We start from the raw sequence: 144,179 nt of genomic DNA, 5'->3' as shown, positions 1-144,179 counted from the left end.
TAGATATCGATTTTAGGTTAGTGCTTAGTAGTTGAACTAGTTGATTTAATAAAACTATTTTATTAAATTTTACTATATATAGAAGTAGTTTATTTTTAGTAAGAACTACTTTATTTTATATATTTATAGTAAGTGTTTAGTAGTTGAACTAGTTGATTAATTAATAAAACTACTTTATTAAATTTTACTATATATAGAAGTAGTTTATTTTTAGTAAGAACTACTTTATTTTATTTATTTATAGTAAGTGCTTAGTAGTTGAACTATTTGATTTAATAAAACTACTTTATTTTACTATATATGGAAGTAGTTTATTTTTAGCAAGAAAATTAATAGAACTAGTTTATTTTTTTAGTTCAAGCAATTAATCCCGCATCGACGTCGACGATGCCTATCCCGCATCCTCGTCGTCGACTCGGCGGAGGAGGCCGGCTTGATCAGAGGGGCCATGTCCGGGTCTGGGCTCCGCCGGGCTGGTTTTGGGAGGTGCTACCTTTCGGTGGGCGTAGGTTGGTGAGGAGCCAGCCCGTCGTTGACCCGATCCTTGTTTGGTGGCGGTCGCGTGGGCCAGTGACGGTGCCGAGGCTTCCGGACACCGCGGAGGTGGTACGTCACCGTGCCAAGGAGGAGGACCAGCACGTCCGTCGCTACATGGTTGCGTTGGAGGGCAGGTTCGACAATACCTGGCAGGTTCTTCAGGGATCTCACTGGAGCTATGATCCTGTGATGGTTCCGTCCCTTTGGGTGTCCACCGCCCGCGCCGATACCCGTCGGACGCTACGGTTCTAGCTGTACTAGCGATGCTATATGTATGATAGTATTCGAGGTGTATTAGTGATAATATTCGACGATGTACAGACGCATGGAGATGATGTAGTTTTGCTTATAATTGAATGCATCCTAATTTGAATACTACTTTATTTTGTGATTTGATTTTGCTTATTGAATGCTCAAAGTGGAAAACTACTCCTACTTTGAATGCTAAAATTGGAGAGCACTATGCAAGGCGTATGCATATGATTAGTTGATAGCTTATAGGGTTTTTGTTTTCGCAGAAATCTAGGAGCCCCCGGCCCCTCCATCATCCCCGCCATCGTCCCCGTCACCGCCCCCTCCGACATTGAGGTGAGACTAGCCAAATCCTCTTTTAGAAAGATAATTAAACGATATTTCGGGTTGACTGTAAGTCTGTCGAGTCTCCACCATATATGAGAGGACGAAGAATCCCGACTGTTGTCGCGGGGGTAGCTTCTCCTTCGTTCCCGTGTGCTAGACAATTTGGTGTAATGCACTTGAGAACGAAAGGAGGAGCTACCATACCATCACCGACGGTCGCAAATGTTAGAGAGGAATCAGCGAGGGAGAGTTCCACCATATATATATGAGAGGACGAGAAATCCCAACTGTTGTCGTGGGGGTCGCTTCTCCTTTGTTCCCGTGTGCTAGACATTTTGGTGTAATGCACTCGGGGACAAATGGAGGAGCGACCATCACCAACGGTCGAATGTATACACCACGTGAGCTGAGAGTTTTCAAGAAAAGACTCGACAAACCGATAGTCAACCCATGATGAATAATAATGATCTAACTTAGGTTTTTTAGTACATATATTTAATTGTAGACGTAATATTTGAATTATGAACATAGGAAATGGCGTACTCAGACGATGAAAGTCTCCCGGGGGAGTGCGACTGGTGCCACGACGACCGAGGTCAGTGCGACAGGCCTCACCTGGACGAAGATCGGCGCTTCAGTATTAAGCTGGAGGAGACCTTCGATGTTCAAACGGTACGCAACGACGACAAGTGTTATTTTTTCGTAATTAAGCACGACTTCAACTATTTCAACCTGTAATTTTCATCTTTTACAATTCGGCTAGCTTATCCCATGCCATGCAAGACGCTACGTCTTGGAGAGGATGGGTTTTGAAGACCATGAAAGTATGGAAACAAAGAAAATTCACCTAAGGACCCATCATGATATAGATTTTGAAGTAAATCTGTATAATTCTGAGAGCGTAACCCATTTTGGTTGCAAAAATTGGGAAGCATTTTGCAAGATGTATGGTTTTGATGAGGGTATGCTTGTCACCATGGATCTTGGTGATCCTGACATCGAGCAAGACAATATGGACATTTGGGTCCTTGTTGATACGCCTCCAATTCTACCGCTATGTGAGTTTCTCAAACATAGTTATTAGCTAATTTATATTGTTCATTTCAAAATAGTTGACAGCTTATTTTCATTGACAGCTTATTTTGATTGTTCAAACAATGTGCGGAACATGGTAGACAGAACCTACTACACCGATGGCTCTGAGTTAACTTATAAGGAGAAAACTCATCTGGTCGGATTTTGTGCCGATCTTGAGAATTACAATATCTATTGTAAAACTCCTCCACATTATGGTCAATACGTGCCACTAGTGCACGTGTGAACTACGGTAACTACTATGGAGATACCCTGGTAAGATTTCTTACTATTACGACATCCGTGCATCTTTTGCATACTTCTAAAACTAGTACATCATTGCTAACTATGAAGTTATTACTATGTTTTTCAACAGATAATCCCAGAGGATTGTGTGCCTCATTTGATGTATCAGAATGGTAGGCTTGATGTTTTGAACATACAACCAGGTCATCCTACGAATCTCAACTGTCCATACCGGATTTCTAAAAGAAGTGGAGACATGCAAATCAAAGAATGGAAAAATGTATGGACAGTCGCAAGGAGGTTCTTGGAAGCAAAAGGAAGCGAAGCGCAAGAATTGGAGACAGGATGATCTCCATTCTCCATAATGGAGAGTCAAGGTCTATATTGTTTTATGCTATTTTACCTTAAAGAGGGTATTTCGGTCCTACCTAATACTGATGATCATGTGCTAAGAACAATTAAGTAGGTTTGGTTTGATGACTATGAGGATGATGATCGTATGACTGGTTATTAATAAAGAGTAGAAGTTGTATGATGATGATTAGTAGGACTTGTTATTATATATGATGATGCACGGAGATATAAGAGAGGACACTTCTCTCTAATAGCTACCTAATAACAATCTAAATTAACCCCCAAAGCCCCTAAATCAGCCCCTTTCAAAAAAAACAAAAACCTTAGCTCCAGCCAGATGCTGACGCATGGATGCCTATTGGTCCCGGTTGGTGTCACCAACCGGGACCAAACGCCCCCCGGCCTGGGCTGGCCGCAGCGGCCACGTGGAGGCCCATCTGTCCCGGTTCGTGTAAGAACCGGGACTAAACGCTTAGGGCATTAGTAACGACCCTTTAGTCCCGGTTCAAAAAGCGGGACAAAAGGCCCTTACCAACCGGGACAATAGGCCCTTTTTCTACTAGTGGCCCATTGACTCCCCGGAGGAATTCCCATTACTCCCCGGTACTCCGAAAAATACCTGAATCACTCGGAACCTTTCCGATGTCTGAATATAGCCTTCCAATATATCGATCTTTACGTCTCGACCATTTCGAGACTCCTCGTCATGTCCCCGATCTCATTCGAGACTCCGAACTACCTTCGGTACATCAAATCACATAAACTCATAATAAGGGTATTGTCACCGAATGTTAAGTGTGCGGACCCTACGGGTTCGAGAGCTATGTAGACATGACCGAGACACATCTCCGGTCAATAACCAATAGCGGAACATGGATGCTCATATTGGCTCCTACATATTCTACGAAGATCTTTATCGGTCAAACCGCATAACAACATACGTTGTTCCCTCTGTCATCGGTATGTTACTTGCCCGAGATTCGACCGTCAGTATCCCAATACCTAGTTCAATCTCGTTACCGGCAAGTCTCTTTACTCGTTCCGTAACACATCATTGTTGGGTAACGTAGCAGAAATTCAAAATTTTCTACGCATCACCAAGATCAATCTATGGAGTTTACTAGCAACAAGAGGGAAGGAATGCATCTACATACCCTTGTAGATCACGAGCGGAAGCATTCAAGAGAACGGGGTTGATGGAGTCGTACTCGTCGTGATCCAAATCACCGATGATCCTAGCGCCGAACGGACGGCACCTCCGCGTTCAACACACGTACGGAGCAGCGACGTCTCCTCCTTCTTCATCCAGCAAGGGGGGAGGAGAGGTTGATGGAGATCCAGCAGCACGACGGCGTGGTGGTGGAAGTAGCGGGATTCCAACAGGGCTTCGCCAAGCGTCGCGGGAGGAGGGAGATGTGTCACGGGAGGGAGAGGGAGGCGCCAGGGCTTAGGTATTGCTGCCCTCCTTTCCCCCCACTATATATAGGGCCAAGGGAGAGGGGGGGCGCAGCCTTGGCCCTTCCTCCAAGGAAGGGTGCGGCCAGGGAGGAGTCCTTCCCCCCCAAGGCACCTCGGAGGTGCCTTCCCCCTTTAGGACTCTCCCTTTTCCTTATCTCTTGGCGCATGGGCCTCTTGGGGCTGGTGCCCTTGGCCCATATAGGCCAAGGCGCACCCCCTACAGCCCATGTGGCCCCCCGGGGCTGGTGGACCCCCGGACCCCTTTCGGCACTCCCGGTACAATACCGATAAAGTGCGAAACTTTTCCGGCGACCAAAATAAGACTTCCCATATATAAATCTTTACCTCCGGACCATTCCGGAACTCCTCGTGACGTCCGGGATCTCATACGGGACTCCGAACAACTTTCGGGTTACCGCATACTAATATCTCTATAACCCTAGCATCACCGAACCTTAAGTGTGTAGACCCTACGGGTTCGGGAGACATGCAGACATGACCGAGACGACTCTCCGGTCAATAACCAACAGCGGGATCTGGATACCCATGTTGGCTCCCACATGCTCCACGATGATCTCATCGGATGAACCACGATGTCGAGGATTCAATCAATCCCGTATACAATTCCCTTTGTCTATCGGTATGGTACTTGCCCGAGATTCGATCGTCGGTATCCCGATACCTTGTTCAATCTCGTTACCGGCAAGTCTCTTTACTCGTTCCGTAACTCACATCATCCCGTGATCAACTCCTTGGTCACATTGTGCACATTATGATGATGTCCTACCGAGTGGGCCCAGAGATACCTCTCCGTTTACGCGGAGTGACAAATCCCAGTCTCGATTCGTGCCAACCCAACAGACACTTTCGGAGATACCTGTAGTGCACCTTTATAGCCACCCAGTTACGTTGTGACGTTTGGTACACCCAAAGCATTCCTATGGTATCCGGGAGTTGCACAATCTCATGGTCCAAGGAAATGATACTTGACATTAGAAAAGCTCTGAGCAAACGAACTAGACGATCTTGTGCTAGGCTTAGGATTGGGTCTTGTCCATCACATCATTCTCCTAATGATGTGATCCCGTTATCAACGACATCCAATGTCCATGGTCAGGAAACCGTAACCATCTATTGATCAACGAGCTAGTCAACTAGAGGCTTACTAGGGACATGGTGTTGTCTATGTATCCACACATGTATCTGAGTTTCCTATCAATACAATTCTAGCATGGATAATAAACGATTATCATGAACAAGGAAATATAATAATAACCTATTTATTATTGCCTCTAGGGCATATTTCCAACAATCATCCCGCTACTAACTCATTAGTTGCATTGCTTGCAAGGCTTATAGTGATGTGCATTACCGAGAGGGCCCGGAGATACCTCTCCGACAATCGGAGTGACAAATCCTAATGTCGATCTATGCCAACTCAACAAGTACCATCAGAGACACCTGTAGAGCACCTTTATAATCACCCAGTTACGTTGTGACGTTTGGTAGCACACAAAGTGTTCCTCCGGTATTCGGGAGTTGCATAATCTCATAGTCATAGGAACATGTATAAGTCATGAAGAAAGCAATAGCAACATACTAAACGATCAAGTGCTAAGCCAACGGAATGGGTCATGTCAATCACATCATTCTCTAATGATGTGATCCCGTTAATCAAATGACAACTCATGTCTATGGCTAGGATACTTAACCATCTTTGATTCAACGAGCTAGTCAAGTAGAGGTATACTAGTGACACTATGTTTGTCTATGTATCCACACATGTACTAAGTTTCCGGTTAATACAATTCTAGCATGAATAATAAACATTTATCATGATATAAGGAAATATAAATAACAACTTTATTATTGCCTCTAGGGCATATTTCCTTCAGGAACCACCGGATTCCATGTCCATTCTTTGAGAATAAGCTCAGCGAGCACCCCCCCCCCCCCCCCCGTTGCTGAGAGCATGAGCCTTCGCCCATCGCAACATCAAAAATATGATCTCGCCGCTCATTTCAGGGTAGATCCAACAGGGTGTAGGGTAGGACATGCCCCACCCTAAGATCTAGGGCCAGCCAATATACCTACATAAAAAAGGAAATATACCAAAAGGCCAAGCCCAACTCGGCCCGACCCTAGCAATCTGGTCTAATCTATCACCAGCAGTTTGACCGTAATTATTTTCCAATATTAATATTTAGGCACATGCTTACCGTGATGTTAAAAATAGTCTGAGTCGTATGTCCCACCAACTCCGATCTAGTAGAATTAATGTTCTTCATCTTTTCCGCCCCCATAATAAATGTGCCACAATTATTGATCAATAATGAAATTATTACATTCAACTCCTTTTGGTCCCATGGTGGGGGTGGGTTGGTGTGGCGAAAAGACCTGACATTTACAGCTCAGAAGCCACTGCCACTACTAAAGTGGCCCGTGACAAGAAAACCGCCGCGCGGCAGAAGGAGGGAAGAACCAGGGAGGGATGCGGTAATAACGGCGTTTCCCCCACTCTTTCTCCCATAGAGCTTCTCAAAACCCCATCGCAGCCACTGCCCGCCACCCGTGATCGCGCTAAACCCTAGGCCTCTGCCGCCGTCACCACCGCCGCGACCGACCCGCATTCCCCACCTGTCATGCACCCACCCGAAGAGATACCGCTTCGCCTACCCGCCCGCCTCCTCCTCTGTTTCAAGCGTCGTTGCTCGGGGCGTCCCTCCCCTCCACGGCCTGGCCGCTGGCGCTCCTTCCGCGCATTGCGGGGAGGGGAATGGCCGGGGGCTTGGGATTCTGCACCTGGGCATCGGTCCTCGGCCTCTGGTTTTGGGGGTTTTTCGCCTCCGGACCAGTGCGTGCTTGCACGACGCTCGTTTGCGATTTTGATTTTCTTCCTTCGGCGTCGCGCAGTTGGTGTGGCCTTTCCAGTTTGGGATTTTGGTTCCTATTTTATGGATTTCGGCTGATGGATTTTCCTCCGTGTGTCTGTGTGAATTTTTGTTCTGTGACTGACCGATGCTAGGTTCCTGAAAGATGGAATGGGGAACAGCCGACCGAGGGGGGCGCCTTCGACAAGCAGTGGGAATGTGGCGAGGGGCAACACGGAGGCCGTGACAGAAGCTCCTCGCTTGCGGCAGCACAGAGGGTCAGGCACGTCGGGTCCGGGGAGCCCAGGCCGGAGCACATCTCTTGAAAAAAAGGACTCTATCCTCCTACTATCTCCACTTAATGCCAAGAGGAGGAGTGAGGCACGGAGGAGCGGCGGCGTCTCGGGCCATAGAGAAGGAAGGCAGAGGAGCTACGACCGTGCGAGGGATGCGCGAGAGATGCGAGGGAGAAAGAGTAGTAAGCGCAAGATGCAACCCTTGCTTGTCCCCCGATTGGGGATGAGGCCAGGAATCCGGGGAAGCCATGTGGCATAGGGTATGCGAATTTCTAGTAATGCCCTCGGTGGGGCGCTGGAATCATAGGTGATGGCCCAAGATTTTTACCGCTGGAGGGCCGCACTGGACAACATCCCAACCACGGTTCCTGACATGCGTGAATCGCGTACTCCTTAGTGCCGCACTAGACACCATCCCCCGATGACTGTCGGAACGCAACATAAAGTTGAAGTTTTATCATTCTAAAGTAGATCTTGTGTTTTTTTGCATGTTTGTTAGGATTTCTATTTCCTTTTCTATCTACCGTCCTATCTTGTTTTTAGTACATAGTGGTTGCCGTAATCGCTAGAAAACCTTCTTGTTTCATTTTGTTCCAATCCATTGTAGTATAGAAATTATTAATTTTCAATGACAACAATTGCAGACAAACAAGTAGAGATTTATTAAATATTCAAGTTGAAAACCATGGCTACTGCATGGCCATCATGCAAGTGGGTGTTTTGGCTTGCCTGGGGATGAAGAAACCATCGGGGAGAAGCGCAGAAAGATCACGGAAGGAATCGCCAGAAAAAGGTTCTCCCTCGGAGGGGCTGATTTGGGGCAAGGGTAATAAGGTCATTTCCAGTATGTCAAACCATAGTGAAAACTAGTAGAACGCCCGTGCGTTGCTACGGGCTACCATGCATATAAATAAAATAAACAAATGATTAAGGTCGTCTTCAAGGTCGAAACTCATTTCACCCTCATACGTCCGGGCGTGTTCGAACATCAAACAAGCGCCTAGGACCACAATTCAAGCCCATAGAGGGGGTGTCGTTGTCTGGACTATTCGTCATGTTATCTCAGACACATGGTCCCCAGACAACACAGCCCCACGACACACCCTTCCTTTTACTGTCGAACCCTCACCATCCGGCTCGATTTTCCGCCGTAGCGGGACATTCTCGATGGAGCCTTCTCCTTTAAAACCGTATGATGCCCACATCACCTTCGTCATGGCACATCTTACCTTCACACCGTACTTTCCTGCAGATCGCCAAGGAGGAGTCCCCACCAACCACCCCACTCTCTGCCCTGATCCCCCCCCCCCCGTGTTCATGCCGACCCGCCACCGTCATCAAGGGGGACGAGGTGTGTGGCACCCGTGATGCCCTGCCCCCTTCCCCATGCCAAGAAGGCAGTTTCGATGTCTCCCGAGCCTTTGCCACATTGTAACATACAGTTGAATGTCGTGCATTATCACGAAACAAAATATGATGCTCATTATTGGGCATGCAACTGATATGCTACCATGTCCATTATTAACTCTTGAAGCAATCAACCACTGCATTTACCCTTCTATCCTAACCAGAAAATTGTTTGACTTGTTCAAAAACAATATATGAACCGCCTGCTCATGCAATTTGCTCCAGAGCCATCTCTAATGAAATGCAATTTGCCATATTTTCTGAAGTAGGGAAATTATTCTGCTCATACAGCCATAACTGAACAGACCGATCCCAACCCCCATCCCGCTCACTCTCAACCCTCACTCTTATCACAAAATCCACTAACTCATGTCTAAGTGAACCAGTGATCGATGTCACCACAACAGGACAACAACAAGGGACAAGGGTAGCAACCACCATCCTATCTTAGTGCTAGTACCTCCAAGTTCTAAACTGGACCCACCATTCATCCCGGGCTCTGCCACAATAGCAGAAACAAAATATTTTCAAACAATGTATCACCATGTCTATTCTTCGAGTATGGACGTGTGAGCTTTTCAAGTGGAGCGAGACACGGTGATAAGGATACCAACAACTTAATGAAAGGGACCGGCTGTGTAAACTACATGGAATATAACCTCCAAGGGAGTGAGTAAGAGCATGGTTAATAATATAGCCAATAGTTGGCTATAAGAGATTGTCATGTCATCTAGAGTCAACCTAATAGCCGGCTTGTATAATAGTAAGATTTAAATATGTAGTACTTTATTAATAACTGGCCCACCATACATTCTCACAAAGTGACTTGGGTCTCGTGCTATAGCCAGCTCTTATTCTACAACCCGCTTACATTCTCTCTACTCTTCTCTCTCCTTCAACTAAGCATAGATATACTCCCTCCGTTCCTAAATATGAGTCTTTTTAGACGTTTCAAATGGCTACAACATACGGATGTATGTTGACATATTTTAGAGTGTAGATTCACTCATTTTGCTCCGTATGTATTCACTTGTTGGAATCTCAAGAAAGACTTATATTTAGGAACGGAGGAAGTAATATTTTAATCCTTATAGCCTGCTTATGTCACCCTATTGTACTTGCTCTAAATAGTTTAACCTTCATAATGCGCTGACATTTACCCAGACATTTTCATTCTAGTTTTTTTCCTAGAGTATGTGTAAGAATAAAATCTTGTAGATTGAAGGCAGGTTTTTATTCTAAAGACAAACCAGAATAAAATGTGCATTTTCTATTCATCAGCAAGTACAATTCTCTATAATAACAAGCATAAATGGACTGAACTAACTTACAGTAAACGGCAAAAAATTGCCCAGTATAGTACAGTTATTGTTCATCTCAAATCATCATAGTATGTAAATTGTTCGAGCATGGGATTAAAGTGTCAACTTTTCCCCATAGGAAAAGAACGGAGAGCCAATAGGCCATAATCACAACATGGAACAAAGAAATAGGAAGAAAGACTTTACAAGATGCAACATGAGCTACAGAGGAATTCTAATAAAATAGGTAATTGCCCGAGTGTTGCAACCGGGGCATAAACAATTGTGTCAACCATGTATTTTAGGATTGTCAACTTATTTCTTTACCACTATATCACTTTTTTTCTTCTTCCTATGCCCACCATCTACACCCATCTAATACAATCTTGTAACCACTCAATGGCACATCCAGGTAACAATTAAATTTCAATATACATGGATATGAAATATACATAGTTCTCAATAATGAAAGCTAATGCCAACGTACATCTTGTTATAATTTACATTGAAGCTACATATGACATTTTTTTGTGGTAACAAAGAAAGAAAACAACCCCTAATTTGACCAATTGTAAAAAAACTATGAAGAAAATCGTTAACAACCTAGAAAGGCAGGAGGCGGTTCCTCCCAGCTCCTAATTTGACCTTTGTATTCACTTGTTCTTCTCAAGAAATAATTTAGTATAGAGAATCTGTCACCAATTTGGGTCGTAGAGCGGTCAGTTTTTCTGAGCGGCAGGAGGCGGTTCCTCCCAGCTCCATTTGCCATAACCTAATGAGTGAATGATAATGATGACTTGTTTGAGAAGTTGTTTGCTAACAACAGGGAAGCTTAGAATATTTGATGTCTATATCAATTGGAGAATAGGTAAGCTTCGGTATAACCTAGAAATGACTCGGTATATTTGAAAACATTAGAACTTCTTTAAACCATGGTCATACATATTCATTGTCAGCAGTGATCAAGATGTACTTACTGCTACTAAAATTTTTTCTAAAAAAAAGGGCAGCTGATGTCGCTTGAAGCTACGTCAGTATTTCTTCAAAGAGGAAGGGATGATGCAGCACAGCGGCGGTAGGTATTTCCCTCAGATATGAAACCAAGGTTATCGAACCAGTAGGAGAACCAAGCAACACAACGTAAACAGCCCCTGCACACAAATAACAACACCTTGCAATCCGACGTGTTAAAGGGGTTGTCAATCCCTTTCGGGGTACGGCGCCTCAAGATAGGCAAAGGACATGAGGTAAATTTGTAGTAGATTGATAGATCGAACGCCAAATAAAATAATAAGAATAAATTTCAGCAAGGTATTTTTGTATTTTTGGTTTAGTAGATCTGAAAATAAACGCAAGGAAAAAGTAGATCGCAAAGAAAATATATGAGAAAGAAGATCCGGGGGCCGTAGGTTTCACTAGTGCCTTCTCTCGAGAAAGATAGCAAACGGTGGGTAAACAAATTACTGTTGGGCAATTGATAGAACTTCAAATAATTATGATGATATCCAGGCAATGATCATTACATAGGAATCACGTCCAAGATTAGTAGACCGACTCCTGTCTGCATCTACTACTATTACTTCACACATCGACCGCTATCCAGCATGCATCTAGTGTACTAAGTTCATGGAAAAACGGAGTAATCCAATAAGAACGATGACATGATGTAGACAAGATCCATTTATCTATTGCGTAGATATAGATCCCATCTTTTTATCCTTAGTAGCAACGATACATACGTGTCGGTTCCCTTTCTGTCACTGGGATCAAGCACCGTAAGATTGAACCCACTACCGGGCACCTCTTCCCATTGCAAGATAAATAGATCAAGTTGGACAAACAAATCCAAATATCAGAGAAGAAATACGAGGCTATAAGAGATCATGCATATAAGAGATCAAAGAAACTCAAATAACTTTCATGGATATAAAAAGATATAACTCATCATAAACTCGAAGTTCATCAGATCCCAACAAACACACCGCAAAAGAGTTACATCATATGGATCTTCAAGAGACCATTGTATTGAGAATTCAGCGAGAGAGAGAGAAAGCCATCTAGCTACTAACTACGGACCCGAAGGTCTACAAAGAAATACTCACGCATCATCAGAGAGGCACCAATGGAGGTGGTGAACCCCTCCGTGATGGTGTCTAGATTGGATCTGGTGGTTCTGGACCCTGCGGCGGCTGGATGAATATTTCATCGACTCCCCTAGGGTTTCTGGAATATTGGGGTATTTATAGAGCAAAGAGGCAGTCCAGGGGCACCCGAGGTGGGCACAACCCACTAGGGCGCGCCTGGGCCTCCTGCTCGTCCTCGAGTAGGTAAGTGATAGAAGCAGAATTTTTGATGTGGAGTGTTGTCTGTCATGTCATATCATATCATATTTCTTTTCTTTATAGCATGGACATTTGGACTTTTATGTGATTCAAAGCAATAGTATAGTTTTGACATAATAATTTAGATACTCAAGCATATCAACAAGCAACCATGTCTTTCAAAATATCAATGCTAAAACAAGTTATCCCTAGCCCATCATGCTCAAACATTGATCCATTCATGAAACACACTCGAATATTAGCTACACCCAATACTTAAGTACGATCATATTGCCTCCTAGTTGGTGCTTTTATAAGAGAGGATGGAGAATCAAACTCAAAATAAAAATTGCATAAAGTAAAAGAAAGGCCCTTCGCAGAGGGGAGTAGGGATTTGTAGAGGTACCAGAGCTCAAAGCAAAAAATTAGAGATAAAAACATTTTGGGAGGTGTATCCATCCCACCAACGAAAACGACTTAGAGTTCCCAACACTTTCCATGCTAGATATATCATAGGCGGTTCCCAAACATAAAGTAAAGTTTATTCCTCTTTCAACCATACTTTCACTTTCCATGGCTAGCCGTATCCACGGTTGCCCTCCATACCAACACTTTCCAAGGAATTTATTATTTGACAACATAAAGTAAATTCATTTTTGCATTTCGGGACTGGGTGTTGGGAATCGTAGCATAATTTTAAAATTTTCCTACGCTCACCAAGATGCATCTATGGAGTCTACTAGCAACGAGGGGAAAGGAGTGGATCTACATACCCTTGTAGATCGCGAGCGGAAGCGTTCCAATGAACGTGGATGACGGAGTCGTACTCGCCGTGATCCAAATCACCGATGACCGAGTGCCGAACGGACGGCACCTCCGCGTTCAACACACGTACGGTGCAGCGACGTCTCCTCCTTCTTGATCCAGCAAGGGGGAAGGAGAGGTTGATGGAGATCCAGCAGCACGACGGCGTGGTGGTGGATGTAGCAGGTCTCCGGCAGGGCTTCACCGAGCTTCTACGAGAGAGAGAGAGAGGTGTTGCAGGGGAGGAGGGAGGCGCCCAAGGCTGTAGGGTGCTGCCCTCCCTCCCCCCCCCTTTATATAGGCCCCCTTGGGAGGGGGGCCGGCCAAAACCCATCTAGGGTTGGGGGGCGGCGGCCAAGGGGGGGGAGGGGTTGCCTTGCCCCCCAAGGCAAGGGGAAAGCCCCCCACCCTAAGGTTCCCAACCCTAGGCGCATGGGGGGAGGCCCATGGGGGGGCGCCCAGCCCACTAGGGGCTGGTTCCCTTCCACTTTCAGCCCATGGGGCCCTCCGAGATAGGTGGCCCCACCCGGTGGACCCCCGGGACCCTTCCGGTGGTCCCGGTACAATACCGGTAACCCCCGAAACTTTCCTGGTGGCCGAAACTTGACTTCCTATATATAATTCTTCACCTCCGGACCATTCCGGAACCTCTCGTGATGTCCGGGATCTCATCCGGGACTCCGAACAACTTTCGGGTTTCCGCATACATATATCTCTACAACCCTAGCGTCACCGGACCTTAAGTGTGTAGACCCTACGGGTTCGGGAGACATGCAGAAATGACCGAGACGCCTCTCCGGTCAATAACCAACAGCGGGATCTGGATACCCATGTTGGCTCCCACATGTTCCACGATGATATCATCGGATGAACCACGGTGTCGAGGATTCAATCAGTCCGTATGCAATTCCCTTTGTCAATCGGTATGTTACTTGCCCGAGATTCGATCGTCGGTATCCCAATACCTTGTTCAATCTCGTTACTGGCAATTCTCTTTACTCGTACCGCAATGCATGATCCCGTGACCAACGCCTTAGTCACATTGAGCTCATTATGATGATGCATTACCGAGTGGGCCCAGAGATACCTCTCCGTCACACGGAGTGACAAATCCCAGTCTCGATCCGTGCCAACCCAACAGACACTTTCGGAGATACCCGTAGTGCACCTTTATAGTCACCCAGTTACGTTGTGACGTTTGGCACACCCAAAGCACTCCTACGGTATCCGGGAGTTGCACGATCTCATGGTCTAAGGAAAAGATACTTGACATTGGAAAAGCTCTAGCAAAGGAAACTACACGATCTTTTATGCTATGCTTAGGATTGGGTCTTGTCCATCACATCATTCTCCTAATGATGTGATCCCGTTATCAATGACATCCAATGTCCATAGTCAGGAAACCATGACTATCTGTTGATCAACGAGCTAGTCAACTAGAGGCTTACTAGGGACACGTTGTGGTCTATGTATTCACACATGTATTATGATTTCCGGACAATACAATTATAGCATGAATAATAGACTATTATCATGAACAAAGAAATATAATAATAACCATTTATTATTGCCTCTAGGGCATATTTCCAACAGTCTCCCACTTGCACTAGAGTCAATAATCTAGTTACAGTGTGATGAATCGAACACCCATTGCGTCCTGGTGTTGATCATGTTTTGCCCTAGGGAGAGGTTTAGTCAACGGATCTGCTACATTCAGGTCCGTGTGTACTTTACAAATATCTATGTCTCCATTTTGAATACTTTCACGAATGGAGTTGAAGCGACGCTTGATATGCCTGGTCTTCCTGTGAAACCTGGGCTCCTTCGCAAGGGCAATAGCTCCAGTGTTGTCACAGAAGAGAGTCATCGGGCCCGACGCATTGGGAATCACCCCTAGGTCGGTAATGAACTCCTTCATCCAGACTGCTTCCTGTGCTGCCTCCAAGGCTGCCATGTACTCCGCTTCACATGTAGATCCCGCCACGACGCTTTGCTTGCAACTGCACCAGCTTACTACTCCTCTATTCAAAATATACACGTATCCGGTCTGTGACTTCGAGTCATCCAGATCTGTGTCGAAGCTACCGTCGACGTAACCCTTTACGACGAGCTCTTCGTCACCTCCATAAACGAGAAACATATCCTTAGTCCTCTTTAGGTACTTCAGGATATTCTTGACCGCTGTCCAGTGTTCCTTGCCGGGATTACTTTGGTACCTTCCTACCAAACTTACGGCAAGGTTTACATCAGGTCTGGTACACAGCATGGCATACATAATAGACCCTATGGCCGAGGCATAGGGGATGACACTCATCTCTTCTATATCTTCTGCCGTGGTCGGGCATTGAGCCGTGCTCAATTGCACACCTTGCAATACAGGCAAGAACCCCTTCTTGGACTGATCCATACTGAACTTCTTCAATATCTTATCAAGGTATGTACTCTGTGAAAGACCAATGAGGCGTCTTGATCTATCTCTATAGATCTTGATGCCTAATATATAAGCAGCTTCTCCAAGGTCCTTCATCGAAAAACACTTATTCAAATAGGCCTTTATACTTTCCAAGAATTCTATATCATTTCCCATCAATAATATGTCATCCACATATAATATGAGAAATGCTACAGAGCTCCCACTCACTTTCTTGTAAACACAGGCTTCTCCATAAGTGTGTGTAAACCCAAACGCTTTGATCATCTCATCAAAGCGAATGTTCCAACTCCGAGATGCTTGCACCAGCCCATAGATTGAGCGCTGGAGCTTGCATACTTTGCTAGCATTCTTAGGATCGACAAAACCTTCCGGCTGCATCATATACAACTCTTCCTTAAGGAAGCCGTTAAGGAATGCCGTTTTGACGTCCATCTGCCATATCTCATAATCATAGTATGCGGCAATTGCTAACATGATTCGGACGGACTTCAGCTTCGCTACGGGTGAGAAAGTCTCATCGTAGTCAACCCCTTGAACTTGTCGATAACCCTTAGCGACAAGTCGAGCTTTGTAGATGGTCACATTACCATCTGCGTCCGTCTTCTTCTTAAAGATCCATTTGTTTTCTATGGCTCGCCGATCATCGGGCAAGTCAGTCAAAGTCCATACTTCGTTTTCATACATGGATCCTATCTCGGATTTCATGGCTTCAAGCCATTTGTCGGAATCCGGGCCCGCCATCGCTTCTTCATAGTTCGAAGGTTCACCGTTGTCTAACAACATGATTTCTAGGACAGGGTTGCCGTACCACTCTGGTGCGGAACGTGTCCTTGTGGACCTACGAAGTTCAGTAACTTGATCCGAAGCTTCATGATCATCATCATTAACTTCCTCCCCAGTCGGTGTAGGCACCACAGGAACATTTTCCTGCGCTGCGCTACTTTCCGGTTCAGAAGGGGTGACTATCACCTCATCAAGTTCCACTTTCCTCCCACTCAATTCTTTCGAATGAAACTCCTTCTCCAGAAAGGACCCGTTCTTGGCAACGAAGATCTTGCCTTCGGATCTGAGGTAGAAGGTATACCCAATCGTTTCCTTAGGGTATCCTATGAAGACGCATTTTTCCGACTTGGGTTCGAGCTTTTCAGGTTGAAGTTTCTTGACATAAGCATCGCATCCCCAAACTTTTAGAAACGACAGCTTAGGTTTCTTCCCAAACCATAATTCATACGGTGTCGTCTCAACGGATTTCGACGGAGCCCTATTTAAAGTGAATGCGGCAGTCTCTAAAGCATAACCCCAAAATGAGAGCGGTAAATCGGTAAGAGACATCATAGATCGCACCATATCCAATAGAGTGCGATTACGACGTTCGGACACACCATTTCTCTGAGGTGTTCCAGGCGGCGTGAGTTGTGAAACTATTCCACATTTCCTTAAGTGTGCACCAAACTCGTGACTTAAATATTCTCCACCACGATCTGATCGTAGGAATTTTATTCTCCTGTCACGTTGATTCTCAACTTCACTCTGAAATTCTTTCAACTTTTCAAAGGTTTCAGACTTGTGTTTCATCAGGTAGACATATCCATATCTACTTAAATCATCAGTGAGAGTGAGAACATAACGATATCCTCCGCGAGCCTCAACACTCATTGGACCGCACACATCGGTATGTATGATTTCCAATAGGTTGGTTGCTCGTTCCATTGTTCCGGAGAACAGAGTCTTATTCATCTTACCCATGAGGCATGGTTCGCACGTGTCAAATGATTCGTAATCAAGAGACTCCAAAAGTCCATCTGCATGGAGCTTCTTCATGCGCTTGACACCAATGTGACCAAGGCGGCAGTGCCACAAGTATGTGGGACTATCGTTATCAACTTTACATCTTTTGGTATTCACACTATGAACATGTGTAACATCACGTTCGAGATTCATCAAAAATAAACCATTGACCAGCGGGGCATGACCATAAAACATATATCTCAAATAAATAGAACAACCATTATTCTCGGATTTAAATGAGTAGCCATCTCGAATTAAACGAGATCCAGACACAATGTTCATGCTCAAAGCTGGCACTAAATAACAATTATTGAGGTTTAAAACTAATCCCGTGGGTAGATGCAGAGGTAGCGTGCCGACGGCGATCACATCGACCTTGGAACCATTCCCGACGCACATCGTCACCTCGTCCTTTGCCAGTCTCCGTTTATTCCGTAGTTCCTGTTTTGAGTTACAAATATGAGCAACCGCACCGGTATCAAATACCCAGGAGCTACTACGAGTACTGGTAAGGTACACATCAATTACTTGTATATCACATATACCTTGGGTGTTGCCGGCCTTCTTCTTGTCCGCTAAATATTTGGGGCAGTTCCGCTTCCAGTGACCACTTCCCTTGCAATAAAAGCACTCAGTCCCGGGCTTGGGTCCATTCTTTGACTTCTTCCCAGTAACTGGTTTACCGGGCGCGGCAACTCCCTTGCCGTCCTTCTTGAAGTTCTTCTTACCCTTGCCCTTCTTGAACTTGGTGGTTTTATTCACCATCAACACTTGATGTTCTTTTCTGATCTCCCCTTCCGCTGATTTCAGCATTGAATATACCTCGGGAATGGTCTTTTCCATCCCCTGCATATTGTAGTTCATCACAAAGCTCTTGTAGCTTGGTGGAAGCGACTGGAGGATTCTGTCAATGACCGCGTCATCCGGGAGATTAACTCCCAGTTGAGACAAGCGGTTGTGCAACCCAGACATTCTGAGTATGTGCTCACTAACAGAACTGTTCTCCTCCATTTTACAGCTGAAGAACTTGTCAGAGACATCATATCTCTCGACCCGGGCATGAGCTTGGAAAACTAGTTTCATCTCCTCGAACATCTCATATGCTCCATGTTTCTCAAAACGCTTTTGGAGACCCGGTTCTAAGCTGTAAAGCATGCCGCACTGAACGAGGGAGTAATCATCAGCACGTGATTGCCAAGCGTTCATAACGTCTTGGTTCTGTGGGATTGGTGCATCACCTAGCGGTGCTTCTAAGACATAATCTTTCTTGGCTACTATGAGGATGAGCCTCAGGTTCCGGACCCAGTCCGTATAGTTGCTGCCATCATCTTTCAGCTTGGTTTTCTCTAGGAACGCGTTGAAATTGAGGACAACGTTGGCCATTTGATCTACAATACATAGTGTAAAGATTTTAGACTAAGTTCATGATAATTGAGTTCATCTAATCAAATTATTTAATGAACTCCCACTCAGATAGACATCCCTCTAGTCATCTAAGTGAAACATGATCCGAGTTTAACTAGGCCGTGTCCGATCATCACGTGAGACGGACTAGTCAAGATCGGTGAACATCTTCATGTTGATCGTATCTTCTATACGACTCGTGCTCGACCTTTCGGTCCTCCGTGTTCCGAGGCCATGTCTGTACATGCTAGGCTCGTCAAGTCAACCTAAGTGTATTGCGTGTGTTCCGAGGCCATGTCTGTACATGCTAGTCTCGTCAACACCCGTTGTATTCGAACGTTAGAATCTATCACACCCGATCATCACGTGGTGCTTCGAAACAACGAACCTTCGCAACGGTGCACAGTTAGGGTGAACACTTTCTTGAAATTATTATAAGGGATCATCTTACTTACTACCGTCGTTCTAAGCAAATAAGATGCAAAAACATGATAAACATCACATGCAATCAAATAGTGACATGATATGGCCAATATCATTATGCTCCTTTGATCTCCATCTTCGGGGCACCATGATCATCTTTGTCACCGGCATGACACCATGATCTCCATCATCATGATCTCCATCATTGTGTCTTCATGAAGTCGGCACGCCAACGATTACTTCTACTTCTATGGCTAACGCGTTTAGCAACGAAGTAAAGTAATTTACATGGCGTTATTCAATGACACGCAGGTCATACAAAATAATAAAGACAACTCCTATGGCTCCTGCCGGTTGTCATACTCATCGACATGTAGGTCGTGATTCCTATTACAAGAATATGATCAATCTCATACATCACATATATCATTCATCACATCTTCTGGCCATATCACATCACATAGCACTTGCTGCAAAAACAAGTTAGACGTCCTCTAATTGTTGTTGCAGGTTTTTACGTGGTTTGTAGGTTTCTAGCAAGAACGTTTCTTACCTACGTATGACCACAACGTGATTTGCCAATTTCTATTTACCCTTCATAAGGACCCTTTTCATCGAATCCGTTCCGACTAAAGTAGGAGAGACAGACACCCGCTAGCCACCTTATGCATCTAGTGCATGTCAGTCGGTGGAACCTGTCTCACGTAAGTGTACGTGTAAGGTCGGTCCGGGCCGCTTCATCCTACAATGCCGCCGAAACAAGAAAAGACTAGTAGCGGCAAGAAGAATTGGCAAACTCAACGCCCACAACTGCTTTGTGTTCTACTCGTGCATAGTAACTACGCATAGACCTGGCTCATGATGCCACTGTTGGGAATCGTAGCATAATTTTAAAATTTTCCTACGCTCACCAAGATGCATCTATGGAGTCTACTAGCAACGAGGGGAAAGGAGTGGATCTACATACCCTTGTAGATCGCGAGCGGAAGCGTTCCAATGAACGTGGATGACGGAGTCGTACTCGTCGTGATCCAAATCACCGATGACCAAGTGCCGAACGGACGGCACCTCCGCGTTCAACACACGTACGGTGCAGCGACGTCTCCTCCTTCTTGATCCAGCAAGGGGGAAGGAGAGGTTGATGGAGATCCAACAGCACGACGGCGTGGTGGTGGATGTAGCGGGTCTCCGGCAGGGCTTCGCCGAGCTTCTGCGAGAGAGAGAGAGGTGTTGCAGGGGAGGAGGGAGGCGCCCAAGGCTGTAGGGTGCTGCCCTTCCTCCCCCCCTTTATATAGTCCCCCTTGGGAAGGGGGCCGGCCAAAACCCATCTAGGGTTGGGGGGCGGCGGCCAAGGGGGGGGAAGGGGTTGCCTTGCCCCCCAAGGCAAGGGGAAAGCCCCCCCACCCTAGGGTTCCCAACCCTAGGCGCATGGGGGGAGGCCCATGGGGGGCGCCCAGCCCACTAGGGGCTGGTTCCCTTCCACTTTCAGCCCATGGGGCCCTCCGGGATAGGTGGCCCCACCCGGTGGACCCCCGGGACCCTTCCGGTGGTCCCGGTACAATACCGGTAACCCCCGAAACTTTCCCGGTGGCCAAAACTTGACTTCCTATATATAATTCTTCACCTCCGGACCATTCCGGAACCTCTCGTGACGTCCGGGATCTCATCCGGGACTCTGAACAACTTTCGGGTTTCCGCATACATATATCTCTACAACCCTAGCGTCACCGGACCTTAAGTGTGTAGACCCTACGGGTTCGGGAGACATGCAGACATGACCGAGACGCCTCTCCGGTCAATAACCAACAGCGGGATCTGGATACCCATGTTGGCTCCCACATGTTCCACGATGATATCATCGGATGAACCACGGTGTCGAGGATTCAATCAATCCGTATGCAATTCCCTTTGTCAATCGGTATGTTACTTGCCCGAGATTCGATCGTCGGTATCCCAATACCTTGTTCAATCTCGTTACCGGCAAGTCTCTTTACTCGTACCGCAATGCATGATCCCGTGACCAACGCCTTAGTCACATTGAGCTCATTATGATGATGCATTACCGAGTGGGCCCAGAGATACCTCTCCGTCACACGGAGTGACAAATCCCAGTCTCGATCCGTGCCAACCCAACAGACACTTTCGGAGATACCCGTAGTGCACCTTTATAGTCACCCAGTTACGTTGTGACGTTTGGCACACCCAAAGCACTCCTACGGTATCCGGGAGTTGCACGATCTCATGGTCTAAGGAAAAGATACTTGACATTGGAAAAGCTCTAGCAAACGAAACTACACGATCTTTTATGCTATGCTTAGGATTGGGTCTTGTCCATCACATCATTCTCCTAATGATGTGATCCCGTTATCAATGACATCCAATGTCCATAGTCAGGAAACCATGACTATCTGTTGATCAACGAGCTAGTCAACTAGAGGCTTACTAGGGACACGTTGTGGTCTATGTATTCACACATGTATTACGATTTCCGGACAATACAATTATAGCATGAATAATAGACTATTATCATGAAGAAAGAAATATAATAATAACCATTTATTATTGCCTCTAGGGCATATTTCCAACACTGGGCATCCCTAAAACCTTTGCCTTACTCCCGTGCAATGACAAGTGAATAAACACTTATCGTGCGAATAACACATCCAGCATGGAAAATATTAGCCACCCGTTACAGTTCCGTGAGCAAAACAAACACACAAAAGAGAAGTTTATTTCGAAAATTAGAGATGGCACATGTAAATTTGCTTAGAAAGGCAAAAGAATACCGCATATAGGTAGATATAGTGGACTCATGTGGCAAAGATGGTTTAAAGGATTTTGGATGCACAAGTAGAGGTCATACTTAGTGCAAAATGAAGGCTAGCAAAAAGATTGAGAAGCGACCAACCAAGAAAAGAATAATCTCATAAGCAAGCATTAAGCATAATTAACACCGAATAATGCACCACAAGTAGGATATAATTTTCATTGCAAGATTATTGACTTTCGTGCATGCATAGGGAATCACAAACCTTAACACCAATATTCTTACTAGAGCATAATTACTCATCAACATAACTCACATATCACATCATCACATCTCAAAACTATTACTAAGAATCAAGTTTATTTTGTCCAACGATCTTCATGACATATATATATATATATATATATATATATATTTGTTTCTTTATCCTTCTTGGATATCTATCACTTTGGGACTAATTTTCATGCGTTGCTTTACATAAGCTCAAACAAATATAAGTGAAGATCATGAGCATAACATATTTTCTTTCTCTCAAAATAATTTAAGTGGAGCAAGAGAGAATTTCTTCAAAATTTTACTAACTCTCAAATAAATCTAAGTGAAGCAAGAGAGTATTTCTTCAAAAAATACTAAGCACACCTTGCTCAAAAAGATATAAGTGAAGCACTAGAGCAAGTCCTAGCTCATAAAAATTTAAGTGAAGCATAGAGAGCAATTCTAACAAGTCAAGACATAATTTTGGCTCTCCCAAATAAGTGTGTCCAGCAAGGATTGATGACTTAAAACACAAAATAAAACAAGCAAAGACACATATCATACAAGACGCTCCAAGCAAAACACATATCATGTGAGGAATAAAAATATAGCCTCGAGTAAAATACCGATGGTCGTTAGAAGAAAGAGGGGATGCCACTCGGGGGCATCCCCAAGCTTAGTTGGTTGCTCATTCTTGGATAATGCTTGGGATGCCGGGGCATCCCCAAGCTTAGGCTCTTCTATCCTTCTCTCATCCATCGTAAGATAACCCAAAACTTGAAAACTTCAATCACAGAAAACTCAACAAAACCTTTGTGAGATCCGTTAGTGAAAGAAAGCAAACCACTACTATAAGTGTTGTGTCAAACCAATTCATATTTTTTTTTTGTATTATATCTACTGTATTCCAACTTTTTTATGGCAAAAACTCATCAAAGAAAACCATAGAGCCATCAAACTAAGCACACAACACAAAGAAAACAGAATATGTCAAAACAGAACAGTCTGTAGTAATCTGGAACTTTCGAATACTTCTGGAACTCCAACAATTCAAACAAATTAGGACTACCAGCGTAATTTGTGTATTAATCTTCTGCAAAAAGAATCAGGGCAAAAGCTCTTTTCTGTGATTTATGAAAATTATTTTCATGAGTGCAAAGTTTCTGTCTTTTTCAGCAAGATCAAACAACTATCACCCAAGAAGATCCTAAAGGCTTTACTTGGCACAAACACTAATTAAAACATAAAAAACACAGTCATAACAGTAGCATAATTGTGTTAACACTCAAGAACAGAAAGAAAAAATAAAATGTATTCATTGGGTTGCCTCCCAACAAGCGCTATAGTTTTACGCCCTTAGCTAGGCATAAAGCAAGGTAGAGTTTTGTCTTTCGAAGTTTTGGCAACTTTTGTAACAATTTTCTCAAACCCGGGAGGCTCTTTACGCTTCCCTAAATTCTCCGGAAAAGAAACCATCTTAAGATCCAAAATATCCAGTCGCTTGTTGCAAAGAGTAATCAAGGTATTCATGCGATTGATACTACCATTGAGGTGCTTGGGGGGTTCATTATATTTCTGTATTTCGACCATATGTTTATGTAAATCACCAAGTTTGTCCAACATTTGAACTCCCTCAGGGGTAAAGGAAAACCCCTTCTTTTGAGGAGGAATTCCCAAAATTCCTTCCAAGATTTCATAGGCAGCGTTTGCATCAAGCTCAATAAAATTTCCTTTAGCGGCAAAATCAAGAAGTTGTCTATGATGCAAAGCTAATCCTATGTAAAAATTACGAAGCAAAACCTTAGCATCCCCCTTTAGGTTGGAAACACGATACGATTCCATAAGCCTATACCAGGCATCTTTCAACTTTTCTCCTTGTCTTTGCTTGAAGTAAAGAACTTCAAAATCTGGTGACAAAGGAGGAGTAGGGACGCTAGCCATCGGGACTAGAGACAAGAGATCGGTGAAAAAGAAAGGCGAATAAAATGGCAAATTTTTTGTGAAGTGGGGGAGAGGAAAACGAGAGGCAAATGGCAAATAATGTAAATTGCGAGGAGATGAGATTTGTGATTAGGAACCTGGTTATGTTGAAGATCCTCCCCGGCAACGGCGCCAGAAATTCCTTTTGATGTCGCTTGAAGCTACGTCGATATTTCCCCAAAGAGGAAGGGATGATGCAGCACAACGGCGGTAGGTATTTCCCTCAGATATGAAACCAAGGTTATCGAACCAGTAGGAGAACCAAGCAACACAACGTAAACATCCCCTGCACACAAACAACAACACCTCGCAACCCGACATGTTAAAGGGGTTGTCAATACCTTTCGGGGTACAGCGCCTCAAGATAGGCAAAAGGACGTGAGGTAAATTTGTAGTAGATTGATAGATCGAACGCCAAATAAAATAAATAAGAATAAATTGCATCAAGGTATTTTTTTGTATTTTTGGTTTAATAGATCTGAAAATAAACGCAAGGAAAAAGTAGATCGCAAAGCAAATATATGAGAAAGAAGACTCGGGGCTGTAGGTTTCACTAGTGGCTTCTCTCGAGAAAGATAGCAAACGGTGGGTAAACAAATTACTGTTGGGAAATTGATAGAACTTCAAATAATTATGACGATATCCTGGCAATGATCATTACATAGGCATCACGTCCAAGATTAGTAGACCGACTCCTGCCTGCATCTACTACTATTACTCCACACATCGACCGCTATCCAGCATGCATCTAGTGTATTAAGTTCATGGAAAAACGGAGTAATGCAATAAGAACGATGACATGATGTAGACAAGATCCGTTTATCTATTGCGTAGATATAGATCCCATCTTTTTATCCTTAGTAGCAACGATACATACGTGTCGGTTCCCTTTCTGTCACTGGGATCAAGCACCATAAGATCGAACCCACTACCGGGAACCTCTTCCCATTGCAAGATAAATAGATCAAGTTGGCCAAACAAAACCCAAATATCGGAGAAAAAATACGAGGCTATAAGAGATCATGCATATAAGAGATCAAATAAACTCAAATAACTTTCATGGATATAAAAAGATATAACTCATCATAAACTCGAAGTTCATCAGATCCCAACAAACACACCGCAAAAGAGTTACATCATATGGATCTCCAAGAGACCATTGTATTGAGAATTCAGCGAGAGAGAGAGAGAGAGAGAGAGAGAGAGAGAGAGAGCCATCTAGCTACTAACTACGGACCCGAAGGTCTACAAAGAACTACTCACGCATCATCAGAGAGGCATCAATGGAAGTGGTGAACCCCTCCGTGATGGTGTCTAGATTGGATCTGGTGGTTCTGGACTCTGCGGTGGCTGGATGAATATTTCGTCGACTCCCCTAGGGTTTCTGGAATATTGGGGTATTTATGGAGCAAAGAGGCAGCCCGGGGGGCACCTGAGGTGGGCATAACCCACCAGGGCGCGCCTGGGCCTCCTGGCGCGCCCTGGTGGGTTGTCCCCTCCTCGGGACTCCCCCCAGGTGCAACCAGGGCCCAATATCTTCCTTCTGGTCCATAAAAAATCTCCGTGAAGTTTCGTGGCATTTGGACTCCGTCTGATATTGATTTTCTGCGATGTAAAAAACATGGAAAAAACAGCAACTTGCACTTGGCACTATGTCAATAGGTCAGTACCAAAAAAATGATATAAAATGATTATAAAACATCCAAGATTGATAATAAAACAGCATGGAGCAATCAAAAATTATAGATACGTTGGAGACGTATCAGCAGCCCGATGCATGCCGCTTGCGCAGGGTCCGGGAAAGGGTCCGACCACTTTGGGTCTATAGTACGCAGCCTTTCCCTACATTTGTGTAAGAAGCTGTTTCCAGGACTTGAACCCGTGACCTCATGGTCACAAGGTAGCAACTTTACCACTGCGCCAAGGCTCCCCGTCATATTTTTTTCTCAAACTTTGTCGAAATAAAATTACATTGATTCACAAAGAACTTAAAAGGTAAGTAGGCAGCTAATCAATATAACTACTACAAATAATTGCTCAGATCTATTTTGTAAACACATGTATCAAATGGTGTATCAATTAGGTTTATATCACAATTATTTGTATTCTATTTGTGGTTAAAATGATATGTTCGGTCAAAAAATCTCATTGCCAAGAGCTCTTGTTTATTTGAAACACACATCAAAGGGACTTAGATATATGTGAACTACAAATGCACAAAATGACCGAAAAATGAGTCAAATTCTTAGAAATCTGCAGAAGCAAGAGCGTAAAAAAAGTAGTTCTAACATGAGGATGCAAGGAACTACCTGCATCTAATTGTGTTCATCATCAGGCCTAAGCCTGGGCTTGACCTTGTTGTCTTGGCTGCTGCATGTCATGACCATTATCTCGAATTGGTGCAAACAAAAGCAAAGCCCTAATTAGTCCAGAGAAGATGAAATCAGAGAGCAATATCAGGGCATGAACAGATCTAAAGAACACAAACCACAAGCAGAGACTCGGAGAAGACCAGGCACGACCATTGTGATGTCACTTCCCTTAATAATTATATTTTTACACTATACACGTTTTACAACTATAATTTGAACACCTGTGTGCCATAAATAAATATATTTTTACACTATACACAAGTGAATCATGTTGTGTCATTTACATGACAGGTAAATTAAATGAACATGTCTTGATTCGGTACGACACTTCGGACAAGGAAGAGACCTGCAGATGAATAGCACAGTTAAACAAACAAGTACTGAAATATAAGTGTTCCGCATTAAGCTTGCTAGTAAGGAAAATATCAGGAGATGGCTTGCTAGCTTTCACCTCTAGATCACCCCCATGGCAACTTGATACATCAGAGCAAGCAAACATTTCCCAATGGTTACAAGCCTTCAGTGCAAAATGACATTCGTGGGATCTGAAGACATCACTAAGAAATATCAGGTTCTATATGAGTCTGACTTATTAAAGAACAGAGAGCAATGAAGAAAAGTGCAGTACATTAAATCAGGGACAAATGATACATTGCATGCACCATCGAGTAGAAAAATAAATGGTGTCTAACATTATATTTTTCCCCTTCCAATAGAGAGACTCCTTCTATATGTTTAACCAGTGATTAATTCCGGTTACACCAACTAAACATACCAACATTTATTATGAAACAAAGGACAACCAAAATTAACTCCCGTCGCATGGAAACATCATGTCCTTTCAACTCTGAAATTCCAGCCAAGATAAGCATACAATAATTTCATAGTGTATAATCATACAAAAGAAGAACATGTTACGTGTGTAGACAGCGCAAGGTGGCATATTATCATTGAGAGCATATATTAGTACATAGTGTGATGAAAATTGGAACCGGATGTACTGTCAGCATGTCTTTCTCCTTATTCTTTATATCATCATTTCCTCTACACTTGACATGATAGCTTGAGAAGAAAAGATGAGTATCCAGGTATGTACATAGTTATGGCTAGATTCCTTGTTTTGTCCAAGAAAGATAAGTCATGAGCCCATCATCTTATTACAGCAAGGCACATCTCTATCAGTGGTGCAAGAGGTGTAAATTTCATATTTTCTTTTCAAGAAAAATATCCTGGCAATATTAAACATCATGGTGTAACAAATTACAAATATTAGTGTTAGCATAGGTTAATATCTATTACTTATGTGTGATGCAGTTCAATATACTCTGAAAAAAGTTGAATTATTCATAACTATCACCATCAGATCTAGGTCAATAAAAGTTATAATCACAGCCTGAGCCAGAACTTTGGATTGAGAAGGGATTGGGAAACCCTCAAAGAAAGGAAGAAGCTCACCAAAACACAGTTACATGCCCCAACTATCTCAACCTTGTGCAAAAACAGCTTAAATGACTCATAAGGAATCAACAAGAGCGCCAGTCGCGTAAAGCTTGTTCAGATTGCCAAGGCCGTCCACCTGAGAGCAAGACATAAACAAGTAATCTTGACCAAGGATAATTTGGCAAAGCGTAACTGGACAGGACCTACTAGGTGTAACTTCTGCGATCGGGATGAAACCATCAAACACCTTTTTCTTGAGTGCCCGTTGGCAAAAGTCTTATGGCGGACGGTCCATATTGCCTTCAATATTACTCCTCCGAGATCTGTCAACACGTTATTTAAAACGTGGCTTAATGGGCTAGAGTCCGAAACAGCACGACACATCCGCGTAGGAGCATGTGCTTTATTATGGGCAGTATGGAACTGCAGAAATGATTTGGTTTTTAACAGAGCAACAAATATTCATTTTTTGCAGGTTATTTTCCGAGCCACTGCGTTGATCCGTACGTGGTCGCTACTCACTCCCTTGGTTACTGGATCTATCCGGTGGGAGATGGTAGCACGGGATATCTTCAACCGGTTTGGATGACGGTCATGTAATAGGATAGGCAGTTAGTTTACCTATCTCTCTTATGCCAGCCGGTTGTGGCTTCTTTTGGCTAGTTTGTTATTGGCCTTTTGGCTCTCTGTGAGCTTTTCTTTACTTTACTTTCGTTGGAGACTTTAAGACCTTGTTGAACATGTTTGCTTATTTATAAAGTTGGCCGTATGCATCGTTCTGATGCAGAGGCTGGGGAGTCCCCCTTTTCAAAAAAAAACCTGAGAGCAAGACAAAAACTTAAAATTAGGAGTCCGAATGTGGTTAGAGAAGCTACAATAATCTCATTTTGATTCTGATCCGACATGTGCATTAAACAGAGCATGGACCACGATTGAACAGAGCGACCGCTGCAAAATAAATGTATAACAAGAGCGGGCAGCATCAACATGTAATAGGCGTGTATATTTATCTATGGGTGTTGTCGCTAGTGAACGCATATAGTTGCAATTGCACTTCTGCAACCTAAAGGCGAAAGAAAAAAACCACTTATTAACCCGAAAGACTGAAAAAATCATAACAAAAGAAGAAGAAAAAAACAGCCTTCCTAAGTTCTCTAGTTGGGTGAAAAAAACAGCTATTCTAAAAGTGAGCACCAGATTCCAGTATGTATCATACAGTTTTCTGTATATGGTTCACACATGAAAAAGGGATTTTGGCCGGTGCTAGGACATGGCATTTGTTGCCTGATAAAAGATTAGTTCATGCTATCTTCATGACAAAGTGAGCACGTGAGTTACCAGACGAGAAGGGGAGGCCATGAGTAAAGGTGGACTGAAACTTCTTGCTCGCTTGGAGCTTCATGAATCTGATCCATAGAAAATTATATAATCATTTGAAATTAGTATACTAAAAAAATTGAAGGTACATTGCAGAAACGACACATTAGCAAAATTGAGTAATGCAAAACCGAACCCACCATAGGGGAAGCATAGAAAAAAAATCATCTTCTGAACCCACATACTGATCCAATTTATATGCATCATGCCATGGAATTTCGAAATGCATGGCCGCAGCCACTGGCAGCGACGTCGACCCAATGGTGCTTGTGCGGGCGAAGTACAAGGCCGTTGAGCTTGTCGCCGGGGAGTTCTACAACCCACCGCAGCCTCAGGTCGAGCCCTCGGGGTGGGATCCGATCCGGCTTCCCCGTAGCATCAGAAGTTCGAGTCCATGGCAACGATGTGCTGCACGACGACGGAGGTCGGAGGATGAGGCAGCAGATGCGAAGTGCGAGGGGGCATTGAGGACAGCGGCCAGCGCCGTGCGCGAGAGCACGATGGCGCCTCGGGAGGAGCCGATCGAGGGGCGGGCGTGGCTGGCGGCTGCTAACCCTAGCGTGTCGTGCTTTTGTTGATAGAGAGACGTGGGTTGGATCTCGTTCTTTTGCAGGGCTTGGTCCACGTATGGCTGTGCGGGTGGGGACGAATCGACGAACGTCGAAGAAGCGGAAAAAAGTAGCGGGGATGCCTTCGCGATCGATGGGAGGCTGGGTACGAACGAAAGACGTACCGACTGCTCCTAAATCTTTATCTTTATCTTAACCAAATATTAAAGGAAGGATTGTTTCTTCACTTATTTTCGTTTACGGTGGGACCTAAATAACTTTTGTACGTCGCAGATGTTCTCTGGTGCGATATTAAAGGAAGGATTGTTTCTCCAGTTATTTTCGTTTACGGTGGGACCTAGATACGTCGCAGATGTTCTCTGGTGCGGGCGTTTTTGCCTTCTCCCAATTCGTTTCAGTCAAAAAAACATAACACAGGAGGCACAGAGCCGCAATGGGCCGGCCCATTAGCATAACAGCCCGCGCCAGTAAAAAAATCTAAGAAAAAATGCTGCGCCACGAGAGGAATCGAACCAAGCCGCTCATGCTAGAGAGCTCAGATTGCTAGCCACTAGAATAAACATGACTGGCTGTTTAAATTGCAGCGCGAAATTTTAAATTAGTTCATAGTCTCGCCAGATACTGAGAGGAATTTTTTTTCTGAAAAAGTGAATATATTATAGAACCCGATTTTTTTTCAAAGTTGTTAATAAATAATTTTTAACTCAAACATTTTTTTAAATAACAATATTTCGCCTTTTATTTTCTTTAAACTTGAGTATATTTTAAAACAAAAACAATTTTTTAAAACTAGGAGGTACTGTTTTGATTATTTTTTAATTTGCAAACATTTTTAAAACACGAATATTTTTTGAACTTTAAATTTGAAAAGGAAAATATTTTCTTAAACATGTTTTTCTAAACTGGGAGGTATTATAGCTAAATTGCTTTAGTCTATACCTATTAATAAAACTTGGTGAATTTTTGAAATATGCCCACCTGATGCATTGTTTTAGTTCAAACTATGGATATGGAAGGAATCTTTTTCTCTATCGCGTCTTCACACGTACGACGAGTCTCACTCGGCCCAGTGATTCCTGTCAAAATGCATGAGGAGTCCAACTAAGATTTCATGATCAATCTGACACAAACTATTCAATTTACATAATGACATGGACATACATTTTGTGCAGTGCTTTTCCCTATTATATTAGCCAGATGATAAATAAAAAACTTTGTTCAACGCTCTTTCTCTTCGCCGGACATGAAGGCGGCTCAACAATCCATTGCACCTGGTCAACCCTGGTTAGTGACAACTGATAATGCGACCACCAGTGATGAGGACGGAAAAGACGACAAGCGGAAACATGTGTCTGGTGTTATACTGAAATGGAGGATGTGGACGTGAGGATTAGGTATTAGTCATGTTTATTATGTTATGGGCATAAGGGTGAATTCTTTAGCCATGCTCAATGGGTAAGGGCATGTGAGAGGGTTGTTTTCTCCCGTTGCAACGCACGGGCATGTTTGCTAGTATATTTAAATAGGGAAACAATATAAGGAGTTTTCTCATTGTGATACGTGATCATGTGAGGGCATGGCTTCGATAGTTGTGTTTTTTTTCTAGCGAAGCTAAGTATTGAAGGGGATCGGTGGGAGAAATGAATCGGAGGGCGATGTGATCTGTTTGGAAGGTGATCTCATGTGTATGTTATTATTTATGAATTCTTAATTACCAAATATTTACATGGTTGAATTGAATCGACACTTGCCAAAGCAAGCATGAATAAATGGAAGGAGTATTAGACGCGATTTGGTTTTAAGTGCAAAGAATAAAACATTAACGTGGGAGGGTGGTGGGAGGTGAGGCGAAAATAAACCGGACGAAAATAAACCGTGGTACTATTCAACCAACTCAAACATTAGGAGTAGAGATGATGTGAACGGGCTCGACGAGGCGAAGACGTGGGAGTTGGAATCACCTCAATCAGAGTCACGGTCACAGAGTTATGACCATTTGTTCGTTAGGCAGAAAAAGAAATAAAAAAGTATTCATTTCTGCTCTTAACGGACGAACATTCACAAACTAGAGGTTTCGGCCGGCAGGGTTTAAACAGAAAGCGTATTTCCTACAAAAACGCTTCCGCGCCAGGGAAGACGTACTCCAGTGGAGTACGCTTCCACTTAACTGACGTGGCGGGAGCGGGGCCGGCCTTGAGGCGCTGACAGGTGGGGTCGCGCGGGGAGGGGCCCGCCTTGCCCTGACCGTCTTCAACCTCCCGCTCGGGAGCGCGCTGGGCCGAGGGAGGTGGCCATCCCGACGGCGACTGCCGGCGAGTCCGGCCACCGTTCGGGACGGGCGACCTATTAAAATGCTCAGGAGGACAAGGAGGATCCGTTCCCGGCCGTGGAAGACGCCGGGGAGCTCGGGAATGGCCGCAGTTGGGCCCGCGGCGGAGGGGTATTCGGGAGGAGATGGGCATGGCGCTCCGGTGCGCCGGAGGAGGGGTTGGAGCACTGGGACGGCGTACTGGTGGTGGAGGAAGAGTGAATGAGGCTCGGGATCGTTGGAATCGAAGTGAAGCTTGCCGGCGACCGTGGCATCAGAGGAGGTTGGGGAGGCACTCCGGCGAGGCTCTGAGGGGCTAGGGAGGTGTAGGGGAGTGAGGTGAAGCTGGTGAAGTGCTCGGATGGCCTCGGGGGGAAGCTTAAATAGGCGGGGGCGAGGGAGATGACCGCGGACGCGTGGCAACGGCTCGGGCGTGGCCGCGTACGCGTGTGCGGGCGAGCACGGTCGACGGAAGGCGACGCGGGGGAGCAGAGGGCATGCATCACGCGGCAGAAGAGGTCGAGGGGCACAGGAGAGAAGCAACCAAGGGAGGAAACGACGGTCGGCTACAGGTTGCCCGTGGGCGCGCGATGACGAGCGCTAGCGAGCGGGCTGCCGGAGGGGGAGAGAGGTCAGGGGAGAATAGGACGACGAGGGTGAGCTGGGAGACACGCCCGTGCTCGCTGAGACGCTGAGCAGAGGAGGGGCCCGAGCGAAACGACGGCCGGCTCGTGCCCACTGCATGCCAAAGCAGTGGTCACCGCGCAATCTGGCTTGAAGAAGACTCGAGAGGCAGGCAATCGTTGTCTGAGTTGTAATCCTTCCTACCAGGAGCTGACAGGAGATGATGGATCAAATAAAGAAGCTCTGGATAGATGGGATTCATCTCCGAAAGTTTGCTGTTGCAAACTGGTGCATGATGCTGTGGTGAGCGGAGAAGAGATAAGGGACAGACCTCGTGTCTGGGAGCTTTAGGGTAGAAGGGACAAGAGTCCTGTGACATTTGGAGGGATTTGGACCAAGTCTTAATGCACTTGCTTAACAACTGCTTAAACTGGTCCAGAATCAAGATCAAGAAGTAGAACTCACTAGGAGTGATTGATTAGGCCAAAAATGAGCATGGCAGGGTTATTTGGTCATATTAGAGTGCCATAAAAATTTCATGCCATTTGTCCAAGCCAAAATGGTACTTCCTTCATACAACATCTCTCTGGACAGAAACTTAGGAAAATCCCGAGGGTAAATGGCTACATGAAATGAGCCCAAATCTTGTGGAGATAGGTTATATGGGTAGGAGAAGGTCCTGGAAAATTTTCAGCAGTAATAGAGCAAGATAAAATATACTTGCTTCACTAACTGAGAATTTGGACAGAAACAAAGAATTGATTCTAAGCTCACATCGATGCATTGCATGATCTAAAATCTTAAGGAGAGTGATGATTTGATCATATGAAGGACCATGCAAAAATTCAACTCAATTGGATTAACCTAGCTAGTACTTCCTTCACAAAAAATTCCCTCAGACAGGAACTTTGAAAAAATTTCTCAAGAATATTTACTAGAAAAATGGAGTTGATTTTTGGCATGAGGCAATTATTTGGATATGGAAAGGTGTCCAAAAAGTTTGGGGTCAATTGGACAAAGGTAAATAGCACTTGCTTCACAAACTGCCATTCAGGACAGAATAAGAAAAGGAATATTTGTGAATTAATTTTGAACATGGCAAGGAAAAGTTTGGCCATATTTGATGCATATATGACCCAAAAAAATTATGAGAATTATTTGGGAATTTTAGGAGTGATGGAAATATAAGTTGCTTCACAACCTAGGGCAAATGGGCTTATTCTTTAACAGAAAAAGGAATATTGCCAAGAAAAATAATGTTGGGGTTGGGCCAAGATGAAAATGGCAAGGTCTTGGGATGGATACGAGGATGAAAAGCCACTCTGGAAAGAAAGAAGAGGTCATCTCCTCCAGTTTCCAGACCACATAGCCACGGAAAAAGAAAACTCAAGCAAAAATCTCACAAAATCAAAAGAAAAAGAAAGGGCCAAAAATCAGGGTGTGACAAGTATCCTCCTTGTATGCATCATGGGTTGCTCGAAGTGGCCCATGAGTGAACCACCATGGGGTCCTCGGCCCGACCCACTGGTCGGGAGACGACGTGGGGAGTACCCCCTAGTCCAGGACACCTGTTGGGGAATGTAGTAATTTCAAAAAAATTCCTACGCACATGCAAGATCATGGTGATGCATAGCAACGAGAGGGGAGAGTGTTGTCTACGTACCCTCGTAGACCGTAAGCGGAAGAGTTTTATCAACGCGGTTGATGTAGTCGTACGTCTTCACGATCCGACCGATCCAAGTACCGAACGCACGGCACCTCCGAGTTCTGCACACGTTCAGCTCGATGACGTCCTTGCCTTCTCGATCCAGCAAGAGGGGCGAAGTAGTAGATGAGTTCCGGCAGCACGACGACGTGGTGACGGTGTTGGTGAAGAACAATCTCCGCAGGGCTTCGCCTAAGCACTACGAAAACTATGACGGAGGATAAACTAGAGGGGACGGGGTTGCCGGCACACGGCTTGGTGTTTCTTGATGTGTCTTTGGTGCTAGCCCCTGCCCCTCTATTTATATGTTGAGCCCTGGGGTCGAAACTTGGAGCAAAAGCCTCCTCAAAGTCGGTTTTGCCCGAAAGGCAAGAGTCCCACTCGGACTCCAGGACCAAACGCCACAATTCTTGGCGTCTGGCCCAGATGCCATGGGCCTCGGCGTTTGGCCCCCTGGCCTCCGCAAAACTCCTTTTGCACCGACTAATAGCCCCGTGGGCCTGACCCCTTGGCCGAACCATATCATCCAATATATGAATCTTTACCTCCGAACCATTCCGGAGCTCCTCGTCATGTCCGTGATCTCATCCGGAAGGCCGAACAACATTCGGTTACTGACATACATAACTCATAAAATACTATATCGTCAACGAACGTTAAGTGTGTGGACCCTACGGGTTCGAGAACTATGTAGACATGACCGAGACACCTCTCTGGTCAATAACCAATAGCGGAACCTGGATGCCCATATTGGCTCCTACATATTCTATGAAGATCTTTATCGGTCTAACCGCATAACAACATACGTTGTTCCCTTTGTCATCGGTATGTTACTTGCCCGAGATTCGATCGTCGGTATCTCAATACCTAGTTCAATCTTGTTACCGGCAAGTCTCTTTACTCGTTCCGTAATACATCATCCCGCAACTAACTCATTAGTTACAATGCTTGCAAGGCTTATAGTGATGTGCATTATCGAGTGGGCCCAGAGATACCTCTCCGACAATCGAAGTGCCAAATCCTAATCTCGAAATACGCCAACCCAACAAGTACCTTCAGAGACACCTGTAGAGCACCTTTATAATCACCCAGTTACGTTGTGACATTTGGTAGCACACAAAGTGTTCCTACGGTAAACGGGAGTTGCATAATCTCATAGTCATAGGAACATGTATAAGTCATGAAGAAAGCAATAGCAGAATACTAAACGATCAAGTGCTAAGCTAACAGAATGGGTCAAGTCAATCACATCATTCTCCTAATGATGTGATCCCGTTAATCAAATGACAACTCATGTCTATGGCTAGGAAACATAACCATCTTTGATCCACGAGCTAGTCAAGTAGAGGCATACTAGTGACACTCTGTTTGTCTATGTACTCACACAAGTATTATGTTTCCGGTTAATACAATTCTAGCATGAATAATAAACATTTATCATGATATAATAAATAAATAATAACTTTACTATTGCCTCTAGGGCATATTTCCTTCAACACCGTCACCTTCAGCGGAGGCAGCCGGAATACTCGGCCCCTAGTGCCTTAGCGGCTCTGGAACTGTTTTTGGGGGGAGCTCAGATTGACCAGGACCCCCCTCTTTGTTTTCTAGAAGGGTCGTCCCCTCCTGGTTCTTGGCGGCCGAGGTATTCACCCCGACCATAATGTCATCACCCCCGTCCCTTGTGTTCGGCCCGGGAGGGGTCTTCCGAGACAACACCTCTACGGTCTCCTCGATGACCAGAGGGATCGTGGTGCGTGACGCAGTCCCACTCTCCGCTAGCTCGGCTGACGGAGAGTCTCCCTCCGAGATTCGGTCGATGGGGAGGTCGCGTGGCGGACCGCGATATTAAAAACAAGCATATGGTTAATAATGAACTTAGTTTGAACATGCTGGAGTGACTTCGGATACGTACCTCTGGGAGGGGGGCTTGGCCCTATGGTTCCTTCGAGGAACCTCTTCGGAAGCCTCAGACTCCTCGGCAGAGTTCGAGCTGTTGTCAGACAGGGCCACCTTCGCCCTGCATTGTCTCTTCGGAGCGGGAGGAGGCTGGTCCTCCTCGGCGTCCTCTGACGCCGCCCTCTTCCTTGTTCGGGAGAAGTCGCTCTCCTCCCCGTCCTCTCCTTGCTCTCCATCATGAGCGGAGGGGGTTTGGGTTTCCCCGGACTTAGTATCTGGGGGTCCTCTAGGGCGGAGGCCCTCTCGGGCCTCCCTCTTCTCGTCCTTCTTCTTCTCCTTCTTCTCCGGCGCCACGGCCAACATTTCCGCCAGCAGGGCCATCCTGGGGTCCTCAGGCAGCGGGGCCGGGCTATTGATCTGGGCGGCTTTCTTCAGCCAGCTCTGTGTGGGGAAGAAGGAGGAGTTAATTGCTTTGTCAGAAAGAAGTATCCGAACACAATGATATAACTTATCATACCTCGCGAGGGGGGTTGGCGGCGTCAAGGCCGATATCCTTAGTCTTGGCTGGCCACTCCTTCTGCGGCTTGAAAACAACCTTCCACAATTTGTCGTGGGAGGTGCGGTGGAAGCGGAGCACGGTGGCAGGGTCTTCGGGCTTGTAGGACCACACGGGGACATCAAGGTAGGAGTCGCCGCTGAAGCATGATCTGAATCACGTTTGGTAACTCGACCTTCATCTTCATCATCTTGGATATCCGGCTTTGAAGTGACTCCACCTCCTTGGTTGACCCCGAGTCGAGCTCTTTTCTGGTCCATGAGACCATCCTCGTGGGAGGTCCGGATCTAAAAGCAGGGAGCTCCGCCTAAGCCTCACCTCGCGGTTCCATGATGTAGAACCACTCGTTCTACCAGATCTTGACGGTCTCTATGAAAGTATAGTTCGACCACTCCACTCGGGGGATTTTGCTGACCATCCCCCCCCCCCGCAGTCCTCCTGTTGGTCGTCGATGATCTTCGGCTTGATGTTGAAGACCTTGAGTCAAAAGCCAAAGTGTGGCCAGATCCGTAGAAAGGCCTCGCAGATAATGATGAAGGCTGAGATGTGTAGGAAGGAGTTAGGGGCGAGGTCATGGAAATCCAGCCCGTAGAAGAACATTAGCCCCCTAACAAAGGGGTGGAGAGGAGAACCAAGTCCCTGGATGAAGTAGGGGAGGCATACCACCCTCTCGCCGGGCCTTAGCGTGGGGACGACCTGGCCCTCCTCCGGAACGCGGTGGGCGACATTGGCCGGCAGGTAGCCGACACTTTTTAGCTCCTGGATGGCGTCTTCAGTGACACTAGAGGCTTCTGTTGGGGAACGTAGTAATTTCAAAAAAATTCCTACGCACACGCAAGATCATGGTGATGCATAGCAACGAGGGGGAGAGTGTTGTCTACGTACCCTCGTAGACCGTAAGCGGAAGCGTTATGACAACGCGGTTGATGTAGTCGTACGTCTTCACGATCCGACCGATCCAAGTACCGAACACACGGCACCTCCGAGTTCAGCACACGTTCAGCTCGGTGACGTCCCACGAACTCACGATCCAGCAGAGCTTCGAGGGAGAGTTCCGTCAGCATGACGGCGTGATGACGGTGATGATGAAGCTACCGACACAGGGCTTCGCCTAAGCACCGCTACGATATGACTGAGGTGGATTATGGTGGAGGGGGCACTGCACACGACTAAAAGATCAACTGATCAACTTGTGTGTCTATGGGGTGCCCCCCTCCCCCGTATATAAAGGAGTGGAGGAGGGGGAGGGGGTCGGCCTCCTAGGCGCGCCCCAAGGGGAGTCCTACTCCCACCGGGAGTAGGACTCCAACCCTCTTCCAAGAGTAGGAGTAGGAGGGAAGGAAGGAGGAGAGAGGGGGAAGGAAAAGGCCCCCCCTTCCTTGTCCAATTCGGACTAGAGGGGGACGGGCATGCGGCCTGCCGTAGCCGCCCCTCCTCTTCTCCACTAAGGCCCAATAGGCCCATTACACTCCCCGGGGGGTTCCGGTAACCCCCCGGCACTCCAGTATTTGTCTGAACTTACCCAGAACCCTTCTGAAGTCCAAACATAGTCATCCAATATATCGATCTTTATGTCTCGACCATTTTGAGACTCCTCGTCATGTCTGTGATCATATCCAGGACTCCGAACTACCTTCGGTTCATCAAAACACATAAACTCATATTACCGATCGTCACCTAACGTTAAGCGTGCGGACCCTACGGGTTCGAGAACTATGTAGACATGACCGAGACACGTCTCCGGTCAATAACCAATAGCGGAACCTGGATGCTCATATTGGTTCCTACATATTCTACGAAGATCTTTATCGGTCAAACCACATAACAACATACGATGTTCCCTTTGTCATCGGTATGTTACTTGATACGTCTCCGACGTATCTATAATTTTTTATTGTTCCATGCTATATTATATTCTGTTTTGTATGTTTAATGGGCTTCATTATACACTTTTATATTATTTTGGGACTAACCTATTAACCGGAGGCCCAGCCCAAATTGCTGTTTTTTAGCCTATTTCAGTGTTTTGCAGAAAAAGAATATCAAACGGAGTCCAAACGGAATGAAACCTTCGGGAACGTGATTTTCGGAACAAACGTGATCCAGAGGACTTGGAGTCTACGTAAAGTAATCAACGAGGAGGGCACGAGGTAGGGGGCATGCCCTCCACCCTCATGGGGCCCTCGTTGCTCCACCGACGTACTTCTTCCTCCTATATACCCATATACCCTGGAAACATCATATACGGAGCCAAAACCCTATTTCCGCCGCCGCAACCTTCTGTACCCGTGAGATCCCATCTTGGGGCCTTTTCCGGCGCTCCGCCGGAGGGGGCATTGATCACGGAGGGCTTCTACATCAACACCATAGCCTCTCCGATGATGTGTGAGTAGTTTACCTCGGACCTTCGGGTCCATAGTTATTAGCTAGATGGCTTCTTCTCTCTCTTTGGATCTCAATACAAAGTTCTCCTCGATCTTCTTGGAGATCTATTCGATGTAATCTTCTTTTGCGGTGTGTTTGTCGAGATCCGATGAATTGTGGGTTTATGATCAAGTTTATCTATGAACAATATTTGAATCTCCTCTGAATTCTTTTATGTATGATTGGTTATATTTGCAAGTCTCTTCGAATTATCAATTTGGTTTGGCCTACTAGATTGATCTTTCTTGCAATGGGAGAAGTGCTTAGCTTTGGGTTCAATCTTGCGGTGTCCTTTCCCAGTGACAGCAGGGGCAGCAAGGCATGTATTGTATTGTTGCCGTCGAGGATAAAAAGATGGGGTTTATATCATATTGCATGAGCTTATCCCTCTACATCATGTCATCTTGCTTAAGCATTACTCTATTCTTATGAACTTAATACTCTAGATGCATGCTGGATAGCGGTCGATGTGTGGAGTAATAGTAGTAGATGCAGAATCGTTTCGGTCCACTTGTCGCGGACGTGATGCCTATATACATGATCATACCTAGATATTCTCATAACTATGCTCAGTTCTATCAATTGCTCGACAGTAATTCGTTTACCCACCGTAATACTTATGCTCCCGAGAGAAGCCACTAGTGAAACCTATGGCCCCCGGATCTATTTTCCATCATATTAATCTCCCGTCAACAAGCTATTTCTGGCGCCGTTTATTTTGCTTTCTTTACTTTTACTCTTTACCATAAAAATACCAAAAATATTATCTTATCATATCTATCAGATCTCACTCTCGTGAGTGACCGTGAAGGGATTGACAACCCCTTTATCGTGTTGGTTGCGAGGTTCTTATTTGTTTGTGTAGGTGTGTGGGACTCGAGCGTGGTCTCCTACTGGATTGATACCTTGGTTCTTAAAAACTGAGGGAAATACTTACGCTACTTTACTGCATCACCCTTTCCTCTTCAAGGGAAAACCAACGCAGTGCTCAAGAGGTAGCAAGAAGGATTTCCGGCGCCGTTGCCGGGGAGTCTACGCACAAGTCAAGACATACCAAGTACCCATCACAAACTCGTATCCCTCGCATTACATTATTTGCCATTTGCCTCTCGTTTTCCTCTCCCCCACTTCACCCTTGCCGTTTTATTCGCCCTCCTTCCGTTCGATCTTATGTTACCATGTGCCTTCTTTTTGCTTGCATCTTCGCTTGCTAAAAGTTTATGGATCCTCATCCACTTGCTAATCTCTTTAAGAGATCCCATTATGATGAACGGAGTGCACTAGATTATCTTTACGAGGTTTTGCTTGAAATTCATGAATCTAAAAATTGTGATGAAGTACTTTATGAAGCTATTCACGATAGATCTTTGAATAAAAAGCATGATTGCAATGATTTTATTATAAATTATATTGATGTAAATTGTGCTAATAATATGCAAAACCCTAAGCTTGGGGATGCTAATTTTGCTATGTCTACTACTTGTTGCAATGATCATGATTGGGGTGATTCTTCTTATGATCTTGAAAATTTATTTATGCCCCGTGATGAATATGAGATTGATAATAGTGTTTGCAATAATATTGAAAGTGGGTTTGGAAGAGTGTCAACTTTAGATCCCACTATTTTGGAAGAGTGTCAACTTCGCATGCATGTGGATCGTGTTGAAAATATTTTATGTTATAGCTATTTTATTGAATTTTCTTATGATCCCACATGTAATTATTATGAGAGAGGAAAATATGGTTGTACAAATTTTCATGTTACTAAATTACCTCTCGTTATGTTGAGATTGCTATTGTTCCTTTCCACTTCCTTGCATATGTTAGTTTTTGCTTGCTATGATAATTTGTTTGCTTATAAAATGCCTATGCATAGGAAGTATGTTAGACTTAGATGTGTTTGTCACGTGTTTTATGATGCTATCTTTGTGCTTCAATTCTTGTCTTTCTTGTGAGCATCATTGAAATCTCAATGCCTAGCTAAAAAGGCTTTAAAGAAAAGTGCTTGTTGGGAGGCAACCCAATTTTATTTTAGTTTTTTTCTTTTTGCTTCTGTTTAGGAATAAATATTTGATTTAGCCTCTGGTTAGATTTGTTTTTATGTTTTAATTAGTGTTTGTGCCAAGTGAAACCTATAGGATCTTCTTGGATGATAGTTATTTGATCTTGCTGAAAATTCCAGAAACTTTCTATTCACGAAAACAATTGTTAAAAATCACCAGAACGTGATAAAATATTGATTCCAATTGCATAGATCAATAAACAAATTGTCCAGGTCGTCCTATTTTGGTAGAATTGTTTGAGTTCCAGAAGTTTGCGTTCGTTACAGATTACTACAGACTGTTCTGTTTTTGACAGATTCTGTTTTTCGTGTGTTCTTTGCTTATTTTGATGAATCTATGGCTAGTAAAATAGTTTATAAACCATAGAGAAGTTGGAATACAGTAGGTTTAACACCAATATAAATAAATAATGAGTTCAATACAGTACCTTGAAGTGGTGTTTCATTTTCTTTCGCTAACGGAGCTCATGAGATTTTCTGTTGAGTTTTGTGTTGTGAAGTTTTTAAGTTTTGGGTAAGGATTTGATGGATTATGGAACAATGAGTGGCAAGAGCCTAAGCTTGGGGATGCCCATGGCACCCCAAGATAATCTAAGGACACCAAAAAGCCAAAGCTTGGGGATGCCCCGGAAGGCATCCCCTCTTTCGTCTTCGTCCATCGGTAACTTTACTTGGAGCTATATTTTTATTCACCACACGATATGTGTTTTGCTTGGAGCGTCTTGTATGATTTGAGTTTTTTCTTTTTAGTTTACCACAATCATCCTTGCTGTACACACCTTTTGAGAGAGACACACATGATTTGGAATTTATTAGAATATTCTATGTGCTTCACTTGTATCTTTTGAGCTATATAGTTTTTGCTCTAGTGCTTCACTTATATCTTTTAGAGCACGGCGGTGGTTTTGTTTTATAGAAACTATTGTTCTCTCATGCTTCACTTATATTATTTTGAGAGTCCTACAAAACAGCATGGTAATTTTCTTAAATTGAGAAATTAGTCCTAAAGTGATAGGCATCCAAGATTAGTAAAAACTTTCTTATAAGTGTGTTGAATACTATGAGAAGTTTGATGCTCGATAATTGTTTTGAGATATGAAGATGGTGATATTAGAGTCATGCTAGTTGAGTAGTTGTGAATTTGAGAAATACTTGTGTTAAAGTTTGTGATTCCCGTAGCATGCACGTATGGTGAACCGTTATGTGATGAAGTCGGAGCATGATTTATTTATTGATTGTCTTGCTTATGAGTGGCGGTCGGGGACGAGCGATGGTCTTTTCCTACCAATCTATCCCCCTAGGAGCATGCGCGTAATACTTTGTTTTGATAACTAATAGATTTTTGCAACAAGTATATGAGTTCTTTATGACTAATGTTGAGTCCATGGATTATACGCACTCTCACCTTTCCACCATTGCTAGCCTCTCTAATACTGCGCACTTTTCGCCGGTATCATACACCCACCATATACCTTCCTCAAAACAGCCACCATACCTACCTATTATGGCATTTCCATAGCCATTCCGAGATATATTGCCATGCAACTTACCACTGTTCCATTTGCTATGACACGCTTCATCATTGTCATATTGCTTTGCATGATCATGTAGTTGACATCGTATTTGTGGCAAAGCCACCGTTCATAATTTTTATACATGTCACTCTTGATTCATTGCATATCCCGGTACTCCGCCATATTCTTGTTCTAAGTATTGAGTTGTAATTCTTGAGTTGTAAGTAAATAAAAGTGTGATGATCATCATTATTAGAGCATTGTCCCAAGTGAGGAAAGGATGATGGAGACTATGATTCCCCCATAAGTCGGGATGAGACTTCGGACGAAAAAAAGAGTCCATAAAAAAAAGAGAAAAGGCCCAAACAAAAAAAAGAGAGAGAAAAAGAGAGAAGGGACAATGTTACTATCCTTTTACCATACTTGTGCTTCAAAAGTAGCACCATGATCTTCATGATAGAGAGTCTCCTATGTTATCACTTTCATATACTAGTGGGAATTTTACATTATAGAACTTGGCTTGTATATTCCAATGATGGGCTTCCTCAAAATGCCCTAGGTCTTCGTGAGCAAGCGAGTTGGATGCACACCCACTTAGTTTCTTTTGTTGAGCTTCCATACACCTTATAAGCTCTAGTGCATCCGTTGCATGGCAATCCCTACTCACTCACATTGATATCTATTGATGGGCATCTCCATAGCCCGTTGATACGCCTAGTTGATGTGAGACTATCTTCTCCTTTTTTGTCTTCTCCACAACCACCATTCTATTCCACATATAGTGCTATGTCCATGGCTCATGCTCATGTATTGCGTGAAGATTGAAAAAGTTTGAGAACATCAAAAGTATGAAAGAATTGCTTGGCTTGTCATCAGGGTTGTGCATGATTAAATACTTTGTGTGATGAAGATAGGGCATAGCCTGACTATATGATTTTGTAGGGATAACTTTCTTTGGCCATGTTATTTTGAGAAAACATGATTGCTTAGTTAGTATGCTTGAAGTATTCTTATTTTTATGTCAATATTAGACTTTTATCTTGAATCTTTCGGATCTGAATATTCATACCACAAATAAGAGAATTACATTGAAGATTATGCTAAGTAGCATTCCACATCAAAAATTCTATTTTTATCATTTACCTACTCGAGGACGAGCAAGAATTAAGCTTGGGGATGCTTGATACGTCTCCAACGTATCTATAATTTTTTATTGTTCCATGCTATATTATATTCTATTTTGGATGTTTAATCGGCTTTATTATACACTTCTATATTATTTTTGGGACTAACCTATTAACCGCAGGCCCAGCCCAAATTGCTTTTTTTGCCTATTTCAGTGTTTCGCAGAAAAAGAATATCAAACGAAGTCCAAACGGAATGAAACCTTCCGGAACGTGATTTTCGGAACAAACATGATCCAGAGGACTTGGAGTCTACGTAAAGTAATCAACGAGGAGGGCACGAGGTAGCGGGGGTGCCCACCTCCCCCAGGCGCGCCCTCCACCCTCGTGGGGCCCTCGTTGCTCCACCGACGTACTTCTTCCTCCTATATATACCCATATACCCTGGAAACATCATATACGGAGCCAAAACCCTATTTCCACTGCCGCAACCTTCTGTACCCGTGAGATCCCATCTTGGGGCCTTTTTTGGCACTCCGCCGGAGGGGGCATTGATCACGGAGGGCTTCTACATCAACACCATAGCCTCTCCGATGATGTGTGAGTAGTTTACCTCAGACCTTCGGGTCAATAGTTATTAGCTAGATGGCTTCTTCTCTCTCTTTGGATCTCAATACAAAGTTCTCCTCGATCTTCTTGGAGATCTATTCGATGTAATCTTCTTTTGCGGTGTGTTTGTCGAGATCCGATGAATTGTGGGTTTATGATCAAGTTTATCTATGAACAATATTTGAATCTCCTCTGAATTCTTTTATGTATGATTGGTTATCTTTGCAAGTCTCTTCGAATTATCAGTTTGGTTTGGCCTACTAGATTGATCTTTCTTGCAATGGGAGAAGTGCTTAGCTTTGTGTTCAATCTTGCGGTGTCCTTTCCCAGTGACAGTAGGGGCAGCAAGGCACGTATTGTATTGTTGCCATCGAGGATAAAAAGATGGGGTTTATATCATATTGCATGAGTTTACCCCTCTACATCATGTCATCTTGCTTTAAGCATTACTCTGTTCTTATGAACTTAATACTCTAGATGCATGTTGGATAGCGGTCGATGTGTGGAGCAATAGTAGTAGATGCAAAATCGTTTCGGTCTACTTGTCGCGGACATGATGCCTATATACATGATCATACCTAGATATTATCATAACTATGCTCAATTCTATCAATTGCTCGACAGTAATTCATTTACCCACCGTAATACTTATGCTCCTGAGAGAAGCCACTAGTGAAACCTATGGCCCCCGAGTCTATTTTCCATCATATTAATCTCCCATCAACAAGCTATTTATGGCGCCGTTTATTTTGCTTTCTTTACTTTTACTCTTTACCATAAAAATACCAAAATATTATCTTATCATATCTATCAGCTCTCACTCTCGTAAGTGACCGTGAAGGGATTGACAACCCCTTTATCGTGTTGGTTGTGAGGTTCTTATTTGTTTGTGTAGGTGCGTGGGACTCGAGCTTGGTCTCCTACTGGATTGATACCTTGGTTCCTAAAAACTGAGGGAAATACTTACGCTACTTTACTGCATCACCCTTTCCTCTTCAAGGGAAAACCAAGGCAGTGCTCAAGAGGTAGCATTACTTGCCCGAGATTCGATCGTCGGTATCCCAATACCTAGTTCAATCTCGTTACCGGCAAGTCTCTTTACTCGTTCCGTAACACATCATCCCGCTACTAACTCATTAGTTGCATTGCGTGCAAGGCTTATAGTGATGTGCATTACCGAGAGGGCCCAGAGTGACAATCGGAGTGACAAATCCTAATCTTGATCTATGCCAACTCAACAAGTACCATCGGAGACACCTGTAGAGCACCTTTATAATCACCCAGTTATGTTGTGACGTTTGGTAGCACACAAAGTGTTCCTCCGGTATTCGGGAGTTGCATAATCTCATAGTCATAGGAACATGTATAAGTCATGAAGAAAGCAATAGCAATATACTACATGATCAAATGCTAAGCTAACGGAATGGGTCAAGTCAATCACATCATTCTCTAATGATGTGATCCTGTTAATCAAATGACAACTCATGTCTATGGCTAGGAAACTTAACCATCTTTGATTCAACAAGCTAGTCAAGTAGAGGCATACTAGTGACACTCTGTTTGTCTATGTATTCACACATGTACTAAGTTTTCGGTTAATACAATTCTTGCATGAATAATAAACATTTATCATGATATAAGGAAATATAAATAACAACTTTATTATTGCCTCTAGGGCATATTTCCTTCAGTCTCCCACTTGCACTAGAGTCAATAATCTAGATTACACAGTAATGATTCTAACACCCATGGAGTCTTGGCGCTGATCATGTTTTGCTCATGAGAGAGGCTTAGTCAACGGGTCTGCAACATTCAGATCCGTATGTATCTTGCAAATTTCTATGTCTCCCTCCTTGACTTGGTCGCGGATGGAATTGAAGCGTCTCATGATGTGCTTGGTTCTCTTGTGAAATCTGGATTCCTTTGCCAAGGCAATTGCACCGGTATTGTCACAAAAGATTTTCATTGGACCCGATGCACTAGGTATGACACCTAGATCGGATATAAACTCCTTCATTTGCTGCTTCCGAAGCATCTATGTACTCTGCTTCACACGTAGATCCCGCCACGACGCTTTGCTTAGAACTGCACCAACTGACAGCTCCACCATTCAATATAAATACATATCCGGTTTGTGACTTAGAGTCATCCGGATCAGTGTCAAAGCTTGCATCGACGTAACCATTTACGACAAGCTCTTTGTCACCTCCATAAACGAGAAACATATCCTTAGTCCTTTTCAGGTATTTCAGGATGTTCTTGACCACTGTCTAGTGATCCACTCCTGGATTACTTTGGTACCTCCCTGCTAAGCTAATAGCAAGGCACACATCAGGTCTGGTACACAGCATTGCATACATGATAGAGCCTATGGCTGAAGCATAGGGAACATCTTTCATTTTCTCTCTATCTTCTACAGTGGTCGGGCATTGAGTCTGACTCAACTTCACACCTTGTAACACAGGCAAGAACCCTTTCTTTGCTTGATCCATTTTGAACTTCTTCAAAACTTTATCAAGGTATGTGCTTTGTGAAAGTCCAATTAAGCGTCTTGATCTATCTCTATAGATCTTGATGCCAATTATATAAGCAACTTCACGGAGGTCTTTCATTGAAAACTCTTATTCAAGTATCCTTTTATGCTATCCAAAAATTCTATATCATTTCCAATCAACAATATGTCATCCACATATAATATTAGAAATGCTACAGAGCTCCCACTCACTTTCTTGAAAATACAGGCTTCTCCAAAAGTCTGTATAAAACCATATGCTTTGATCACACTATCAAAACGTTTATTCCAACTCCGAGATGCTTGCACCAGTCCATAGATGGATCGCTGGAGCTTGCACACTTTGTTAGCACCCTTTGGATCGATAAAACCTTCAGGTTGCATCATATACAACTCTTCTTCCAGAAATCCATTCAGGAATGCAGTTTTTACATCCATTTGCCAAATTTCATAATCATAAAATGCGGCAATAGCTAACATGATTCGGACGGACTTAAGCATCGCTACGGGTGAGAAAGTCTCATCGTAGTCAACTCCTTGAACTTGTCGAAAACCTTTCGCAACAAGTCGAGCTTTGTAGACAATAACATTACCGTCAGCGTCAGTCTTCTTCTTGAAGATCCATTTATTCTCTATGGCTTGCCGATCATCGGGCAAGTCAACCAAAGTCCACACTTTGTTCTCATACATGGATCCCATCTCAGATTTCATGGCCTCAAGCCATTTTGCAGAATCTGGGCTCATCATCGCTTCCTCATAGTTCGTAGGTTCGTCATGGTCAAGTAACATGACCTCCAGAACAGGATTACCATACCACTCTGGTGCGGATCTTACTCTGGTTGACCTACGAGGTTCGGTAGTAACTTGATCTGAAGTTACATGATCATCATCATTAGCTTCCTCACTAATTGGTGTAGGAGTCACAGGAACAATTTTCTGTGATGAACTACTTTCCAATAAGGGAGTAGGTACAGTTACCTCATCAAGTTCTACTTTCCTCCCACTCACTTCTTTCGAGAGAAACTCCTTCTCTAGAAAGGATCCATTCTTAGCAACGAAAGTCTTGCCTTCGGATCTGTGATAGAAGGTGTACCCAAGAGTTTCCTTTGGTATCCTATGAAGACACATTTCTCCGATTTGGGTTCGAGCTTATCAGGTTGAAGCTTTTTCACATAAGCATCGCAGCCCCAAACTTTAAGAAACGACAACTTTGGTTTCTTGCCAAACCACAGTTCATAAGGCGTCGTCTCAACGGATTTAGATGGTGCCCTATTTAACGTGAATGTAGCCGTCTCTAAAGCATAACCCCAAAACGATAGCGGTAAATCAGTAAGAGACATCATAGATCGCACCATATCTAGTAAAGTACGATTACGACGTTCGGACACACCATTACGCTGTGGTGTTTCGGGTGGCGTGAGTTGCGAAACTATTCCGCATTGTTTCTAATGAAGACCAAACTCGTAACTCAAATATTCTCCTCCACGATCAGATCATAGAAACTTTATTTTCTTGTTACGATGATTTTCCACTTCACTCTGAAATTCTTTGAACTTTTCAAATGTTTCAGACTTATGTTTCATTAAGTAGATATACCCATATCTGCTTAAATCATCTGTGAATATCAGAAAATAACGATACCCGCCGCGAGCCTCAACATTCATTGGACCACATACATCAGTATGTATGATTTCCAATAAATCTGTTGCTTGCTCCATTGTTCCGGAGAACGGTGTTTTAGTCATCTTGCCCATGAGGCATGGTTCGCAAGTACCAAGTGATTCATAATCAAGTGATTCCAAAAGTCCATCAGAATGGAGTTTCTTCATGCGCTTTACACCGATATGACCTAAACGGCAGTGCCACAAATAAGTTGTACTATCATTATCAACTCTGCATCTTTTGGCTTCAATATTATGAATATGTGTATCACTACTATCGAGATTCAAAAAGAATAGACCACTCTTCAAGGGTGCATGACCATAAAAGATATTACTCATATAAATAGAACAACCATTATTCTCTAATTTAAATGAATAACCGTTTCGCATCAAACAAGATCCAGATATAATGTTCATGCTTAACGCTGTCACCAAATAACAATTATTCAGGTCTAAAACTAATCCCGAAGGTAGATGTAGAGGTAGCGTGCTGACCGCGATCACATCGACTTTGGAACCATTTCCCACGCGCATCGTCACCTCGTCCTTAGCCAATCTTCGCTTAATCCGTAGTCCCTGTTTCGAGTTGCAAATATTAGCAACATAACCAGTATCAAATACCCAGGCACTACTGCGAGCATTAGTAAGGTACACATCAATAACATGTATATCACATATACCTTTGTTCACCTTGCCATCCTTCTTATCCACCAAATACTTGGGGCAGTTCCGCTTCCAATGACCAGTCCCTTTGCAGTAGAAGCACTCAGTCTCAGGCTTAGGTCCAGACTTGGGCTTCTTCACTTGAGCAGCAACTTGCTTGCCGTTCTTCTTGAAGTTCCCCTTCTTCCCTTTACCCTTTTTCTTGAAACTGGTGGTCTTGTTGACCATCAACACTTGATGCTCCTTCTTGATTTCTACCTCCGCAGCCTTTAGCATCGCGAAGAGCTCGGGAATTGTCTTATCCATCCCTTGCATATTATAGTTCATCATGAAGCTCTTGTAGCTTGGTGGCAGTGATTGAAGAATTCTGTCAATGACCCTATCATCCGGAAGATTAACTCCCAGTTGAATCAAGTGATTGTTATACCCCAGACATTTTGAGTATATGCTCACTGACAGAACTATTCTCCTCCATCTTGCAGCTGTACAACTTATTGGAGACTTCATATCTCTCAATCCGGGCATTTGCTTGAAATATTAACTTCAACTCCTGGAACATCTCATATGCTCCATGACATTCAAAACGTCGTTGAAGTCCCGGTTCTAAGCCGTAAAGCATGGCACACTGAACTATCGAGTAGTCATCAGCTTTGCTCTGCCACACGTTCATAACATCTCGCGTTGCTCCTGCAGCGCACTACTGGAATTTGCGTATTTGCCGTCTGCCTATTCTTTGCCGTCTGCTGGCGGACGGCAAAGAAGGTCTTTGCCGTCAGCTTGCAAAAAACGGACGGCAAAGAACTGGCGGCAAAGAAGGTCTTTGCCGTCAGCTTGCAAAAAACGGACGCCAATTCTTTGCCGTCTGCTGGCGGACGGCAAAGATCTTTGCCGTCAGCTGGTGGACGGCAAAGAGAGAGGTGGGCCCCACTAACGAGCTGCTTAGAAAAAACCTAACGGCCCCCCTCTTTGCCGTCTGCTAGCAGACGGCAAAGAGCAACAAAGCGGACGGCAAAGGGGGGCGGAAGTCAAAGAGATAACCTAACTAACGGCCGTCCCCCCACCCCGCTCCCTCCCTCTCTCTCTCTCTCTTTCTGTCCTCCCCACCCCGACGACCACCGCCACCCGCCACCGCCCCCGCCACCAGCCACCCGCCGCCACCCGCCGCCGCCACCCGCCCACCCACCGCCTCTCGCCCCGTCGCCCCGACCACCCGCCGCCCCCTTGCCCCGTCGCCCCACCGCCTGCCGCTGCCCCCCTCGCCCCGTCGCCCCGCACCCCTCTCCTGCGGCGCCCCTTCCACGCCGGCCAGCCGCCCCCTCCCTCCCCTGTGTGGCCGTTCCCGCCCCGTCCCGCCGCGGCCTCCCCCTCCACCGGGCCGCCGCCGCCCCCACCCACCGCGGCCTCCCCCTCCACCAGGCCTCCGTTGCCCCCACCCGTCGCGGACTCCCCTCCACCGGGCCGCCGCCGCCCCCACCCGCTGCGGCCTCCCCCTCCACCGGCATCCGCTGCGCAGGTGAGTGATCTTCCCCCCTTTTTTTAGTTTAGTTTGTTTTAGTTTAGTTTCTTTTAGTTACTTTTAGTTAATTTAGTTTCTGTTTTAGTTATAGTTTTACTTTAGTTTTAGTTTCAGTTTAGTTTTAGTTTTAGTGTTAGTTTAGTTTATTTTAGATTAGTTTTAGTTTTAGTTTAGAAGAATAAGAAGAGTAGAAGGAGGAGGGAGGAAGAGGTGGAGGGAGAAGAAGAAAGAAAAGAAGAAGAAGAAAGAAGAAGAAGATGAAGAAGAAGAAGAAGAAGAAGAGGAAGAAAGAAGAGGAAGAGGAAGAGGAGGAGGGAGGAAGAGGAGGAGGAGGAGAAGAAGAAGAAGAAGAAGAAGAAGAAGAAGAAGAAGAAGAAGAAGAAGAAAAGAAGAAGAAGAAGAAGAGAAGAAGAAGAAAAGGAAAAAACAGGAAAAAAGAAGAAGAAGAAGAAGAAGAAGAAGAAGAAGAAGAAGAAGAAGAAGAAGAAGAAGAAAAAGATAGCCTGACACCCCGACCCCGACACGCCGACACCCTGACACCACACCCCGACCCACACCCCGACCCCGACCCCGACACCCTGACACCCCGACCCCGACACGCCACCCCGACACACCCCGGCACGACACCCCGACCCCCGACCCCCGACACCCTGACACCACACCCCGACCCCGACCCCGACCACCCCGACACCCCGACCCCGAAACAGTACCCCGACCCCGACACGGCACCCCGACCCCGACACGACACCCACGACACCAGAGGCCGACGGGGTCATATATTTGTGAATTATGAGTTAGGTCATATATTTTTCGATTTTGTTATGAAAAACATCATATATAATTGTGTTGATCGGGTAGATTTAAATGTGCAGTTGTTTCATCGCTGCGAGGTTTGGTGTTCGACGACCTCCCCGTGCGTTTGACGAGCTCTGCCCCTTCGTTCGTGGGTGAGAACAAATGACATGTCCTCCTCCCCCCTTAATTATTTGCTCTGTTCCGGTGTTCATGCCGATGAAACTTGATAGCTAGCTATATATCTGTCTTGAATCATCAGTATGCGTAACCAATATGTGTCTCCCGTTCGAAAGCGTTATAGTTATAAATATGCATGCATTTGCATATTTATAACCGTGATTCTTTCGAATTGTCCAACGCTATCCATGGATAGCCCGAGTATGTGTAGATTGGGTTCGTTTTCCCATATGCTTTGCTCCGGATCCGACGCATAAATTTCGTCAGTGCCTCCCCTGTTGTTCTCCGGGTACACATCCTCTCTGTTTATTGCAGAGACGTGTATCAGGAGAACAGCGGGGAGGTGTTGCCGAAATTTTGCGTCGGATCCGGAGCATAGCATGGGAAAATGAACCCAATCTACACATACTCGGGTGGGATTAGGACCTATCATTACCTATTAGAGTGTAGGTTGCATGGACATAATAAAATTGACAAAGTAGATCAACTGATGAATATATACATGGTGAATTTTATATATATATATATATACATATATATATATATATTTGTTGTGTGTCCAGTAGCTCTGAAAGTCAAGATGAGTGATCGTGCGTGGATGTACACCGGTCACACTGGTCAGAACAAATGGAGCACTGAATGGTTCACAAAAACCAAGGGGTTTGTGCAAGCCGCATTTGCAAATGGCCAGAGGAAAACCTGGTGCCCCTGTTTACGGTGCGGCAATTGGGAAAGAGGACAGAGGCTGAAATGGGCAAACACCTGCAGAAGAGTGGTTTTACGCCCGATTATACAGTGTGGACATATCATGGTGAGTCTGCCCAACGTGACCGAGCTGAGGTGGATCGTCGTCGCACCGACGAGCATGGTACCGGGGCCCCCCGGACAGATTATGCAAAGAAAGAACATTTTCCTGATGTTGATAATTCCAGGGCCCAACTATCCGGGGAAAATATGAATGTGTACATGCAACCGCTTAAGGACGAATTGCAAGAAGCCTGGGATAATGGGTTCAAGGCATACGACGCCTATAGCAAACGGAACTTTATAATGCGTGTCTGGTACATGTACTCGACGCATGACTTGCTGGCGTATGCGCTATTCATCGGCTGGTGTGTGCATGGAAGGTTCCCGTGCCCCACATGCAAGGGAGCTCTTGAGTTTCGTTGGCTTCAGGCCGGTCGCAAGTTTTCTTGCTTTGACATGCATAGACAGTTCCTGGATCCTCGCCATAAGTTCAGGAAAGACAAGAAGAACTTCATCAGAGGTAGAGTTGTCAAAAACTCTGCACCACCTGCGTTGACAGGCCAACAGACCCTGGATCAGTTAAACGCTCTCGAGCCAGATCCAGAGCATCCAGGGTACTTCAAGGGGTATAATTCTAAGCACGCCTGGACTCGCAAGACATGCTTATGGGATCTGCCTTACTTCAAAGACTTCCTTTGCCCACACAACATCGACGTGATGCACACTAAGAAGAATATCGCCGAGGCACTTTTTGGTACATTGTTCGGCATAGATGGGAAGTCAAAGGATAATACTAAGGCTAGAGTCGATCTGGAGGCGCTATGTGATAGGCCGTTACAAAACATGGAAGAACCGAAAGGAAAGCAGAACTGGACGAAGCCAAAGGCATGGTTCAATCTTGGAAGGCCAGCTATGAGGGAAATTATCTTGTGGGTGAAAATGCAGTTGGTGTTCCCCGATGGGTATGCAGCGAATCTAAAGAGGGGAGCGAGTCTTGATAAATTGAAGATATTTGGTCTCAAGAGTCATGATTGGCACATATGGATTGAGCGGGTAATGCTGGTGATGTTGCGTGGCTTCATCCCTGAGGATGAATGGCTAGTACTGGCAGAACTCAGCTATTTCTTCCGTGTTCTTTGTGCGAAAGAACTATCTCCTGGTGTGCTAGAAGAAATGGAAGAGTTGGCGCCGGAGTTGATCTGCAAGTTAGAGAAGATATTTCCACCGGGCTTCTTTAATCCAATGCAGCATTTGATTTTGCATCTCCCGACCGAGGCAAGATTGGGGGGGGCCGTGCAAAATCATTGGTGCTACCCAACTGAGAGGATGCAGAAGACGCTTCGACAAAAATGTAAAAATAAACGTAGAATTGAAGCATCGATGGCTGAGGCATTCATCACTGAGGAGGCGGCAAACTTCGTGACAGCACACTACGAAGCCAAAAATCGTCATTTGCATAATCTGAAGCCTCGGTACAATGCTGACGAACCTCAAAAGGGTGGATCCAACCTCAGCCTATTCAAAGGGAATCTCGCACCAGCCAGTGGTTCGAAACCAGTATCTTTGGATAACGAAGAATGGCGGACCATTACGTTGTATATCTTCAACAACCTGACAGAAGTGCGGCCGTACATCGAGTAAGTTCTCGGTACATTGTTTCGCAATTTCTATTTCCTTTGAACTGCTCTTATTCCTAGATATTTCATACAGTCGATACGTCGCTATATTCTCGTATGGAGCGGTGATCCAAAAGGATTCCGTCAAAGAGTATGAGCTTCTCGCAAAAGCAAGGAGGCGGCTATCCCGGTTTCATCTCTTGGTTCAAACAAACGGTAATTTCTATTAGACCATTTCATTTCATTCACTAATTTCTGCCTAATGCAACAATCCTTTCGTATTAAACTTGTAGGCTAATTTAGAGTCTATGGATGCCGAATTGAGACAAGTCGCTAATGGTTTTGACTATAAGGTCCGTTCATTTGACAAATACGACATCAACGGGTATCGCTTTCGTACCTATGGCAAAGAGCTATCTATGGCCGACCGAAAGTCTACAAATGTTGTGTATCTGCTATCGGCGAAGGAGGTACCGAGTATTATGGGAGAGTTGAAGCAATTTATGAACTTCTATTCTATGGTGACAACCCACCGAATGTCATACTCTTCCAATGTTATTGGTTTTAGCCGAAGGAGACTAGAAGGACTCATGAACATATATGGCTAGTTGAAATCAAACAAAGCACCCATTTAGATGTTCCTGATGTCTATATTACGGCTCAACAGGCGACCCAAGTATTCTATCTACCGTGGGCCTGCCAAACTAATCCAAATATGAAAGGTTGGGATGTCGTTTATGAAGTGCCGCCACGTGCTAGACTATCTCCCCCAAAGGAAGAGGATTATGAACCTCACATTAACCCAGACACATATGAAGGAGAATTCTTCCAAGAGACACGTCTTTCCAAAAAGCGTTTCAAGAACCGCTATACTTCACCCCAAAACATTGAAGTAGACAGCGACAGTGAATCCGACATCAACCCAGAGGAGGAACAAGAAGAGCCGGAACAAGAAGAGGTTACTGCTGCGGATGACCTGTCAATGCTTGACCGATTACGTCAAGGTGGCCTTCCACATGTTGATGCCACTGAACCCTATGAGCCCGTCATTGATTATAGTGATGATGATGATTATGCATTTATTGATGATAGTGATCGAGATTATTAGTAGTGTCAGGTATTCAATTTTTTTATGTTGTACTTGATGATGATACACTTAAGTGATATACATATTATTATTCATGTCGGTATTTTTTTTTATGTTGTACTAATTTCCTTTACTCTTTGTCATGGCAGGTGTTGAAAGATGGTGGGCGCTGGTAAGTTTCTTCTGCAGATTAGCCAAAACATTCATGTAGTGTTTGTCTCATTACTAACTAGTATGACTGAGTCGTCAAAACCAAATGTGCAGTCTGTGTGCGAGAAGACCGGTCAGACCGCTCCGCCGATGCCAGTGATTGCTCCTGGGACCACGGTGAGTTTAATTTGAATGGACATTACTTGCTAGTCTTAACATTTGAGTGTCATCATGCTAACGAGACATTGGAAATGATCTTTGGTGCAGCGTAACTCCAGACAAGCATCGCACGATCCTTCTCCAGCTACCGGCACGAGCCAGCCCGCTCCTACACCTCCATGATCATGGTAAGTTTCTCTAGTGTTTTGCTTAACAAATGCATAAAGACCTAGACTTAGCCTTATTTCCTCCAATATGCTTACCACAATGACCTAGAGTTAGCTTCTTTTCCTCCAAAATGACTTAATAAGCTTACTGACCTCCAAAACCATCCATTTTACCTAAATTAGCTCTAAAACGATCTATACTTAGCTTTGTTTCCTCCAAAATGACCTAAGTTAGCTCTAGTATGCTTAGTTAACTAGGTTTGCTCAATAATGACATGTACTTAGCTTACTTATGTCAAAAATGGCATAATTAGCTTAGTTAGCTCATAAACAATCCATTTTACCTAAGTTAGCTCTAAAATGACCCATTATACCTTAGTTAGCTCATAAATGATCCATTTTACCCAAGTTAGCTCTAAAATGACCCATTTTACCTAGACTAGCTCCAAAATGATCCATTTTACCTATGTTAGCTCTAAAATGCCCATTTTACCTAGGTTAGCTCCAAAATGACCCATCTTACCTAGGTTAGCTCCAAAATGATGCATTTTACCCAAGTTAGCTCTAAAATGACCCATTTTACCTAGATTAGCTCATAAACGATGCATTTCACCTAGGTTAGCTCACAAACGATCCATTTTACCTAGTTTAGCTCCAAAATGACCCATCACACCTAGGTTAGCTCTAAAATGATGCATTTTACCTAAGTTAGCTCATAAACGATCTATTTCACCTAGGTTAGCTCATAAACGATCCATTTCACCTAACTTAGCTCAAAAACGATCCATTTCACCTAGGTTAGCTCCAAAATGACCCATCTTACCTAGGTTAGCTCTAAAATGATGCATTATACCTAAGTTAGCTCATAAATGATCTATTTCACCTAGGTTAGCTCATAAACGATCCATTTCAACTAAGTTAGCTCATAAATGATCCATTTCACCTAAGTTAGCTCATAAATGGCATATACTTCTTCTTCTAGTCACCTTTTTCTAACTTTCTTATTTGCCATTTTGCAGATTTCATTCACTTCACGGAAGCTAGCTTGCTACGATGGAGTGCTTATTGTTTCTTTCATTCTCCTCTAGTATTCTTCTAGCTTGCTATGATGGAACTTGCTATCTTGATGAAACTTTGCATTGTAATATGTATGGATGGAACAATGTGTATGTGCAACTTGCTATGTATGAATGGATGGAACTATATATGTATGCACGATGAAACTTATGTGCTGGATATGTCATATGTTTGCTGTTAAATAGCCCTGTGAAATATATATATATATGTGTGTGTGTGTGTCATATATTTGCTGTGAAAATTGCTGGATTAAAAAAACAGAAAAAAAGAGGCACCTTTGTCGTCAGCCGCTGATGGCAAAGGCGCCTTTGCCGTCTGCCGCGGACGGCAAAGAAGCCACGCGGCGGCCACCTGTGCTCCCTGGGAGCTGACCCATTTGGTCAGTTTGCCTACAGCGGCGGACAACAAAGGCTTGTCCCGCAGTGACGTCCAGCTGACGTCATTCGGCGGACGGAAAAGGCCGGATGCTCTTTGCCGTCAGCGGCGGACGGCAAAGGCTGCCGTTAGCCGCCTAACAGACTAACAGCACATTTATTGCTGTCGGCTTTCTTTGCCGTCAGCCGCTGATGGCAAAGGCCCCTTTGCCGTCCGCTTCAGAAAGCAGACAGCAAATAAGCTCTTTACCGATGCCTACTTTGCCGGAGCCTTTTGCTGTCCGCGGCATACGGCAAAGGCCTTTGTCGTCCGCCATCCTTGCCTTTGCCGTCTGCCGTGGCAGACGGCAAAGTAGCTGATTCCTGTAGTGGCGGGTTTGGCACCTAGCGGTGCTTCCATGACGTAATTCTTCTGTGCATCAATGAGGATAATCCTCAAGTTACGGACCCAGTCCGTGTAATTGCTACCATCATCTTTCAACTTTGCTTTCTCAAGGAACGCATTAAAATTCAACGGAACAACAACACGGGCCATCTATCTACAACAACATAGACATGCAAAGTACTATCAGGTACTAAGTTCATGATAAATTAAAGTTCAATTAATCAAATTACTTAAGAACTCCCACTTAGATAGACATCCCTCTAATCATCTAAGTGATCACGTGATCCATATCAACTAAACCATGTCCGATCATCACGTGAGATGGAGTAGTTTTCAATGGTGAACATCACTATGTTGATCATATCTACTATATGATTCACGCTCGACCTTTCGGTCTCAGTGTTCCGAGGCCATATCTGCATATGCTAGGCTCGTCAAGTTTAACCCGAGTATTCTGCGTGTGCAAAACTGGCTTGCACCCGTTGTATGTGAACGTAGAGCTTATCACACCCGATCATCACGTGGTGTCTCGGCACGACGAACTTTCGCAATGGTGCATACTCAGGGAGAACACTTATACCTTGAAATTTAGTGAGAGATCATCTTATAATGCTACCGTCGATCTAAGCAAAATAAGATGCATAAAAGATAAAAATCACATGCAATCAATATAAGTGATATGATATGGCCATCATCATCTTGTGCCTTTGATCTCCATCTCCAAAGCACCGTCATCATCACCATCGTCACCGGCGCGACACCTTGATCTCCATCATAGCATCGTTGTCGTCTCGCCAACTATTGCTTCTACGACTATCGCTACCGCTTAGAGATAAAGTAAAGCAATTACATGGCGATTGCATTTCATACAATAAAGCGACAACCATATGGCTCCTGCCAGTTGCCGATAACTCTGTTACAAAACATCATCATCTCATACAATAAAATTTAGCATCATGTCTTGACCATATCACATCACAACATGCCCTGCAAAAACAGGTTAGACGTCCTCTACTTTGTTGTTGCAAGTTTTACGTGGTTGCTATGGGCTGAGCAAGAACCGTTCTTACCTACGCATCAAAACCACAATGATATTTCATCAAGTATGTGATGTTTTAACCTTCACAAGGACCGGGCGTAGCCACACTCGATTCAACTAAAGTTGGAGAAACTGACACCCGCCAGCCACCTGTGTGCGAAGCACGTCGGTAGAACCAGTCTCGCATAAGCGTACGCGTAATGTCGGTCTGGGCCGCTTCATCCAACAATACCGCCGAATCAAAGTATGACATGCTGGTAAGCAGTATGACTTGTATCGCCCACAACTCACTTGTGTTCTACTCGTGCATATAACATCTACGCATAAACCTGGCTCGGATGCCACTGTTGGGGAACGTAGTAATTTCAAAAAAAATCCTACACACACACAAGATCATGGTGATGCATAGCAACGAGGGGGAGAGTGTTGTCTACGTACCCTCGTAGACTATAAGCGGAAGCGTTATGACAATGCGGTTGATGTAGTCGTACGTCTTCACGATCCGACCGATCCAAGTACCGAACACACGACACCTCCGAGTTCAGTACACGTTCAGCTCGGTGACGTCCCACGAACTCACGATTCAGCAGAGCTTCGAGGGAGAGTTCCGTCAGCACGATGGCATGATGATGGTGATGATGAAGCTACCGACGCAGGGCTTCGCCTAAGCACCGCTACGATATGACCTAGGTGGATTATGGTGGAGGGGGGCACCGCACACGGCTAAAAGATCAACTGATCAACTTGTGTGTCTATGGGGTGCCCCCTCCCCCGTATATAAAGGAGTGGAGGAGGGGGAGGGGGCCGGTGCTACCTCTTGAGCACTGCGTTGGTTTTCCCTTGAAGAGGAAAGGGTGATGCAGCAAAGTAGCGTAAGTATTTCCCTTAGTTTTTGAGAACCAAGGTATCAATCCAGTAGGAGGCTACGCGCGAGTCCCTCGCACCTACACAAACAAATAAATCCTAGCAACCAACGCGATAAGGGGTTGTCAATCCCTGCACGATCACTTACGAGAGTGAGATTTGATAGATATGATAAGATAATATTTTTGGTATTTTTGTGATAAAGATGCAAAGTAAAGAAAGTAATAAAAACGGCGCCAGAAATAGCTTGTTGTCGGGAGATTAATATGATGGAAAATAGACCCGGGGGCCATAGATTTCACTAGTGGCTTCTCTCAGGAGCATAAGTATTACGGTGGGTAAACGAATTACTGTTGAGCAATTGATAGAATTGAGCATAGTTATGAGAATATCTAGGTATGATCATGTATATAGGCATCACGTCCGCGACAAGTAGACCGAAACGATTTTGCATCTACTACTATTACTGCACACATCGACCGCTATCCAGCATGCATCTAGAGTATTAAGTTCATAAGAATAGAGTAACGCTTTAAGCAAGATGACATGATGTAGAGGGGTAAATTCATGCAATATGATAAAAACCCCATCTTGTTATCCTCGATGGCAACAATACAATACGTGCCTTGCTGCCCCTACTGTCACTGGGAAAGGACACCGCAAGATTGAACCCAAAGCTAAGCACTTCTCCCATTGCAAGAAAGATCAATCTAGTAGGCCAAAACAAACTGATAATTCGAAGAGACTTGCAAAGATAACCAATCATACATAAAAGAATTCAGAAGATTCAAATATTGTTCATAGATAAACTTGATCATAAACCCACAATTCATCGATCTCAACAAACACACCGCAAAAGAAGATTACATCGAATAGATCTCCACAAGAGAGGGGGAGAACATTGTATTGAGATCCAAAAAGAGAGAAGAAGCCATCTAGCTAATAACTATGGACCCGAAGGTCTGAGGTAAACTACTCACACTTCATCGGAGAGGCTATGGTGTTGATGTAGAAGCCCTCCGTGATCGATGCCCCCTCCGGCGGAGCTCCGAAACAGGCCCCAAGATGGGATCTCGTGGCTACAGAAGGTTGCGGCGGTGGAATTAGGTTTTTGGCTCCGTATCTGATCGTTTGGGGGTACGTAGGTATATATAGGAAGAAGGAGTATGTTGGTGGAGCAACGTGGGGCCCACGAGGGTGGAGGGCGCGCTTGGGGGGGGTAGGCGCGCCCCCCTACCTCGTGGCTTCCTGGTGGCTTTCTTGACGTAGGGTCCAAGTCCTCTGGATCATGTTCGTTCCGAAAATCACGTTCCTGAAGGTTTCATTCCGTTTGGACTCCGTTTGATATTCTTTTTCTGCGAAACTCTAAAATAGGCAAAAAACAGCAATTCTGGGCTGGGCCTCCGGTTAATAGGTTAGGCCCAAAAATAATATAAAAGTGAATAATAAAGCCCAATAATGTCCAAAACAGAAGATAATATATCATGGAGCAATAAAAAATTATAGATACGTTGCAGACGTATCAAGCATCCCCAAGCTTAATTCCTGCTCGTCCTCGAGTAGGTAAATGATAAAAACAGAATTTTTGATGTGGAATGCTACTTGGCATAATTTCAATGTAATTCTTCTTAATTGTGGTATGAATATTCAGATCCGAAAGATTCAAGATAAAAGTTCAATATTGACATAAAAGTAATAATACTTCAAGCATACTAACTAAGCAATTATGTCCTCTCAAAATAACATGGCCAAAGAAAGTTCATCCCTACAAAATCATATAGTTTAGTCATGCTCCATTTTCGTCACACAAGAATTCTCTCATCATGCACAACCCCGATGACAAGCCAAGCAATTGTTTCATACTTTAGTAATCTCAAACTTTTTCAACTTCCACGCAATACATGAGCGTGAGCCATGGATATAGCACTATGGGTGGAATAGAATATAATGATGGGGGTTATGTGGAGAAGACAAAAAAGGATAAAGTCTCACATCAACGAGGCTAATCAATGAGCTATGGAGATGCCCATCGATTGATGTTAATGCAAGGAGTAGGGATTGCCATGCAACGGATGCACTAGAGCTAAAAAATATATGAAAGCTCAACAAAAGAAACTAAGTGGGTGTGCATCCAACTTGCTTGCTCACGAAGACCTAGGGCACTTGAGGAGGCCCATTGTTGGAATATACAAGCCAAGTTCTATAATGAAAAATTCCCACTAGTATATGAAAGTGACAAAACAAGAGACTCTCTATCATGAAGATTATGGTGCTACTTTGAAGCACAAGTGTGGTAAAAGGATAGTAACATTGTCCCTTCTCTCTTTTTCTCTCATTTTTTTGGGCCTTCTTTTTTTTTATGGCCTTTCTCTCTCTCTCTTTTTATTCCTCACTTGGGACAATGCTCTAGAAAATGATGATCATCACACTTCTATTTATTTACAACTCAATGATTACAACTCGATACTAGAACAAAGTATGACTCTATATGAATGCCTCCGGCGGTGTGCCGGGATATGCAATGAACCAAGAGTGACATGTATGAAAGAATTATGAACGGTGGCTTTGCCACAAATACTATGTCAACTACATGATCATGCAAAGCAATATGACAATGATGAACGTGTCATGATAAACGGAACGGTGGAAAGTTGCATGGCAATATATCTCGGAATGGCTATGGAAATGCCATAATAGGTAGGTATGGTGGCTGTTTTGAGGAAGATATAAGGTGGTTTATGTGCGAAAGAGCGTATCATATCACGGGGTTTGGATGCACCGGCGAAGTTTGCACCAACTCTCAATGTGAGAAAGGGCAATGCACGGTACCGAAGAGGCTAGCAATGATGGAAAGGTGAGAGTGCGTATAATCCATGGACTTAACATTAGTCATAAAGAACTCACATACTTATTGCAAAAATCTACAAGTCATCAAAAACCAAGCACTATGCGCATGCTCCTAGGGGGATAGATTGGTAGGAAAAGACCATCGCTCGTCCCCGACCGCCACTCATAAGGAGGACAATCAAAGAACACCTCATGTTTCAAATTTGTTACATAACGTTTACCATACGTGCATGCTACGGGACTTGCAAACTTCAACACAAGCATTTCTCAAATTCACAACTACTCAACTAGCACAACTTTAATATCACTACCTCCATGTCTCAAAACAATCATCAAGCATCAAACTTCTCTTAGTATTCAAAACACTCATAAGAAAGTTTTACTAATCTTGAATACCTAGCATATTAGGATTATTTAAGCAAATTACCATGCTATTTAAGACTCTCAAAATAATCTAAGTGAAGCATGAGAGATCAATAGTTTCTATAAAACAAATCCACCACCATGCTCTAAAAGATATAAGTGAAGTACTAGAGCAAAAACTATATAACTCAAAAGATATAAGTGAAGCACATAGAGTATTCTAATAATTTCCGAATCATGTGTGTCTCTCTCAAAAGGTGTGTACAGAAAAGATGATTGTGGTAAACTAAAAATCAAGGACTCAAATCATACAAGATGCTCCAAGCAAAACACATATCATGTGGTGAATAAAAATATAGCTCCAAGTAAAGTTACCGATGGAAGTAGACGAAAGAGGGGATGCCTTCCGGGGCATCCCCAAGCTTTGGCTTTTAGGTGTCCTTAGATTATCTTGGGGGTGCCATGGGCATTCCCAAGCTTAGGCTCTTGCCACTCCTTGTTCCATAATCCATCAAATCTTTCACCCAAAACTTGAAAACTTCACAACACAAAACTCAGCAGAAAATCTCGTGAGCTCCGTTAGCGAAAGAAAACAAAAGACCACTTCAAGGTACTATAATAAACTCATTCTTTATTTATATTGGTGTTAAACCTACTGTATTCCAACTTCTCTATGGTTTATAAACTATTTTACTAGCCATAGATTCATCAAAATAAGCAAACAACACACGAAAAACAGAATCTGTCAAAAACATAACAGTCTGTAGTAATCTGTAACTAACGCAAACTTCTAGAACTCCAAAACATCAGCCAAAATAGGACGACCTAGACAATGTGTTTATTGATCAGAAGCAATTGGAATCAATATTTTATCACGTTCTGGTGATTTTTAACAATTATTTTCGTGAACAGAAAGTTTCTGGAAATTTCTGCAAGATCAAATAACTATTATCCAAGAAGATCCTATAGGTTTAACTTGGCACAAACACTAATTAAAACATAAAAAGACATCTAACCAGAGGCTAGAACAAATATTTATTCCTAAACAGAAGCAAAAAGCAAAAAACTAAAAAATAAAATTGGGTTGCCTCCCAACAAGCGCTATCATTTAACGCCCCTAGCTAGGCATAAAAGCAAGGATAGATCTAGGTATTGCCATCTTTGGTAGGCAATCCATAAGTGGCTCTCATAATAGATTCATATGGTAATTTTATTTTCTTCCTAGGGAAGTGTTCCATGCCTTTCTTCAATGGAAATTGGAATCTAATATTCCCTTCCTTCATATCAATAATTGCACCAATCGTTCTAAGGAAAGGTCTACCAAGAATAATAGGACATGAAGGATTACAATCTATGTCAAGAACGATAAAAATCTACGGGCAGATAGTTCCTATTTGCAACAATAAGAACATCATTAATTCTTCCCATAGGTTTCTTAATAGTGGAATCCTCAAGGTGCAAGTTTAAAGAGCAATCATCAAAATCACGGAAACCTAGCAAATCACACAAAGTTTTTGGAATCGTGGAAACACTAGCACCCAAATCACACAAAGCATAGCATTCATGATATTTAATCTTAATTTTAATAGTAGGTTCCCACTCATCATAAAGTTTTCTAGGGATAGAAACTTCCAACTCAAGTTTTTCTTCATAAGATTGCATCAAAGCATCAACGATATGTTTGGTAAAGGCTTTATTTTAACTATAAGCATGAGGAGAATTTAGCACGGATTGCAACAAGGAAATACAATCTATCAAAGAGCAATTATCATAATTAAATTCCTTGAAATCCAAAATAGTAGGTTCATTAACATCTAGAGTTTTGTTCTCTTCAATCCCACTTTTATCAATTTTAGCATCAAGATCTAAAAACTCCGAATTTTTGGAACGCCTTCTAGGTAAAGGTGGATCATATTCAGTCCCATCATTATCAAGATTCATATTGCAAAACAAAGATTTAATAGGGGACACATCAATAACTTTTAGATCTTCATCTTTATTTTCATAGAAATTTGAAGAACACGCTTTCATAAAGCAATCTTTCTTAGCACGCATCCTAGCGGTTCTTTCCTTGCACTCATCAATGGAAATTCTCATGGCTTTGAGAGACTCATTGATATCATGCTTAGGTGGAATAATCTAAGTTAAAGGAATCAACATCAAGAGAAATTCTATCAACGTTCCTAGCCAATTCATCAACTTTAAGCAATTTTTCTTCAAGCAAAGCATTGAAATTCTTTTGCGAATTCATAAATTCCTTAACACTAGTCTAAAATTCAGAGGGCATCTTATTAAAATTTCCATAAGAGTTGTTGTAGGAATTACCATAATTATTAGAGGAATTACTAGGATAAGGCCTAGGATTAAAGTTTCCTCTATGCGCATTGTTACCAAAATTATTCCTACCAACAAAATTTACATCCAAAGATTCATTATTATTCTCAATCAAAGTAGACAAAGGCATATAATTAGGATCAGAAGAAACACTCTTAGTAGCAAATAATTTCATAAGTTCATCCATCTTTCCACTCAAAACATTAATTTCTTCTATCGCATGCACTTTTTTACTAGTAGATCTTTCAGTGTGCCATTGAGAATAATTAACCATAATATTATCTAGGAGTTTAGTAGCTTCTCCTAAAGTGATTTCCATAAAAGTGCCTCCCGCGGCCGAATCTAAAAGATTTCTAGAAGCAAAATTCAATCCGGCATAAAAAATTTGTATAATCATCCACAAATTCAAACCATGCGTGGGGCAATTACGCATCATTAATTTCATCCTCTCCCAAGCTTGTGCAACATGTTCATGATCAAGTTGCTTAAATTTCATAATATCGTTTCTAAGAGAGATGATTTTAGCGGGAGGAAAATACTTAGAGATAAAAGCATCTTTGCACTTATTCCAAGAATCAATACTATTTTTAGGCAAAGACGAAAACCAAGTTTTAGCACGATCTCTAAGCGAAAAAGGAGATAGCTTCAATTTAACAATATCATTGTCAACATCTTTCTTCTTTTGCATATCACACAAATCAACGAAGCTATTTAGATGAGTAGCGGCATCTTCACTAGGAAGGCCGGCGAATTGATCTTTCATGACAAGATTCAACAAAGCAGCATTGATTTCACAAGATTCAGTATCGGTAAGAGGAGCAATCGGAGTGCTAAGGAAATCATTATTGTTGGTATTGGTAAAGTCACACAATTTGGTATTATCTTGAGCCATCGTGACAAGCAAGCAATCCAACACACGAGCAAACAAGAAGCAAGCGAAAAAGAGGCGAACGGAAAAGAGAGGGCGAATAAAACGGCAAGGGTGAAGTGGGGGAGAGGAAAACGAGAGGCAAATGGCGAATAATGTAATACGGGAGATAAGGGTTTGTGATGGGTACTTGGTATGTTGACTTTTGCGTAGACCTCCCCGGCAACGGCGCCAGAAATCCTTCTTGCTACCTCTTGAGCACTGCGTTGGTTTTCCCTTGAAGAGGAAAGGGTGATGCAACAATGTAGCGTAAGTATTTCCTTCAGTTTTTGAGAACCAAGGTATCAATCCAGTAGGAGGCTACGCGCGAGTCCCTCGCACCTACACAAACAAATAAATCCTCGCAACCAACGCGATAAGGGGTTGTCAATCCCTGCACGGTCACTTACAAGAGTGAGATCTGATAGATATGATAAGATAATATTTTTGGTATTTTTGTGATAAAGATGCAAAGTAAAGAAAGTAATAAAAACGGCGCCAGAAATAGCTTGTTGTAGGGAGATTAATATGATGGAAAATAGACCCGGGGGCCAAAGTTTTCACTAGTGGCTTCTCTCAAGAGCATAAGTATTTTATGGTGGGTGAACAAATTACTGTTGAGCAATTGACAGAATTGAGCATAGTTATGAGAATATCTAGGTATGATCATGTATATAGGCATCACGTCCGAGACAAGTAGACCGACTCCTGCCTGCATCTACTACTATTACTGCACACATCGACCGCTATCCAGCATGCATCTAGAGTATTAAGTTCATAAGAACAGAGTAACGCTTTAAGCAAGATGACATGATGTAGAGGGATAAATTCATGCAATATGATAAAAACCCCATCTTGTTATCCTCGATGGCAACAATACAATACGTGCCTTGCTGCCCCTACTGTCACTGGGAAAGGACACCGCAAGATTGAACCCAAAGCTAAGCACTTCTCCCATTGCAAGAAAGATCAATCTAGTAGGCCAAACCAAACTGATAATTCGAAGAGACTTGCAAAGATAACCAATCATACATAAAAGAATTCAGAAGATTCAAATATTGTTCATAGATAAACTTGATCATAAACCCACAATTCATCGATCTCAACAAACACACCGCGAAAGAAGATTACATCGAATAGATCTCCACAAGAGAGGGGGAGAACATTGTATTGAGATCCAAAAAGAGAGAAGAAGCCATCTAGCTAATAACTATGGACCCGAAGGTCTGAGGTAAACTACTCACACTTCATCGGAGAGGCTATGGTGTTGATGTAGAAGCCCTCCGTGATCGATGCCCCCTCCGGCGGAGCTCCGGAACAGGCCCCAAGATGGGATCTCACGAGTACAGAAGGTTGCGGTGGTGGAATTAGGTTTTTTGGCTCCGTATCTGATTGTTTGGGGGTACGTAGGTATATATAGGAGGAAGGAGTACGTCGGTGGAGCAACGTGGGGCCCACGAGGGTGGAGGGCGCGCCCAGGGGGGTAGGCGCGCCCCTACCTCGTGGCTTCCTGGTAGCTTTCTTGACATAGGGTCCAAGTCCTCTGGATCATGTTCGTTCCGAAAATTACGTTCCCGAAGGTTTCATTCCGTTTGGACTCCGTTTGATATTCTTTTTCTGCGGAACTCTGAAATAGGCAAAAAACTGCAATTCTGGGCTGGGCCTCTGGTTAATAGGTTAGTCCAAAAATAATATAAAAGTGAATAATAAAGCCCAATAATGTCCAAAACAGAAGATAATATAGCATGGAGCAATCAAAAAGTATAAATACGTTGGAGACACTATCAGCCGGCCTCCTAGGCGCACCCCAAGGGGAGTCCTACTCCCACCGGGAGTAGGACTCCAACCCTTCCAAGAGTAGGAGTAGGAGGGAAGGAAGGAGGAGAGAGGGGGAAGGAAAAGGGGGGCGCCCCCCTTCCTTGTCCAATTCGTACTAGAGGGGAGGGGGGGCGCGGCCTGCCCTGGCCGCCCCTCCTCTTCTCCACTAAGGCCCAATAGGTCCATTACACTCCCCGGGGGGTTCCGGTAACCCCCCGGTACTTCGGTATTTGTCCGAACTTACCCGGAACCCTTCCGAAGTCCAAACATAGTCATCCAATATATCGATCTTTATGTCTCGACCATTTCGAGACTCCTCGTCAAGTCCGTGATCATATCCGGGACTCCGAACTACCTTCGGTTCATCAAAACACATAAACTCATATTACCGATCGTCACCGAACGTTAAGCGTGCGGACCCTACGGGTTCGAGAACTATGTAGACATGACCAAGAAACGTCTCCGGTCAATAACCAATAGCGGAACCTGGATGCTCATATTGGTTCCTACATATTCTACGAAGATCTTTATCGGTCAAACTGCATAACAACATACGTTGTTCCCTTTGCCATCGGTACGTTACTTGCCCGAGATTCGATCGTCGGTATCCCAATACCTAGTTCAATCTCGTTACCGGCAAGTCTCTTTACTCATTCCGTAACACATCATCCCGCTACTAACTCATTAGTTGCATTGCTTGCAAGGCTTATAGTGATGTGCATTACCGAGAGGGCCCAGAGATACCTCTCCGACAATCGGAGTGACAAATCCTAATCTTGATCTATGGCAACTCAACAAGTACCATCGGAGACACCTGTAGAGCACCTTTATAATCACCCAGTTACGTTGTGACGTTTGGTAGCACACAAAGTGTTCCTCCGGTATTCGGGAGTTGCATAATCTCATAGTCATAGGAACATGTATAAGTCATGAAGAAAGCAATAGCAATATACTAAACGATCAAATGCTAAGCCAACGGAATGGGTCAAGTCAATCACATCATTCTCTAATGATGTGATCCCGTTAATCAAATGACAACTCATGTCTATGGCTAGGAAACTTAACCATCTTTGATTCAACGAGCTAGTCAAGTAGAGGCATACTAGTGACACTCTGTTTGTCTATGTATTCACACATGTACTAAGTTTCCGGTTAATACAATTCTAGCATGAATAATAAACATTTATCATGATATAAGGAAATATAAATAACAACTTTATTATTGCCTCTAGGGCATATTTCCTTCAGCTTCCCACTTTCCCTTGGAGCCCGAGCCGGCCATGATCGATCGAGAGAATGGCCGGAGAAATCTTTTGGAAGGTTGGGTGGATCTGGGGCTGGAGCTCAGAGGTTTGGGAAGGCAATGGCAGGGGAGGAAGAGAGAGCATACGGTGAAAGTGGTGGTGGTTGCTCTTTTATATGTCATCGTAATACCAAGAGCCCATTTACTGCGCCGCGGACCTCGTGTCTTCCCGATATACTCGTGTCGTTGTGCGCGCATGGGGTAAGGTGAATCATTGATCATGGTGCTTAAAAATAGGGCACGATCTCCATCTTGATAGGACGTGCCAATGAAAAACCGCCTCGAACCACGTAACTGGCTAGAGGTTATGTCAAGTCGTGGCCTTTCGGTAAAAGTTGTCAGACGAAGACACTATTCAAACTTGGGCGGCTGGCCTTCGAGGCTAAGTAATACATACACTTCGGAAATCCTGACATAATCCGGACGGCATGTGGCCGGACATAGTCAAGCAACCCTTAAGGGTCCGGCTATGGGTTACTACGAACTTGGTGTAAGCACCATGGAAGGAAGGAACTGGTCCACGAAGCCTATGATTCTCGCATATACTTTGGCTTCGAAGACTAGTTCAGGGGCTACTGAGGGAGTCCCGGACTAAGGGGTCCTCGGCTGCCGGCCTGTTTCTCGTGGGCCGGACTGGTGGGCTGCTTATTGATCGACATGAGAAGACCGGCCTTCGGATAATCCCGTGCTCTGGAAGGAAGCCTCTGGGGTCTTGACGTATACTCCAAGTCTTTGTTGACATAGCTCGCGTGCTCATCCTCTGGTGGTAACCGACATATGTAACCCTAGGTACCCCTGGTGTATATATATAAAACAGAGGGTTTAGTCCGTAGAGGCTAGAACCATCATCCTACTCATCTAGGGTTTAGTTCATACAATCTCGTGGTAGATCAACTCTGTAATCCTTATATACACACATCAATATAATCAAGCAGGACGTAGGGTTTTACCTCTTCGAGAGGGCCCGAAACTGGGTAAATATTGTCCCTGGGTTCTTTGCTACCCATTGATCCAAGATCCACAGCTCGGGACCCCCTACCCGAGATCCACCGGTTTTGACACCGACAAGGGGGGGGGGGTGCCGAGGTAGGCACGTAAAGTGGCGGTGTGACATGAGGGACCAGTCTTTGTGCCGTGGAGATGCACCACCAGATGCTTAATTGTCGCATGATCGATCGAGGTGACTTACTATTCATGAATTCTTGTATATACAGACCAGGCTATGAGGCCTTTTTATTTGCGACAGGCTATTTGCCTATGTACAAGGACACACAAACCATATAGGATCATGGGCCCTCCTAGTGTTGGGCCTTTGGCGGTCACCCTCCCGCCTAGGCCCAGAGCCAGCCCTGCTTAAAAAGACTCGGCTATAAATCCTTTTCATACCAACTCTTTCCCATAGCCCCAAACCCTAGCGGCCACCCCAATCCTCGCGATCTCAGACTTCTTCCTCTTTTTCATCCCAGTCGAACACTTGAAGTCTCCGACGCCTGCACCTTCGGTAAGGATTCGCCTCCAGAGGATCTTCATCCCCCGGAGCTTCGCCCTCGGTTACCGTCCTCACCACCCTCAAAGTTTTTTTTTCCATCGGTTCCACCATAGCCGTCCCCCTGAGTTGGAGCAAGATGCGCAGGAGAAAGCGTCCTGTCGTCGATGCTCCTAGTGGATCGGGCCGCCACCATAGTGCACGGTAAAACTGCCGCTTTTTCATTCTAACTTGGATCTAGTGTTTTTTTCTTCATGTTTGTTATGATGTTTATTTCCTTTCCTATGCATCGTCGTATGTTGTCTCTATTATATAGCGGTTGCGGGAGTCACCGGAAAACCTTCCCGAAGCATAGTTTGAGCCACCCGATTCCATGTCCATTTTTTTAGCATCAGCTCAACGAGCACCCACCCGTTGCTGAGAGCACGAGCCTTCGCAAAAATATGATCTAGCTGCTCGTTTCAGGGTAGATCCAGCAAGACGTAGGGTAAGACATGCCCCACCCTAAGATCTAGGTCGAGCCAACATACCTACCAAAAAAAGGAAACAGGCCAAAAGGCCCAGCCCAACTCACCTCGGGCCCACCCTAGCAATCTGGTCTGATCTGTCACCGGCTGCTTGACCGTAATTATTTTCCAATACTAATATTTAGGCACGTGGTGATGATAAAATATTCGGACGGATACACCCCACCAACTCCGGTCTAGTAGAATTAATGTCCCTCGTCTTTTCCGCCCCACAATAAATGCGCTACAATTATTATCCAATAATGACATTATTACATCCCAACCCTTTGGTCCAATGGTGGGGGTGGGGGTAGGGGAAAGACCTGACATATCTCAGAAGCCACTGCAGTGCCCGTGACGAGACGGCCGCGGCGCGGGCAGAGGGGGGAGGGTAAGAAGCAGAGCCAGGAGGCAGGCAGTAACAGCGGCGTTTTCCCCCGTCTTTCTCCCACCGGAGCCGCTCAAAACCCCGTCGCGGCCGCCGCCCGCCGCCCGCGATCGCGCTAAACCCTAGCCTCCGTCGCCGCCGCTCGCCTCCGCGACCGGCCCGCATTCCCCGCCCGTCTCGCGCCCGCCCGCCCGCCCGCAGAGGTACCCCGCTTCTCGCCCGCCCGCCTCCCCCTCCTCTGTTTCGCGCGCCGTCGCTCGGGGCCGCCTCCCTCCCTTCCGCGGACCCGCCCGCCGGCGCGCCTTCCGCGGGCGCGTTCCGGGGAGGGGACTGGCCCGGGAGTAGGGTTCCGCCCCTCGGCACCTGGTCTCGACCTCTGATTTTGGGGTTTTTTGCCCCCCGGACCGGCGCGTGTGCGCGCGGCGGCGCACGGCGCTCGATTGCGATTCCGATCTCTCCGTCGGCGTCGCGCGGTTGGTGCGGGCTTTTTTGGGATTGGTTCCAGAGCGGCGGAATGGGGAACAGCCGGCCGGGAGGGGCGCCGCCGACAAGCAGCGGGAGCGTGGCGGGGAGCAACCCGGAGGCTGTACCGGAAGCTCCCCGGTTGCGGCCGCACGGAGGGCCAGGCGCGTCGGGTCTGGGGAGCCCAGGTCGGAGCACACCCCTTCCTGGTGGTCGGGAGAGGGGTTCCACGGCGGCAAATGTGATGACACCGTCTTGTGACAGGCAGCAGAACAGAGCGGTGGAGGAAGCGCCGCTCGGAGGGTCGAGCGCGGTTAAGAAGAGCAGTGTGCCCAATTCTCTGTCAAGAGGTTCAGACGGAAGCTCTGGCTCTAGGATGGGTGCAGAGGAGCAAGTGATGAGTGAGCATGCGAGCAACGGGGATGCTGGCTCTTCGTCGAAGAAGCGGCGAAAAAGAATGGATGCAAGAAGCTACATCAAGAAATTCAAGACGGGCATAAGACCGGGTGCCTCAGGTATTAGTTCCTCTCATGTTGGGCTCTTGCTGTACTTGCTTAAAGGCTGGATGGCCCCATCATCTGAGACAAATAATTTTAATGGCCTGTGCTGGTTTACCTACTCTGTTATCAAATCACATTGTAATCATCAGGGTTGCCTAGTGGTTAGGAATAGCTGAAGGTTTATATGGGAATGCCATAATGTGTAGGCACACAAGTCAGGCATCATTGACTGCATCATGTTCTGTGCATTAAAAAGGAAGACAGTTTTACAAAAAACATTAGTATGTCGACGCAAACTAGTCAAGGTTTTAGGCTTCAAGGTGGGGGACATATCTAGGGCACCATCATGGCACCATCATTTAGGCGCAATCATACAAAACCATTTTTGTTTGAGCACCAAATCAACATGAAAATTTCCATATATGTGTTACCCTTGGGCAAGCCTGCATTCTAGTTTATGAAACCTGCCTATTAGTTGTACAACTTGGTCATTTAGCCTGCATTAATTCATCTGAGTACTATCATATCTAACTTGTCTCTTAAATTTTCAGCTGCAGTTGTTGCTTCCCCTGACAGGATGGGCAAGGAGAATACTTCAAGTGGGCATGTGGCAGACAACAACAACAATGCTGCTATTCTGTGTGAAGGTAGCAGGTTGATTGAAAAAAGCAAGGGACATTCAAGCCATGCTGCCTTTAAAGTTTCTAAAAGTCCTATTTCTGGTTTACATGAAACTTCAGACACAAGAGTTGACCAATGTTCTACACCGCTTTTAGAGGTTTGCCTGTCTTCCACTGTCTGCATTTCATTTTGGACAGAGTTAATTCCACCTTTTTACTATGCAAAAATGGAAACTCTTTGAACATTACTGCGAGTTCTTGGGAGACTTCAATGGCATCTGGTGCATGATCTATCAAATTTTGCAATACTTCTTTCTTTGCCTCCATGTTACTGGCAGAGGGTTTATTATACTTGTCTTTAGCCATCTGCTGGGCTAGTCATCTACTTAAGTGGAAGCCAAGCATGTTAAGTGCTATTGCATGTATTGATTGTTCAGGATAAATGATGTGCATATGAACATTAATTGAGAAGATGCAATATGCAATACTATACTTTCCATGCTATAGCAGCAACTGTATAGAGACACTACAACAGCCAATCACCAACAACAGTCGGTGCCTTTTACTCCATAGGACACCATTTGAAGCAGTGACAGTTGCTTATCTCTTGTCATCAATTGTTGTAGGTACAGCCACATAAACCTACCGACGTGCAAAATATAGCGGCTGAAAGCAGTCTTCCAGCAAAGGCTAGAGATCCACACACTGGCCCTGCAAGGTGCTTTCCTTTTCAGCCTTTATGACTTTGATACTTGGCAATTAGGCATGTATTTTTTGGATACATGTTAATTCTGTGTTAACCATCCATTTTGCAGGCAAAACATTCTATCATCATTGCAAAGTGTGCCAATATCTACTATTCATCAAGAAGAGGTAGCCCTCTCCCACTATAGCTCAGGAGTACTTCAATTCTTTTGGCAATATCTTTTTATGCATCAGTTCTCTTGCCCCCTTGTTTTTAATTGTTGTAGGTACTGCCACATAAACGTACCGTTGTGCAAGATATAGCGGCTGAAAGCAGTCTTCCAGCAAAGGATAGAGATCGACACACTGGCCCTGCAAGGTGCTTTCCTTTTCAGCCTTCGTGACTTCTTTGATACTGGGCAATTAGGCATGTATTTTTTGAATACATGTTAATTCTGTGTTAACATTTTGCAGGCAAAACATTGTACCATCATTGCAAAGTGTGCCAATATCTAGTATTCATCACAAAGAGGTACCGCTCGCTAACTGCAGCTCAGGAGTCCCCCCCCCCCCCCCCCCCCCCCCCCCCCCCCTGATGTGCTTTCTGATTTTTATGCATCAACCGTATGGGGTTCAACCTTTGCTATTTGATATCATGTTAGATTAAGAGCACACTTGGAGATGCTGAACCTATTAGCGTTCAGAAAGAAAATTCAGCTCCAGGACATCTCCAGGTGGCCCGATCTGATGGAACAGATGGTAACCCCAACATATGTGTTGCCTGTGGTCTTGGATCCCCAGGAACTTTTAGGTAAGTCAATTCGTTTTTTTCATCAGCTTTACCTACAGAAAATAGTAGTGCAAATGAAGCCATATCTCTAGGATAGCATAAGAACATATTATTGTGGTTTGTGAATGAAAATATTCTACCCTCAATTCATGAGCAAGTACATCCCTATATGTGCAAGTATTGAAGATCCTGAATTTTGGTTACTTGACCTGTTTTATGAAAACTAATTTTGAACTTGTAAATCTCCTGTTCTTTTATACTGCCTAGCATGGTAAGAGAACACACTATTAAAACTTTTCATCTGATCTTTGTATATTATTGATCTTCTGCATACACTTTTGGTCCATCATGCACACTATTCACTTTGTGATGATCTAATGTATATTTTCAATTGATGATAGGTCCTGTGATGGAAAAGGTTGCAAAAGTAGGTACCATATGTCTTGTCTGGATCAATATTTGTCTCTTGGAAATTGGTTCTGTACCAGCTGTACGAAAAAGAGGTTGCAGTCTGGCTTACATCATATTGTTGATGGGATAGAGTCTGTGTGGGATGTCAAGGAGGCTGAGGGTAAGCAAAGAACAAAAACAAAAATCTTGCGTGAAACAAAATCAAAATTTATCCTAGCAGTATTGCCTTCTATTTCCTAATTTAGTGCTTCTGTTTATTGGTTCTATGTTTGTAGGAATGCAAACTAGCAAGCAGTATTTTGTCAAGTATAAGAATCTGGCGCATGTCCATAACTGTTGGGTTCCAGAAGGTGATATTAGTGTCATGCCTGGAGGTCCTGATCTTCTTTCCTTGTTTAACAAGAGGAATCATACTGAAAAGGTGATTACTTTTGCGGTGAACTTTATTTCTTCGTGCCTATGAAGGATGACTTAGGCTTTGCAAAAGATCCATGCTTATGTTTTTTCTTGTGAAATGATTCCCCAGACAATTCGGAAGGAGTGGACTAAACCACATCGCCTGTTGAGGAAGAGGCTACTTGTGCCCCCAAGATTGGCTGAGGATTTCTTCTGCTCGGATGATTTCCTTTGCTCATCTGGTGTCTCATATTGTACTCTTGAATGGTTAGTGAAATGGAGGGGTCTTGGCTATGATCATGCAACATGGGAACTAGAGACTTTATCCTGTTTATGTACGCCGGAAGCTGACGAACTTAAAGAGAACTACGAGAACCGCCGTGAAGCTGCAAAACAATCATCTATTCCCCAAAAAACAAAGGTGTGGTGGGAAAACCAATTTTAATGCTATAGCTTGCCTGATATTAATTTTAATTCATGCATGACATGACTCTGGTAGAAATATAGTCTGATCAGTTCGAAGATAAACATCACAGAAATGTAATACCAGTTTTCTAGGTTGTGTATACAATTACGATTTTTTCTGTTTAAGATGATCCATTGTACTAGCCACCAAGACTTAGAAAACTGAAAACTGTGTGTTGACTGATCTGCTAATTCCATGAATTTCCTTTTTTTTTTCTTATAAAGATCGGAGTTGGCGTCAGCCCATTCGCCCTCCCTTCAGAGATTACCTCTAAGTGCCGAGAAATGAATTTCTCTAGTTATCATACATTATATGTAGTAGACAGATGTACCATGATCTTATGATTAATTGATTTAATTGATATATATTTTGAGATTTTCTTTCTAGAAAAAACTCATGCAGTAAAAAAAAAAGAACTTTTATAGGCATGATTATTTAACTCCCATAGCAACTCATAAGTATTTAGCTAGTCCATGAAAGTTTAAGTGCACATTAACTGCACCATGTTGTCTTTCTACACTTCTTTTTTCTGGCTTTATTGAACTACCACGACATTGACAATATCTTTATCGCTGTTCTCTTTGTCACAAGTTACTTATACGAGAGTGCTTGAAACTTATACATTTTCGTGAAACTTCTACTTAAGCTCTTCTTTTTAATATTACTTGCCTTTGCAGGTTAAGCAAAGCTCATTCCAGAAACTTGAGAGATTGCCAGATGGGTGCCATCCTGATTTTGACAATGATCACTTGTATTCAATCAATCACCTTCGAGAGTACTGGCACAAATCCCGTGGTGCTGTTCTTGTTGATGATAAGGTAGGAACCATGCAAGTAGCTTAGCAGACTAGTCCAGCTACTCTAGTTTTTCACCCACATTCTTGTTTGTAGTAGTTATGGCCACCGGCATGGTGAGTTGTTCTATTGCTTCATTTACATGGATGCAACAATTTAGCATTATAAGTACATCTCTCACAGTTGTACTTGGTTAATTTTGAACTCCTTCCTAAACAAAAGGGACTTGATGCTTAACTCATTTGTTATGCAGGAGTATGTAATAAAGACTGTGCTATTCACAATGTCTGTATTACCTGACGTCAGCCAACCTTTTCTGATTCTCACAACTCCTGGTTCTCTGTCCTTATGGGAGGTTCAGTTCAATAAGTTGGCACCGTTTATCAATGTCGTTGTGTATGACGGGGGGAAAGATGAGCTCAAATTAATTCGAGATTTGGAATTCTATGAGAGTGGAAGCCACTGTATGTTACAGGTTCTCTTATCCCATCCTGATGCTATCCTAGAGGTAAGTTCCAACTGCTAAGTATTTCCTTGCCTAGTTTTATTGAGCAAATGCTGCTAACCAATTAAGAGCACATAGATTGCACCTATATCATATTGATGCCGTTGTTACTACACCCCTAGCCCATCTCTCAAACTTATGCTTTCCATTTAATTGTGATCTCTCTGCCATGACACAGGATATTGAACCTATAGCACACATTGGTTGGGAAGCAGTCATAGTTGATTATTATCAAAAGTCAGCTTTACAATACCTCGAACAACTGAAGCAATTTCCCACTGATTTCAGAATGTTGCTTGTGAGCTCCCCAATTAAGGTGTCTATCAATAGCTCTGGCCGGTAAAATTGCTTCTGTACCACAAATAAGCCATGCTAAATATTGTTATTTTGCAGGATAATCTTCCTGAATACGTGAAACTTCAAGCATTCCTTAATTCTGGAGAGCAAGAAAATGGCAGTTACGTTGATACTGCTGAGACCCTTATGATGCTGAAAGGAAACTTCAAAAGTCATATTGCATATGAGCGTCAAGCAGATTCTTCAAAAATATTGGAGCATTGGGTTCCTGCTTATGTTTCACAACTGCAGCTACAGACATATTGTTCCATACTGCTTTCAAACTCATCTGTCCTCCAGTCGCAGATGAAAAGTGATAAAGCTCTTTATGACATTATTATGTCTCTCTCAAAGGTGTGCTTTGCAAACAAATTTACGGCTTGTATGATAACAGTCTATATGCAGTCTGCAGTACATGTACTTTATTCCTTTTTCTGCAAAGTTATGGCTCTGTTACTGACTTCTATCTGTTCTTCTTGTCGTTATGTTATAGTGCTGTGATGACCCTTACCTTGTTGATGAATCCCTGCGACCTCCTGTCAACAATCATGATCAGACTGATCCTACAGTTACGAGAGTGCAAGCATGTGGCAAGCTACTGCTTCTTCAAAAAATGCTTGAAGCAATAAGGAACAAGAGGCTAAGAGTCATTATTCTTTTTCAAGTGAGATACTCATGGCATCACTCTCTTTTACTTATGGTCATGTGTGGCATAATTTACCCAATCTTAGATCTCTGTAGTTGTTGTTCCAAACATGTTCCCTCAAGTACTCAGCAATGTTGTCGTTTCTTATTGAAGTATTCCCTTGATGCTCCTCTATGGAATTTGTGTCTTCGAGAACTCCTTCATTTTTTCTTAACTCAGCATGTTTTCTTGGCATGTTCTGGCAGTCTGGTGCACCAGCTGGAAGCTCAATGGGTGATACTTTGGAAACTGTTGTGCGCCACAAATTTGGCCCGGAGTCATATGAACGTGTTGGATTTTGTGGATCATTCTCGAAGAAAGCGGTGGCACTTAATAAGTTCAATGACAAGACCAAGGGGAGATTTGTTTTTCTGATTGAAACAAATGCATGCCTCCCAAGTATTGAGCTGTCATCTGTCGATGCCATTATCATATATAATAGTGACTGGAACCCACTTACTGATCAAAAGGCTCTTCAAAGAATCAAAATAGAGTCACATCTTAGCTATCCAAGCATTTTTCGCTTATACACTCCTTTGACAATGGAGGAGAAGTGGCTTGTGCTTGCAAAACAGGGCATGCTTATTGATAAGAAGGATATAACACACAGCGTAAGCCATTCCTTTATCAGTTGGGGTGCATCATGTCTCTTCACTAGACTTGATGAGCTTAAGCATGACAACTGTGCAAGTAAAAACTCTGAAAGGGACAACTTTATGGACAAAGTAGTTTCAGAGTTCTTGAAAAAATTAGCCACTAATGTTGTAGGCAGCACCAAACTTAACTGCACATGCATATCGGAAGCTAACATGAGTGGTAAATTTTACTCAAGAAACATCACACTAGTAGGTGAAAAAGAGGAAATGTGTGCATTGGATGGAGACCCATCTAAGTTCTGGTTAAATTTACTGGATGGAAAATCTCCCTCTTGGAGCTATATATCTGAGCCACCACAATCAAGCCATAACATCTTACAGAACATGGAAGAACCACCCAAAGTTCCTGCTGAAGAAGAACCCAATGAAACCAGAAGGAAGCGTAGAAAGGTTGGTGAAATCACAGGTCCATCTTCAAAAAGTTCACATGACAACAATCACCATGATGTGTTGCCTGAAAATTCTACATCGAGTCCTGCTATTCAACCGCTGGATGACGCACAACAAACATTGGGTATCATGTTCATCATCATATAATACATTCTGCTGCATATATGCATTACATGTTCTGATGCAATTTTGTTCTGAAGGGGTGGAAAAACGGATGAGCACACCCAAGAATCTTCACGTCCAACTTAAGAAAGAGCTGTCAAAACTAATTACGGCCCTACAATTGCCGGTATGAATTTTCGTAGTTCTGCTATTGGCAGGATGCATCGAAGTCACTTATGCTTAGAATATGTTCTGCTAATGTACAGAAGGTTACAGAAAGTGTACAAACTCGTTATTATCTGCATGCAAAAACAAACAAACAAAATCCTAAATTTAATCTTGCATTTGTACCTGAATGGAACTTATATAAAAAATGCCTAAACTAACTGCCAGTGAGTGCCCACAATTACATCTAGTGGGGCTTAATGTTTGACATAAATGGTAGTAAGACCAACCCTTGCTCCCTTGTTTCGATGGTTGGTCTCTGCTCCCTCTGTATCAAAATATAAGACGTTTTTTGACACTATCGTAGTGTCAAAACACTTCTTATATTGTGATATGGAGGGAGTATTTTTTCCGTCTTTGGCTAGTTTGTCATGGCAATTTTTTTATTCATGGACAAATTGTGCAACTAGTAATCAGATATAATATGTCAGCTAGGCTATAAGTCAACACTAACCCTCAAGTTTTATGTAGGTCACAACTCAAGAGTCAATATTTAAAGCTTGTCTGACTCACCTTGACAAGCTAAAAGTTATACCGTAGAAGAGTTTTATGTATTAACAGTTTAACACACCAATTCTTGTACATTCTCAAGAGCTTTCATATATGCCTGTCTTGAGGACTGTGATTAGGGTAACCTAAAGTGAAGAGCTGCTAAATATGTCTTGACTGTCTGCAGTTCAGATATGCTCTGTTGCACTTCCTGTAATTTAATCTGATATGTCTAACGACTATACATTCTTGACAGTTGACACCCATGTGAAACAAAGATTTAGTACTGGAATATGGAAAATATTCTCGCTAATGGTTCTTTTGATTTTTGTTACGTGCCGTTCTCATTTGTTCATTCTTTTGCTTTGCTCTTGCACTGATTCTTCATGCTTACCTGGCTAATGAGCATCTTGTGTAAATTGGAAATGCAGGATGATGTAAGAGCTATGGCTGAACAGTTGTTTGAGTATTTTTTGAAGAATCATCTAGTTGTTACAGAGCCAGTGAGCATACTGCACGCAATCATCATATCCTTGGTAAGAAAGACACCCGCGAAGTCATTGTATTTTTATTTTCATATTTATGTTTATCAAATATGCCAACGTTCTTTAATCATTTTCTTCAGTGTTGGCATGCTGCTTCTGTTCTTAAGTATAACATAAATTGTGGAGAGTCAATTGCCCTTGCTGGAAAAAGCTTGAACTGTGAGTGCAATGAAGAGCTTGCATCATTCATCTATGGAAGATTAAGGTTCCCAGAGGAAAAAAATCCAAATAGAGCAATTGAAACTAGCATCAATGGTCAACCAGTGTCAGTAGAGGACACCCAAATCTCATGGGAGGAGACCTCTACCAACTTGGCTACCAACTTGAGAATCAACCACATGCTCCAAAATAAGGAAATGGATCATGGTAATTTGACGAGTAGTGGACCACAAGAGGTTTCATCTAGTGCTGAGCATATGATCCCAGAGGTGCAGGAACCTGTTCAGGAAACTCATGGAGAATGTCATGTGTCAAATGATGAGCTTCCTAATATGATTGTGGAGAAAAGAACAGAGTTAGACAACAATCTTGACAATTTCACAAATGGTGCACCACAAGTGATCTCATCTGGTGCTGAGCAGATGATCTCAGAGGTGCAGGAACCTATACAAGAAATTCACAGAGAATCTCATTTGCCAAATGATGAGCTTCCTAACATGACTCTGGAGAAAAGAGCAGAGTTAGTTGACAACAATCATGACAATTTCACAAATGGTGCACCACAAGTGGTCTCATCTGGTGCTGATCACATGATCTCAGAGGAGCAGGAACCTGTTCAAGAAACTCACAGAGAATGTCATTTGTCAAAGGATGACCTTCCTAACATGATCGTGGAGAAAAGAATGGAGTTAATTGACAATGTTTTCTCCTTGAGAGAAAAGAATATCCTTTGTAAACAACAGCTTGAGATCTCAGGTTTAGACACATACACACAGAACAACGTTATCAGACTGAAGGAAGTGTGCACTTTAGTTCTGAAGCATATTCGTAGAAGTCACATTGATGAAGTGACCAGGAGTGACAAAATAAAGCTAACTGTTCAGTGGTTCACTATGCTTATGTATGCATTTTTGGACCACATGAGTCTCCAGCATAACAAACTCGAGGCACTGCAATCTGATAGGTGGCTCGTAGAGCGACATCTGAAGGAGAATCTCCACCAGGTAGCAAAATCAGGCCAATTAGATCAAGACTTTGATCGGCATATTGCTCTACCAGATTCAAACTTTGTTATGGAAGAATTCATCCATTTTAAGGAGCAGAGTGGCGAGTATCATATTGTTGAAAGTTCTGTGTCAGATAACCAGCAGTCATTAGATGATGGATTGTTAATGGAAATTGCATTAGTACGAAATGAAGTTCTGTCAGGGGCCATATCTACACAGGCAATGGAAAATGAGCCAGCTGCAACTTCTGTGGACTCAAGTGAAGGACCAGCATCAGAAGCTGTTGATTTTCCAGGAAACTGCATCCTTAGTTCTGATGGCATGGGTGTACAAAGAGCTGGTTGTTCATCAAGTACTATTCCTGCAAATGATGATTCAGTTGGTCAGGTATAATTTTCACTTTCCAGAATGCATTTATTCTGAAGGACTGGAGTATCACCAGAGAACTAGGGGTGCGTGGAAGCTTGCTATCCATGTGCCAGAACCATGAGTTGGTTGCGAGATCTTTATCCATGTGCCAGAACCATGCGTTGGTTGCGAGATCTTATGGGTTTCACCTCTAGCCCAGCCCAACTTGCTTGGGACTAAAGGCTTTGTTGTTGTTATTGTTTTTGTTATTGTTGTTGTTGTTGTTGTTGAGGATTGTGTGCTGGTACAACTTGCTTGTGCTTTAATCCGGACTCCTTGCAAGAGTTAACCTCAAGCCACTGGCAGTGCTAGAGCCATGAATTTTCTGAATTATGATTTTTTTATGCAATATCAAGAATGAAGTTAAAAGTGATTACACAACCTGTGGGGTCAACTGACTCTCCATAGGTTGCACATAGAACTGCAACTGCCTGGAGCTATATCTTGCAGCTAGTCAAATGATGTCATATATAGAAGATTAGCAGATAACCAAAACTGAGCTATTTTGCTACAGTTCCCCATTCTAACTGTGAGCGAGACGAGTTGGTCTATTAGTTTGCAGTTGTGTTCCTTGTGAGTGGAACACAACAGGTAGTTCTACGAGGCTGCATGCTTGAAGGTTTGTGGCCTGGTGGTGCCTTGGTGGAGATAGATAGGTAAGTGCAGCTGAAAAAGCAAAGTGGCAGACAGGAAAACTAGGCATGGTTTTCGAGTCGCGCGACTAGTCGTCGACTAGTCGATGAGTCGCAAAAAAATGTCGATTCAACTTAGTGTCGACTCGAGTCGTGAGTCACGACTAGTCGCAATTGCAGGTTTGACTTTTTCCGAGTCGCTACCCCAAAGCGACTCGGGAGTCGCGACTCGAAAACCATGGGCGCAAGAATAATTGGAAAGTAACCTCCCCATCCTCTTAAGACAGGGGTGTGCCTAACAAACATGGCTAGAGATAATATGGAAAATAAACTAAATGGTAAGTTAACAACACCTCAAAATGCTGCTTCGCCACCATAAGTTTCTGCCACTTGCACCATGCCATAGTCCCACCTTGGTGATAGTGTGTTGTGTGTGTGGAATGATGGCATGTATAGACCCAAAAGGAAATGAATATGCGCCACCATGTATTTGGGTTGTCCAGATTGTGTATGCAGTCAATCATCATTTTTCCAGCCTTGATTGCCTATTGTGCCGCAGGCATCGAGAGTTACATATGTTGTTGATTATATTCGTTTGAGCATTTATGTCACTCGCTTGTTGAAAAGCACTTTCAAAGTTATGCCATTTGACACAAATAGTATTTATTTTGCACATTCCAAAACTTGGCACATAGTGGTCATTCCAGTGTGTCCTGCTTTGCTTTTCGTGATTCCGCGTATCATCATACTTGATTTATTTATGTGTTCATTGTCATTGCGTATAGTTTAGTGATGCCAGATAACTGATCACAAACACCTTTAATTTTGCATCAGGAATCTTCAAGTGGTGACTGTAGAAATACTGGACATGTTGAGGCAGAAAATATTGCTAATCCAAGTATGTTGCTGGAAGGAGCAGATTCTCTTGTTAGGGGACTTAATGCAAACAACGACACTGTTGATACAGATCAAGTCCACTTGGAGTCACCAGTTAGTCCAGCTACCTTACCAATGTCTACTGAATTTGAAACTCAGACTTGCCAATCAAGTATGCATGTGGAACAAAGTGTAAGTGTACCCGCCCAACAAAGTTTAGCAACTTGCCAACCAAGTATCTATCAAGTATGTCTCCTGAACAAATCTTGCGATTTGCAGCCTGAAGTGCAACAGTCAACCTCAATGCAAGGTCAACCTGCAGAAAAACGAGCATGTATCGTGGGTCCCGAGGCAGCAATGCAGGATCAGCCAGCAGAGGCAGAGCGAGCAGGTACCTTGGGTGCGATATCAGCTCAGGTTTTGCCGCCTGAAATGCAATCATCATCAACCTCAACGAGGGGCGTTCCTTTTGTGTCTGGTCTGCAGAGTTCGTCTGTCCATCAAAGTGTAGTACCTTCATTGGATCCACATGCAGGAGTAGAGTTATCGGGCATGGTGACACCTCATGCTGTACAATCACCAGCCTCAATGCCTGCAGAACAGAGTACGAGTCTGCCTGACGAACAAAGCTTAGCAACTTTGCATCATCCGCCAGCAGAAGCAGAACCAGCAGGTATTCTGGCCACAGAGGCAGCTTGTGATTTGCAGCCTGAAGTCCAACTGTCAACCTCAATGCAGAATCAACCTGCAGATTCTCTTTTTAGGGGACTTGATGCAAACAATGATGACACTGTTGATACAGATCAAGTCCACTTGGAGTCACCAATTAGCCCAGCTACCTTACCAATGTCTACTGAATTTGAAACTCAGACTTGCCAATCAAGTATGCATGTGGAACAAAGTGTAAGTGTACCTGCCCAACAAAGTTTAGCAACTTGCCAATCAAGTATCTATCAAGTATGTCTCCTGAACCAATCTTGCGATTTGCAGCCTGAAGTGCAACAGTCAACCTCAATGCAAGATCAACCTGCAGAAAAACGCGCATGTATCGTGGGTCCCGAGGCAGCAATGCAGGATCAGCCAGCAGAGGCAGAGCAAGCAGGTACCTTGGGTGCCATATCAGCTCAGGTTTTGCCGCCTGAAATGCAATCATCATCAACCTCAATGCGGGGCGTTCCCTTTGTGTCTGGTCTGCAGAGTCCGTCTGCCCATCAAAGTGTAGTACCTTCACTGGATCCACATGCAGGAGTAGAGTTATCTGGCACTGTGACACCTCATGCTATACAACCACCAGCCTCAATGCCTGTGGAACAGAGTACGAGTCTGCCTGCCCAACAAAGCTTAGCAACTTTGCGTCATCCACCAGCAGAAGCAGAACCAGCAGGTATTCTGGCCACAGAGGCAGCTTGCGATTTGCAGCCTGAAGCCCGACTGTCAACCTCAATGCAGGATCAAGCTGCAGAAGAAGGAGCATGTATCATGGGCGCCACTGCTGCTCGAGGTTCGCAGCCTGAAGTGCAACCATCAACCTCATTGGATTCACATGCCGGAGCAGAATCAACAGATACGTTGGGTGTGGTGACAGCCCCTGATATGCAATCGGAAATACAACCATCAGCCTTGATGCAGGACCGACCTGTGGCAGCAGAAGGAGCATGTGTTCTAGGCACGACAGTAGCCCAGGAGTTGCAGCCTGAACTGCAAACAGCAACCACAGTTCAGCATGACCCACTTGAAAGAACACGCTCTGAAGAAAGGAGACAAGCTGGTTTTGAACCAAACACAGCAGCCAGTCCTGAGCATGATCTGCAGTCTGAAATACAGCCATCAGCCTCAATGCGTGATCGACCTGCAGGAGCAGAAGGAGCAGGTATGGTAGGCAGTACGGCAGCCCAGGATTTGCAGCCTGAACGGCAGTTATCAACCACAGTTCAGCATATCCCTATCGGTCCTGAGCAGCCTACCCAACTGCCTCCAGTCACGCCATTAGTGTTTAATAATCCAATATTTAGTGATGAACCGCTGAGAAATGAGTTGGAAAAAATAATTCATTGGAGCACTTTGCTTGATAAAGGCCATGACGATAAGGTTTGTTTTTTTGTTTTGTTTGTCTATTATCTGTTTTACTGTAAATTGCATGTGCTAGTCGTGAGTTTTTTTCATGTCTTGCTTGGCTGCACATCTATTTGTCAACAGAGATCACAACTTCAGGCAGAGCGCAACCAAGAAATAGAGAAGATAAACAGGAAGTATGACTCGTTACTTCAACAAGAAGATTCCGCTCATCGTCTGAAGCGGACTCAGTTGAATGGTATCTACCAGAAAGTTTACGTGAGCAAATCACTAGCTGAGAATTTCCGATGCCAGTTCACGCCATCAGTTGCATCTCATGGTATCCACCTAACTGTTGCTAGAGTATCTCGTTTGCTTTCCAAAACAATGATCTGGTCATAGCTAGTCTTTCAGCATTTAGCTCTGCTCGCTGTGATATTTCTGTTTAATACATATATTTCGAAACGCTTCTTTTTCTTTTGATCAACATATAAGATGGAGCATGGTGTGCTTGCATGATTCATTTGCCAGCACCTTGTGTATATTTGGCTGTTTCTGTATGGTGAAATCTTACTGTTGTTTCTCACTTCCTTTTCAATGAATGTCATGTTAGGTGGTTGCATTACATTGATCTTCAAACGCGAAAGCACAGTCAAGATCCAGGATCTGTTGCTTACTCAGATGCTCTTTAATCATTTGATCATGCGAATAATGTTTACTTTTTTCCTTGTGTAATGCAGGGAGATCGACGGGCCATGTAATGGATCAGCTACCCGAGTCTTCTTCTTCAGCGGCTCGGGGCCATGTAATGGATCAGCTACCCGAGTCTTCTTCTTCTTCAGCGGCTCGGGGCCCAGCATCGCCGCCGGTTATCCCATCATCAGCCATCAGAGCGCCGGTGCACAGTTCAGCAGGATCCTACGTCCGCCCTTCACTGGTGGCATCACGGACCGTCCAGTCACAGTCAGCCATGCCTGGCAATCTCTCTGGAGCAACATCACCACCTTTTGTTCCAGCGCCTTCGCTACATGCAAGCCACGGACCCGCCGGACCACAGTTGCGCCCTGTCCAGCCACAATCAGTTCCACCCAGCATTCTCTACAGAACAATGCCACCTGGTATTCCGACGCCTCGGCCACAGGGCAGCTACAGGCCCGCTGGAGCAGCAGCAGCACAGCAGCTGCGTGCGCCCTCTCCTCATCTGCAGCACCTCAGGATGCGCCCGCCATATGTCACCCCCACAGACCAGCAGCAGCAGCAGCAGCTTCCTGCCATCCTAGGGGTTCCAGCGGGCGGGCAGTTTGTCACGGATAGCCTAAGGCCGGCGTTTCCGCAGCCAGGCGCCGTGCTAGCCTCCATGACTCCAGCAGCAGGCTCGGCTCACCAACCAGTGCCGCCGTCAGCGCCAGGCTCAAGCTCAGCCACCCCGACGTACTTTGTTCCACCTGGTCGGCATACGGACCCCGTCTGGACGCCGAACCCCGCCCTCACGGTTGCCCAGCTCCAGCAGCAGGCATCGTATCTGAACATGGCCTTGGGCGGCGGCAGCAGCACCTCAGCAGGTCCGGCGGCGCCAGGAAGCCAGCAGCACGCCGGCGGCGCTCAGCTGCCTGCCGTCCTCAACCATCCAGGCTTGGAACCGTCACCGCCGCCGAACAGCAACCGGTACATGCCGGCCAGGTTCGGCGTGGAGCCTGACAGCAGCAGCGGCGGCACCAGCAACGCAGCTGGGCCGAGCGCGGAGGTGGTGTGCCTGTCCGACGACGAAGCCTAGTCGGTGCGATGTGTTGTAGGCCATCGTTTGCTTCGCTTTTGTGCTGTTGTTGACTTGAGTCGTCCACTTAGAAGCCGGTATAGAGCCTTTAGCAGCGTTAGCAGCATCCTTGTAGCCGAGAGATGCGCGGGCAGAGGAGCGCCCCTGTTGATATGGTAGCAATTTTTGAACTAACTCGAGTAAGTTGTTTATAGAAGTGCCGGTTGTTTCAGCGAATGCCCAACCGCTTTGTGTGTTTTGTGTGAATCTGCCTGCCTGCTTGCTTTGTCCCTTTGTTAGGCTGAGATGGGTCCTTGTGATCTCTGACACTCTGAATATAAGTAGTAGTACATTCTTAGGGTGGTGCAAGGATTTGGTTTGGTTTCCGCTGGGAAATGGAGCTATGTGAGGTGGCTGAGCTGCCTTGGATCCCATCCCATCTGGTGAGAAGGGAAGCAAGCTGCTGTGGGAGGCAGAAAATGTCTGTGCTGTGTAAACATGCCGAGATATGGCGCGGTAAGTCAACTGAAGTGCACATGGGCATGTATGCCATGGGAGGAGCCCGATCTGGGTCGGGAGGGGAACGTGAGATTAACTACTAGTGCGGCATTTTTATTTATTTTAGGTAAAGCTGGAGTGTTTCTCAAAAATAAAAAAGGGTAAAGCTGCAGTTATACTCGGTTAATCCACGCAAGTCTTTACCGGAGTTGCAATTGTTTTACTGCCATTTTCTTCTTGTTTCGTTTATTTATGTATTGTGTGGATTTGTGGACGAAGGGTGGACGGTGTCCCGTGGAACTGCAAGCGGTGCGGTGCGTGTTGGTGGGGCGTGCGTGCGTACGCGGCGGGGCATGAATCTGGGAGCGCGTGACTGGCATGATTGATTGTGGGGCAGGATCGGAATGGATTGAATTTGGGGGCGATGTCGTGCGTGAGGACGGACAGACAGGCAGGCCCGAGCCAAGAGGTGGAAGAGTGGACTTGGCCGCATCCCTCGTCTCACCTCACCTCACCTCATTCTGCTGGAGTAAGCAGAGAGAGCATTAACGACGGCCTTATTACTGGCCTGACCAACGGGACGGGAGCGCATTCAACTCGAGCGAGCGCATCAAGATCAGACAAACAGAAACGCTCCCTAGACCCACGCCCCATCCCTTCCAAGGCACGCACGCACGCACGCACGCGGTCAGGCGGCGATGGAGACGGCAGCGGATATGCCGGAGCTCCATGGGTGAAGCTGAAGCACGGCGGCCGAGGTAGGTACCTTCTCCTCTCCTCCCTCTCTCATCCGTCGATTGCAATGCCTGCTACCCTCAACTCTACTTTTCCGCTCCCGTCCTTCATCCCCGACCCGCCCCGCCTCGCCTCGTCTGCATCACATTGCCTGCCTGCCTGCCTGCCTGTTTCCTCCATGGATTTGCTTCTCCCACCCATGAAAAACCGCGTGGTGCCCACAGATTCGAACTCCTCCGAGTTTTTTCACGGGCATGCTTCCGTTCCACCAAGAATGCGACCCAGACTGCTCCTCTCTCTCTAGCGGAATGTCCAGTCCAGTCCAGTCCAGTTCAGGTTCAGGTTCAGGTTCAGGTTCAGGTTCACACTAGCGGCATGCCAACATGGGGCGTCTGCCTGCCTGTCTGACGGACGGACGGGAAGATGCCATCTCAAGTGCACGAGCAGTGCCTACGCCGCCCATCTGTATCTGCCGCCTCCGCCTCCTCCTCCACGCCGCTGCTCTGCAAGATCGCAGAATGATTCCTCTAGTCCACCTCCTGGAGCAGCGCCGCCCACAGCACACTTGTTTTCTCCCTTCGTCCCGGTCTTCCTAGCCGCCTCGCCTGGGGAGCGGTAATTTACTCCCTCCAACGTGCCCTGCCCACACAATTCTTCTTCCCTTTTACCCGGCCACCAAGACACCATAGTACTGTCTCTAGTAAGGTGGGCCGAGTGCGTGCTTTTGTACCGGGGAAGGAATTCTCCGCCTCCCACGCAATCCGGCCCTGCCATCCATTCACATGGACACACAACATGGGACACCTTTACACCACCTCCGGATGCTGTCTTACTGCTGCAGCAGCATTATTCGCATTAGTAACTTAGTATTACCTCCTGTCAGTGAGGCCACTCGTTTAATACTGTCCTACTATGACTATGCTCACTCTAGGCCACCCTCCTCACTCTACCCATCACCATTAGTTTAGTTTAATGGCAGTGGTTGCAGAAAGAGGGAAAAACAAACCAAAGCCACATGCGTCGCAACCAATGCGTCTAATTCCGTCCTCACGTTTACAACCACGGGTCTCAAAATCCAGTGCCGAGGAATGCCGTAGGGGCGTGCCGTACGGTGGCCGGCACCGGGATTATTATGCCCTTCCTTCCGTGGTTCTTCTCGAGATTGTGTTTGCCCCTGACCTGGGACCAAACCCAATGATGAACGACGTTTACATGTATACCAGCATCTATCCATCAGTGTCAGTGTCAGGCCCCCCTTTCTTTCCTTTTCATCATTCCTCATCGTCCTGGCTGGCCTACCGATCGAGCTTCGCCGTCACGGAGGCGATCGATCAATCAATCAAATGGTTTTCCATTTTGTTTTTTCGTTCACGAGCGTCGGTGCAAAGGGAGTGAGATTAGCAGCTGCTCATGTGGGATCCCAACAACAGGCCCCAGGTGTTGATTGATATATATATAGTAGCAAGGTCTGTCAGGTTCATCTTCTTCCCCTTTTGTTTGAGAAGAAAAAGAAATTATATAAACTACTCCAAACTCACGCTTAGAATAGCGTTACCCTATATATATAATGCATGTAGAATCTAGATACAATGCCGTCGATGTGTGCCTCGCAACCAACCAGTTTAGAATCGCCAAAAGGAAATTCAGAAATGCAAAAGGGGAAGCTGCTGCCTGCCCACCACCACCTACATGGATGGTTGGAATAGTTTAAGCAGTGGTGGTTGCAGATGGCACGTCCATGAGCATGCACCTAGAGGTAAGATGTAGCCATCAGAGTAAGCAATGCGCTGAAATGAAAGAATGAATGAAAGAAAGTTTGGTCATCTCCTCAGGAAGCCTCTGCGCCGTCCTTTGCCGACAGAATCCAGTGGCTAAAGCAGCGTTTGATTAAAAAAGAGAGCGGGAGATGAGGTGTCGTAGAATGATGATGATGGTGATGATGATCTTAGTGCTGCTCGTTATTAATCTGAGGCTTGCGGTGCTAAGCTACTGATGGTACCATCTTTGCAAAACCTGTCCTGTTGTGGTTGTGCCCAAGTTCCTGCAAATGAAGGTTCTGATTTTTGCCTTTTTACGGCGAATGCTTAAGAAGGTCGTGTTTTAGCAGTAAAGATCAGTTGCAACCTGGCCATACTCTTTCTGCATCAATTCAAAATTTGGTGTCATCTTCTTGCACATAGCGGGTTTTAGAAGCCTTGCGAAGCCTGAGATCTCTGACCACCGCCAAACCAAGCATCCGTAACATCTGTGGTTCTCATGTCAGTTGTTGTCCTCTCAACTTTCAGTCCACAGTCTCCATCCAACATCACACCCAATTAGCACATGCAATCCAGTCTCTTTGTAGTTGGAAGCAGATGGCTGCTGTTCTAGCTGCCTTAGCCATAGACCTATTTACCTATTTTCCCCTACTGTGTAGTGCTGTGGGTTGAGATGTCCCCTGTCTTGTAGGGGAGGTGCTGGTCCTGAATTGAGTTTACTACTACAATGATGGATGTGCAGTGCATTTACAAGACTTTTCTTGTCGTTGAAGTTGATAGCTTTCTGTCCTTTCATTGCGCGGATTCTCTTGCCTTCATATAAGCTGACCCCTTTGTTAATCAAAACTTAGAACTCCTCCTCTCTTTAGTAAGTAGTACTCTCGGACCAGGATACTTGTCTGAAGCAATTCATAAGTTAGGCCAGCTTATTGTGCTTTCAGTTGATTTTTGGCTGTGAGCTCTCGGAGAGATCATGGCGGTGCCGTATGTTCGGCAAGCTTCATAGATCTGTTTAGCACCAAGATAGATAGCTGTAAGTATAAATTTCAGAGTCACTTGTTCTCCTTCCAGTTTTTACATGTTAACGATGACTCGACATCTAATAGGATTTTGTGCTTGCCAATGATGAACTGCACTTGTTTTTTTGTTTTATTTTATATCTAGTCCCCTCGATATATATAGTGGCATAATTTGATAGATAGTCAACCATGTACTACTTTAACATTATCAGAAGTATGAAGTGTACTTGTTCATAGTGCTATTCATGTATCAAATTTATGTTCTTTTCTTCCATTTTGGTCAATAAGCCATGATTTCAAACATCCATTGTTATTTTGCCATCATCAATTCAGAGATTGAACTGGATGGGGTCTGTTTGATATTCCTCCCCAGTCCCCACTCCCTGCCTGCAAACTAGCCGACGATGGATCTCCACATGAAGCTTCTGCTGGCCTCCCTCAGCTGTGTACTTCTGATACAAGGAGCATTCTGTGGTAAGCACTGCGAATTCATGAGCTAGATTACCATAGTGCTCTGTATGAAATGTGCTCAAATATTGGTGATTTAACCTCTAATCCTCTCGTAAAATATACAGATAACACTGCAGGGGGGACTGGAGCCACAAGCTGGGCATGTGTGTGCGCTGCTCATCCGCTTGGTGAATCTAACTCCAATAGCAGCCTGTCATCCAGCTGCGACTCCTCGTGCCATTGCCTACGAGGTATGAGAAATTAATCACAATTTGTGAAGTCATGCTACCAAGATACCTGAACTTTGGGTGTCTAGTTGCAGATGAAAACGGCAGCACAGGATCATGGAACTGCTCGTGCCGCTCTGGCAAGGACCTTCAGGAAGAAGAACATGCTGTGGTGCACAGCGGGAGTTGCTTCACTTCCTGTAACTGCACATCTGGTATATGAAATTCTCCTCTACTGATTCAGAGTTTCCGACATATATATACTTTGGATTCTGAATGTTAAGATGGAACTTGTGTTGTGGTTATGTCTGACTGTCTGAATTCTGCATGCTGCAACTCTGCAGGAAGTTCTGAACAGGGTAGGAAACATTTCTCTAGCAAGACGGTCATTGCAACACTCCTGGTATGTGTGGTTCTCACCACTGTTGCTTTCGTCGGCACCACGGCGTACTACTTTCGCCGCAAGGACGCGCTCTCTCCGCGTTCCCGGATGCACTCTTTTGACAAGTATGCCAGCTGGAGCAGCAGATCGAACCTCGTCAGCCATCGATCTTCTCCCCTTACCCAACTGAAACCCAAACCGGGGCTCAGTGTCATCAAAGGCAAGGCAAAACATTTATCTGCATTATTTGTCTGAATGGCTTCAAAGTTCTATTCAGGAAGTGTGGAGCTACACCCTGATTCTTGTTTCAAGCTTTCAGCTCTGATTTTTCTCCGCCATGGTGCAGGCTTTTTGTGTAGCTGCCCGCTCGTCTCCCGGAGAGAAGATGGCCCATTCCCCGGCGTGGTTCTCCGGTTCTCCTACGCGGAGTTGGAGCAGGCAACTGGGAAATTCTCCGACGAACAGCTCATTGGCGTCGGCGGGACCAGCAAGGTGTACCGTGGCCAGCTCGCCGACGGCAAAGTTGTCGCCGTGAAGAAGCTTCGGCCCCTCGGCGGTGCGGACGAAGACTATGAGTTCCTCTCAGAGGTATTGCAAATCATGCTCTGTTTTAGTCTGTTATAAGTCTGAACTCTGAACTTTAAAAAAAAAATACTCAGAACTCTGAAGAAGAGTAACACTCTGTTCTGGACATTGATTGACATCTTCCTCTTCCTCCATGACCATATGGACAGATCGAGCTGCTGTCGCGGCTGAACCACTGCCACGTGGTGCCGCTGCTGGGGTACTGCTCGGAGCGGCAGGGGCGGCAGCTGGAGCGGCTGCTGGTGTTCGAGTGCATGACCAACGGCAACCTGCGGGAGTGCCTGGACGACCTCAACAGGAAGCCCATGGACTGGGCGACGCGCGTCGGCGTGGCGCTGGGCGCGGCGAGGGGCCTCGAGTACCTCCATGAGGCGGCGGCGCCGCGCATCCTCCACCGGGACATCAAGTCCACCAACATCCTGCTCGACGACAGGTTCAGGGCCCGTATCACGGACCTGGGCATGGCCAAGTGCCTGATGAACGACGGCGTGACGAGCTGCTCCAGCTCGCCGGCGCGCATGCTGGGCACCTTCGGGTACTTCGCCCCGGAGTACGCCATCGTCGGCAAGGCGTCGCTCAAGTCGGACGTGTTCAGCTTCGGCGTGGTGGTGCTGGAGCTCATCACCGGCCGGCAGCCCGTGCACAAGAGGGGCGGCGCCGGCGCCACTGGCGGCGCGGACGAGAGCCTGGTGATGTGGGCGACGTCGCGGCTCCGGGACAGCAGGCTGGTGGTGGCGGAGCTGCCGGACCCGGCGCTGAAGGGCGCGTTCCCGCCCGAGGAGATGCAGATCATGGCGCACCTCGCCAGGGAGTGCCTGCAGTGGGACCCCGAGGCCAGACCCACCATGACCGAGGTCGTCCAGATCCTCTCCACCATCGCGCCCCTCGCCGACAAGCGCCGCCGGCACCACCTGCCCGCCGCCGCCGGTGCCTTCGCCCCGGGCTTCCGTGCCGAGAGGCCGCAGGAATGCTCGATGTGGCAGGACGGTGATGCCGACCGTGGCCGCGATCACATGCACGGAGGGAACGGCAGCAACGTCAAGGGCGCCGTCGTGTCCGGAGAGGTCGCGATCAACGTCGGCACGCCGGTGATGATGGGCCGGAGCTGGCGGTCGGCAGAGCAGGAGGAGGTGGACCTGACGGAGCCGCGGCTGGAGACGTTCACGCAGCCGACGACGGCGACGAGCCTCTACAGGTGAAGGGAGATCGATCGAATACGTTGTAGAAGAGATAGATGTAGAATAGTCAAGTAGCACCAGAAACTCTGCTGCGATCCTCCGCGTGCATGGCATGGCGGGACTGATCTATCTTTGTACAGGCAAAAACGTAATCAAATCAATTTGAGAAGAAAAATGGGAATGAGACGCATCGCGCCCAAATTTACCAAATGATTCGATGCTATTTTTTTAGATGCTTTTGGTATAACATTGTACATTCGCCAAAAAAAAGGTCTAGCACTACGCATCGGCCGATTGATAATCTAAAAAGATCTGCCGTCTCCCAGACCGTCGGATGGAGGCAGAGTTAACTGTTAGATCTTGCAACAAGCTTAATGTTGCACTTGTTTCTCTGCAACAATGAGCTTGTTGCAAACTTTTTTCTTCTTCGATCTCTGCAACAATGGCTATGTTGCGCCTCGTCTATCTGCAACAACTGCCTATCTTTTTTTCCTCCCGATATCTGCAACGACGAGCTTGTTGCGTTTGGCCTTCTGCAACAAGAGCCTTGTTGCAGAAACTTTTTTTGAACCTTTTCCCCCTGGTCTCTGCAACAGAGGTGCTATTGCAGAAACGTTTGTAACAGAGTTGTTGTTGCTAAGTCGGCATGTCCATTTTCTTTCCTTAACCTTTTTCCTCTCCAATCTCTACAACAGAGGTGTTGTTGCAGAAACCTTTGTAACAAAGGTCTTGTTGCAGAGTTAGCATATGAGGGATCTGCCGTACCGCCGCCAGTGAGCTCACCGGAGCAGCACACCGCCATGCCCGCACCTCGTTCTCCCCTAGCTCGTTGCAGACCTTTGCAATACCTCAAATGTTGCGCAGGAGGCGGTGGCGGTTGCAGCTTCATGGCCGGAGGTAAAGGGACATGGCGGCGTACCAGTGGGTGGCTCACATGGTAAGCGGAAAAAGCGATGGTGGTCTTCAGTGCTAGTAGGTGCTCCATGTGCCTGGAATGTACAGAGAGAGACGAGCAAAAGAAAGAAAGGAGATGGGATGCCTCCTGAGATTTCTGGTCAGCCGAAGCACAGGGACACGTGTCTACTATTGGAGGAGGTCGATCAATAGTAGGATCCGTCGGCTGATGTGAATAGGATCCGGCTTGCCTGCTCCCTCCCCATGCTCCCATCCGTGCTCCCACTTCATCCTACGGCTGTCTTTTTTCCTTTTTTCCTTTCTAATCTAATCATCTCCCCCCTGATTTTAAGGGGGTGGGGTTGGGCCTTATTTTGTTCCAATCAAATCAAGCCACGTATGCGGGAGCACGGATGGGCGCACGCGGGGAGCAGGCAAGTCTCATCCATGTGAATAATACCCCTTGTAGATAACACAATTAATGTCACACCTTTTTCACAATCTTACATTGCATGCCATCAACAAAGAAGAGAAATGCGCATCTCCATGCCTTAAGTGTAAATAGCATCCCAAACCATAGCCAGGAACCAACCACAATCGCAACAATAAAGCAGCATATCCAGTGGTCCTCCTCCTTGCCATTTTTCCCATTCGGTGAAAGCGAAGTATTTGTACACGGAATGTCAAGAGGAAAGCCACATAGCCCAAAATTGTTGGAGTAAATCGATGGGTCGGTCAGGGATGAATCTGACCCTCAACATGTATCTTGCCTGATTGTTTGAGACATTCAACATGCTGAGTGAGGGTTGATAAGCTCGAGACGTAGGGAGGAATGGCTCCTGTAAGTTCATTAGATGATACGAGGGACTCGAGAAAAGTCAAACTACCAATGTCCTCAGGAATGTTGCATGTCATATGGTTTCTTGACAGGTTCAAGAACAGATGATAAATTACCCGACAAATAAATATCGGCTAATAATCGGACCGCTCTGTGGAAAATCTGCTCCTGTCCCTTCCAGATTATGTCAATTATGTCATAGTATTTGTCGAGCGGTTCCCTACCGGACATATTTTGTGGATGCTTCATGGACGTCAAGCTGCCTAAGGCTGTCGCAATTGAGTCAGTCAAGCTATTGTTGGCCATGTCGAGTAGCTGTAGTTGTGAAAGTCATGATAACCCCACAAGAATTTCTCTAGTGAAGTTGTTTGATCTGAGGCTAAGGATTCTCAATAATGGAACCCGACTCCTGATCCATTGAGGTATAACTGTTGGGGAACGTAGTATTTCAAAAAATTTGCCTACGATCATGCAAAATCTATCTTGGAGAAGCATAGCAACGAGCGGGGAGAGTGTGTCCACGTACCCTCGTAGACTGAAAGCAGAAGCGTTATATCAACGCAGTTGATGTAGTCGTACGTCTTCACGATCCGACCGATCCTAGCACCGAACGTACGGCACCTCCGTGTCAGCACACGTTCAGGTCGATGACGTCCCTCGTACTCTTGATCCAGTTGAGGCCGAGGGAGAGTTCCGTCAGCACGACGGCGTGGCGACGGTGATGATGAAGTTACCAGCGCAGGGCTTCGCCTAAGCACTACGACAATATGACCGAGGTGTGTAACTGTGGAGGGGGGCACCGCACACGGCTAAGACAAATCTTGAGTGCCTTTGGGGTGCCCCTGGCCACGTATATAAAGGAGGGGAGGGAAGAGGCCGGCCCAAGGGGGGGCGCCAGGTGTGGGGAATCCTACTAGGACTCCCCAGTCCAAGTAGGATTCCCCTCCTCTTTCCTATTAGGAGTAGGAGAGAAGGAAAGAGAGGGAGAGGGAGAAGGAAAGGGGGGGCGCGCCCCCACCCCTTGTCCAATTCGGTTTGGGCAGGGGGGAGGCGTGCGCCACCTCTTGGCCCTTCTCCCCTCTCTCCACTAAAGCCCAATAAGGCCCATTACTTCTCCCGGTGAATTCCCGTAACTCTCCGGTACCCCAAAAAATACCCGGATCACTCGGAACCTTTCCGATGTCCGAATATAGCCTTCCAATATATCGATCTTTACATCTCGACCATTTCGAGACTCCTCGTCATGTCCGTGATCTCATCTGGGACTCCGAACAACCTTCGGTACATCAAATCACATAACTCATAATACAAATCGTCATCGAACGTTAAGCGTGCGGACCCTACGGGTTCGAGAACTATGTAGACATTACCGAGACACATCTCCGGTCAATAACCAATAGCGGAACCTGGATGCTCATATTGGCTCCTACATATTCTACGAAGATCTTTATCGGTCAAACCGCATAACACCATACGTTGTTCCCTTTGTCATCGGTATGTTACTTGCCTGAGATTCGATCGTCGGTATCATCATACCTAGTTCAATCTCATTACCGGCAAGTCTCTTTACTCGTTCCGTAATACATCATCCCGCAACTAACTCGTTAGTCACATTGCTTGCAAGGCTTATAGTGATGTGCATTACTGAGAGGGCCCAGAGATACCTCTCCGATACACGGAGTGACAAATCCTAATCTCGATATATGCCAACTCAACACACACCTTCGGAGACACATGTAGAGCATCTTTATAATCACCCAGTTACGTTGTGACGTTTGATAGCACACAAAGCAATAGCAATCTACAGGTGCCACCAAACATCACAACGTAACTGGGTGATTATAATGGTGCTCTACAGGTGTCTCCAAAGGTACTTGTTGAGTTGGCGTATTTCGAGATTAGGATTTGTCACTCTGATTGTCGGAGAGGTATCTCTAGGCCCACTCGGTAATGCACATCACTATAAGCCTTGCAAGCAATGTGACTAATGAGTTAGTTTCGGGATGATGTATTATGGAACGAGTAAAGAGACTTGCCGGTAACGAGATTAAACTAGGTATTGAGATACCGGCGATCGAATCTCGGGCAAGTAACATTCTGATGACAAAGGGAACAACGTATGTTGTTATGCGGTTCAACCGATAAAGATCTTCGTAGAATATGTAGGAGCCAATATGGGCATCCAGGTTCCGCTATTGGTTATTGACCGGAGAAGTGTCTCGGTCATGTCTACATAGTTCTCGAACCCGTAGGGTCCGCACGCTTAACGTTCCTTGACGATATAGTACTATATGAGTTATGTATGTTGATGACCGAATGTTGTTCGGAGTTCCGGATAAGATCACGGACATGACGAGGAACTCCGGAATGGTCCGGAGATAAAGTTTGATATATGGGATAATAGTGTTTGGACTCCGGAAGGGGTTCCGGATGTTTCCCGAAATGTTTGGGTACGAGAACACTTTATTTGGGCCAAAGGGGAAAGCCCACAAGGTTTTTGGAAAGTGCAAAAGGAAGTTTTGCGGAGTCCAGGGGCCAGACGCCAGGGTCCCTGGCGTCTGGGTCCAGACGCCGGGAACCCTGGCGTCTGGCCCTGGAGTCTGAGAAGGACTCTTGCCTTTTGGGTGAAACCGACTTTGTGGAGGCTTTTACTCCAAGTTTCGACCCCAAGGCTCAACATATAAATAGAGGGGTAGGGCTAGCACCCAAGACACATCAAAAAACACCAAGCCGTGTGTCGGCAACCCCGTCCCCTCTAGTTTATCCTCCGTCATAGTTTTCATAGTGCTTAGGCGAAGCCCTGCGAAGATTGTTCTTCACCAACACCGTCACCACGCCGTCGTGCTGCCGGAACTCATCTACTACTTCGCCCCTCTTGCTGGATCGAGAAGGCGAGGACGTCATTGAGCTGAACGTGTGCTGAACGCGGAGGTGCCGTACGTTCGGTACTTGATTGGGACGGGTCGTGAAGGTGTACGACTACGTCAACCACGTTGATAAACGCTTCCGCTTACGGTCTACGAGGGTACGTAGACAACACTCTCCCCTCTCGTTGCTATGCATCACCATGATCTTGCGTGTGCGTAGGATTTTTTTTGAAATTACTACGTTCCCCAACAGTGGCATCCGAGCCAGGTTTTATGCGTAGATGTTATATGCACGAGTAGAACACAAGTGAGTTGTGGGCGATACAAGTCATACTGCTTACCAGCATGTCACACTTTGGTTCGGCGGTATTGTTGGATGAAGCGGCCCGGACCGACATTACGTGTACGCTTATGCGAGACTGGTTTTACCGCCGTGCTTTGCACACAGGTGACTAGCGGGTGTCAGTTTCTCCAACTTTAGTTGAACCGAGTGTGGCTATGCCCGGTCCTTGAGAAGGTTAAAACAACACTAACTTGACGAACTATCGTTGTGGTTTTGATGCGTAGGTAAGAACGGTTATTGCTCAGCCTGTAGCAGCCATGTAAAACCTGCAACAACAAAGTAGAGGACGTCTAACTTGTTTTTGCAGGGCATGTTGTGATGTGATATGGTCAAGGCATGATGCTATATTTTATTGTATGAGATGATCATGTTTTGTAACCGAGTTATCGGCAACTGGCAGGAGCCATATGGTTGTCACTTTATTGTATGCAATGCAATCGCCCTGTAATTGCTTTACTTTATCACTAAGCGGTAGCGATAGTCGTAGAAGCAATAGTTGGCGAGACGACAACGATGCTACGATGGAGATCAAGGTGTCGCGCCGGTGACGATGGTGATCATGACGGTGCTTCAAAGATGGAGATCACAAGCACAAGATGATGATGGACATATCATATCACTTATATTGATTGCATGTGATGTTTATATTTTATGCATCTTATTTTGCTTTGATTGACGGTAGCATTATAAGATGATCTCTCACTAAATTTCAAGATAAAAGTGTTCTCCCTGAGTATGCACCGTTGCCAAAGTTCGTCGTGCCCAGACACCACGTGATGATCAGGTGTGATAAGCTCTACGTCCATCTACAACGGGTGCAAGCCAGTTTTGCACACGCAGAATACTCAGGTTAAACTTGACGAGCCTAGCATATGCAGATATGGCCTCGGAACACTGAGGCCGAAAGGTCGAGCGTGAATCATATAGTAGATATGATCAACATAGTGATGTTCACCATTGAAAACTACTCACGTGATGATCGGTTATGGTTTAGTTGATTTGGATCACGTAATCACTTAGATGACTAGAGGGATGTCTATCTAAGTGGGAGTTCTTAAGTAATATGATTAATTGAACTTAAATTTATCATGAACTTAGTACCTGATAGTATTTTGCATGTCTATGTTTGTTGTAGATAGATGGCTCGTGCTGTTGTTCCGTTGAATTTTAATGCGTTCCTTGAGAAAGCAAAGTTGAAAGATGATGGTAGCAATTACACGGACTAGGTCTGTAACTTGAGGATTATCCTCATTGCTGCACAGAAGAATTACGTCCTGGAAGCACTGCTAGGTGCCAAACCTGCTGCAGGAGCAACACCAGATGTTATGAACGTCTGGCAGAGCAAAGCTGATGACTACTCGATAGTTCAGTGTGCCATGCTTTATGGCTTAGAACCGGGACTTCAATGACGTTTTGAACGTCATGGAGCATATGAGATGTTCCAGGATTTGAAGTTAATATTTCAAGCAAATGCCCGGATTGAGAAATATGAAGTCTCCAGTAAGTTCTATAGCTGCAGGATGGAGGAGAATAGTTTTGTCAGTGAGCATATACTCAGAATGTCTGGGTATAACAATCACTTGATTCAACTAGGAGTTAATCTTCCAGATGATAGCGTCATTGAAAGAATTCTTCAATCACTGCCACCAAGCTACAAGAGCTTCGTGATGAACTATAACATGCAAGGGATGGATAAGACGATTCCCGAGCTCTTCCCAATGCTAAAGGCTGCGGAGGTAGAAATCAAGAAGGAGCATCAAGTGTTGATGGTCAATAAGACCACCAGTTTCAATAAAAAGGGCAAAGGGAAGAAGAAGGGGAACTTCAAGAAGAACAGCAAACAAGTTGCTGCTCAAGAGAAGAAACCCAAGTCTGGACCTAAGCCTGAGACTGAGTGCTTCTACTGCAAGTAGACTGGTCACTGGAAGCGGAACTGCCCCAAGTATTTGGCGGATAAGAAGGATGGCAAGGTGAACAAAGGTATATGTGATATACATGTTATTGATGTGTACCTTACCAGAGGTCGTAGTAGCACCTGGGTATTTGATACTGGTTCTGTTGCTAATATTTGCAACTCGAAACAGGGACTAAAGATTAAGCGAACACTGGCTAAGAACGAGGTGACGATGCGCGTGGGAAATGGTTCCAAAGTCGATGTGATCGCCGTCGGCACGCTACCTCTACATCTACCTTCGGGATTAGTTTTAGACCTAAATAATTGTTATTTGGTGCCAGCGTTGAGCATGAACATTATATCTGGATCTTGTTTGATGCAAGACGGTTATTCATTTAAATCTAAGAATAATGGTTGTTCTATTTATATGAGTAATATCTTCTATGGTCATGCACCCTTGAAGAGTGGTCTATTTTTGATGAATCTCGATAGTAGTGATACACATATTCATAATGTTGAAGCCAAAAGATGCAGAGTTAATGATAGTGCAACTTATTTGTGGCACTGCCATTTGGGTCATATTGGTGTAAAGCGCATGAAGAAATTCCATACTGATGGACTTTTGGAATCACTTGATTATGAATCGCTTGGTACTTGCGAACCATGCCTCATGGGCAAGATGACTAAAACGCCGTTCTTCGGAACTATGGAGCGAGCAACTGATTTGTTGGAGATCATACATACTGATGTATGTGGTCCAATGAATGTTGAGGCTCGCGGCGGGTATCGTTATTTTCTCACCTTCACAGATGATTTAAGCAGATATGGGTATATCTACTTAATGAAACATAAGTCTGAAACATTTGAAAAGTTCAAAGAATTTCAGAGTGAAGTTGAAAATCATTGTAACAAGAAAATAAAGTTTCTACGATCTGATCGTGGAGGAGAATATTTGAGTTACGAGTTTGGTCTACATTTGAAACAATGCGGAATAGTTTCGCAACTCACGCCACCTGGAACACCACAGCGTAATGGTGTGTCCGAACGTTGTAATCGTACTTTACTAGATATGGTGCGATCTATGATGTCTCTTACTGATTTACTGCTATCGTTTTGGGGTTATGATTTAGAGACGGCCGCATTCACGTTAAATAGGGCAACATCAAAATCCGTAGAGACGACGCCTTATGAACTATGGTTTGGCAAGAAACCAAAGTTGTCGTTTCTTAAAGTTTGGGGCTGCGATGCTTATGTGAAAAAGCTTCAACCTGATAAGCTCGAACCCAAATCGGAGAAATGTGTCTTCATAGGATACCAAAGGAAACTGTTGGGTACACCTTCTATCACAGATCCGAAGGCAAGACATTCGTTGCCAAGAATGGATACTTTCTAGAGAAGGAGTTTCTCTCGAAAGAAGTGAGTGGGAGGAAAATAGAACTTGATGAGGTAACAGTACCTGCTCCCTTATTGGAAAGTAGTTCATCACAGAAACCGGTTCCTGTGATGTCTAAACCAATTAGTGAGGAAGCTAATGATGATGATCATGAAACTTCAAATCAAGTTAGTACCGAACCTCATAGGTCAACCAGAGTGAGATCCGCACCAGAGTGGTACAGTAATCCTATTCTGGAGGTTATGTTACTAGACCATGACGAACCTACGAACTATGAAGAAGCGATGATGAGCCCAGATTCCGCAAAATGGCTTGAGGCCATGAAATCTGAGATGGGATCCATGTATGAGAACAAAGTATGGACTTTGGTTGACTTGCCCGATGATCGGCAAGCCATCGAGAATAAATGGATTTTCAAGAAGAAGACTGACGCTGACGGTAATGTTACTGTCTATAAAGCTTGACTTGTTGCAAAAGGTTTTCGACAAGTTCAAGGGATTGACTATGATGAGACCTTATCACCCGTAGCGATGCTTAAGTCTGTCCGAATCATGTTAGCAATTGCCGCATTTTATGATTATGAAATTTGGCAAATGGATGTAAAAACTGCATTCCTGAATGGATTTCTGGAAGAAGAGTTGTATATGATACAACCGGAAGGTTTTGTCGATCCAAAGGGAGCTAACAAAGTGTGCAAGCTCCAGCAATCCATTTATGGACTGGTGCAAGCCTCTCGGAGTTGGAATAAACATTTTGATAGTGTGATCAAAGCATATGGTTTTATACAGACTTTTGGAGAAGCCTGTATTTACAAAAAAGTGAGTGGGAGCTCTGTAGCATTTCTGATATTATATGTGGATGACATATTGTTGATTGGAAATGATATAGAATTTCTGGATAGCATAAAGGGATATTTGAATAAGAGTTTTTCAATGAAGGACCTCGGTGAAGCTGCTTATATATTGGGCATCAAGATCTATAGAGATAGATCAAGACGCTTAATTGGACTTTCACAAAGCACATACCTTGACAAAGTTTTGAAGAAGTTCAAAATGGATCAAGCAAAGAAAGGGTTCTTGCCTGTGTTACAAGGTGTGAAGTTGAGTAAGACTCAATGCCCGACCACTGCAGAAGATAGAGAGAAAATGAAAGATGTTCCCTATGCTTCAGCCATAGGCTCTATCATGTATGCAATGCTGTGTACCAGACCTGATGTGTGCCTTGCTATTAGTTTAGCAGGGAGGTACCAAAGTAATCCAGGAGTGGATCACTGGACAGCGGTCAAGAACATCCTGAAATACCTGAAAAGGACTAAGGATATGTTTCTCATTTATGGAGGTGACAAAGAGCTCATCGTAAGTGGTTACGTCGATGCAAGCTTTGACACTGATCCGGACGATTCTAAATCGCAAACCGGATACGTGTTTATATTGAACGGTGGAGCTGTCAGTTGGTGTAGTTCTAAACAAAGCGTCGTGGCGGGATCTACGTGTGAAGCGGAATACATTGCTGCTTCGGAAGCAACAAATGAAGGAGTCTAGATGAAGGAGTTCATATCCGATCTAGGTGTTATACCTAGTGCATCGGGTCCAATGAAAATATTTTGTGACAATACTGGTGCAATTGCCTTGGCAAAAGAATCCAGATTTCACAAGAGAACCAAGCACATCAAGAGACGCTTCAACTCCATCCGGGATCAAGTCCAGGTGGGAGACACAGAGATTTGCAAGATACATACGGATCTGAATGTTGCAGACCCGTTGACTAAGCCTCTTCCACGAGCAAAACATGATCAGCACCAAGGCTCCATGGGTGTTAGAATCATTACTGTGTAATCTAGATTATTGACTCTAGTGCAAGTGGGAGACTGAAGGAAATATGCCCTAGAGGCAATAATAAAGTTATTATTTATTTCCTTATATCATGATAAATGTTTATTATTCATGCTAGAATTGTATTAACCGGAAACATAATACATGTGTGAATACATAGACAAACAAAGTGTCACTAGTATGCCTCTACTTGACTAGCTCGTTGACCAAAGATGGTTATGTTTCCTAGCCATAGACAAAGAGTTGTCATTCGATTAACGGGATCACATCATTAGGAGAATGATGTGATTGACTTGACCCATTCCGTTAGCTTAACACTTGATCGTTTAGTATGTTGCTATTGCTTTCTTCATGACTTATACATGTTCCTATGACTATGAGATTATGCAACTCCCGTTTACCGGAGGAACACTTTGTGTGCCACCAAACGTCACAACGTAACTGGGTGATTATAAAGGTGCTCTACAGGTGTCTCCAAAGGTACTTGTTGAGTTGGCGTATTTCGAGATTAGGATTTGTCACTCCGATTGTCGGAGAGGTATCTCTGGGCCCACTCGGTAATGCACATCACTATAAGCCTTGCAAGCATTGCAACTAATGAGTTAGTTGCGGGATGATGTATTACGGAACGAGTAAAGAGACTTGCCGGTAACGAGATTAAACTAGGTATTGAGATACCGACGATCGAATCTCGGGAAAGTAACATACCGATGACAAAGGGAACAATGTATGTTGTTATGCGGTTCGACCGATAAAGATCTTCATAGAATATGTAGGAGCCAATATGGGCATCCAGGTTCCTCTATTGGTTATTGACCAGAGAAGTGTCTCGGTCATGTCTACATAGTTCTCGAACCCGTAGGGTCCGCACGCTTAACGTTCATTGACGATATAGTACTATATGAGTTATGTATGTTGATGACCAAATGTTGTTCGGAGTTTCGGATAAGATCACGGACAAGACGAGGAACTGCGGAATGGTCCGGAGATAAAGTTTGATATATGGGATAATAGTGTTTGGACTCCAGAAGGGTTCCAGAATTCACCGGAAGGGGTTCCGGATGTTTCCCGAAATGTCTGGGTACGAGAACACTTTATTTGGGCCAAAGGGGAAAGCCCACAAGGTTTTTGGAAAGTGCAAAAGGAAGTTTTGCGGAGTCCAGGGGCCAGACGCTAGGGTCCATGGTGTCTGGGTCCAGACGCCGGGAACCCTGGCGTCTGGCCCTGGAGTCCGAGAAGGATTCTTGCCTTTCGGGTGAAACCGACTTTGTGGAGGCTTTTACTCCAAGTTTCGACCCCAAGGCTCAACATATAAATAGAGGGGTAGGGCTAGCACCCAAGACACATCAAGAAACACCAAGCCGTGTGTCGGCAACCCCGTCCCCTCTAGTTTATCCTCCGTCATAGTTTTCGTAGTGCTTAGGCGAAGCCCTGCGAAGATTGTTCTTCACCAACACCGTCACCACGCCGTCGTGCTGCCGGAACTCATCTACTACTTCACCCCTCTTGCTGGATCGAGAAGGCGAGGACGTCATCGAGCTGAACATGTGCTGAACGCGGAGGTTCCGTACGTTCGGTACTTGATCGGGACGGATCGTGAAGGTGTACGACTACATCAACCGCGTTGATAAACGCTTCCGCTTATGGTCTACGAGGGTACATAGACAACACTCTCCCCTCTCGTTGCTATGCATCACCATGATCTTGCGTGTGCGTAGGAATTTTTTGAAATTACTACGTTCCCCAACATCTTGTCCATCACATCATTCTCTAATGATGTTATCCCGTGTAGGAGAACGTAGCAGAAATTCAAAATTTTCTACGCATCACCAAGATCAATCTATGGAGTTTACTAGCAACGAGAGGGAAGGAGTGCATCTACATACCCTTGTAGATCGCGAGCGAAAGCGTTCAAGAGAACGGGGTTGATGGAGTCGTACTCGTCGTGATCCAAATCACCGATGATCCTAGCGCCGAACGGACGGCACCTCCGCGTTCAACACACGTACGGAGCAGCGACATCTCCTCCTTCTTGATCCAGCAAGGGGGGAGGAGAGGTTGATGGAGATCCAGCAGCACGACGGCGTGGTGGTGCAAGTAGCGGGATTCCAACAGGGCTTCGCCAAGCGCTGCGGGAGGAGGGAGATGTGTCACGGGAGGGAGAGGGAGGCGCCAGGGCTTAGGTATTGCTGCCCTCCCTCCCCCCACTATATATAGGGCCAAGGGAGAGGGGGGGGGGGCGCAGCCTTGGCCCTTCCTCCAAGGAAGGGTGCGGCCAGGGAGGAGTCCATCCTCCCCAAGGCACCTCGGAGGTGCCTTCCCCCTTTAGGACTCTCCCTTTCCCTTATCTCTTGGCGCATGGGCCTCTTGGGGCTGGTGCCCTTGGCCCATATAGGCCAAGGCGCACACCCCTACAGCCCATGTGGCCCCCCGGGGCTGGTGGACCCCCGGATCCCTTTCGGCACTCCCGGTACAATACCGATAATGCGCGAAACTTTTCCGGCGACCAAAATAAGACTTCCCATATATAAATCTTTACCTCCGGACCATTCCGGAACTCCTCGTGACGTCCGGGATCTCATCCGGGACTCCGAACAACTTTCGGGTTACCGCATACTAATATCTCTATAACCCTAGCGTCACCGAACCTTAAGTGTGTAGACCCTACGGGTTCGGGAGACATGCAGACATGACCGAGACAACTCTCCGGTCAATAACCAACAGCGGGATCTGGATACCCATGTTGGCTCCCACATGCTCGTCGATGATCTCATCGGATGAACCACGATGTCGAGGATTCAATCAATCCCGTATACAATTCCCTTTGTCTATCGGTATGGTACTTGCCCGAGATTCGATCGTCGGTATCCCGATACCTTGTTCAATCTCGTTACCGGCAAGTCTCTTTACTCGTTCCGTAACACATCATCCCGTGATCAACTCCTTGGTCACATTGTGCACATTATGATGATGTCCTACCGAGTGGGCCCAGAGATACCTCTCCGTTTACACGGAGTGACAAATCCCAGTATCCATTCGTGCCAACCCAACAGACACTTTTGGAGATACCTGTAGTGCACCTTTATAGCCACCCAGTTACGTTGTGACGTTTGGTACACCCAAAGCATTCCTACGGTATCCGGGAGTTGCACAATCTCATGGTCTAAGGAAATGATACTTGACATTAGAAAAGCTCTTAGCAAACGAACTACACGATCTTGTGCTATGCTTAGGATTGGGTCTTGTCCATCACATCATTCTCCTAATGATGTGATCCCGTTATCAACGACATCCAATGTCCATGGTCAGGAAACCGTAACCATCTATTGATCAACGAGCTAGTCAACTAGAGGCTTACTAGGGACATGGTGTTGTCTATGTATCCACACATGTATCTGAGTTTCCTATCAATACAATTTTAGCATGGATAATAAACGATTATCATGAACAAGGAAATATAATAATAACCAATTTATTATTGCCTGTAGGGCATATTTCCAACAGTCTCCCACTTGCACTAGAGTCAATAATCTAGTTCACATCACCATGTGATTAACACTCACATGTCACATCACCATGTGACCAACATCCAAAGAGTTTACTAGAGTCAACAATCTAGTTCACATCACTATGTGATTAACACTCAATGAGTTCTGGTTTGATCATGTTATGCTTGTGAGAGAGGTTATTAGTTAACGGGTCCGAACCATTCAGATCCGTGTGTGCTTTACGAATATCTATGTCATCTTGTGGATGCTACCACGCGCTACTTGGAGCCATTTCAAATAACTGCTCTACTATACGAATCCGGTTTACTACTCAGAGTCATCCGGATTAGTGTCAAAGTTCGCATCGACGTAACCCTTTACAACGAACTCCTTTTCACCTCCATAATCGAGAAGATTCCTTAGTCTACTAGATACTAAGGATAAGTTCGACCGCTGTCATGTGATCCATTCCCGGATCACTATTGTACCCCTTGACCAACTCATGGCAAGGCACACTTCATGTGCGGTACACAGCATAGCATACTGTAGAGCCTGCGTCTAAAGCATAGGGGACGACCTTCGTCCTTTCTCTCTCTTCTGCTGTGGTCAGGTCTTGAGTCTTACTCAATAGTCACACCATGTAACACAGCCAATAACTCCTTCTTTGCTGATCTATTTTGAACTCCTTCAAAATCTTGTCACGGTGTGCGTTCTTTGAAAGTATCATCAGGCGTCTTGATCTATCTCTATAGATCTTGATGCCCAATATGTAAGCAGCTTTATCCAGGTCTTCCTTTGAAAAAACTCCTTTCAAACAACCCTTTATGCTTTCCAGAAATTTTACATCATTTTGGATCAACAATATGTCATTCACATATACTTATCAGAAATGTTGTAGCGCTCCCACTCACTTTATTGTAAATACAAGTTTCTAACAAACTTTGTATAAACCCAAAAACTTTGATCACTCCATCAAAGCGTATATTCTGACTCCGAGATGCTTGCTCTAGTCCATGGAAGGATCGCTGGAGCTAGCATACCTTTTAGCATCCTTAGGATCGACAAAACCTTTCTGATTGTATCACATACAACCTTTCCTTACGAAAACTGGTAAGGAAACTTGTTTTGACATCCATCTGCCTATTTCATAAATGCAGCTAATGCTAACATGATTCCGACGGACTTAAGCATCGCTACGGATGAGAAAATCTCATTGTGGTCAACTCCTTGAACTTGTGAAAATACTCTTTGCCACAAGTCGAGCTTCATAGACGGTAACATTACCGTCCATGTCCGTCTTCTTCTTAAAGATCCATTTATCTCAATGGCTTGCCGATCATCGGGCAAGTTCACCAAAGTCCATGCTTTGTTCTGATATATGGATCCTATCTCGGATTTCATGGCTTCTAACCATTTGTCGGAATATGGGCCCACCATCGCTTCTCCATAGCTCGTAGGTTCAGTATTGTCTAACAACATGATATCTAAGACAGGATTACCGTACCACTCAGGAGTAGTACATATCCTTGTCGACCTACGAGGTTTGGTAGTGAATTGATCCTAAGTTTCATGATCACTATCATAAGCTTCCTCTTCAATTGGTGTAGGTGCCACAGGAACAACTTCTTGTGCCCTGCTATACACTAGTTGAAGTGACGGTTCAATAACCTCATCAAGTCTCTACCATCCTCCCACTCAATTCTTTCGAGAGAAACTTTTCCTCGAGAAAGGACTCGTTTCTAGAAGCAATCACTTTTGCTTCCAGATCTGAAATAGGAGGTATACCCAACTGTTTTGGGTATTCTATGAAGATGCATTTATCCGCTTTGGGTTCGAGCTTATTAGCCTGAAACTTTTTCACATAAGCATCGCAGCCCGAAACTTTTAAGAAACGACAACTTAGGTTTCTCTAAACGGTGTCGTCTCAACGGAATTGCGTGGTGTCCTATTTAAAGTGAATGCGGTTGTCTCTAATGCCTAACCCATAAACGATAGTGGTAATTCGATAAGAAACATCATGGTATGCACCATATCCAATAGGGTGCAGTTATGATGTTCGGTCACACCATCATACTGTGGTGTTCCAGGCGGTATTAATTGTGAAACACTTTCCACAATGTCTTAATTGTGCGCCAAACTCGTAACTCAGATACTCATCTCTATGATCATATCACAGACATTTTATCCTCTTGTCACGACGATCTTCAACTTCACTCTGAAATTACTTGAACCTTTCAATAATTCAGACTTGTGTTTCATCAAGTAAATACACTCAGCATCTACTCAAATCATCTGTGAAGTAAGAACATAACGATATCCACTGCATGCCTCAGCACTCATTGGACTGCACACATCAAATGTATTACTTCCAACAAGTTTCTCTCTTGTTCCATCTTACTGAAAACGAGGCCTTTCAGTCATCTTGCCCATGTGGTATGATTTGCATGTCTCAAGTGATTCAAAATCAAGCGAGTCCAAACGATCCATCTGTATGGAGTTCCTTTATGCATATATACCAATAGACATGGTTCGCATGTCTCAAAAACGAGTGAGTCCAAAGATCCATCTATATGGAGCTTCTTCATGCGTTCTATACCAATATGACTCAAATGGCAGTGCCACAAGTATGTGGTACTATCATTACTATTTTATATCTTTTGGCACGAACATGTGTATCACTGCGATCGAGATTTATTTTAGGTGCAAGACCATTGAAGGTATTATTCAAATAAACAGAGTAACCATTATTCTCCTTAAATGAATAACCGTATTGCGATAAACATAATCCAATCATGTTTATGCTCAACGTAAACACCCAATAACAATTATTTAGGTTTAACACCAATCTCGATGGCAGAGGGAGCATGCGATGCTTGATCACATCAACCTTGGAAACACTTCCAACACATATCGTCATCTCACCTTTAGCTAGTCTCCGTTTATTTCGCAGCTTTTATTTCGAGTTACTAACATTTAGCAACCGAACCGGTATCTAATACCCTGGTGCTGCTAGGAGTACTAGTAAAGTACACATTCATATAATGTATATCCAATATACTTCTGTCGACCTTGCCTGCCTTCTCATCTACCAAGTATCTAGGGTAGTTCTGCTTCAGTGACCATTCCCCTCATTACAGAAGCACTTAGTCTCGGGTTTGGGTTCAACCTTGGGATTCTTCACTAGAGCAGCAAATGATTTGCCGTTTCATGAAGTATCCCTTTTACCCTTGCCCTTCTAGAAACTAGTGGTTTTACTAACCATCAACAATTGATGCTCCTTCTTGATTTCTACTTTCGCTGTGTCAAACATCGCGAGTAGCTCAAGGATCATCATATCTATCCCTGATATGTTATAGTTCATCACGAAGCTCTAATAGCTTGGTGGCAGTGACTATGGAGAACCATCACTATCTCATCTGGAAAATTAACTCCCACTCGATTCAAGCGATTGTGGTACTCAGACAATCTGAGCACATGCTCAACGATTGAGCTTTTCTCCCTTAGTCTGCAGGCTTAAGAAACTTGTCAGAGGTCTCATACCTCTTGACGTGGGCACTAGTCTGAAATCTCAATTTCAGTCTTCGGAACATCTCATATGTTCTGCGATGTTTCAAAAACGTCTTTGGTGCCACAATTCTAAACCGTTAGCATTACGCACTGAACTATCACGTAGTCATCAAAACGTGTATGTCAGATGTTCCGCAACATCTACAGACGACGCTGAGGTTCGGCACACCGAGCGGTGCATTAAGGACATAAGCCTTCTGTGCAGCAATGAGGACAATCCTCAGTTTACGGACCTAGTCCGCATAATTGCTACTACCAACTTTCAACTAAATTTTCTCTAGGAACATATCTTAAATAGTAGAGCTAAAGCACAAGCTATGACATAATTTGCAAAGACCTTTTGACTATGTCCATGATAATGAAGTTCATCTGATTATTTAATGAACTCCCACTCAGATAGACATCCCTCTAGTCATCTAAGTGATACATGATCCGAGTCAAACTAGGCCGTGTCCGGTCATCACGTGAGACGGACTAGTCATCATTGGTGAACATCTCCATGTTGATCGTATCTGCTATACGACTCATGTTCGACCTTTCGGTCTCTTGTGTTCCGAGGCCATGTCTGTACATGCTAGGCTCGTCAAGTCAACCTAAGTGTTTCGCATGTGTTCCGAGGCCATATCTGTACATGCTAGGCTCGTCAACACCCATTGTATTCGAACGTTAGAATCTATCACACCCGATCATCACGTGGTGCTTCGAAACAATGAACCTTCGCAGCGGTGCACAGTTAGGGGGAACACATCTCTTGAAATTTTAGTGAGGGATCATCTTATTTATGCTACCGTCATTCTAAGCAAATAATATGTAAACATGATAAACATCACATGCAAATCATAAAGTGACGTGATATGGCCAATATCATCTTGCGCCTTTGATCTCCATCTTCGAGGCGTGGCATGATCACCTTCGTCACCGGCATGACACCATGATCTCCATCATCATGATCTCCATCATCGTGTCTTCATGAAGTTGTCTCGCCAACTATTACTTCTACTACTATGGCTAACGGTTAGCAATAAAGTAAAGTAATTACATGGCGTTTTCATTGACACGCAAGTCATACAATAAATTAAGACAAATCCTATGGCTCCTGCCGGTTGTCATACTCATCGACATGCAAGTCGTGATTCCTATTACAAGAACATGATCAATCTCATACATCACATATATCATTCATCACATCCTTTTGGCCATATCACATCACATAGCATACCCTGCAAAAACAAGTTAGATGTCCTCTAATTGTTGTTGCATGTTTTACGTGGCTGCTATGGGATTCTAGCAAGAACGTTTCTTACCTACGCAAAAGCCACAACGTGATATGCCAATTTCTATTTACCCTTCATAAGGACCCTTTTCATCGAATCCGATCCGACTAAAGTGGGAGAGACAGACACCCGCTAGCCACCTTATGCAACTAGTGCATGTCAGTCGGTGGAACCTGTCTCACGTAAGTGTACGTGTAAGGTCGGTCCGGGCCGCTTCATCCCACGATGCCGCCGAATGAAGATAAGACTAGTAACGGCAAGTAAATTGACAAAATCGACGCCCACAACTACTTTGTGTTCTACTCGTGCATAGAAACTACGCATAGACCTAGGTCATTATGCCACTGTAGGAGAACGTAGCAGAAATTCAAAATTTTCTACGCATCACCAAGATCAATCTATGGAGTTTACTAGCAATGAGAGGGAAGGAGTGCATCTACATACCCTTGTAGATCGCGAGCAGAAGCGTTCAAGAGAACGGGGTTGATGGAGTCGTACTCGTCGTGATCCAAATCACCGATGATCCTAGCGCCGAACGGACGGCACCTCCGCGTTCAACACACGTATGGAGCAGCGACGTCTCCTCCTTCTTGATCCAGCAAGGGGGAGGAGAGGTTGATGGAGATCCAGCAGCACGACGGCGTGGTGGTGGAAGTAGCGGAATTCCAACAGGGCTTCGCCAAGCGCTGCGGGAGGAGGGAGATGTGTCACGGGAGGGAGAGGGAGGCGCCAGGGCTTAGGTATTGCTGCCCTCCCCCCACTATATATAGGGCCAAGGGAGAGGGGGGCGCAGCCTTGGCCCTTCCTCCAAGGAAGGGTGCGGCCAGGGAGGAGTCCATCCTCCCCAAGGCACCTCGGAGGTGCCTTCCCCCTTTAGGACTCTCCCTTTCCCTTATCTCTTGGCGCATGGGCCTCTTGGGGCTGGTGCCCTTGGCCCATATAGGCCAAGGCGCACACCCCTACAGCCCATGTGGCCCCCCGGGGCTGGTGGACCCCCTTGGTGGACCCCCGGACCCCTTTCGGCACTCCCGGTACAATACCGATAATGCGCGAAACTTTTCTGGCGACCAAAATAAGACTTCCCATATATAAATCTTTACCTCCGGACCATTCCGGAACTCCTCGTGACGTCCGGGATCTCATCCGGGACTCCGAACAACTTTCGGGTTACCGCATACTAATATCTCTATAACCCTGACGTCACCGAACCTTAAGTGTGTAGACCCTACGGGTTCAGGAGACATGCAGACATGACCGAGACGACTCTCCGGTCAATAACCAACAGCGGGATCTGGATACCCATGTTGGCTCCCACATGCTCCTCGATGATCTCATCGGATGAACCACGATGTCGAGGATTCAATCAATCCCGTATACAATTCCCTTTGTCTATCGGTATGGTACTTGCCCGAGATTCGATCGTCGGTATCCCGATACCTTGTTCAATCTCGTTACCGGCAAGTCTCTTTACTCGTTCCATAACACATCATCCCGTGATCAACTCCTTGGTCACATTGTGCACATTATGATGATGTCCTACCGAGTGGGCCCAGAGATACCTCTCCGTTTACACGGAGTGACAAATCCCAGTCTCGATTCGTGCCAACCCAACAGACACTTTTGGAGATACCTGTAGTGCACCTTTATAGCCACCCAGTTACGTTGTGACGTTTGGTACACCCAAAGCATTCCTACGGTATCCGGGAGTTGCACAATCTCATGGTCTAAGGAAATGATACTTGACATTAGAAAAGCTCTTAGCAAACGAACTACACGATCTTGTGCTATGCTTAGGATTGGGTCTTGTCCATCACATCATTCTCCTAATGATGTGATCCCGTTATCAACGACATCCAATGTCCATGGTCAGGAAACCGTAATCATCTATTGATCAACGAGCTAGTCAACTAGAGGCTTACTAGGGACATGGTGTTGTCTATGTATCCACACATGTACCTGAGTTTCCTATCAATACAATTTTAGCATGGATAATAAACGATTATCATGAACAAGGAAATATAATAATAACCAATTTATTATTGCCTCTAGGGCATATTTCCAACATCCCGTTCATCAAATGACAACACATGTCTATGGCTAGGAAACTTAACCATCTTTGATTAACGAGCTAGTCAAGTAGAGGCATACTAGGGACACTCTGTTTGTCTATGTATTCACACATGTACTAAGTTTCCGGTTAATACAATTCTAGCATGAATAATAAACATTTATTGTGAAATAAGGAAATAAATAATAACTTTATTATTGCCTCTAGGGCATATTTCCTTCAGTATCCCACTTGCACTAGAGTCAATAATCTAGTTCACATCGCTATGTGATTTAACACCAATAGTTCACATCACCATGTGATTAACACCAATAGTTCACATCGCCATGTGACCAACACTCAAAGTGTTTACTAGAGTCAGTAATCTAGTTCGCATCGCCATGTGATTAACACCCAAAGAGTACTAAGGTGTGATCATGTTTTGCTTGTGAGAGAAGTTTAGTCAACGGGTCTGCCAAATTCAGATCCGTATGTATTTTTGCAAATTTCTATGTCTACAATGCTCTCCACGGAGCTACTTTAGCTAATTGCTCCCACTTTCAATATGTATCCGGATTGTGACTTAGAGTCATCCAGATCGGTGTCAAAGCTTGCATCGACATAACTCTTTACGACGAACTCTTTATCACCTCCATAGCCGAGAAATATTTCTTTAGTCCTCTAAGGATAATTTTGACCGCTGTCCAGTGATCTACTCCTAGATAAAAATTGTACTCCCTTGCCAAACTCAGGGTAGGGTATACAATACGACTGGTACACAGCATGTCATACTTTATAGAACCTATGGCTGTGGCATAGGGAATGACTTTCATTCTCTCTCTATCTCCTGCCGTGGTCGGGCTTTGAGTCTTACTCAACTTCACACCTTGCAACACAGGTAAGAACTCTTTCTTTGACTGTTACATTTTGAAATACTTCAAAAACTTGTCAAGGTATGTACTCATTGAAAAAACTTATCAAGCGTCTTGATCTATCTCTATAGATCTTGATGCTCAATATGTAAGCAGCTTCACCGAGGTCTTTCTTTGAAAAACTCCTTTCAAACACTCCTTTATGCTTTTCAGAAAATTCTACATCATTTCCGATCGACAATATGTCATTCACATATACTTATCGGAAAGGCTGTAGTGCTCCCACTCACTTTCTTGTAAATACAGGCTTCACCGCAAGTCTGTATAAAACTATATGCTTTGATCAACTTATCAAAGCGTATATTCCAACTCCGAGATGCTTGCACCAGTCCATAGATGGATCGCTGGAGCTTGCATATTTTGTTAGCACCTTTAGGATTGACAAAACCTTCTGGTTGCATCATATACAACTCTTCTTTAATAAATCCATTAAGGAATGCAGTTTTGTTTATCCATTTGCCAGATTTCATAAAATGCGGCAATTGCTAACATGATTCAGACAGACTTAAGCATCGCTACGAGTGAGAAAAACTCATCGTAGTCAACACCTTGAACTTGTCGAAAACCTTTCGCGACAAGTCGAGCTTTGTAGATAGTAACACTACCATCAGTGTCCGTCTTCCTCTTGAAAATCCATTTATTCTCAATGGCTTGCCGATCATCGGGCAATTCTACCAAAGTCCATACTTTGTTTTCATACATGGATCCTATCTCAGATTTCATGGCCTTAAACCATTTTGCGGAATCTGGGCTCATCATCGCTTCCTCATAGTTCATAGGTTTGTCATGGTCTAGTAACATGACTTCCAGAAGCGGATTACCGTACCACTCTGGTGCGGAACGTACTCTGGTTGACCTACGAGGTTCGGTAGTAAATTGGTCTGAAGTTTCATGATCATCAACATTAACTTCCTCACTAATTGGTGTAGGCATCACTGGAACTGATTTCTGTGATGAACTACTTTCCAATTCCGGAGAAGGTACAATTACCTCATCAAGTTCTACTTTCCCCCCACTCACTTCTTTTGAGAGAAATTCCTTCTCTAGAAAGTAGCCATTTTTAGCTACGAATATCTTGCCTTCGGATCTGTGATAGAAGGTGTACCCAATAGTTTCTTTTGGGTATCCTATGAAGACGCACTTCTCCGATTTGGGTTCGAGCTTATAAGGTTGAAGCTTTTTTACATAAGCATCGCAGCCCCAAACTTTAAGAAACGACAACTTAGGTTTCTTGCTAAACCACAGTTCATATGGTGTCATCTCAATGGATTTAGATGGTGCCTATTTAACGTGAATGCAGCTGTCTCTAATGCATAACCCCAAAACGATACTGGTAAATCGGTAAGAGACATTATAGATTGCACCATATCTAATAAAGTACGGTTATGACGTTCGGACACACTCCTTCATCTAGACTCCTTCATTTGTTGCTTCCGAAGCAGCAATGTATTCTGCTTCACACGTAGATCCCGCCACGACACTTTGTTTAGAACTACACCAACTGACAGCTCCACCGTTCAATATAAACACGTATCCGGTTTGCGATTTAGAATCGTCCGGATCAGTGTCAAAGCTTGCATCGACGTAACCACTTACGACGAGCTCTTTGTCACCTCCATAAACGAGAAACATATCCTTAGTCCTTTTCAGGTATTTCAGGATGTTCTTGACCGCTGTCCAGTGATCCACTCCTGGATTACTTTGGTACCTGTTGGAAATATGCCCTAGAGGCAATAATAAATGGTTATTATTATATTTCTTTTTTCATGGTAATTGTCTATTGTTCATGCTATAATTGTGTTGTCCGGAAATCGTAATGCATGTGTGAATACATAGACCACAACGTGTCCCTAGTAAGCCTCTAGTTGACTAGCTCGTTGATCAACAGATAGTCATGGTTTCCTGACTATGGACATTGGATGTCATTGATAACGGGATCACATCATTAGGAGAATGATGTGATGGACAAGACCCAATCCTAAGCATAGCTCAAAGATCGTGTAGTTCGTTTGCTAGAGCTTTTCCAATGTCAAGTATCTTCTCCTTAGACCATGAGATCGTGCAGCTCCCGGATACCGTAGGAGTACTTTGGGTGTGCCAAACGTCACAACGTAACTGGGTGACTATAAAGGTACACTATGGGTATCTCCAAAAGTGTCTGTTGGGTTGGCACGGATGGAGACTGGGATTTGTCACTCCGTATGACGGAGATGTATCTCTGGGCCCACTCGGTAATGCATCATCATAATGAGCTCAATGTGACTAAGGAGTTAGTCACGGGATCATGCATTGCGGTACGAGTAAAGAGACTTTCCGGTAACGAGATTGAACAAGGTATTGGGATACCGACGATCGAATCTCGGGCAAGTAACATACCGATTGACAAAGGGAATTGTATATGGGATTAATTGAATCCTCGACATCGTGGTTCATCCGATGAGATCATCGTGGAACATGTGGGAGCCAACATGGGTATCCAGATCCCGCTGTTGGTTATTGACCGAAGAGGTGTCTCGGTCATGTCTGCATGTCTCCCGAACCCGTAGGGTCTACACACTTAAGGTTCAGTGACGCTAGGGTTGTAGAGATATGAGTATGCGGAAACCCGAAAGTTGTTCGGAGTCCCGGATGAGATCCCGGACGTCACGAGGAGTTCCGGAATGGTCCGGAGGTGAAGAATTATATATAGGAAGTCAAGTTTCGGCCACCGGGAAAGTTTCGGGGGTCACCGGTATTGTACCGGGACCACTGGAAGGGTCCCGGGGGTCCACCGGGTGGGGCCACCTATCCCGGAGGGCCCCATGGGCTGAAGTGGGAAGGGAACCAGCCCTTAGTGGGCTGGGGCGCCCCCCATGGGCCTCCCCCCTGCGCCTAGGGTTGGAAACCCTAGGGTGGGGGGGCGCCCCACTTGCCTTGGGGGGCAAGTCTCCCCCCTGGCCGCCGCCCCCCTCCAGATGGGTCTTGGCCAGCGCCCCCCCTCCGAGGGGGCCTATGTAAAGGGGGGGGGAGGGAGGGCAGCAACAGAACAGCCTTGGGCGCCTCCCTCCTCCCCTGCAACACCTCTCCCTCTCGCAGAAGCTCGGCGAAGCCCTGCCGAGATCCCGCTACATCCACCACCACGCCGTCGTGCTGCTGGATCTCCATCAACCTCTCCTTCCCCCTTGCTGGATCAAGAAGGAGGAGAACGTCGCTGCTCCGTACGTGTGTTGAACGCGGAGGTGCCGTCCGTTCGGCACTCGGTCATCGGTGATTTGGATCACGGCGAGTACGACTCCATCAACCTCGTTCATTGGAACGCTTCCGCTCGCGATCTACAAGGGTATGTAGATGCACTCCTTTCCCCTCGTTGCTAGTATACTCCATAGATGGATCTTGGTGAGCGTAGGGAAATTTTAAAATTCTGCTACGATCCCCAATAGTGGCATCATGAGCCAGGTTTATGCGTAGTTACTATGCACGAGTAGAACACAAAGTAGTTGTGGGCGTTGATGTTGCAAATTCTTCTTGCCGCTACTAGTCTTATCTTGTTTCGGCGGCATTGTGGGATGAAGCGGCCCGGACCGACCTTACACGTACGCTTACGTGAGACAGGTTCCACCGACTGACATGCACTAGTTGCATAAGGTGGCTAGCGGGTGTCTGTCTCTCCCACTTTAGTCGGAACGGATTCGATGAAAAGGGTCCTTATGAAGGGTAAATATAAATTGGCATATCACGTTGTGGTCATACGTAGGTAAGAAACGTTCTTGCTAGAAACCTACAAGCCACGTAAAAAAACTTGCAACAACAATTAGAGGACGTCTAACTTGTTTTTGCAGCATGTGCTATGTGATATGATATGGCCAGAAGATGTGATGAATGATATATGTGATGTATGAGATTGATCATATTCTTGTAATAGGAATCATGACTTGCATGTCGATGAGTATGACAACCGGCAGGAGCCATAGGAGTTGTCTTTATTATTTTGTATGACCTGCATGTCATTGAATAACGCCATGTAAATTACTTTACTTTATTGCTAAACGCGTTAGCCATGTAAGTAGAAGTAATCGTTGGCGTGACAACTTCATGAAGACACAATGATGGAGATCATGGTGTCATGCCGGTGACGAAGATGATCATGGTGCCCCGAAGATGGAGATCAAAGGAGCAAAATGATATTGGCCTTATCATGTCACTATTTGATTGCATGTGATGTTTATCATGTTTTGCATCTTATTTGCTTAGAACGACGGTAGTAAGTAAGATGATCCCTTATAATAATTTCAAGAAAGTGTTCACCCTAACTGTGCACCGTTGCGAAGGTTCGTTGTTTCGAAGCACCACGTGATGATCGGGTGTGATAGATTCTAACGTCCGCATGCAACGGGTGTTGACGAGCCTAGCATGTACAGACATGGCCTCGGAACACACGCAATACACTTAGGTTGACTTGACGAGCCTAGCATGTACAGACATGGCCTCGGAACACGGAGGACCGAAAGGTCGAGCATGAGTCGTATAAAAGATACGATCAACATGGAGATGTTCACCGATCTTGACTAGTCCGTCTCACGTGATGATCGGACACGGCCTAGTTAACTCGGATCATGTTTCACTTAGATGACTAAAGGGATGTCTGTCTGAGTGGGAGTTCATTGAATAATTTGATTATATGAACTTAATTATCATGAACTTAGTCTAAAATCTTTACAATATGTCTTGTAGATCAAATGGCCCACGTTGTCCTCAACTTCAACGCGTTCCTAGAGAAAACCAAGCTGAAAGATGATGGCAGCAACTATACGGACTGGGTCCGGAACCTGAGGATCATCCTCATAGCAGCCAAGAAAGATTATGTCTTAGAAGCACCTCTAGGTGAAGCACCAATCCCAGAGAACCAAGACGTTATGAACGCTTGGCAATCACGTGCTGATGATTACTCCCTCGTTCAGTGCGGCATGCTTTATAGTTTAGAACCGGGGCTCCAAAAGCGTTTTGAGAAGCATGGAGCATATGAGATGTTCGAGGAGCTGAAAATGGTTTTCCAAGCTCATGCCCGGGTCGAGAGATATGAAGTCTCCGACAAGTTCTTCAGCTGTAAAATGGAGGAGAATAGTTCTGTTAGTGAGCACATACTCAGAATGTCTGGGTTGCACAACCGCTTGTCTCAGCTGGGAGTTAATCTCCCGGATGACGCGGTCATTGATAGAATCCTTCAGTCGCTTCCACCAAGCTACAAGAGCTTTGTGATGAACTTCAATATGCAGGGGATGGAAAAGACCATTCCTGAGGTATATTCGATGCTGAAATCAGCGGAGGTGGAGATCAGAAAAGAACATCAAGTGTTGATGGTGAATAAAACCACTAAGTTCAAGAAGGGCAAGGGTAAGAAGAACTTCAAGAACGACGGCAAGGGAGTTGCCGCGCCCGGTAAGCCAGTTGCCGGGAAGAAGCCAAGGAATGGACCCAAGCCTGAGACTGAGTGCTTTTATTGCAAGGGAAGTGGTCACTGGAAGCGGAACTGCCCCAAATACTTAGCGGACAAGAAGGCCGGCAACACCAAAGGTATATGTGATATACATGTAATTGATGTGTACCTTACCAGTACTCGTAGTAGCTCCTGGGTATTTGATACCGGTGCGGTTGCTCATATTTGTAACTCAAAACAGGAACTGCGGAATAAACGGAGACTGGCAAAGGACGAGGTGACGATGCGCGTCGGGAATGGTTCCAAGGTTGATGTGATCGCCGTCGGCACGCTACCTCTGCATCTACCTACGGGATTAGTTTTAAACCTCAATAATTGTTATTTAGTGCCAGCTTTGAGCATGAACATTGTATCTGGATCTCGTTTAATTCAAGATGGCTACTCATTTAAATCCGAGAATAATGGTTGTTCTATTTATTTGAGAGATATGTTTTATGGTCATGCCCCGCTGGTCAATGGTTTATTCTTGATGAATCTCGAACGTGATGTTACACATATTCATAGTGTGAATACCAAAAGATGTAAAGTTGATAACGATAGTCCCACATACTTGTGGCACTGCCGCCTTGGTCACATTGGTGTCAAGCACATGAAGAAGCTCCATGCAGATGGACTTTTGGAGTCTCTTGATTATGAATCATTTGACACGTGCGAACCATGCCTCATGGGTAAGATGACCAAGACTCCGTTCTCCGGAACAATGGAGCGAGCAACCAACTTATTGGAAATCATACATACCGATGTGTGCGGTCCAATGAGTGTTGAGGCTCGCGGAGGATATCGTTATATTCTCACTCTCACTGATGATTTAAGTAGATATGGGTATGTCTACCTAATGAAACACAAGTCTGAAACCTTTGAAAAGTTCAAGGAATTTCAGAGTGAGGTTGAGAATCAACGTGACAGAAAAATAAAATTCTTACGATCAGATCGTGGTGGAGAATATTTAAGTCACGAATTTGGTGCGCACTTAAGGAAATGTGGAATCGTTTCACAACTCACGCCGCCTGGAACACCTCAGCGAAACGGTGTGTCCGAACGTCGTAATCGCACTCTATTGGATATGGTGCGATCTATGATGTCTCTTACCGATATACCGCTCTCATTTTGGGGCTATGCTTTAGAGACTGCCGCATTCACTTTAAAAAGGGCTCCGTCGAAATCCGTTGAGACGACACCGTATGAATTATGGTTTGGGAAGAAACCTAAGCTGTCGTTTCTAAAAGTTTGGGGATGCGATGCTTATGTCAAGAAACTTCAACCTGAAAAGCTCGAACCCAAGTCAGAGAAATGCGTCTTCATAGGATACCCTAAGGAAACTATTGGGTATACCTTCTACCTCAGATCCGAAGGCAAGATCTTTGTTGCCAAGAATGGGTCCTTTCTGGAGAAAGAGTTTCTCTCGAAAGAATTGAGTGGGAGGAAAGTAGAACCTGATGAGGTGATAGTCACCCCTTCCGAACCGGAAAGTAGCGCAGCGCGGGAAGATGTTCCTGTGGTGCCTACACCGACTGGGGAGGAAGTTAATGATGATGATCATGAGCTTCGGATCAAGTTACTACTGAACTTCGTAGGTCCACAAGGACACGTTCCGCACCAGAGTGGTACGGCAACCCTGTCCTGGAAATCACGTTGTTAGACAACGGTGAACCTTCGAACTATGAAGAAGCGATGGCGGGCCCGGATTCCGACAAATGGCTAGAAGCCATGAAATCCGAGATAGGATCCATGTATGAAAACGAAGTATGGACTTTGACTGACTTGCCCGATGATCGGCGAGCCATAGAAAATAAATGGATCTTTAAGAAGAAGACAGACGCAGATGGTAATGTGACCATCTATAAGGCTCGACTTGTCGCTAAGGGTTATCGACAAGTTCAAGGGGTTGACTACGATGAGACTTTCTCACCCGTAGCAAAGCTGAAGTCCGTTCGAATCATGTTAGCAATTGCCGCATACTATGATTATGAGATATGGCAGATGGACGTCAAAACGGCATTCCTTAACGGCTTCCTTAAGGAAGAATTGTATATGATGCAGCCGGAAGGTTTTGTCGATCCTAAGAATGCTAACAAAGTATGCAAGCTCCAGCACTCAATCTATGGGCTGGTGCAAGCATCTCGGAGTTGGAACATTCGCTTTGATGAGATGATCAAAGCGTTTGGGTTTACACAGACTTATGGAGAAGCCTGTGTTTACAAGAAAGTGAGTGGGAGCTCTATAGCATTTCTCTTATTATATGTGGATGACATATTATTGATGGGAAATGATATAGAATTCTTGGAAAGTATAAAGGCCTATTTGAATAAGTGTTTTTCAATGAAGGACCTTGGAGAAGCTGCTTATATATTAGGCATCAAGATCTATAGAGAAAAATCAAGACGCCTCATTGGTCTTTCATAGAGTACGTACCTTGACAAGATATTGAAGAAGTTCAATATGGATCAGTCCAAGAAGGGGTTCTTGCCTGTATTGCAAGGTGTGCAATTGAGCACGGCTCAATGCCCGACCACGGCAGAAGATAGAGAAAAGATGAGTGTCACCCCCTATGCCTCGGCCATAGGGTCTATTATGTATGCCATGCTGTGTACCAGACCTGATGTAAACCTTGCCGTAAGTTTGGTAGGAAGGTACCAAAGTAATCCCGGCATGGAACACTGGACAACGGTCAAGAATATCCTGAAGTACCTGAAGAGGACTAAGGATATGTTTCTCGTTTATGGAAGTGACGAAGAGCTCGTCGTAAAGGGTTACGTCGACGCTAGCTTCGACACAGATCTGGATGACTCAAAATCACAAACCGGATACGTGTATATTTTGAATGGAGGAGCAGTAAGCTGGTGCAGTTGCAAGCAAAGCGTCGTGGCGGGATCTACATGTGAAGCGGAGTACATGGCAGCCTCGGAGGCAGCACATGAAGCAGTCTGGATGAAGGAGTTCATTACCGACCTAGGGGTGATTCCCAATGCGTCGGGCCCGATGACTCTCTTCTGTGACAACACTGGAGCTATTGCCCTTGCGAAGGAGCCCAGGTTTCACAGGAAGACCAGGCATATCAAGCGTCGCTTCAATTCCATTCGTGAAAGTGCTCAAAATGGAGACATAGATATTTGTAAAGTACATACGGACCTGAATGTAGCAGATCCGTTGACTAAACCTCTCCCTAGAGCAAAACATGATCAACACCAGGACGCAATGGGTGTTCGATTCATCACAATGTAACTAGACTATTGACTCTAGTGCAAGTGGGAGACTGTTGGAAATATGCCCTAGAGGCAATAATAAATGGTTATTATTATATTTCTTTGTTCATGGTAATTGTCTATTGTTCATGCTATGATTGTGTTATCCGGAAATCGTAATACATGTGTGAATACATAGACCACAACGTGTCCCTAGTAAGCCTCTAGTTGACTAGCTCGTTGATCAACAGATAGTCACGGTTTCCTGACTATGGACATTGGATGTCATTGATAACGGGATCACATCATTAGGAGAATGTTGTGATGGACAAGACCCATCCTAAGCATAGCATAAAAGATCATGTAGTTTCGTTTGCTAGAGCTTTTCCAATGTCAGGTATCTATTCCTTAGACCATGAGATCGTGCAACTCCCGGATACCGTAGGAGTGCTTTGGGTGTGCCAAACGTCACAACGTAACTGGGTGACTATAAAGGTACACTACGGGTATCTCCAAAAGTGTCTGTTGGGTTGGCACGGATCGAGACTGGGATTTATCACTCCGTATGACGGAGAGGTATCTCTGGGCCCACTCGGTAATGCATCATCATAATGAGCTCAATGTGACTAAGGAGTTAGTCACGGGATCATGCATTGCGGTACGAGTAAAGAGACTTGCCGGTAACGAGATTGAACAAGGTATTGGGATACCGACGATCGAATCTCGGGCAAGTAACATACCGATTGACAAAGGGAATTGTATACGGGATTGATTGAATCCTCAACATCGTGGTTCATCCGATGAGATCATCGTGGAACATGTGGGAGCCAACATGGGTATCCAGATCCCACTGTTGGTTATTGACCGGAGAGGCGTCTCGGTCATGTCTGCATGTCTCCCGAACCCGTAGGGTCTACACACTTAAGGTTCGGTGACGCTAGGGTTGTAGAGATATGAGTATGCGGAAACCCGAAAGTTGTTCAGAGTCACGGATGAGATCCCGGACGTCACGAGGAGTTCCGGAATGGTCTGGAGGTGAAGAATTATATATAGGAAGTCAAGTTTCGGCCACCGGGAAAGTTTCGGGGGTCACCGGTATTCTACCGGGACCACCGGAAGGGTCCCGGGGGTCCATCGGGTGGGGCCACCTATCCCGGAGGGCCCCATGGGCTGAAGTGGGAAGGGAACCAGCCCTTAGTGGGCTGGGGCGCCCCCCATGGGCCTCCCCCATGCAATAAAGAGACAACCATAAGGCTCCTGCCAGTTGTCGATAACTTTAACAAAACATGATCATCACATACAACAATTTATATATCATCACGTCTTGACCATATCACATCACAACATGCCCTGCAAAAACAAGTTAGACGTTTTCTACTTTGTTGTTGCAAGTTTTACGTGGCTACTATGGGCTTAGCAAGAACTGTTCTTACCTACGCATCAAAACCACAACGATTTTCGTCAAGTGTGTTGTTTTAACCTTCAACAAGGACTGGGCGTAGTCACACTCGATTCAACTAAAGTTGGAGAAACATACAACCACTAGCCACCTGTGTGCGAAGCACGGCGGTAGAACCAGTCTCATGAACGCGGTCATGTAATCTCGGTCTGGGCCGCTTCATCCAACAATACCGCCGAATCAAAGTATGACATGCTGGTAAGCAGTATAACTATTATTGCCCACAACTCTTTGTTTTCTACTAGTGCATATAACATCTACGCATAGACCTGGCTCGGATGCCACTGTTGGGGAACGTAGTATTTCAAAAAATTTGCCAACGATCACGCAAGATCTATCTAGGAGAAGCATAGCAACGAACGGCCGGGAGAGTGTGTCCACGTACCCTCGTAGACCGAAAGCGGAAGCGTTTTATCAACGCGGTTGATGTAATCGTACATCTTCACGATCCGACCGATCCAAGCACCGAACGTACGACACCTCCGTGTTCAGCACACGTTCAGCTCGATGACGTCCCTCGCACTCTTGATCCAGTTGAGGCCGAGGGAGAGTTCCGTCAGCACGACGGCGTGGCGACGGTGATGATGAATTTACCGGCGCAGGGCTTCGCCTAAGCACTACGACGATATGACCGAGGTGTGTAACTGTGGAGGGGGGCACCGCACACGGCTAAGACAAATCTTGAGTGCCTTTGGGGTGCCCCTAGACACGTATATAAAGGAGGGGAGGGAAGAGGTGGCCGGCCCAAGGGGGGCGCGCCAGGTGTGGGGAATCCTACTAGGACTCCCCAGTCCAAGTAGGATTCCCCTCCTCTTTCCTATTAGGAGTAGGAGAGAAGGAAAGAGAGGGAGAGGGAGAAGGAAAGGGGGGCCGCACCCCCACCCCTTGTCCAATTCGGTTTGGGCAGGGGGGAGGCGTGCGCCACCTCTTGGCCCTTCTCCCCTCTCTCCACTAAAGCCCAATAAGGCCCATTACTTCTCCCGGTGAATTCCCGTAACTCTCCGGTACCCCAAAAAAATACCCGAATCACTCGGAACCTTTCCGATGTCCGAATATAGCCTTCCAATATATCGATCTTTACATCTCGACCATTTCGAGACTCCTCGTCATGTCCCCGATCTCATCCGGGACTCCGAACAAACTTCGGTCATCAAATCACATAACTCATAATACAAATCGTCACAGAACGTTAAGCGTGCGGACCCTACGGGTTCGAGAACTACGTAGACATGACCGAGACTCATCTCCGGTCAATAACCAATAGCGGAACCTGGATGCTCATATTGGTTCCTACATATTCTACGAAGATCTTTATCCGTCAAACCGCATAACAACATACGTTGTTCCCTTTGTCATCGGTATGTTACTTGCCCGAGATTCGATCGTCGGTATCCTCATACCTAGTTCAATCTCGTTGCCGCAAGTCTCTTTACTCGTTCCGTAATGCATCATCCCGCTACTAACTCATAGTCACAATGCTTGCAAGGCTTATAGTGATGTGCATTACCAAGAGGGCCCAGAGATACCTCTCCGATACACGGAGTGACAAATCCTAATATCGATCTATGCCAACTCAACAAACACCATCGGAGACACCTGTAGAGCATCTTTATAATCACCCAGTTACGTTGTGACATTTGATAGCACACAAGGTGTTCCTCCGGTATTCGGGACTTGCATAATCTCATAGTCTGAGGAACATGTATAAGTCATGAAGAAAGCAGTAGCAATGAAACTGTAACGATCATAATGCTAAGCTAACAAATGGGTCTTGTCCATCACATCATTCTCCTAATGATGTGATCCTGTTCATCAAATGACAACACATGTCTATGGTTAGGAAACATAACCATCTTTGATAAACGAGCTACTCAAGTGGAGGCATAATAGGGACACTTTGTTTTGTCTATGTATTCACACATGTACTAAGTTTCCGGTTAATACAATTCTAGCATGAATAATAAACATTTATCATGAAATAAGGAAATAAATAATAACTTTATTATTGCCTTTAGGGAATATTTCCTTCAATAACACCACATAACCCGTTGTTCCCAATGTCGTCCAGGGTCTCCAGCAAGTTGTAGCTACTTAGCACCGGCGGAAAGGCGCCGATGAAGTCATTTCTAGCGAGATAAAGCAATCTAAGATAGCTCGGGATTTTACCATAGATTCCACCAGATTCCACCATAGATTCCACCAGATCCAGGTGAAACCATACACGACCTTCTATGGTCCAGGAATTCAATATACCCCAGATTCCACCAGGAGCTCGGGAGTTTCCCGGTGAGACGGTTGTTTGATAGGTCCATGTACAGTAGTGACTGGAAGTTGCACCAACATTCTGGGAGCTCCCATGTAAGCCGGTTGCTCGAGAGGTCCAGTACCTGCATGTGGAGGAGCCTGCAGAGCTGGTGGGGGATGTCGCCGACGAGGCTGTTATTGTATAGTTGGAGGACGGAGAGGTTGTGCATGTCACCGAGCTGTGGTGGGATGAAGCTATCTAACCTATTGTTGGAGGTCGAGTGTTTCGAGAGAGTGCAGCTGTGAGATATTGGCCTGGATGGCCCTACCGAGGTTGTTCCCCCAGAGGTTCCGAACGACGAGCGCCGGCAGCGTCATGGTGTTGAGACTTGAGAGTGTTGAGCCCACCAGAGAGATTGAGTCCTTCGAGATTTAGTGTTTGGACGTGTCCTGTGGCGTCGCAAGACACACCGAGCCAGTCACAGACCGGCGCGACACTAGTCCAGTTGGAGAGCGCGGTTACCCCGACGAGGCTAACCTTCCATGCCAAAAGGGCATCGCCGTCCGATGGCACATGAGGCGGAGCTAGTGAGCGATAATGGGTCGGCTCATGTTTGTTGTTACGTGCTTCCAGTTTTAGGAGCCTGCTAGAAGTTTCTGTCTGGCTTTTTCGGCTTGGAAAACTTCTAGAAGGTTCCTCAACGGGTTTATCCTTTTTATTGATTGAATTACAGGGTTTTTTGAATTTTTTCCCTCCTTTTTTTGTTTTTTCCTTCAAAACAAAAAAATTAAAAAATACCCTGATTTTCAAAGTTGATCACCAATTCAAAATATGTTCACGATATAAAAATTTGTTTGGAAAATTTAAAAATTATTCACACTTTCCAAAAGAGTTCTTGTTCTGAAAAAAATGTTCACAAATTTAAAGAATGTTCAGGATTTAAGAAAATGTTCAAGTTTTTCAAAATTTAAATAATCATTTTATTTTGCAAAATTTATTCACGAATGCAAATAGTTTTTTTTGAAATATGTTCGATAATTTTATGGAATGTTCTCGTTTACCAAATTTTTCGGAATTAAAAAAATCTCCTTTCAAAATTTATTCGCTAACTCAAAAAAGTTCTCGTTTTCGAAAAATGTTTAGGATTCTTCAGAATATTCAAAAAATGTTTCCAAAATTCCAAAATTTGCTTTTCTAAAATGTTCACTTTTTTAAAACTGGTCACATTTAAAAGATCTACAGTGAACCAATGCTACAGTGAACTTCCCTACAACACCGGCGTAGTTAACCACACTAATGCCCCTGCTATGTGCGTCACGGCGCTCGCATATGCAATATGCATCCCAGCAATGGGAGCAACTAATTGACGAGAGCTCCTTCCGGAGCCTCGCAACGATCACTTGCGGATAAGCTAAGAGCGCGTGACGCGCTCTCACCCGCTGCTACGTGTCGCGCTCTGGATGCTTCCTTCAGAATTTTTTATTTTTCCGCACAAACAACTACTCAAAAAGCTTTGGTTTGAGCATTGGTTTTGCTTCCGCGAGAGGCATGGTTGACGAGAGGCACAGCTGTGCCTCTCTAAAATGAAAAAATGCATGTTTTTTATTTTTTTCTTTCCGCGCACGGTTTTACTTCCGCGAGAGGCATGGATATGCTTTCACGAGGCGTGCCTCTCGAAAATGGAAAAAACGTGTTTTCTATTTTTTTCCTTCCGCAATAGGCATGGTTTGCTTCCGCGAGAGGCACGGTTGTGCTTCGTGAGAGGCATGGCCGTGCCTCTTTCGAAAAGGAAAAAAACCATGCTTCCGGTTTGATTTTTTCGTGAAAAAAATGTTTATAAAAACATGTCAACATTGATCTACGACATGAGGAATTCAATGATGAAAACGGTTCGACATTTGGACGCACGGTTTAAGACATAAATATTTTTAATAAAGGGATATACGAAAAAAGAAAAAATTTCAGATTACGACAAATGGCGCACATGCAGCAATGCAAGTTGTCACAATCTAAAAAAGTATGAGTGATGTTAGTGATTTCGCCGCAACTGATATTTAGCTTGAAGAAGTCGATCGCACGTAAGGGCCGGCCCAGTGATCGCACTTCAAACCAGAAAAAGAGATTATAAAAATGACTTCTAGGGATCACTGGGCTAGCCACTAAGGCAACGATACGCTCGTGCTTAACTGGGTAGGGCGTGACGTAATTGAGAAAAAAGACGACCTTTTGGTGGAACCTCCCGGGATGGAAAACTATTTTCTTCCCCTGGTTTTCTGGTTTTCTATCGTTTTTTAGTTTCTAATTTTCCTTGTTATTCGGTTTTTTTAGTTTCTTACAAGTATGATTTTTTTTTTCATTTCTTTTGTTTTAAATTCATAGACAATTTTCAAATTCGGTGACAATTTTCGAAAAAATGAATGTTTTTTAAATATGTCAACATTTTTCAAATTAAATAACGATGAATTTGTGAATTTGTTTGCATTTCTTTTATGTGTTCTTTCCTGGTTTTCCGACTGATTTTTTTCTATTTTTCACTTCTATATTTTCTATGTAATTTCTTAAAACATGTTCAGTATGCATTTTAAGAATGCTCATTTTGTGTTAGGAAAAAGTTCACCATGTTAAAAATAAGTTCACCGTACGTTCAAAAAAAGTTCATTGTACATAAACAAATGTTCACCGTATATTATATATATGTGTTTCATAAATTTTGGCTTATTTCATATGTAAAAAGAGAACGTAAGAAAATATATACTCACCGTAGAAAATATTTTATTTTACTAAAATTATGAACGTAAAAACATATTGTAAAACATACATAAAATGCGATATTTCTGGTCTTATAACTTTTTTTTTCTTATACCAAATTTTACGTAGTGAATCAATATGAATGTAACTATTTGTATTCTAAACGTAATTTATTTAAGAAGCGATCATAAGATTACCTCGGGTGAAGAATAACTTATTATGTATCCTGGGTGATGAATATAGATATCTGTGTGTGTATGTGTGTTTACATTTTTTGAATACATGACTAACATTTTTTAAAACACACATTTTTTATGTTTGGTTTTTCCATACATATTGTACATTTTTTGTATATATCAGGAATATTTTTTATATACACATTTAACATTTTCCAAATACATGTTTAGCATTTTTTACAGTTGTATTTTTATGTCTAGTTTTTCCATATATATTGTATGATTTTTGTATACATTTGTCGTATTCATCGGTAATGGTTTTTTTGTATGAATTTAGCATTTTGTAAATGCATGACAAATATATTTTTTAAAAATTGAAGCTTATTTTTTTCCATTTCTACTTTTCTCCATACTCATTGTTTTCCGACCGATTTCCTGGTTTTCTCCATACTCATTGCTAAACTTTTCCTGGTTTTCCGACCATTTTTTTCTATTTTCCCCTTCTATGTTTTCTATGTATTTTCCAAAAAATGTTCGGCATGCATTTTAAGAATGTTCATTTTGTGTTAGGAAAAAGTTCACCATATGTTAAAAATAAGTTTACCATACGTTAAAAAAATTCATTGTACATAAAGAAATGTTCATCGTATATTAACAATTTGTTCATTGTGTATCTAAAAAATGTTCATCAAATATAAAAAAAGCTCATTGTATAAAACAAAATATCCATCATATATTATAGATTTGTTCAGTGTGTATCTAAAATTCAAACTATTAAAAAAATATTAATTTTCTGTTAAAAAATCAACGTATATTAAGAAATGATTAGCGTGTATTAAAAATAGGGTCGCAATATATTTACAAAATTTGTTCTGTTTGTATTTAAAAAAGTTCAATGCATATTAAAAAATGTTCAGTCTTTACTGAAAAATGTTCACCGCATATTCAAAAAATTATTCAGTTTGTATTTTTAAACAAAAGTTCAATTCCTATTAGGAAATGTTCAGTGTGTATAAAAAATATTCACCATATATTAGAAGCATGTTTCTACTAAAGAAAACTCTAAAAAGGTTAAAAAAAAGGAAGAAAACACCTGAAAGAGAAAAAAAAAGGAAAAATAGGAAAAAAAAATTAAAGGCAAAACGTATGCTCGGTCGTGTCTCTCAACCACATATATACGAGCGCTACCAACGGCCCAAGGTGCACCTAGCATCCGTCTCGCGTGAAGGTGCGCACATATAGGGCCGGCTCATTAGTTAGGTGGCTCGCCCGCTCGCTAGTTCAATCGCTCGTTCTATGTACCGGTTTTCTCTGGGTTTTTGCTTTTCTACTTCTTTTATATTTTCTTTTGGTTTTATTTATTTGTTTTCTGTTTTTTGATCGTTTTCTTTGTTTCTTTCAGGTTTTCTACCGGTTAATTCTTTATTTTTTTTCATTTTAACCGGTTTTTATGTTTTTCCTCGTTGTTTTCCTTTGTTTCTTTGTGTTTATTTTTTGTTTCATTATATATTTTATATACATCAGGAATAAATTTACATACACGTTTAAGATTTTTCAAATACATAATTAGCATCTTTGACAACTTATACTTTTTTACGTCTACTCTTTTGATAAATATTGTACATTTTTTGTATAATCAGGAACATTACATACATACATACATACATACACACACACACGCACGCACATATATATATATATTCATCACCCAGGATGCAGAATAAGTTATTCTTCACCCGAGGTAATCTTACGATCACTTCATAATTAAATTACATTTGGAATTCAAATAGTTACATTCCTATTGATTCACTACGTAAAATTTCGTATAAGAAAATAAAAATATAGGTTATAAGACAAGAAAATTTGGAGTTTATGTATATTTTACACTATGTTTTTAGGTTTGTAATTTTCCATAACATAAAATATTTTTTACGGCGATTATATATTTTCTTACGGTCTCTTTTTACGTCAGAAATAAGACAAAACTTACGGAACGTAAAATTATAGTGCATTAGTGGTAAAATAGAGGGGGGTGAAGAATAACTATTCCTCACCCAGGATGACGAATAGTCAATCCCTATATATATATATATATATATATATATATATATATATATATATATATATATATATATATATATATATATAACTTAATTTTTTCCATTTCTACTTTTCTCCATACTCATTGTACACTTTTTTATTGTTGACAAACCATTTCATACTTAAGCTGAAATACATTGATATTTTGGAGTATTTTTCTGTCTATCGCACAACAAAGTTGAGAACGCAACTAATGCATCACACCTTTTTTATAACCTTACATTGCATGCAGTCGATAAATAAGAGAAAAGCACATCTCCAAGTTTTAACTATAAAGAGCATCGCAAACCACAACCAGAAACCAAATACAATCCCAGCAATCACCCTGTAGTACAACCACTGATTAATATTTCCGTACACATTGTTCAGTTTTTGTATACATCAGGAACCTTTTTTCATATACACATTTAACATTGTCAAAATACATGTTTAGCATTTTTACAGTTGTATTTTTTATGTCTAGTTTTTTCCACATATATATTGTACTTTTTGGTGTACATTTTTCGTATAGATCAGAGATAGTTTTTCTATATGAATTTAACATTTTGTAAATGCATGATTAAGATATTTTTAAAAATTGTAACTTTTTTTTCATTTCTACTTTTCTCCATACTCGTTGTACATTTCTTAATGTTGACAACCCATCTCATATTTTGGACTATTTTTCTGTCTATTGCACAACAAAGTAGAGAACACAACTAATGCATCACGCCTTCTTCATAACCTTACATTGCATGCCATCTAAAGCATCATGCCTTCTTCATAACCTTACATTGCATGCCGTCGACAAATAAGAGAAAAGCACATCTCCAAGTTTTAACTATAAAGAGCATCCCAAACCATAACCAGAAACCAAACACAATCCCTGCAATCACCCAGTAGTACAACCACTGATCCTCATTTCCACCATTTCTCTCATTCTGTGTAAGGAAAGTATTTGGACATGGAGTCTCGAGAGGAAATCCGCACAGCCTAGAATTATTGGAATAAATCGATGGGTCAGTCAGGGTCTGCATCTGACTCCCAGCGGGTATCTTGCCTGACAAAAGATTGTTCGAGACATTGAACGTGTTGAGCCAGGATAAGTTCGACATGCTCGGAGGAATCCCTCCTAATAGTTCATTAGAAGACAGATCAAGGGACTCGAGATAAGTCAAACTACCGATGTCTTTAGGAATACCGCATGACAGATGGTTTCTTGACAGGTTCAAGAACTGGATGCCCAGAAGGTTGGTTAGCTCTTTAGGGATGCATCGAGACAACAAATTACCCGACAGATCAATACCGGCTAATGATTGGGTTGCACTTTGGAAAATCTGCTCCTGGCCCTTCCAGATTATGTTGATTTTATCATCGTATTTTGTCCAGTGGAGCGATCCAGTAGCCGAAAGATTTTGTGGATACTTCATGAAGAAGAAGCTGCCAAAGGATACCGGAATTGAGCCGGTCAAGCTATTGTTTGCCATATCAAGCAACTGAAGTCCCAAATGGCGTGATAGCTGTGGAGGAATTTCCCCGGTGAAGTTGTTTGATCTGAGGCTAAGAATTTTCAACAATGGAAACCGACTCCAAATCCATGGAGGGATAACCCCAAAGAACCCGTTGTTTCCTATGTCCACTGTCTCCAGCGAATTGCAGCTCCTTAGGACCGGCGGGAAGGCACCGATGAAGCTATTTCTGGCAAGGTAAAGCCACCTGAGAGAGCAGGTTTGGCTTGGCACAGCCATGGGGATTTTACCTGAGAAGGAGTTATTGGATAGGTCCATGAACTGTAGATCCTGCAGGTTCCACCAGCAGTCCGGAAGCTTCCCAGAGAACTGGTTGTTCGACAAGTCCATGTATTGAAGAGACCGGAAGTCGCACAGGCAGCTCGGAAGCTCTCGTTCTTGGAGATATCCAGTAATCGGACGAGGGGGAGCCTGCAGAGCTGCGGCGGGATGCCACCCACGAGGCTGTTATTGTAGAGCTGGAGGAAGACGAGGTTGGGCATGCCACCGAGCCCTGGCGGGATAGAGCTGTCGAACCTGTTGCTGCTAAGGTCCAGCAATTCGAGAGAGCGCAGTCGCGAGATGCCCGCAGGGATGGCGCCGCCGAGGTTGTTCCCACTAAGGTCCAGCGTGACAAGGTCCTGGAGCTCTGAAGTGTCGAGCGTGTCGAGCCCGCCCGAGAGACCGAGTCCCGAGAGCCTTAGCTTCACGACGCGTTCTAGGTGGCAGTACAAGCCATCCCAGCTGAGGCACATCGGCTTGGCCCGGGTCCAGTTGGAGAGCGCGGCCGGGTCACTGAGGCTGGCCTTCCATGCCAAAAGGGCTTCGCCGTCCAAAGACACCACCGCAACCGTCGTCGAGGGGATGGTGGTGGCTGCCAGCAGGAAGAGTACGACACTGCCGGCGAGGTGAGTGTGGGCTAGTCTCTTCATGTCCTGGACTCACTCAGAATTGCTGAGCAGGAAGAAAATAATCCAGTCGGCAGATACTCTGTCAGCACTCGCACGATGTGGCGATATATGCATAGCAATACGGCGATCCACCTGGCGGCAAATCGTGTGGAACGAGTCGTTCGGGTGCATGCCGTCCACGGACGGCAATCAAGGTACCACGACAGGGGGAAGAAGCCATGCACAGGTCAAGGCCTGCTCAGCGTATTAAAATCCCTTCACACTTGGCATCCACGCTGAGTTCATGTGTTATGCCGTATAAAACTCACGCTCGTAGAGGATGCCCCGATTGAACCGTATTAAAACAAACCAGCGGAGCAAACCTGCGCCATTTACGTTTACGTGGCTAGATTTTGATACGGAGTGTGGCTAGATCTCAGCCGACTGAGATTTAATAAAGTCTCAGTCAAGTGGTAGACCATATAAAAAGGAAGAAAGAAATAACTAAAACAAACTACGAATATAACATCGCGCTGCCCCCCTTGACCTCAGGGTGCACGATGACCAAGGCAGCCGCCCTGCGGGAGCCCGTGGTGGCGGGCGGGTCTGGGCTGGTGGCGAGATCCGCGTCGGCAATGGGGTGGGGATGCGGTAGGGTGGGGAGCGCTCCGACGGTGAGCAGCTGTGCAGGACCTCATAGTAGGAGCGCGCCGACGCGGGCTCGTCATCCTCAGAGGAAGACAGACCCCCCCATCTCATAGGGCTAGCGGCCAGGGGAGCCATGCCGATGGCCATGGGGGGGGGGGGGGAGTGTTGAGGCCGGAGTGGCGTCCGGCGTGCTCTGGTGGCCGCCGCCGCCGAAGTGGCAGACAGCGGCGTTGCTAGGGGGGCAAGCGCTATTCAAGACCAATGGATGAAGCAACGTTTGCTGGTCTTCATATCTCACCCGTCCCCTCTCAAAACCACGTTTCTTCCTTGGAGATGACCTAGTTTTCTAAGCGATATACATCACAACTATGTCCAAACCTTCTCAAAATTTTACCACAACATGTAGGTCCCATATGAGGGCATCATGCCAATTTCCATGCATTTCGGAGTTCGTTTGCATTTCTCGGAATTTCTAAAACAAAACATTACATGTTCGGGGTAAGTCTTGGTACCTCATGTTTTATTTGGGTTCCTTTATTTTTCTTGTGTAAGTCCTAAACGTAGACTCAAGAAAATTCACTTAATGCCTATAAAAGAAAATAGAGAGAGGTGGAGGAAATAGAAAAATAAAAATTTAAGATAAATAACATAAAACAGAAAAGAGCATAAAAGGGTATGAGAAAACAAATATAATGTATAAAATAAAAGAAACAAGAAAAGGAAGAAGAAGAAAACAAAAAATAAAAATAAATGTTTGCCGTCTGCAATAAAAATACACCCGACAAAGAGAAGAGACAAGAAAATTTAAAAAGAAAAAGAAATGTTTGCCGAGTACAAAAAAAAGCAACTCTACAAAGATGTATTTGCCCAGTGCAAAAAAAAGAAAACTTGGCAACGATTTATTTTCCTAGTGGAAAAGAAAAAAAAACTGGGCAAAGATTCCTTTGCCCAGTTCCCCAAAAAAATGCACTCGGCAAACATTTTAAACTTGGCGAAATCCCAAACTGTAGTAGTGGTCCGTGCGTTCATAGGGGTGAGTGCATATGCGTATCTATGAGTGTGTGCGTCTGTGTTGTGTTCAAGAAAAAAACTAGTCTAATTTTAGAAATACTACAGATAGGCCGTTAAATCAAACTGGCCTGTTAAGCCGTTAGATCAAACTAACAAATATGTAACATATTCTAGCAATTTTCAAGGGTCCATTTATTCATGTGTACAATATGCGTGTCTGTGGCAATTGTACATAGCACGTACATCGTGGCCTAAAGTCGTCACGCGCAGTGCGGCATGGGGATACTGCAGACGTCAAAGAGGCGCCGCGCGTTGGGGCTGTGGACGTAGCCGCCGAAGTTCAGGCTGTGGGCGTACCCGCACAAAAACCCGGCGCTGAAGGGCGCGTTCCCGCCTGAGGAGATGCAGATCATGGCGCAACACGCCAGGGAGTGCCTGCAGTGGGACCCTGAGGCCAGGCCCACCATGACCGTGGTTGTCTAGATCCTCTCCACCATCACGCCCCTCGCCGACAAACACCGTCGCCACCACCTGCCTACCGCTGCTGCCCGGGCTTCCACGCCGAGATGCCGCGGAAATGCTTGGTGTGGCAGGACGGCGACGACGGAAATGCTTGGGTTTTTGCATGTAGGCCGAGAGGCAGCTTCTTCTAAGTTGCCTGTTGGGTGAGTCCATTTCTTGGCCGTTGATTTTTGATCTAAGATTAGTGCTGCTTTTTTCTTCTGGCCTGTGTTGTATGTTTTCTAGGCTTGTTTTTTCTTTTGACGGACCCTATATTTGAGTCAGTCAATTTGCTACTGGCCCGAAGCCCACCAACTCTGTGATCAAGTCCTCTCTATCCCAGAATTACGAATTGAGAAGTACTCCTTCCAAAGATCACACTTATCTCCCAGGTTGCGACAACTGGCGCACGACATGTGCGCCACTAGTCACAACATGACAGTTTTCATTTTTTTTTGTAGATCTGTTATTCAAGACGTTTTAACTCTTAAACCATGCGTCCAAATCTCGAATCGTTTCCACCGTCGGATTCCTTGCGTCGAGATCTAGAAAACTAGATCCAATATTTATAGGTTTTGACGAATTTTTTTAACAAAAAAATGGATGAAAAAACCAAACCGGGAGCATGTTTATTTTTCCTTTCCGAAAGATGTTTTCGAGAGGCACGGCCGTGCCTCTCGCGGTGAGAAGCAAATTCGGGTCTCTCGCGGAAGCAAAATCGTGCCTCTGACGGGAGAAAAAAAGAAAATGTTTTTTTTTTGTTTCCAAGAGGCACGGTCGTGCCTCTCGCGGAAGCAAAACCATGTCTCTGGTGGAAGCAAAGCCGTGCCACTCACGAAAAGAAAGAAGAGAGAAAATACATTTTTTTCTGTTTCCGACCGTGCCTCTCGCGGAAGCAAAACCATGCCTTTCCGTGGAGGAAGAAAAGAGAAAACATATTTATTTTTTGTTTAGGAGAGGCACGGACGTGCCTCTTGAGAAAGCAAAACCATGACTCTCGCGGAAGGTAAACCGTGCCTCTCGCTAAAGAAAAAAAAAGGAAAACTCGTTTTTTTTGTTTTCGAGAGGCACGGCCGCGCCTCTCGCGGAAGCAAAACCGTGCCTCTCGCGGAAGTAAAAAAGGAAAACACATTTTTTTCGTTTTCGAGAGGCACATCTGCACCTCTTGCGGAAGCAAAACCGTGCCTCTCGGGAAAGCAAAACAATGTCTCTCACAAAAGCAAAAAAAGTGTGTTTTTTCATGAGAATTTTTTTGAATGTTTGTTTTTCGGAGAGCTAAGAAACACCGTAGAAAACTGGAAAGCCAAAAGAACCAGAAAAAACTATCTAAAAAGCTGAAAACGCGTGCGGAAAAATAATAAAAAAAATAAAATCCGAAGGGTGCGCCCGGAGCGCGACACGTTGCGGTGGCCGAGAGCACGCCAAGTAGCGCCTCTCAGCCCACCGCAAGTGATTTTTAGGAGGTTCCCGAAAGAGCGCTCATCAACTAGTTGCTCTCTCTGTCTCCCTTTGTTTTTTCTATTTTATGTGTTTTTATTTTTTCTTTTTCTTTTTTTACTTGGTTTTCTTTTTCACTAAAGCTGACGGTAACCAATCTTCATGCTATCCAAGGCAAATCAGTGCCAGATATGCGAGTGCAAACCATTTTCGTCTTTGCCATATGCATTCAATTTTATTGTCTCAAATGCTTACATCTCAATTCATTGCAAGGGTCGAACGATGAGCCGGTAGCTCCACTTGGAGTTGGGCAAGCAAGCCGAATGACGCCTCCTGGTGTTCCCACTCTGATATCCAAAACCATGTGAACTCCCAATTATGCTTATGAAATTCTTGCTTGTTGACTTTCTGTGCTTGTACTCTTCCTTGTGTGTGCTTGAGAACTTGTGCATGTGTGCTTGAGCTTGAGAACATATATTCCTCTATGTTGTGGAATGGTGATTTTGCTATGATGTGGGAACTTTTGTGATATGTGGGATGTGATATAATTGCGATATATGTGAAATACTATTGCTATATATCTTTTGATGCAGGCATAATTGAAACCAAATTTATAAAAACATTGAAAACAAATTTGCCTAGTGCATCACTCGGAAAAGATAGCGATACTGAGTACACCTCTCGGCAAAGGCGACCAAACCGACGCAATCTAGCCAGCTACCCGAGAGCAGAATACCGGTTCTCTGGAAAAATGACACGTGGCACGAAATAGGCGCTCCTGGCTCGGAACTTCACCGGGAGAAACTCTCAGCAAAACAAAATGACACGACAAATGTTGGTGAGCTTGCTGAGAGATCCTTCCATGGCCGAGAACACACAATAGCTCTCAACAAAAGGAGGTACTTGACATATCTGTTGGAAATATGCCCTAAGGGCAATAATAAATATATTATTATATTTCCATGTTCATTATTAGTTTATGTTTCTGTACTATAATTGTATTGGCTCTAGAATATGAGATTCGAAGGAAAACCAAATGCATGTGCGGAAACATGAACACCAAGATGATCCCTAGTCATGCCTCTAGAACTAGCTCATGTATTGATTGATGATCTTGTTTTTCTGATCATGAGAATACTTAGGAGCAACATGTATGCTATTAATAATGAGAACACATTGTTGGCAAAACAATGTTGTTGGATAGACCCAACTTATGAATTACTAAGAGATATTATCATTATTGTGCTGTTAGTATTTTCTTATATCTTGTTCATGATTACTGAGTTCAGAAACCGGAGGCCCCGATGGTTGTTTAGCTCTGTAGGGATACACTGAGACAACATATTACCCGAAAATCTATACCGGCTAATAACCAGTGCTTGTAGTCGTCACTAGGTGATCTACGGACCTGGATATATTTTTTACTTCTGGTTGTTCTTTGTACTACCTTGACAGCTGATGAATAGATTGGTAGTTTTGTCGCAAAACAAAAGAACCAAAGTTTTGGTATGATATGTGCCTAGTATTTCTTGTGGGGAGAATATCATACGAAAACCAACATTCAAACAAAACTTCGTGGAAACCACGCTAAAAATTTCTATTGAAATCTGAATAAATTAAGGGATGTTAAGAGGATGATTTTCTATTGTCATATGAAATTTCAATTTAAAACACATTACATGATGCCAGTTATGAAAAAGATAAATTCATCAATGAATAGTGGCGTTACTGTTCTACACTATTCAATACTGATTTTGTCTTTTTCATAGCTCATATCCTGTGATGTGTTTGAACTTGAAATTTTGCATGCCAGTAGAACATCACCCTCTTAAAATCCCATAATTTTTTGAGATTTTTTTGATACTTCAAATCATCACTTTCACCGGATTACACCGAATATTGGTTTCCGTATGATATTCTCCCCATAGTTTTTTTTTGTGAGGGAGTAACTTCAAGCCTGTCGTATATGCTGCATTGCACACACACAAAAGATACATGGAATGTTATGTACATGCCACATCTTGCTAAAACTGATTGCATCTTACTAGATCCCAAATGTGATCTTTTTATTTAAAGATTACTCTGTACACAACTATGCATACATTCTCTCTTGGCATAATGAAATAGAGAACACAAGTACACAACTAATCTGACACCTTCTTGATAAACTTACGTTGCATGCCATCAACAAATGAGACAAAACCACATCTCCAAGTCTTAAATGTAAAGAGTATGCCAAACCACAAGCAAAAACCAGACACTACCCCAGCAATCACACAGTAGTACATCTAGCAGTCATCCTCTTTACCATTTCTATTGTCCGATGCAAGCGAAGCATTTGTGCACGGAATGTCTATAGGAAACCCACATAGTCCAGAATTGTTGGAGTAAATTGATGGGTCGGTCAGAGTCTGCATCTGACTCCGAGCGGGTATCTTGCCCGACAAATGATTGTTCGAGACATTCAACGCGCCGAGCGCCAATAAGCTTGATATGCTTGGAGGAATTGCTCCAGCAAGTTCATTAGAAGATAGATCAAGGGACTCGAGAAAAGTCAAACTACCAATGTTTTTAGGGATGCCGCATGACAGATTGTTTCTTGACAGGTTCAGAAACCGGAGGCCCCGAAGGTTGGTTAGCTCTGTAGGGATACGCTGAGACAACAGATTACCCGACAAATCCATACCGGCTAATAACCGGATTGTTCTTTGGAAAATCTGCTCCTGACCCTTCCAGATTATGACGAGTTTATCATTGTATCTTGTCCCGTAGAGTAGTTCTGTATTTGAAATATTTTGTGGATTCCTCATTGAGGTCAAGCTGCCGAAGGCTATAGGAATCGAGCCGGTCAAGCTATTGTTGGCTATGTTGAGCAACTGAAGTTGCGAAAGCCGTGATAATCCTGAAGGAATTTCTCCGGTGAAGTTGTTTGATTTGAGGCTAAGAATTTTCAAGGATGTAATTTGACTCCCAATCCATGGAGGGATAGCACCAAAAAACCTATTATACCCGATGTCCAGGGTGGCCAGCAAGTTGCAACTCATTAGGACTGGCGGGAAGACACCGAAGAAGCCATTTCTAGCAAGGTAAAGCGATCGAAGAGAGCAACTCTGGTTCGCCATAGCCGCAGGGATTTTACCTGAAAAGGAGTTGTTGGATAGATCCATGAACTCAAGAGCCCGCAAGTTCCACCAGCGGTCCGGCAGCTTCCCTGCGAACCGATTGTTTGACAAGTCCATATACCACATAGACTGCAAGTCGCACAAGCAGCCTGGAAGCTCCCCGGTGAGCCGGTTGTTCGAGATGTGCAGTGCCACCAGGGAGAGGCGCCTGCAGAGCTGGTGTAGGATGGCGCCGACCAGGCTGTTGTTGTAGAGCCGGATATCTGCAAGGTAGGGCATGTCGCCGAGCTGTGGTGGGATGGAACCGTTGAACCTGTTACTGCTGAGGTCGAGTGTTATGAGGGACCTCAGCCCCGAGATGCTGGCTGGGATGGCGCCGCCGAGGTTGTTCCCACTGAGGTCCAGAGAGACGAGGTCGGGGAGCGCTGCAGTGTCGAGCGTGTCGAGCCCGCCAGAGAGACCGCGTCCCACGAGCCTTAGATAGATGATGCGCTCCTGGTAGCAGACAATGCCATCCCAGGCGCACGCCCATGTGGCCTGGGACCAGTTGGAGAGCGCGGTCGGGTTGCCGAGGCTGGCCTTCCATGCCAGAAGGGCTTGGCCGTCCGAGGAGGACACCAAGGCAACCGTCGTCGAGGGAATGGTGGTAGCTGCCAGCAGGAAGAGTGCGACACTGCCGGCGAGGTGAGTGTGGGCTATTCTCTTCATGTCCTGGACTGAGAATGGTTGAGCAGAAAGAAAATAGTCCAGACGGCAGAAAATGGTCAGCACTGGCATGATATAAGCATACGGATACGGCGATCGAACGAGCTGGGCAAATCGTGTGGAACGAGTCGTTCGGGGTGCATACCTTCTACGGACGGCAATCAAGGTACCACAACAGGGGGAAGAAGCCATGAACGGGTCAAGCCTGCTCAGCGTATTAAAATCCCTTCACAATTGGCATCCACGCTGAGTTCATTGCTAATTAAATAGGCAATTTTTGATTAACTTAATCCATGAGTAAATCACTACCATAGCATTGACACAAATAAATGCATACTGATATTCAGTGAAGCAAGCACATACTACGCTAATTACAAAAAGATCTACGTAAACGCTAGCATGGCGAAAACAGAAAACAATAGGAGCGGAATAAACGAGTTATACCCTCCAGTAGGCCATGCAGAGGCCGCGACGGTGGTGGCGGCAGCAGCATCCTGGGCGGCCTTCTTGTCGGCTTCAACTTTCTCGGCGGCGGCACGTTCGGCGTCGGTAGACATGGTGATGATGAGGGCGAAGCGGACATAGAGGAAGTAGACGAACATCGAGCACTCGCGTAGTCGTTTCCCAAAAACCTATCCGCCTCTCTCCCATACAGGAACCGGAGAGAAGGGGTTTTGCAGACCTGCTATCCCGTCGATCGTGCACGCGGCGGACGGGATGGAGTCACCGGCAACAGCAGCAACAGAAGGAACGACGGTGGGCATGCGTGTGGAACAGATGTGATCTGTTCGTGGCGGCTAGGGTTAGGAGACACCGCAGGAAAAATAAGCGCGTTGGTGTGAGCTCAGCTCGGATCATTCCCGCCGCGCCGCGCCGCGCGACGAGGCGAGGCGGGCGGCGGAGGAGGAGTGCGCGAGAGCCTCTTCTATTCTCAAACTCCAATAGCATGTGGAAGAACATCCCTTTTAAAGAGGTCCAACTCTTTCTCCACTAGTGGGATGGGACTAAACTTTCCACTACACCTAATGCC

General features: G+C 44.5%; 4 protein-coding genes, 1 long non-coding RNA gene and 1 pseudogene across 18 annotated transcripts; 2 read left to right on the top strand and 4 right to left on the bottom strand.

Moving 5' to 3' along the window:
* Nucleotides 1–26,822: 26,822 nt before the first annotated feature.
* LOC120966060 (uncharacterized) lies at nucleotides 26,823–28,115 on the bottom strand. Its single transcript, XR_006664912.2, has 2 exons — nucleotides 27,122–28,115; nucleotides 26,823–27,016 (listed from the first exon to the last, which is right to left on the bottom strand). It is a non-coding gene; the product is annotated as an uncharacterized lncRNA (long non-coding RNA).
* Nucleotides 28,116–71,798: 43,683 nt separating this feature from the next.
* LOC109777234 (uncharacterized) lies at nucleotides 71,799–88,002 on the top strand. Of its 4 annotated transcripts, XM_045229541.2 has the most exons (24): nucleotides 71,799–72,799; nucleotides 73,336–73,562; nucleotides 74,031–74,122; nucleotides 74,220–74,277; nucleotides 74,376–74,467; nucleotides 74,563–74,620; nucleotides 74,751–74,899; nucleotides 75,280–75,449; nucleotides 75,565–75,710; nucleotides 75,816–76,106; nucleotides 76,829–76,969; nucleotides 77,199–77,453; nucleotides 77,629–77,766; nucleotides 77,844–78,140; nucleotides 78,280–78,450; nucleotides 78,678–79,641; nucleotides 79,718–79,806; nucleotides 80,765–80,869; nucleotides 80,959–82,431; nucleotides 83,919–84,152; nucleotides 84,240–84,863; nucleotides 84,951–86,048; nucleotides 86,157–86,352; nucleotides 86,753–88,002. In XM_045229541.2, exons 1-24 carry the CDS (start codon nucleotides 72,337–72,339, stop codon nucleotides 87,784–87,786), a joined length of 8,565 nt encoding a protein of 2,854 aa, XP_045085476.1. In that variant the 5' UTR covers nucleotides 71,799–72,336; the 3' UTR covers nucleotides 87,787–88,002. The 4 variants fall into 4 exon arrangements, with proteins under 4 accessions (XP_045085476.1, XP_045085473.1, XP_045085474.1 ...); XM_045229538.2 differs by having other exon boundaries at nucleotides 84,240–86,048; XM_045229539.2 differs by having other exon boundaries at nucleotides 83,919–84,863.
* A 778-nt stretch (nucleotides 88,003–88,780) lies between these two features.
* On the top strand, nucleotides 88,781–94,806 carry LOC109737189 (receptor-like serine/threonine-protein kinase NCRK). 11 transcript variants are annotated; one of them, XM_040391665.3, is made up of 7 exons: nucleotides 88,781–89,021; nucleotides 92,108–92,248; nucleotides 92,350–92,475; nucleotides 92,547–92,666; nucleotides 92,796–93,053; nucleotides 93,180–93,421; nucleotides 93,568–94,806. In XM_040391665.3, the coding sequence occupies exons 2-7, from the start codon at nucleotides 92,179–92,181 to the stop codon at nucleotides 94,615–94,617; spliced, it is 1,866 nt and encodes a 621-aa protein (XP_040247599.1). In that variant the 5' UTR covers nucleotides 88,781–89,021; nucleotides 92,108–92,178; the 3' UTR covers nucleotides 94,618–94,806. The 11 variants fall into 11 exon arrangements, with proteins under 11 accessions (XP_040247599.1, XP_040247594.1, XP_040247597.1 ...); XM_040391660.3 differs by having other exon boundaries at nucleotides 92,541–92,666; XM_040391663.3 differs by having other exon boundaries at nucleotides 88,806–89,025; nucleotides 92,541–92,666.
* Nucleotides 94,807–95,798: 992 nt separating this feature from the next.
* Nucleotides 95,799–128,553, bottom strand: LOC141025694 (receptor-like protein EIX2; annotated as a pseudogene).
* Nucleotides 128,554–133,976: 5,423 nt separating this feature from the next.
* On the bottom strand, nucleotides 133,977–135,767 carry LOC109774037 (receptor-like protein EIX2). Its single transcript, XM_073500836.1, has 2 exons — nucleotides 135,212–135,767; nucleotides 133,977–135,086 (listed from the first exon to the last, which is right to left on the bottom strand). The coding sequence occupies exons 1-2, from the start codon at nucleotides 135,765–135,767 to the stop codon at nucleotides 134,098–134,100; spliced, it is 1,545 nt and encodes a 514-aa protein (XP_073356937.1). The 3' UTR covers nucleotides 133,977–134,097.
* A 4,817-nt stretch (nucleotides 135,768–140,584) lies between these two features.
* On the bottom strand, nucleotides 140,585–143,432 carry LOC109774136 (uncharacterized). The gene has a single exon (XM_073500835.1). The coding sequence runs from the start codon at nucleotides 143,339–143,341 to the stop codon at nucleotides 141,611–141,613; it is 1,731 nt and encodes a 576-aa protein (XP_073356936.1). The 5' UTR covers nucleotides 143,342–143,432; the 3' UTR covers nucleotides 140,585–141,610.
* Between the last annotated feature and the right edge of the window lie 747 nt (nucleotides 143,433–144,179).

Source organism: Aegilops tauschii, chromosome 6 (assembly GCF_002575655.3).
Source record: "Aegilops tauschii subsp. strangulata cultivar AL8/78 chromosome 6, Aet v6.0, whole genome shotgun sequence".
Classification (NCBI taxonomy): domain Eukaryota; kingdom Viridiplantae; phylum Streptophyta; class Magnoliopsida; order Poales; family Poaceae; genus Aegilops; species Aegilops tauschii.
Note: the sequence above shows the minus strand (reverse complement) of the source record. Positions and strands in the feature narration are given on the sequence as shown.

Excerpts from the sequence above, each read along its gene's own strand:
- LOC109777234 (XM_045229537.2), top strand. The coding sequence starts at position 72,337 with ATGGGGAACAGCCGGCCGGGAGGGGCGCCGCCGACAAGCAGCGGGAGC. Across the intron at positions 73,563-74,030 it reads GTTCTACACCGCTTTTAGAG|GTACAGCCACATAAACCTAC; the intron begins GTTTGCCTGTCT and ends CAATTGTTGTAG. Across the intron at positions 77,767-77,843 it reads TTGTGAGCTCCCCAATTAAG|GATAATCTTCCTGAATACGT; the intron begins GTGTCTATCAAT and ends GTTATTTTGCAG.
- LOC109737189 (XM_040391660.3), top strand. The coding sequence starts at position 92,179 with ATGGATCTCCACATGAAGCTTCTGCTGGCCTCCCTCAGCTGTGTACTT. Across the intron at positions 92,667-92,795 it reads TTCCTGTAACTGCACATCTG|GAAGTTCTGAACAGGGTAGG; the intron begins GTATATGAAATT and ends GCAACTCTGCAG. Across the intron at positions 93,422-93,567 it reads ACTATGAGTTCCTCTCAGAG|ATCGAGCTGCTGTCGCGGCT; the intron begins GTATTGCAAATC and ends CCATATGGACAG.
- LOC109774037 (XM_073500836.1), bottom strand. The coding sequence starts at position 135,767 with ATGAAGAGACTAGCCCACACTCACCTCGCCGGCAGTGTCGTACTCTTC. Across the intron at positions 135,087-135,211 it reads CGAGAGCTTCCGAGCTGCCT|GTAAAATCCCCATGGCTGTG; the intron begins GTGCGACTTCCG and ends ACTCCTTCTCAG.
- LOC109774136 (XM_073500835.1), bottom strand. The coding sequence starts at position 143,341 with ATGGCTTCTTCCCCCTGTTGTGGTACCTTGATTGCCGTCCGTAGAAGG.